This window comes from Zalophus californianus, chromosome 4 (genome assembly GCF_009762305.2).
Source record: "Zalophus californianus isolate mZalCal1 chromosome 4, mZalCal1.pri.v2, whole genome shotgun sequence".
Taxonomy (NCBI): domain Eukaryota; kingdom Metazoa; phylum Chordata; class Mammalia; order Carnivora; family Otariidae; genus Zalophus; species Zalophus californianus.
In genome coordinates, this window is record NC_045598.1 from 147,106,297 (window position 1) to 147,250,475 (window position 144,179).

Consider the following 144,179-nt stretch of genomic DNA (forward strand, 5'->3'; position numbering starts at 1 on the left):
TTAGCTACTCAAGATGTGGTCTAGAATATGGGAAAGATCATATATACAGTTTGCCTTATTTCTAATCTCAAGAACCAATTCCAGAAGGGCAGTTTATACCTTGAACTCTTAAATCTTTTGCCCTAGGTTTTACAAACCTAATTATGTTAGGTCTCCTAAAGTATAATGCTTCCTCATCTTGAGACTTCCTGGGGGATGGGTAATCCATGGAGATAAGTCAGAAAACATGCTGATCATCCTGCATAATTGTTTAAGCAACCCATTAAAACAGTGGTTTCAAATAATAAGAATGTTCATTGGATTGGAGACTTTGGGAATATATATTTAATTAGGTGGAGATCTTCTTTTAAGTACAGGTTAGTATAGTGTCCATTAAAAATAATTTCTTCTCTAAAGAATTTCTTCTCTAAAAGAATTGATAGGCATAAGTACTATGTGCTACTAAGCATATTCATCACTTTTTCCTTTGCACTAATTTTAAATTTCTAAGTACAATAAAAGCTTGTTTTTTGATAGATTGCATTGAGACTCAGTCAATTTGTTAAAGGCAATTTATGGACAAAAAAATATGAGAAAATGTTTCTGCTAGCTCTCTTAAAGGATTGCCTTAGATTAAAAGTTCTTAGAGCAATAATGGTAAGTTTACACTGTATGGGTGGTCACTCCTGCCAATGCCCATGGCAGACATCACTAATAGATCTATGCAAACTTTCTTGCTGAGCATGATGCACTGCTTTAGAATTTTTCTCAACTTCAAATTTCAGTAATTCACCTGAAGAACAAATTCATCTCTATTGACATAGGATATGGATGGCCCTTTTGTTAATTATACTCAGAATGTAGAGGATAAATACCAGACGATAAAGTCAAGAGTTTAGGAATTTTGGGACCACTTTGAGGACATAACAATGTTTCGGGTTTGAGCAGAGAGAGTGCAGATCTTCAGACTAGACAGACAGGAGTACAGGACCATGTTTTGAGGATAAATAAAGCTTTAGTCCAAGTCAGAATTTCAGATTCAAGCAAGGCAGATGGAAATAGATTTGGGTTGTTATTCAACTTGAAGGCTAAGTAGACTGGTTTGAAAAAAATTGTAAACTGGATAAGAGTATCCATTCCAGAAGAAGAAAACATTCCATTTTAATTGAATAATGATGGGAAGTAAGACATATATGGTGTTCTTCTTCTATGCTTTTAATGCATTAAGGCATATTAAAAGCTCAATTCAAAACTGTTGAAATGCACACATTGTTCAAATCATCTTAGCAACCAATGAAAGAAATTTATAGGAGTTAACAATGAACATTTATCAGTGCCTCTCCCATGTGCCAGGCATTGTCCTTGGTACTCTACTTATCTAAATCCTCCACTCGAAGACTTTGAAAAGTTAGCATAGAATTTCAGCTTTGCTTGCCAATGTGCTGGTTGGTTGTCTGGCTCCATAATATAACACTTCAAATATTTCTTTTTTGTTGTTCTCCTTTTGATATGAATAAAAAGTATTGTTCTCTAGGGTTTGGTTTATCTGCTCTAGTATATATTGTTTTTACTGTCAATAATATAGTGGATATGGTGCAAAATATCATTGCAATCTATGTGCAATGTAAACCGTGCAATTTCTAGTGTAAATTTAAAGTAATGCCAATAATTAATTGGGAGAATGAGAACTCTGGTACTATTCCCTATATGCTACTTCTTGAAGCAAGAGAAGTGCTTTATGGAAGGTCTAAAAAGTCTGTTAAAATTTGAATTTTCAATAAACTAAAATGGTTTGGGTATTTGTTTACATCTTCCAATAAATGATAAATTTATAATTATTAACTCTTTCTTTTTCTATTTGGCTCCACTGCCAGAGTTATATATATGTAGTCACTGAATTTGACTTCCTATGGACAAATAAACTTGAGCACTGAGAATTTCTGAATATTATTATTTTTAAAATTTTTTATTTTTAATTGAAGTATAGTGACATATAATATTAAATTAGTTTCAGGTGTACAACATAGTAATTTAACAATTATATACGTTATGAAATGTTCACCACAATAAGTGTATTATAATATTATTGACTATATTCCCTATGCTGTCTGAATATTATTATGTGCTTTTTGGTAACGAGACATTAGTGGTAGCCCACATTAGAATTATGTTGTCAGATATGGAATGTAAACCAGCAAGTAAAAAGTATCTCAAAAGAAAAATATGTTCTGTGGCTTCAAGGTCCCAAGAAATTCTAAGCATGGTGCTTTTAACTTTTTATTGGAGAGTCAATTGATCCAGAAAACTAGACATCATTAACTGTTGTAGAAATCAGCATGGGATAGGTCGAAGAATGTCCCAGTGAGAGCACTCAAAAGATGAATTTATTATAAATCAGGGCTGATGTAAGATGTTAACCCAAAAAAAGTGCCTTGGAGCATGGGAAAAATATCCACCAATGAAAATGACATCATTAGTAATGATTCTTTGCCAGTTAGACCCTAATAATTCTACTTCTAAGGAAATAGTCCAAGATTTGGTTTAAGATTTATGTCTAAAGCTGTGTACCCCAGTGTTATCTGTAATTTAAAAAAAGCCCCCAAACTAGAACCAAAGTATCTACTCCTAGGGGAGTGGGTATGTAAACCAAACCATCTTTATGAAGGCATATTGTGCAGTCATTTAAAAAATGGTGCTCCCCTTAAGAGAAAACTCTTAAGTTTTCTATGAAATGATAAAGGCTGATGATATACTACTCAGTGAAATGAAAAATTATATGTATAGTAATGTCTCAACTATTTAAAGGAAAACTTTTCATGGAAAAAAAAACTAGGACAAATGTACCAAAGTTTCAATCATCAGTATGATTCTGGAGCATATTTTTTTTTTCTATTTTTTAACACCTTTCTATACTTTACAAAATTTTCTATTTTATAATAGTAATTTGATTATCTAATAACTAGAAAATGAAGAAAAATATTTCAAAAAATAAATGATTTCTGAATTCTTGTTAAAGTATAAGTGTTCTGCATTTTGCTCTATTTATCTTTCACACAACATGTACAAAGCCATGAGTTTAGCCATGGAAAGTAAAAGCAATAGAATGAGTAGGAACTTGAGTTTTAATTTTTGATATTTTAATACATATATATTTATGAGAGTAGTTTGGTTATTTTTCAGTTTTGTAAGTTTACTAATATTACATGTATACAATAATTGTCTTTTGATAAAAATACCTCTTGGGGGTGCCTGGCTGGCCCACTCAGAAGAGCAAATGGCTTTTGCTCTCAGGATCATGAGTTCAAGCCCCATGCTGCGTGCGTATAGAGATTACTAAAAACAAAAGAAATAAACTTAAAAGAAAAACACTTCTTGTTGCAAGTGAGAACCTAAAGTAGTTATCAGTCCTGCATCTTAGAATAGCCCCCTGTTTCATGCATCAAAAGACCATCTCATAAATGCTATAAAAATTATTTCCACATCGCTTGGATCTTCTAAATTAGGGATCATCTCTAGGTACTATTTCAACTTTAAGACTTAAAACTGAATAAGGCTAACAGTACAAGATTCATTCTAGTATTGAATTATCACTAAAAGTAATTTAATAAATTAAACACTGATAATATTGGAGAATAATATTGATAATGTTGGGGAAATTTTTTTTTGGCTGATCCTTATGCAGCAATACAGGCTATATGGACTATTTTAGCTATTTTTCTTCTGAATATCACAACAGTTCCAAAGAGTCCATTTTTTTCTCTGATATTATGATCCCTTCTAGATGAGGATTCTGTGCCCAGAGGGAGAGTCTAATGGAAGTACTAGATTGAAAGGTTACATAGTTACATGACTGCTGAAGACATATTATATTTGATTTCAGGAATAAGTCTGATATAAACTCTTAAGATACCTTTTTAGACAAAATGAGAACAATTATATTTGACTGACTGTTCTCAAATAATTCCTACTAAAGAATAAATTTTAATCTGAAGGACATTCTAGTAGATGTGTCTGTTTTTTCTTATTTATTGATTTGAATAAGGACATATAACATGCATCATTTTTTCCCAATTCTATGGACTGAATTGTATCCTTAAATTTATGTTAGAGCCCTAACCTCCAATATGATGATATTTGGAGATGGGCCTTCAGGAAATAATTAAGCTTAGATTAGGTCATGAGGATTGGGCCTTTCTGATGGGATTAGTGCCCTTATAAGAAGAGATATCAGAGCTTGTTTCTTCTTTCTCTCCCTGCTATGTGACACAGTGAGGACACAATGAGAAGGTGGATGTCTACAAGGAAGGAAGAGAGGTCCTCACCAGGAACCCAACTGACCATACCTTAATCTTGGACTTCCCAGCTTCCAGAACTGTGAGAAATAAATTCATGAGGTTTAAACTACTGAATCTGTGATATTTTGTATGGCAATCTGAGCTAACTAATACAGGTAAAACAATGTTTGAAGGAATAACTAATAAGTTGAAGTGAAGTATATAATTATCAGTATTAGTACTGTCTGTCTCAGATTTAGAAAGTCTTTGGCCCAATGAATTAATAGATTCAATATGTCAGATAAGGCTTAATATAAAACTTAGTGCTTGGAATTTTTCGAAAAGCTCCTACATAAAAAGGATGGAGAACAAATCATTTAACAGAGTGGTTTGGAAAAAATTAGAATTTAATTGTATGGTATTGTTTACACTTCTCAAGTCAGAACATAGCTAATCACTACTAAATTTTAGTACCACATTCTAAAAAGAAAATTGGCAAGGTATAGCAAATCATAAGGAAGTGATCATAATGGTAAACTGTTTGAAAGCCATATTATATGATGAATAATTTTAATTTCCAACCAGAATGGAGTGACAGGGACTAAGCTTATACTTCTGCCTGAAACAAATAAAAACCTGACAAGTATGTGAAACAATACTATCAAGAATTTGGACAACAGGCAACGAAGGACCATAATCTTAGAAAGATTGGAAACAAACTAAATGAGGCACTGATTGTCCCAGCTTATTACTAGGAAAATTTCCAAGCCAGGGTATAGCAGAGCATGGGGTAGATTAGAGCTCAGAAGACTGGTGGGCTCCCTAACTTGAAGAAAAGGATCCTGGAGTCTGGGAGGCCAAAGCAGATAGATTTCACACAGAGTATGAGAGAAAATAGGGACAGAGAGACAGTCTTAGAAATCTGCACATGCAAAGTGTTCAGCTAAATAAAGATCAACATAAGAGTGTGAGGAATCTACAGACACTAGGGAAATGGCTAGAAGGAGCTATCCTAGGGACACAGTGTCAGGAATTGTTCATGTTTCCATCAGCCTGAGTGAAAATCTCATGATCCACAGAGCATCAGGTAGCAACTTTGATTTTACCTTAATAGTGGGAATAAATGTTCCTCTGGTCCCACCTGCCAGTGTAATGCTTTCAGGTCTTGCTTTTAATCTGAGTTGAAAAACACACTAGATGGAATTAACAATAGATTAGAAACTACTGATTAAAAGATTAGTGAACTTGAAGACAACAATAGAAACTACCTAAAATGAAACATAAAAAAAGCCTGAAATAAATATACATAAAAGCATCTGCAAACTGTGGGACAATATCAAGTAGCCCAATATATATTTATTTGGAGTCTCCAAAGGATGTAGGGCAGAAAAAAATATTTGAATAAGTAATTGCCAGATGTTTTCCAAATATGGTTCAAACTGTAAACTCACAGATCTAAGAAGCTTGACAAACACCAAGTACATACATCAAAAAAGGAACAAAATATGCTGGAAGGAAGAAATACCAAGATACAGCATGATGAAATTACTTAAAACCAGTGATAAAGACAAAATCTTGAAAGATCTAGAGAAGAAAGATACAACATGTACAGAAGAACAAAGAAGATGACAAAAAATTTCTTGTTGGAAAAAGCTAGACAGTGGAACAATGTCTTTAAAGTACTAAAACAAACAAAAAGAACACAACAGGGCAACAACAACAAAGAAAATTGCTGCCAACCTAGAATTCTACACCTAAATGGAAATATCTTTCAAAAACAAAGACAAAACAGGGGTACCTGGGTGGCTCAGTTGGTCTAACTTAGGCTCAGGTCATGATCTCAGAGTCCTGAGATAGAGCCCTGAGTCAGGCTTCCTGCTCAGCAACGAGTCTGCTTGGCCCTCTGCCCCTCCCCCACGTCGTGTGCATGCACTCTCTCTCTCCCTCCCTCAAATAAATAAATAAAATCTTTTAAAAAGTCAAAATAAAACCTTTTTCAGATATATAAAAACCTGAAAGAATTTATTTAGCAATCTGCACAAGACAAATGCTAAAGGAAGTACTTCAGGCAGGAGAATAATACCAGATGAAAATCTGGAACTATCCAAGGAAAAATGAAGACCAATGGAATGATAACTTCATGGGTAAATATAATAGAATTTTTAAATTATCTTTAAGACAGAAAGTAATAATGTAGATATAAATCTATAACAATAATAGCATAAAGGAAAGTGGAAGTGTATAGTTGTAAGGTCCTTCTACTAAATGTGAAGTGATATGCTATCACTTGAAGATAGACTTTGATAAGTTAAAAATGTGCAATATAAGCCCTAAAGTGATCAACAAATTAAGAGTTATGCGAATAAAACAACAAATGAAATAAAATAGAATCATAGAAAATAATCCAGAAGATGGTAATAAGAGAGGGAAAATAAAGAGCTGATGGAATAAGTATAAAATAAATAGCAAAATGGTAGATTTAAACCCAACCATATCAATAATCACATAAATTTAAATGGTCTAAATAATTCAAAGAATTGCAATCTATGCCAATAACTGAAGGTACTTAGGACATGTAGCTGGAAAATGAGGATACATAAGAGAAGCACACTCACAACCTTCCAATTTACACATATTTCCTTTAACATGTGTAATGTTAATGTTAATGTTCTTAGAAATAGGAAAGCTAAAGCAGCGGTTTTAGGGGCTTAATGTTCTTAGAAATAGGACACAAAAGCAGCGGTTATAGATTCATAATCATGGAACCCTTAGAAGGGTGGATTTCTAGTACTGTACTGGGTAATTCCCTCTTTTGGTGTTTTCAAATCTTAAATCATGATATGTCCCCAGCCATAGTATATTTCACTTATTGTGTATCAATTGTTGGTCAGAAATGAAAAAAGGCTTTAACTAATTCTCAATGAACTACTATTTTTACTGTTTCTTTGTTTCCTTTTTCCTTCCTTCCTCCTTTCTTAACTTCCCTCCATCCTTCCATTCTTTCTTTTTCAGCTCAGAATGCTATAACAGAAATACATGGACTGTGTGGCTTAAATAACAAACATTTATTTCTCACAGTTCTGGAGTCTGGGAAGTCTAAGAACAAGGCACCCAAAGATTAGATGTCTGGTGAGGGCTCTCTTCCTGGCTTTTAGACAGCCACCTTCTCATTGTATCCTACATAGCTGAGAGAAAGAATTCTCGTCTCGTTTCCTCCCTGTAAGGACCGTAATTCTATCATGGAGTCTCTACCCTCGTGACATCATATAAACCTAATCATTTCCCGAAGTTCTCACCTCCTGATACTCTTCAGGTTCCAACATAAGAATATTGGAGGGACAAAACCATGTAGTCCATGATACCTTCCTCCCTCTTTTTCTCTCTCTGTCTCTCTTCTTCACCATGTAGTTGAAAATGCCTTGGATAATTGTGGAATGCACATTTGATTTTTTTCTTCTGGGTATCTTTTTATTTCACCAGAGCTATCTCTTTTTGGTTCCCATTATAAGTCAAAACAAGTCACAGAACACAAAATAATGGCAGAAAGAGAAAAACATGGTAAAGAAACAGACTGGGAAGTGCTATTTAATCCAAAGAAGGCAAAGTAAGGCATGTTAGCAATCAACACTGAGAGCACAGGATTTTGCTCACACTACTATAGTGGTTTGTCTGTCATGAATAAAATATTAACTGTACTGTTCAGGACTGTAATTGACTTATATGTGTGCATCCACATTTAAACATTCCAATCTAACAGTATTTCTGATATGAAGAGCACCAAACAAAACAAAACAACCAAAAAAAAAAAAAAAAAAAGAAAGAAAGAAAGAAAAAACCAAAAAACCCCAGAGCTTATTTGGGATAGAACTAAATGAATTAGTTCTAAAGCTGATGGGTTGTTTAGTATCACAAGGATTAGGATAAATACTAAAGAATGAACATTTTCAGTAGCAGATCTTGGCACAATAATTGGGAAAAATGTTTAACAATTAGAATGTCTAAAAATTGGAAAGCCTGTTAATTTTAGTCATTAGAGGAATTAAAACAGCAGTTGGATTCAGGGCTGTACCAGCTTATATAAATTTTGGGTGAATGAGGAAAAGGTACCCTTCCTGGTAGATGACTTAATGGGAGTTGCTTCCTTTGTGTGGATGTATCCCCAGGCCAGTTACATGGTTTAGTGAGCAGAACATGGCCTTAGTTTCACAGCCTCTACTTTCCTTCTCAGATGGGAACCTTGTGTAGTGTCCTCTTGTTAGAAATACTGTAGATCAACTTCTTGAAGTAGGCATGAGTTTGGAGTGATGCTCTCTGAAATTTATGAGTCTGTATTTCCAAGAATAATGTGTCCCAGTCTTCAAATAGATCACATTCAAAGAAGCATAATGCCACAATCAAAAGTAACCCAAGATTTTCAATCTTTACTAGTGTCTCTCAAAAACCATTGAATGTGGTGCAATTTATAACCTGTACAACATTTTTTTAAAAGACTCATTCCTCATTTGAGCCTGACTCAATTTCCTTGTACTTCACATTTTTTTCAGAGGCTCTCATAGTCTAACCCTCCAAAATTCTCTCTGAAACCCCAGTGCATGAGGTTTTCTATCTTTGTTTTGTCTCCTCCCTTTCTCCTCCATTTACTATCTAGTTTTTCCTTCTTCCATTCTCTAGACTCTTTAATACAAGGAAAAGGAATTGTATTGAAAAAGATAGAACTTTCCTTAGATTGTAAGAGAATAGGGAGAAGTTGAGCAAGTAAAAATGAAATCTATTTTTCCCACTATCTCTTAACTTTCTTTTTTCTCTATACCTATTTTCCTAATTTAACATCACAGCCTGGAAACCAGGTTGAGAGAGACTAAATAATTCTGGCATACTTTCAGGAGTAGGGACATTCATATGTTAATACTTTTTTGAGTGGGTCCTAAGTATGCCGAGCTTTCTATTAGATCCTAAGGAAAAGAAACAAAACAAGTTATGTGAATAATCCCTACTCACAAGGAATTTACAATCTCATGAGCCAAACTGAATAAAATCAAATGAAATAGATTTCAAAGAAGAAATCCAATAGACAGTGAAAATGACTACAGCTGTATACCCATGGGTTGCTTCAAGGCTCCTTGGGTGTTGGTATGAACAGAACTTTGGGGAAGCCAGGGAAGACTTCATGGAAGAGGTAGTATTGAGTAAACTGCTTGGATGAGGAAAAAGACCATGGAACAAGGGAAATCATTAGAGAGATGTACTAAAGAGTCAAGTAATGTGCAGCAAAACATGAGTACACTTATCTGCTGGAACAGAGGGTCTAAGTAAGGTGGGAAGCCTTTTTTCTCAGTGGGAATGCAATTCTCCCTTCTCTGGGCAACCATAACATTTCTTGTGTGAACTTTTATTAATTTATCCCATTCTGCTTTGAGTTAGTTATACATTTTCTATTTCCTTCATTAAATGTTAACTCCCAGAAAGTGAAGACAATCTGCCCATCCCCACCACCGCACTCTACTTTTATAGCACGTCACACAGAATCTATCAAATAGTTGTTGTTCAATAAATACTTAATTAAATGGAGTTGATGAGAAGCTGGTCAGAGGTGGGTAGGGGAGTGGAGTAGGGTCACATGCTTGTGCTAATGAGTTTAACTTTGATATTGGACATCACTGGAAGTTCAAACATGTCAGGGATGTAATCAAAATACTATTTTAGGAAGAAGAATTTTTCTGTCTTTCTGCATAGGAGGTGGAACATATGGTCATCTTTTTATTGTGTAAGTGTTGCCTGGACATTTGGGAAGAGATGTCTCATATAGATGATACATAGGACTGAACTTTAAGCTAATTTTAGTCATTGAAACTTTTGAATAAATATATTTAGTCTTCTTGAATTTTACAGGCTGGATCAAAGTACTCTGAGAATCTTGTGGGTGTGAATAAATTTCTTCATAGGGTTTTTTGGTATTGTTGATTATAAATAGGAGTGATACCATGCTTTGGAGTGAGATGTTGGCATGTTTTAAATAATGTGCAAGCATATCAAATTGGAAAAAAGTCTGGATATTGGAATTCTAGATTTATGCTTAAAGAAAGATTTTATGGAAAGATTTATTGTATTTTTAAAGAGTTTTTTGACTGAAATACAACAGAACTATTTTATCAAACTAATTTATCCTCCTTCCTGGTCTTAGGATGTTTTAGAACATTTGCTGGTACTAATGTATTTAGGTACTTATATACAGATTCATCTTCAATTCTAAAAGTCCATTCATGTGAATTCTTTGTTATAAACATTTTTTTAAAGATTTATTTATTTATTTATTTGAGCGAGAGAGAGAGAGAGCATGAGAGGGGGGAGGGTCAGAGGGAGAAGCAGACTCCCTGCTGAGCAGGGAGCCCCATGCGGACTCGATCCTGGGACTCCAGGATCATGACCTGAGCCGAAGGCAGTCGCTTAACCAACTGAGCCACCCAGGTGCCCTAAACATTTTTTTTTTTAATGATTGAAATTACACAAATCACAGCTGTTGCTTGGTGACTTCAGTCAAGCTTTTTTTTTAAGTTTGTCAGTATAGATTTGAATTTATGATCTGGATATATTTTGAAAAAATATCTTTAGTGTTGATTTTGATTAAGAAGTAATACATACATACATATATATCTTTGTTTTATGTACTGAATGTAGTATATAAAACAAAGTTAAGATTGCTGTTTGTGAAGGAAAAGCAATGTATCAGCACTATTAAGAGTGGGTTTACTGGACGCCTGGGTGGCTCAGTTGGTTGGGCGTCTGCCTTGGACTCAGGTCATGATGCCAGGGTCCTGGGATTGAGTCCTGCATTGGGCTCCCTGCTCAGTGGGGAGCCTGCTTCTCCCTCTGCCCCCGCCCCCACTCCTGTGAGTGCTCTCTCTCTCTCTTAAAAATAAATAAATAAAGTCTAAAAAAAAAGTGGATTTACTTATCTGGTGGTTTTACCTTCATATCAAAGGATAAGGTTAAAATACTATGACTCAGTCTCTAATGGGACTCAAAATCTAAGGTAAGGAAGAGCTTGTAAATTTAACACGATGTAAACAATTGGAAAATGCAAAGCAAATTCTATCCTATACATATGAACGAAGTGTACCTGCATCCCTACATATGTGGGATTTGTTGTATTTATAAAGAAAGTTATTTTTGTACAGATAGAAAGCCGTGTCATCTTTGGAAAGCTGAGAGAATAGTTCTCCACCTTAATTTAAAAACAATGGAAAAAGGTACAGCAGAGGACCTTGGATGTAGCCAAGGGCTCCAAGTACTCTGTTATTCTGAAGGCTTTCAGAAACCAGATTTCTGCTCTCTGGATAAGTAGATATTAAAGGGGCTGCAGCAAACTTGTACATGATATTCTTTTTCTTGGCTTCACAATTTTAGTTAATATATTGGCTTTTTGGTTGAATTCCAATGGCACAGCTTATAAATGCAGGGTTTTTCTTCTGGGGTAGGAGAAACAATCATAAAATAAAAATCTTTGACAGCCTGTCTGTTCTATTATAAAATGTAACACCCTGTCTAAAAAAGAGAAACCCCCCAAAGGTCATGTGAAAAGAGGGCAGCACCACAAAAAAATTTGGGGACACTTCAAACAATAGTTTGACCCATACATTATTCCTTGAGAAATTCCAGTTACAATAGCATGAGTGTGAGAACTAGATGATTTGGAGAAATAGAGAAAACTGAATGAACAATTTCCGAGACAGGGAAGAACTGTTGCCACAAATATTTGTTCATAGTGATCTTATTTTCTCAGCCCATGAGATGAAATTTCAGTTTATGAGAACTGGCTATTCCGTTTTCTGACTGGGCAGCGGCTGTCTGAATGTTTCCGTATGAATGAAAATCTCATCTCCCAGGGAATAAAAAAAGATAAGGATATTTAGCAATACCCTCTTCTTTTTCTGAATTTTATAGAACTGGCAGTTGTCTGATATAATGAAAATATATACTTCCTCAAAAAGTAAGGCTAGATTGTCTGAATATATTTTGCACGATAGACCCCTCTGGCAGTTTTATGTTTTTGCACAGCTTGTAGGGGAGAGACTGGACTAGTTTCCTGGTTGCATTAGCATAACCCAGCCCACTTCCAACACACGCCCAGAACTACCTCATTAGCCATTGGGATTGGAGCCAAAAACAAAGACTACAGTGAATATAAGGGGAATTACTGGCGAAAGAGCTCTAGACCAGCTTAACACTGAACCCATTACTTTTCCAAGATCAGAAAAATAATACACTAACAGGAACCATTTCCCCGTCTTGTTCAGATAAGGATTCAAGGTTTTAACCTATACCTTTTATCTAGAATAATTAGCTTCACCATAATAAGGCATACAGCCTGGCTGTAGATATTTAAGTGCTTCTGTTAATCTTTCTCTCCCTCTCTCTCTCTTTTATTGACTTATTTTCCAGATAGCTTTGACACTGAAAACCACAGACGAATTGGAGCCTGGCATTGAAAGGAGGTGTTCTACAACAATTTTTTTTTGCTTGTCTAAAGAAGTTTACTTCTACAAGAGGGAATTTGAAAAATGACAGGGGCAAAGAGGAAAAAGAAAGGCATGCTGTGGAGCAAGATGCATACCCCCCATTGTGAAGACTTTAAACAGTGGTGTAGAAGGCGTCTACCTATTCTGGAATGGGCACCACATTACAATCTGAAAGAAAACTTGCTTCCAGACACCATGTCTGGGATAATGTTGGCAGTTCAACAGGTGACACAAGGTAATGTACTGCATTTGATTTTCCTGTTTTATGCAGAATAGATGTCACTTCGCTTTCTTGAAAGAGTATTATGACCCAAGATCTATAATTTAGCTTGTGAAATGGATAGTCGATTAACTCTGGGGGAAATAAGCACATTGAATATCTGTATAAAAAGGCTTTCTTAGTTGTCTTTTTTTAATGTATTTTTGAAAGCTATTAAGCACTGAACCATTTTTTGAATGGCATTATTATGTATTTGCAATGTTAAAATTCATACGATGTAAGAGTAAAAGATGGGAGTAATTGTGGGAGAATGAGTTTTTATAGCTTGACCTTGCTGATATAGTTTCTTACTTTCACGGAATCAAGCTATAAAATATCTCCTGGCTTGTACATATCGTTTGTAAACCTAATTAGCAGCACACAATTACCTGTTGTAGCCTTGAGAGTTGCTATAAGCAAGGAACAGAGCTTTCTGTACATAAAGGAGGCTCTTTGCCAAGATCATTATTTGCAAAGAGAATCCTGTATGTCCTCAGAGCTTATGTTTTACTGTGCATGCTGATTTAATTCTGTATCATATTACATACTGTATTTATTTCTCAATAAGAAATTTAAACTGGTGAGAAGTCGAGTTTAACTTTCCCAAAGCAGATTCTAAGTGATATTCTGGATTTAGATAGGTGTTTCTATTGGTGAGAGCTGTAAGTTAAGTAGTACGTACATGTGTGTGAGCGTGTGTGTGTGCACATGTGTTTTCCTTAAAGGTATATTTGTTGTATTATTATTAGTGGGGTTTTTTTTTGTTAATTCAAGTAATAATTTCCTACCTGTAGCAAAGAAAGGAACCAATTTCTCAACCTTGAGAATTTGGAACACTTTCCTTGGCATAGACTCTGTAGATTTATATTTCCTTGTAGTTTCACTACATCCCTGGCTTGAACTATTATTCATACTGTTAAATTATAAGCACTCTTTTAATTGAATTATTCTGTAGCTGGAACAAACTGGTTTGTGTATTTGTGTTTTTAGTATGATTAGGAACATCTGCACTGGTGGCTTTACTTTAAGATCCATAATACTATCATACTTTATGGGATTCTATTTCCCTGAATAGTCTTATATTACATTTTTAATGACCATTTTGCCAGTAATGAAGCATGGTAATCTTTAATAAAAATACAAAGCAAATAACAGGTTAGGACATTTTCAGCCTTGTTTTTATTCAATTTTAAATTCAAAATGAGACACTACTATGTACTTTGAACCTTAGGTGACTGAGTTCCAAGGGCTTTTTCACCAGATAGTTTCAGTATAGCTTATAAATTTATTTTGCTTTAATTTAATGTAGAGTGAAAAAGAAATGTATTTTTAAAACAATTTGTAGTTTCATCTCTGTAAAATACCAAGTTAATAGGGAAATTTGGGGATGTGATCAAGATGCCTGTGATACACTGTTAGCAATAATATTTATGTAGTTAATTGTACGGCTTTCATTTGGATGTAGATTTTGAGAGATTTTGCTTTATGAGTCATATATTTCATTGGTTACAAAGAAACACATTGGCCAGTCCCTGATGGAGGAGAAGCACAAAGCTTACTCAACCCTGTGTCTTGCAGTTATGGAACTGGCTGCTGGTTCTCTTGGAAAGCTACCAGGGACTGGACAAGGCTACACCACTAGAAAGAACTTCAGGGTTTTCATTGATGTATGAAAAGACTAAGCCTCCTAAAAGTATCTATTCTTTTAAAGACAATTCTCTCAAACTTTCTCAGGCTTACTCACTATGGGGAGATAAAAAGTGAAATATAAATAAATTACCATTGTTGTAAGGGGCCCTGTGCTAAACCCCCCTATTCATTATCTTCCCTTTTCCTAACAAAATCCCAAGAGACAGCAGTCTCTTCTCTGTTTTCCAAATGAGAAAATGGAGGCTTAGAAAAGCAAGTAACTTTCTCTGGACCTCATACCTGATAAGTGGTAGAGTTAGGACTTGATTCCAAAGCCAACACTTTTAACATTTTATACTTATGCACTACACTGCCAAGATAACTAGATTTTTTCATTATACCAATGTTATTAGTAATAGAAGATATTTCTTGGGACAGGTATGAATATCCTTCCCTTCAAATTACTTTTGCATTTAGGCTTCATCCCTGGAGTTTTTAGACTCAAAAGTGAGTGATGAGGGAAATAACTACCGTAAAATATAGAGTAAGAACTGCATTTAGATATCATTAGCTTCTATTTATGTGAATATAGGCAATTATTATCAGTCCTATTTCTTTAGGAAAATCAGAAGAAAGGGGTAATTTTTGCTCTTGCATCATAACACAATAGAAACAAACACCTTTGAAGCAGCTTTTTAGTTACTCAGCATAGTTGAATTATATGCAGTTGTTGAATTCAACATTTTTTACCTATAAATATGGAAAGTTATATGGTTCAATCCAGTAGTTTTTCATTCTTCTCTCCCTAGAAATGCAATTAGAATTAAGAAGAATAATGTAAACTAACTTTTGAATGTATTCTATATGTCAGATATTTTAAATTATGTATTTTAAATCACTTTATTAAAGATGTCCCAGTTGTTACATATAGATGATGTCAGTTATCATCATATTTAACTCATGTACAGCATTTTCTGTATTGATTATACTCTTTCTAAAACTTTCTTGTCTTGGTTTTGAGACATTGCTCTTTCATTTTTCTCCTCCTGCCTCTCTGGCCTTCTCTTCTTGTGAGTCTCTGCAGCTTTTGACTCCTATGCTATCCACCCATTAAGCATCTGTGTCCTGAAGGCTCAGACCCTGGCCTTCTTCTTCAAGAATGCTGGAGACTATTTAATCAATGTAAGGGGTTTTTAACTATCATCATCCTTCGAATGAAACTTTCTTCTAACCTGAGATCCACATATTCAGTTGTGCAAACCTGGAATCTTCTTTTTTTTTAAATTATGTTCAGTTAGCCAACATATAGTACATAATTAGTCTTTGATGTAGTGTTCAAGGATTCATTAGTTGCATATAACACCCAGTACTCATCACAACACGTGCCCTTCTAAAAGCACTTCAAATGCAACATTTAGTCTTCGAAAACAACCTGAATAGCACCACCATCCTAACCAGAATTATAATAATTAATAATAATAAAAGTAATTTTCAGGCATGAATGTAAACACTCTTGTAAGAATATTTGACATTTTATACAAAGCTGAGGTCCAGAGAGAATAAATCACTTGCTTAAAGTAACACAGCAAAAGAGTTAGGATTCTCATTCAAGTAGTCGGGCTCCAGGGACTGTGCTCTCATCTTAGACAAGACTGCATCTCACAGGGTATCCCAAGAGTCATTTCCAACTCTTTCCTGTCTTTTGCCACTTAGCCCCCTAGCACACAATCAGCCCCTAGGTTCTGTTATTTCCAGTCCCTGATTATCTTTCCATCCAGGTAGTCTTCCTCATGCATCCTGCTGCAGCCCTAGTTCAACTGTCTGAACTATTGCAGTCATCATTCTGTGGGCCTTCCTTCTCTCCTGTCTCCTCCTGTAGGCTGTATTCTATACTGCAGTCAGAATGATTGTAAAAATCTGAATATATCACTTTCCTGTTCAAAAATCTTCAATCCTCTCTTTCGTTTAGGATGAAAGTCCAATTCTTCAGAATAATTTGTTAGATCATTAATAATCTGGGCCCCTTGATACTAAGGTCTACTCAAAGAGATCTCTTCTCTGAAAATCTCTCTCAATCTCCTGGGAAGATGTATTTTTTTTTCCCTCCTACTCCCTCTGTAAGACAGATTGTATTATAGTATTTCAATACAGCTCTTTCCACACTGGTCTGTAGGCTCTGGAAACAAAGATAATGTTCTAATCTTCATATTATTACCAATTTGTATATTCCCTGTTGCATAGAAGTAGGTTTTTAATAAATATCTGTTAGAAATATAAAAAACAATTTAGCTCCTGCAGCCTCTGATTGTTCCATAGTAGCATGTTGACATTCGAGGAAGGAAATTAAATTTAAGTTCTTAGATTTTCAGAATAAATGCAACAGAGATACTAATAGTAAAAAATACATTATAAATATGAGTAATTAATTTCTTCTAATTCCTCTTACTTTCCTGAAGTTACAGACTTGCAGCCCTCCAGACAAATCTGGTAAAAGACAGATTTCCTTTGTCCCCAAACAGTGATAATTAATTTTTTCTCCAGCCAACATCAACAAATATGAAGAGTTCATATATAAATCCAGATGCCTGGCTTCTCTTGAAAAAGGAGAATACATGGCTATACGGGCAGCCCACATTCCCATTTGGCAAAAATCTGCTGGACTTCAGAGAGGCTCCCGCCTTTAAATAGGACATACACTTTGCATTTTGCCACACTCTTCCTCACTCAACCTGTGCATTGCCACCCTTCCTGCTAGTGTTCCTGTTAATTGCCCAGGCCTATGAATGTCTGAATTTGTTTCCCCTGCCAAGGCACTTTCTAATATGTTTTATCAAAAGGCCTCAAACTCACCCCTAAATAAAACCTTTACAGAGAGATTACATAAAATCAGTTTCTTAGCTTAGATCCATAGAACCTTTAGGTCTACATACCTGGATTAATGTATTACAATAGACTTCATTTCTATATAATCCTTTGTATTTTCTGTTAATTATTTTTTTTAAAAGTCCATAGGCATTGCCAGACTGCTAAAGGGGGAGATTGCACCTCCCCAAAGCAAATAACATTGTCTTCGTGTCCTTGTTTCAAAGGAAGAGAAAGCTTAGACCCTCTTTCAGCATGTTCAAGTATTTCTTAGAAACAATTTGTATTTAAAAAAATATTTAATAATAAATCTAGAAGCTCTTATTACTACCATCAGTTATACAAGCCATTAGAGTCTGTATCTACCGCAATATCCTTTAACTGACATTTTGTAGGACCTCACTACAGAATGTATTTTGAAGATGAGCAATATTGTAGAGACAGTCATTGACTTAAAACATGTCACAAATATGGTGGGCAAGCTAAGTAGTACAAGACTCTGGCCTCTAGGGTACATGGCCCACATTCTAGCCTGAGCAAACACTTGGGGGAAGTAGTTTCTTTGTTTCCAACCTGAAAACTCAAGCACTGAGACAGGGTGGAGCCCTAAAATGCATGACTTGCCATGTAAGAAGCTAATCCACTGAGAAGAAATATGAGAATGTTTTGCCTTGCATTCCAAGGGATCACCTAGAAATTGTGTTCCCAAACCATGAAAATTTCATGCTGCCATAGGGTTGCCTGATGTTCAAACCACAGTGTTTTGGGCCGCAGACAAAAGATGGATATTCCTTATAATTATGCAGAATGTGTGGCATTACTGGCATTGAAACATATGTGTGGAAGCTGAGCTTCGTTGCACTCCTGAGGGCAGCTTAGGGACATGTGGAACAATAAGTGGAAATTCCTGAAGCATACTGCCTTGGGAAGATGAAAGGCTTGTCTGGGAATTTTTCCCTGCATGGTCTGAGCCTTGAGGATTCAGAATCCTAGCATTAACTATGTATCTCTTAACCTAACCCCCTTAGACTATTTCTTCCTGCTAGTAACTTTTCTCTTCTCCAGAAACAAGGGCAGCAAAATATTGCCAAGTAAGTCCAAAGAATGCTTGCCCTTATCCTTATACAAATATGCCCACAAGCTAGGAACTCTTTGCCGGCCTTTCTCTTCCATTTCCCTTTATCCTGTGACCCATCCTCACATTATAACTCCAGGCTTCATTCTATACATCTGGTTTTCTTTTTCTTAAATGTAAAAAGATGATGATGTTTATATTAAAGGGCCATTTATGTACTTCTGCACTTAGAGTAATGCTCTTTACAATATTTAGCGTTGTTCCCATGGAAGAATCATGACCTTCCTTTTCAGGGTTTCGGACCTTAGCAAGGTTTACAACAAAATAGGTTGGCAGTGAGTGTGAGGATAAAGTGTGTGGCCTGTATAGACTTCTATTTTTGCCAGCTAGGATCCATCCTTACTTCTCTTAGTGACTATATCCATTTTTAGTATATGTGGTTTAGTATATGTGTATATGAGGTTGTAATTTTTGACTCTAGTGATGGAGTCAAGGCCAGTTAATGGGCTGATTCCCCCTCAACCAGATTCTCAACCTTACAGACCTATTGGAACCACCTTAGGGCTTAAAAGAATACTGATACCTGAGTCCCATTATCAAGCAATTATCAGGGTTCCCAGACATTCAGGCATTATGTTTTTTCTTCTTTAAGTTGTCCCAGATTCTATTGTGCAACAGTATTGAGAACTGGATGCAGACACAGTGATTAGTCCAGGGTAAGGCTTGTGGCTCAAGTCTTGGTGGTTGGTACAGTCCCATACATCAGGCCTGTGACTGGTTCAGGGATGAGCTCTGCCACCTAGGCACACTGGCATGGATTTACTATGCAACAAGTCAGTCATTTTTTATTCAAAATGATAATGGTGGTACAAATGACCTGAATGGTTCAGTCAGTCTGGATCCCAGGGTATGTATGGACCTTTGAAGAAGAGACACCTTTGTGGGGCGCCTGGGTGGCTCAGTCGTTGGGTGTCTGCCTTTGGCTCAGATCATGATCCCAGGGTCCTGGGATTGAGCCCCGCATCGGGCTCCCTGCTTGGTGGAAAGCCTGCTTCTCCTTCTCCCACTCCCCCTGCTTGTGTTCCTGCTCTCACTCTCTCTCTCTCTCTCTCTCTCTCTGTCAAATAAATAAATAAAATCTTAAAAAAAAAAAAAAGAAGAAGAGACACCTTTGTTTATACGGGGACTGCTGGCAGGGAGGATGATGTGCCTCTGTAGCTTCCCAGGGCCTCCACAGCCTGAAAATGAAGCCAACCCAGCAAAGAGCGTAGCAGAGAGAAACAGTCCTCATGGCAGCTAGCACATCCTCAACTTTTTACTTGCATGTGAGAACACATTTTTTAAATTGCTTAATTAGGTTTAAGTTCTAATCACCTTAACTACACATTTGAGTGTTGTTAAATTTAAATGTATCACACATTTTTTTTCTAATTCTACAGAACCCAGCAAGATAAATATCACTGTACTTTATATTTTTACAAGAAGAGGAGTTTGAGGCTCAGAACACTAGATGATGTGCAGCTTAAGAGGGGTTCAAATCTGCATGTGCCAAGCTCCATCCCTCAGCCCTCACTGCCTTCTGTTCCCCAGTTTTGTTCAACTATAGCAGCCATAACCTGAATAGGACTGGGGCTGACTGTGGGCGACAGAATGCCCTAGCTTCCCTTCACATCAGTCCCCCAGGTGCCCCTTCCCATGATAACACGTCACCTTGCTCGATGAAATCAAACCCAGAGATTCTGGTTGAGAGCAGAAGAGGGCTCTGCTACTGGGAAGAATTACCCATACTGGGGCTCCTGCTATTTTCCTTGAGAGCTTCTCACTGCCCCCTGTTAGACGTGCTTCAAACGAGAGAGGGAGGGCAGATGTCCTTGAACACTGGTCCTGAGCATCAGTGAACACTAGCTTTTACCATGTGGTAGAGCACACGGATCAGATGTTTGGATGAGACTTTACTAAAGGCTAGGGTGCAATAAAAGTGAAAAACGGAGTGCATGGGTCTGTAACCAGGCTTACTCATCTTCACGCGGTTTATTCCCCTTCATCTCAGCTCTGCTCTTCTGTATCACAGTAGATGCCATCTCTAACCCTAACTCCCCTGCCCAGGGCACATTTATCCTTTGCCATTCTGAGTCCAAGAGAAGGCCTCCCTGGAGCTCTTCTAACTTTTCTGCCACTGGAGATGTCTGCCCACCAGGCAAGACTCTATGGCCTCCGTAGCCATGAGCTCAACAGCATAGGTTTGTCTCAGCTTCACCATTTCTATAGATAAAAAACATAATAGGCTGTTTCTCTAGCCTTTGTTCTCGATCGTCTTTTTCCCTATACATTTTGTTTCTCATGAACTAATCCATTTCCATGGCTTCAATTGCCACTTTTCTGCTGGTGAGTTGTAAAAATATATTTCTAGCTCAATTTTCTCTTTTTTGTTCTAGATATAAATATCCAGCTGCTTATGGAACATCATCTTAATGTCTCCCAGGGACATGTTTACAGCTGGACACATCACTTTGCCTCTCAGAATCAGTCATTATCCGCTATTCTGTATTATACTGAGAGTCACCCCCATCTACCCAATTGTCTATACCAGAAGTCTGGGAATGATCCTTCCTGCCCTTCCCGCTTAACAACTGTCTTCAATTGAGGAGGTTCTCTAAATTCTTTCCTCTTAACATCTCTCAAATATACCTGATGGCCATTGGCATTAATGGTATTAATAGATATTAATTAGATATTAGACCTTGGTATTAATAGATACTGTACTATTGTACTTAATAGGTATTGTTTTACTTGCTGCGTGCTTAAAATGTGCCATAAATTATACTTCAGAATAATCTAAGAGTTTGATACTATGATTATCTGCATTTTTAAAATTTTTATTGTTATGTTAATCACCATACATTACATCATTAGTTTTTGATGTAGTGATCCATGATTCATTGTTTGTGCATAACACTCAGTGCTCCACGCAGAATGTGCCCTCTTTAATACCCATCACCAGGCTAACCCATCCCCCCACCCCCCTCCCCTCTAGAACCCTCAGTTTGTTTTTCAGAGTCCATCGTCTCTCATGGTTCGTCTCTCCCTCTGATTTACCCCCCTTCATTCTTCCCCTCCTGCTATCTTCTTCTTTTTTTTTCTTAACATATATTGCGTTATTTGTTTCAGAGGCAGATCTGTGATTCAACAGTCTTGCCCAAGAAGGAAAGTGGATTAGTTTGCTTGTAGTGCAAAGTAATACAGTTTCCATAAAGCAGAGGGAGTGGTTTTTGTTTTGTTTTGTTTTAAAAAAACCTCTTTTTTGTTTTATTTTATTTTTCAGCCCTAGGCAGTTGTAGGTGGTTGCTTTAGATGAAAGTTATCTTCTTAGATATTTATATTTTAAGTACATAATAAGATTTCCATTTCCAAGGGACAGAAAAAGGATGTAAGTTTTCTCTCAGAAGGAGTTTAAAGGCATATTTGCTCAAATCTAGGGCATTTACTATTTAAGTTTTAAACATTAATTAATTAATTAATTTTTTATAGAGGGAGTCTTTTTTTTCTTCTTTAAATTTTTTGTTGTTATGTTAATCACCATACATTACATCATTAGTTTTTGATGTAGTGTTCCATGATTCCTTGTTTGCGTATAACACCCAGTGCTCCATTCAGTACGTGCCCTCTTTAATACCCATCACCAGGCTAACCCATCCCCCCACACCCCTCCCCTCTAGAACCCTCAGTTTGTTTCTCAGAGTCCATCGTCTCTCATGGTTCGTCTCCCCCTCTGATTTACTTCCCTTCATTCTTCCCCTCCTGCTATCTTCTTTTTTTTTTTTCTTAACATATATTGCATTATTATAGAGGGAATCTTTTGATGTTTTTCTTTCTGGCTCCTGAGCCTATGCTCTTATCTTAATTAAAAGCCACCATCATTCCTTCCATGCTGGTTAGAATGTCTTCTTGTTTATAGTTTTGTCTATTGTTTATTTCAAACTACAACAAAAAATTTTTGAGTTGGATAGTGGGGATCTTTGTCTTAAATTTCTTTAGCTACACCTCTGCCAATGGCTTTTGGACCTTTTTTGGTGTTTCACTCCCTAGAATACCCTTGCTTCACAGTATCTCATTGGCCTCTCTCTCTCACTGCCCGCACCGTCTTTCTTCTCATCCTTTCCCTCATGGCTCTCTGGAACTGAAACCACAAGTGTGTGTTTACTGACTTGTATCATGTTGGGAGCCAATATTGAAATATCAGAAGAGTTCTTTTTAAAACTGAGAGGCTTTTCCTCTTCATTTAAATCTAATCATCTAAAAACAAGTGACTCATATTCCTAAATGGGCACCATAGGCTGAAGTTTATTGGTGCTTGTACCCTTTCTATGGGTGTGGACTTTCCAATTTATCATATTCCCCAATACTTGCTATTCTTTTACATCAGTACTACTTCATGCCTCTTATTCATCCTCTTCAGACCTGGGGCAGGATGTTCTCAGGCTCAACTCAGGGACACCTTGATTGTCCAAATTCATGACAGTATTCAAAAGAACAGTACATTTACTATAAAAGCAAACATTATTTAGAAGGGAATTATGGCTATAAGTAGCTAGCTTTTCTCTCATTAGACAGCATTGGACTTCTGAAGATGTTTTTCAAAGCCCTTCAATATTTGGATCTCACTTTTCCAACCACATTTCTTCTTATTCATCCTATGTTCTGGTTACACTGAACTGCTTCGTGTTCTAAAGGATCGTACTCATTTCGCCCCAGGACATTTACACATACTGCTTCTTAAATGGGTAGTTTTTACCCCCTGATTCACTCTATATAGATTATATCTTCACCTGATTATATCTTAGCATCTATCAGGGCTGGGTTTAGCTCAGTGGTTCTTAACCTTGGCTGCATATTAGAATCTCTTCTGGCACTTAAAACCTGTGCTCAAACCCTAGACCAATTAAAATAGAATTTTGGGGAATTTACGGCAAATCATTTAATTTCCTGGGCCTTAGTTAGCTTCCTCAACTAATAATAAAGTGAAGTAAAGTGAGTTGCTAGGGTTGAGAATTACAGGCTTTCACAAAGTGCTTGATACCTCAATTTTGTTCTCCCATAGTACTCTCGCTTGTCCACTTAACTAACTATTGCTTTTGTTTTTGATTTATATTTGATTCCCCCCCCCTAAGTTATAAGTTCCTTGAGGGCAGGGACTATTTATAGTCTAGGATGATCAACTATCCTCTCAGCAATGAAGTTCTCAAGTCCTGGGAAGCTCTTTCAGCTCCTATCAAAGTATATGAGGTTGTAATTTTGACTCTAGTGATGGAGTCAAGGCCAGTTAATGGGCTGATTCCCCCTCAACCAGATTCTCAACCTTACAGACCTATTGGAACCACCTTAGGGCTTAAAAGAATACTGATACCTGAGTCCCATTATCAAGCAATTATCAGGGTTCCCAGACATTCAGGCATTATGTTTTTTCTTCTTTAAGTTGTCCCAGATTCTATTGTGCAACAGTATTGAGAACTGGATGCAGACACAGTACCTAGTAGGTACTCAAATGTTTGTTGACAGTGAAAAATCATAACTGAGATGACAGGACAGAATTTTCCTATGTCCACTTTCCTTTTAGTGGCTACTCTCCCCATGGAAACTTTCAGTCTCTTACTGTTTCTGCTTTATCAGCTTCTAGGTCTGTTGATCCTGAAGCTTCCTGGTCATGGTAATTTTTTCATTTTCACTCTTGTGAGCTCTCACCTATATAACAAGCTATGTATGGTATGAAAGAATGATGTGATTTGCCTTAACCCCCTCTAGCGATTAGAACCAATGATCTTTGATTAACAGTCTTTGTCTGTGAACCTAGAGAATATGGGTCTATAGGAATTTTGTTTGCATGTAGTTGTGGTTCTTGAATATATGTAAATTTACTCTGGGAGACCCACTTGTAATAATCGCTTAGCCCTGAGCCCACTGATGCTATGAATCAGACAGCTGATTATACTGTGGTTTGCTAATAACAATTCTAAGACCACCACAAACCAGTTACCAGAGGGAAATAAACTTTCATCATTACCCACACAGTTTGGGTTTGATTTCTTATGTGTAGTTCTTGGAAGTACCTAGTCCCACCTAATTATTTTGTTTTCAAGAATACTAATCTGTCTTCCTAGGGTACTTTATTCATTTCTATTAAAAAACATACTTGAAAGAATACACAGTATTTTGCTATGTTCTTGGAAAGAGACAGAGACATATAAGACAATAATCCAGCCCACAAGGACCTTATTATTTTTCCTTCCTCAGAAATTTGTACAAAGTATATGAGAATATGATCTTGTTATTCAGCCTTGAAGATCTCAATCTGGTGTGGGTACGTAAGGGTGGGAACATTTTCTTAATGAAAGTTTGTAGAGTATTGGTTTCAGCCACTTTCTGCTGTGAGTAGGTTGTTTAACCTAGGCAGCTGCCAAAGAATGTGTTTTTATTTAGGAACATGAAAAGTTGTACGAGCCCATCTATATAACATAACATGAAATGAATTGTTGGTGGTAAAAACTGGACCAATATAGAGATCCAAGTGGCAGTTTTAAATAGCTGCAAGACTTGATTAGTATAGACGTATGGTAGTATATGAAATGGCATTTTAAGAACTCAAGTCCTCCTCATCATTCTTTCTCTGAAGAGGATCTCAAGAGAGGTAACGTTTAGGGAAGGGCAGCCAGTGTCCCACTTTATCTGCTGTGTTACTCTTTAAAGCATAGCTCTAGCTAAACTGGATTGTATCAAAAACAACTTAGGTCTGAGATCAAAGAAGTATTCTTTCTTGTAAAGCTAAGGTTTGGACGTGCTTGTGAAAAGAGAGTGAGAGAAAGATATATCAGACCTTACCTTGAGGCAGGCCCTGGTCTTTTTATCATATTAGGAGCATGGATGAAGAAACAGTAGAAGAGAGAAAAACGTACATGTGTGGATATACCTTTGCCCATCATGAAATGTGTCTTTGGATTAAGAGATATGAGGAATTCTTAATCTCAGGAAACAAACTGAGGGTTGCCGGAGTGGTGGGGGGTGGGTGGGTTGGGGTGGCTGGGTGATAGACATTGGAGAGGGTATGGGCTATGGTGAGCACTGTGCATTGTGTAAGACTGTTGAATCACAGACCTGTACCTCTGAAACAAATAATACATTATATGTTTAAAAAAAGAAAAAAAAGAAGATAGTAGGAAAGGAAAAATGAAGGGGGGGACCCGGAGCGGGGGATGAACCATGAGAGACTATGGACTCTGAGAAACAAACTGAGGGTTCTAGAGGGGAGGGGGGTGGGGGGATGGGTTAGCCTGGTGATGGGTATTAAAGAAGGCACATACTGAATGGAGCACTGGGTGTTATAGGCAAACAATGAATCATGGAACACTACAACAAAAACTAATGATGTAATGTATGGTGATTAACATAACAAAATAAAATTTTAAAAAAAGGGAACCCTCATAAATATAAAAAAGAAGAGAACATATCACAATGAATGTTGGGTAGTGTATAGGATTTTTGAATCACTATATAGTATATCTGAAACTAACACTGTATGTTAAACATACTGGAATTAAAATTAAAAAAATGTGTCTTCCTTGGAGTGTTCAACTTTGACCTCTCCAATTAGCAGCCCTCCTCTTGGGTGGGGGAGGTGGTGGGTGGTGGGGAGAAGGGGTCTGAGAACTTCTTCTCCACTGCTTGAGCTGAGGTTGTAACTAACTGGAGAGAGCGGGATAGAATCAAGCCATTTGAGAAGGTAGGATTGAGGTCAAGTTCAAGAAGGTGAGCTAAGACATGCAAATTCATCCTGGTGGGTGTAAAGTTTAGCACCTGGATGTCCACCAGTGAGAGCAGGACACAAAAGGTAAAACTGGGGATAAAGTGTCAGAAGCTAAGGTGAAATACAGGAGCAATTTAGGATTAGGACCTGGGTCCAAGATTCTGGGTAAAAAGGGACTGAGTTACAGTCTAGGAGGCCAGCAGCATGGACAGATCTCAGTGTCTTTTCTGATTTTCTACCCAGTATATGAGCAGGCTTCAAATTTCAGTGGGTGGACTTGAGCACCTAGGAGGCAGTGAGAAAATACACCTGGCTGGCAAAGAGAAGGAAGAAGCAATAGCCAGCAGTTAATGTAGAGTGGGACGAAAGTTCTTGCCCTCTGCCGCTCCCTGATCTAGTGTCTTGTCTAGATGGGTGTGATGGAAACGTGGTCCTCAGAAAAAACACTGAAAGATGCCATGGGGCAATTCCTGTTCAGATTTACTCAGGTAGAGAGTTCAAGGGGAAAGAATATCAGGACCATGAGAAGTCTTAAAGCTACCAGTCATACTCTGCCTAATGTTGTTAGCACCTCCTAGAAAACTGGCCTTCAGCACCCTTGGGTTGGTACTGGCTTCCTCAGTGAACCACTATTAACCTCATTTCCTGAACTATTTATAGTTTTTTGACTACCTGACCTTGCTTATGTCTCCATCTGCCTGATAACCAGTACCTTTCTTTGTCTTTGACCCTTTGTTTGTCTCCTCATATCCTGGGTAAATCGGTGTCTGGTAAATCTGGGTAAATGTATCGTTTCATTTCTAGGACCTTTTCTGTCTTTATCGGAGCCCCATGAAAACTATTATGTGCTTGGCACATAATAGTTTACTTATAAGTGGAAATAATTTTTATTATCTTCCTTAACAGTAGATCTCACAACCTAATTGGAGACCTAGACATAAAAGCCGATAATTATAATAATTTTGGTAGTAGTATAAATGAAGAATATACAAGGTATGGTAATTACATTGATGGCATGATCAAGTCTTGCTGAAGCGGGGTTGAGGTTTGTAGTTAGGGAAACTTTCAAGAGGATATTATACTTTGACTGGGTCTTAAAGGCTAAATAATAGTTTCCCAGGTAGTCCATAGATGAACGGCACTATGGACAGGAGAAAAAAAACATATGCAAGGGTAAGAAGAATAAAAAAACACAGTTCGTTTAAATACTCATCAGTAATCTCATTTGGTGGGACTTGAACTGGAGAGGGTAGCAGGGCCCACATTCCTAAAAGGCTTGAATATCATGGACAAAGTATTTGGGCTTATTTTCTAAGTTGCTGGAGAGCATTGGTGGCTCTTGAGGGATGCCAGGGTGTGACAAAGGTTTGTGTTACTGAATAAAAACTGGCAGCAGTTTCTATTACATTCTTGGCAGAGGCAAGAGGCTAGTTAGGAAAGACTAGTTAGGAGAAATTCTATTCTGGAAAGATTATAGTCATGGGGGTGGATAGGATTAGTTTGTAGAACAAAAAGAGAAATCAGAATGGAAGCAACTTTGGGGAACACTGACATTTCAGTGGCTGAGGAGCTAGCAAAGGGGAATGAGACATGGTCCTTGAGCATCATGGTGCTCTGGGAGCCAGTGGGTCAGAGTTCTGGGTACCATACATAGTAAAATGTATGGATGAAGCATAGAGTTCCCAGGACATAAAGAATAACCCAAAAATGTGAACTTTGATGAGAGCCCTGGAAAATATTTTTAATGATAAACTCAGATGTACCAGAACAAAGTGCTTCATAACTCTTCAGGAACGAGGACAACTTGTGGAAAAAAATTCTTTCTATCCTCAACCCCAGCTTCAGTTCTTACCTTTCAATAAAACTTTCTGTGACTATGGCTCCCATATTTCTCTATCTTCTTTGAACTCTGACCATACTGATCATTCTATAAGCTGCACATATAATTGTTTGTTTCAGGCAAGAACCTTATAGTTCATATCTCATATTCCTTTTTATCTCTAATGAAATTTAAGGTGGATTTGGGTACACAGTAAAAGGTTTAAGTACTTAAAGAATAACTATCAGAAAGACCACAATTTTGAGTTCCAACTACATCACTTGGTCAAGTTCTTTAGCTGCTCTAAGATTAAGTCTTCCTATGTGTACAAGGGGAATAACAACACCCAGTACATAGAGTTACTTTGGGGATTAAATGAGAGAAAACGAAGTGCTCAGGACAGAATCTAGTACGAAAGAAGTGTTTAATGCTGTTATTTCAATGCTGTAATTGCTGTCTTCTATTTCTCATGAGAACATAAACTTCAGAAAGGCAGGGATTTTTATCTGGGCTGTTAATCGATGTACCTCAAATGCTTGGCACGTAGTACATGTTTCACTTGAGGCAGATGTCTTCCTGTGCCTAGGTCTTAGCTCGGCTACTTGAAGGTAAAAGGAAGGTAAGATGGAAAATATCAGTTTTGCCTGAAGTCTTCCAAAACAGTTAAGTTAGAGAAGTTCTAGGCATCCTACAAAATATTAAGGGTGCCCTCCCAAATTCGCCAGGATGGATACTTCAAATCTTACTTCCAGCTATTACTGATATCCATTGCTAGACAGGTATCATTGAACATCTGCATCTCTATGCATGAATGTGCATGTATTCTGTCTCTCTCCCACTTTTCTTTCCTCCCCTGCCTACCCAGTTAAAAAACAGAAACAGAGGGGCACCTGGGTGGCTCAGTCGTTAAGCGTCTGCCTTCGGCTCAGGTCATGATCCCAGGGTCCTGGGATCGAGCCCCTCATCGAGCCCCTCATCGGGCTCCCTGCTTATCAGGCTCCCTGCTCATCGGGCTCCCTGCTCGGCGGGAAGCCTGCTCCTCCCTCTGCCTGCCGCTCCCCTGCTTGTGTTCCCTCTCTCGCTGTGTCTGTCAAATAAATAAATAAAATCTTAAAAAAAAAAAACAGAAACAGAAATGAAAACAAATCTGAAAGGGAATGGGAAGAGGTGCCAAATAACTGAATTAGCATTTTAAGCTCATTGTATCATTCTGTTTGGGTCTCAAGGCCTGTGAGCCAGCACTTATATCCATGACTGGGTCAAAGAACATTTTAATGACTATTTGTATCCCGTGGATTCATGATCATTCTCATTTAGCTTGTTGTGTGTAAACTGGGGGTATTGCTGGACAGCACTGGGCAGACAGGAGGCTCATTATTGCTTTGGTATGATTTGTGTGGCCAAGCGGCCGAGTCTCTGAGGCTGCATTGTGTGAGGAGGGAGTGCCAAAACAGACTGTGGCTGAACTCACTGGTCTGCACAGACAAGGGCTCCTCAGTTTTGCCGGGAGTCAGAGATTAACTAAATGTGCCTTTCCTCTGCTCAAACAGTTCCTTATTTTCATGTGGGCCTTACTTTTTGCTCCTAACACACTTAGCTACTTGAAACTTGTGAGCTAATGAATCCCTTCCGGAAGTAGCTGGGTTATCTTTAAGGAGTAAATTAACCCTTTCCGAGCATGGGGGGCTGCACATAATCCATTTTTTGAAATGATTTAAACCATCACAGCCTGAAAAGTGATATAATCTCACATGCCTGGTCTGATGTTTACTTATATACTTACGTCACTAAAGCTAAAGGATTGCTTCTTCCCCCCCCCCGAAAATTAGTGTTTTGAATATAGTTAGGTAACAACTCTAGTATTAAAAATATTAAAGGATGGGTGACCCAGAGAAAGTCCTTCACACTGACCTAGTTCAAGACCAGGAAACCAGGGACCACTGTTGCAGTCTCTTTCTCTTCTTAATCCGTGGGTCTAATTAAGAGTCCCAAGTAAATACTGTAAGAAGACACAAAGAAATGGCATATGTTGTGTATATTTGAGTTTATACTTGCACATTTGCCTCTGGTTCCTGTGATTCTTGATCACCACACAAAATCAGACGCTTCCTTTATCATTTCTCCTTCTCTTTCTCTTCCCCTGATACACAGTGTGTGTCCTCCCTGGCTTGTTATTTCTAGGGATAGCTTCGCAGCCAGCCTGTACCAGTGCACCCTTAGGAACCCCTCTCCCTTAGGGAATAAAAATCCACACTTCCAAAACGTTCACAAGATATTCTCTCAGACTGTTAGTCTTTCTTAAAAGCTTGCTGTCTCATTCAAGGGCATCATCCCCACGGACACTCCTCTCAAGTGGAGGCTCATCATCCTCCCCTCGCCCTTGGTAATTCACGTATAAAACACATCATGCTTGTATTTCCATGCTTAATATCCATCCTCTTCAATACTGCATCTCCATTTGCTTGTGCCCCTTGCAAGGTCAGTTGTCTTCACGTGGTCATGTATTTTCATAAAATTTCCAAAGTGAGATATTTTAACAGAAGTTGATTAAGAACACTGTCTCTTCCCAACTCAGCTTCCCTTGGGTCGTGCCTCTTCTGTCTGGTGGCATTGGCATGGCTGCAGGTATTTTTGGGATCTGGCTGAGAGGAAGTTGCCACAAACGGCTGATACTGACAGAGATCAAATAACACTAATCGGACAGTAATATAACAAGGGCATTATCAAGAAACTGGATAATTAATGTCAGCAGTTCTCAAATAATATTTAAGTTTCTGCACAAGAAAACTTGGAATGCCCTGAAATCTTACAGTTATCAAGAATCTCAAAAGAGGCTTATGCAGTTTGACAGTTTGGATTACATGTGATATTAGTAACTAGTTATACAGCTAAAATAAAAATTTCTGATCTACCAGTAACAACAACAACAACAAAACCCCTTAAATACACAATGATTACTTTAGTCTGATTCCCCAGAAACGGGAGTCTGAGTCAGAGAGCTTCTGTGCAACTTTGTAATTAGGGAATGCAAGCCCAGAGGGCAGGGGGAGGGACTGTGACGGCGAGACAACAGGAAGATGCTTGTAATGGGGCTGGCTCTCTCCAAGGGTGTCACATAGCTCCGGCATGGGGCCATGCCCCCAAGAAGGTATCGATCCACTGCACCTCCAGACCATCTTTCAGTTGGGAGAAATGTGGGAACGTGTATTCACTAGTTTATTCTGTCACTGGTCAAAGGCACCCCCCTTGGGTGCTCCTCTGAGCTGACATGTGGGAATCTGGGCATTAACAGAATCACAGAGCAGGTGTCAACAGAGAAATGCCAGGGTGAGAAAAAGAGAAGCTGTCAAATTGCACTGCATGAGGTCAGACAGCTCCTGCAGAGCTATGAGAGACAGGTGAGGCCAAGAACCCCTGAAATGGTATATTAGAAATGTCTGATGTGCAAGAGGAAAGCCAAATTTATCTTTCCATTCTCTCTATAGCAAATATTACAAAAATCATTATCAGATGAAGAAGTGTTCAAAGACTATCCAGCCTAAAATTATAAGGGGGATAAAGACGTATAGAGTTGTATCAGGCAGTTAATTAATAAAAATAGTATATTATTTTTTATGGATATTTCGTAATGGAGTTTGTCAGCTTTTTAGAATTTATAATTTAGAGTTATTTCTCAGTGTAAATATTCACTTTTGTAACTAATTTTATGTTGTAACTTTATCTTTTTTCTAGGAAGCCTTTCAAAATATATAAGATTTAGGGCTCATAAAACCTGACCGCCCAGGGGCACCTGGATGGCTCAGTTGGGCGTCCACCTTTTGATTGCGGCTCTCGGGTCAAGGTCTCAGGGTTGTGAGATCAAGCCCTGCGTTGGGCTCTGTACTGGGCATGGAGTCTGCTTGGGATTCTCTTTCTCCCTCTCCCTCTGCCCCTCCCCTCTTTCCTTCTCCCTCCCTCTCTAAAAACAACAACAATAACAAAAAACCTGACTGCCCAAGGGCTCATGTGTCCTATCTTAAAATAATAAGAAAATAAACAAACTCCTCTTTCCTTGATCCCGTGTCACCATTTGGCTCCAAGCCTTTTTCTCTTCTCTTCACTAATAAGGTTTTTCAGGGGTTGGTTCATGTTTCCTGCCTCTTCTCCCTCTGCTCAGGTCCATTCCTTAACCTGCCCTGCCCCACCCCCCCCTTCCTTCCTATGTCCTCTATTCCCCAGGCGTGCTTGGTCTAAGGTCATCAGTGGCTCCTCTTCTGTTATCCAATTCAAAGGACATTTCTGTTCTTTGTCATACATACTGTTTCTGTAGAATAGTCACAGACTTTGGCCTTGGCTTCTTTATCCCCTTTTCTCCTAATTCTCTTCCTATGCATCTGGCAATTCCTTCACCCCATAAATTTTGGTGTTGACCAGGCCTTCAGCCTTCTTATGATAACCTGCCCAGTCTCTTTGGACCTAACCCAGGATGTTAGCTGGTTCCTGGTTACAACCACTCACATCCAGTCAGCCACCTTTGGTCCTGTGACATGTTCTAGGAAGAAAGTGCTCTGTGCTAAAGCCACAGGCCAAGGAAATGATTTGTTTATTGACTGCGTGTAATGCCTCTTTATATGGGATGGAACTGCGTTTCCTTTCTCTCCTGCCACTACCTGGATATCAGCAGGAGCTCCCTGTTTTCTGTCTGCCAATCTTGTGTGTCTTCTACATAACCGCCAGAGTGATCCCTTAAAAAGCAAATCTTGTCACCTTGCTTCCATTAGAAAGAAATCTAATGACTTCTCTAAGATTCAGGATAATGTTAAGGTTGCTTTCAAAAGTCTCTACCAAAAATGTATAAATTGTATAGGTTTATAAACTTAATGTAAAAGGTGAAAAAAGTTACAAAGATGTGTAAAAAGATGTATAATCTCTTCCTTGGATTTTTACATAAAGTATTACATAAAAAATATATATGCCTATAACTTGTTTGTCATGTCTAACAATATATAATGGACATGTCTCCAGGTTAATGGATACAGATCTAATTCATTCTTTTTAATAGCTGCATAATATTCCATAGTTCTTTTATGCCAAAATTGATCTAGTGGTCTCCATATTGATGACTATTCAGGCCATTTCCATCTTTAATTACTATGTAAGGTATTTTAATACATAGAATTAGATATTCATTATTAAGTAATTATGTATTCATGTAACAGTTCCAATAAAAGTGTAATGGAATTTCATAAAACATACATGCATCTCATATCCTTCTCTAAACCAGATGCTTTGGTGAAGGGAATGCAAATCTCCGATTGGCCAGGCTGAGCCATGGGTCCCCACCTAGAGCTTGGGGCAAGGGTCAACTGCCCTTTCTCAAAACAAACAAACAAACAAACAAACACACACGAAAAAACTGCCCTTTCTCAGCCCATGCTCTTTGGGTGGCAGGAGGGACTTCCTGAAGGAAATTGGTGTCTTGCTACCAAAAGAAGGGACACTGGAGGTGGGTGGCTAAAAATAGCAAATGTTTTACCACAGACGCTAATGACCTATCCCACCGGGGGCAGGTGGTGACATTATTCCCGTGTTGTAGACAGGGATTCCATCCTGTGGGAGTTGGGGCGGAGGAGCAGAAATACTGAGGCTTTGAAGTGTTCCATATCATCTCCTTGGCAGTGAAATCTGACTTGAGAAGAATTCAGTTGACTTAAAGCTGTGGTGGTGGTTTTGGTCAGCTTGGGTGTGCTTGTCCATGTTGTTTGCTCTACAAATGGAGGTTATATGCCTTATCTAAAATTGAGAAATGAGTATTCTCAGTGATATGTAGGAGTCAGTGGTAACTAATTAACTTGGATGTGTAAGGACCCAGAGGTTTTCCAACTAGAATCCATGGATGGAGTGAGGGCATGTCTAGGCTTTGCTTCTCTTGAGCACCTAAATAACACCTAAATGTTCGGTGTTAGATGCAAAATTCTGCCGGTAACCTGCCCAGAAACATTCCACACTGTGAGTCCTGACTTTGTGTATGTGTGTATGGCCACGTATTTTAAGTTAGTTTTCATTATTGGATTTATAAATATACCAATTCTGCTTTTACTCTTGGGACAAATGACTGTTCATTTGAAGAGGAAATAAAATGTGTAGCTGATAGGCCAGTTGTAGTGATTCAATATTTCTTATCTTCCCACTGTGCCAATGTCTTGATTTTAGATATTTCTATCACCTTCTCTGAATCAGAAAATATGAGATTATTTAAAAAACAGAGAAAGAGAGGGGCACCTGGGTGCTTCAGTTGGTTAAGTGTCTGCCTTTGGCTCAGGTCATGATCTCAGGGTCCTGGAATGGAGTCCCACATCAGGCTCCCTGCTCAGTGGGGAGTCTGCTTCTCCCTCTCCCTCTGCCCCTCCACCTGGCTCGTGCTCTCTCTGTATCTCTCCAAAATAAATAAATAAAATCTTTTTTTTTAAAAAATGCTATAAAAATGGAGAAAGAGAAAAGGAGAAGTTGGGGAGGAGAGAGGAGGGAGAAAGAGACAGCGAGGGAGGGAGGTGGGGAGAGCAGAACCGCCTAACACCTTATTTCATTTAGGTAGCATTTTCTCCTTTTTAACTGTTAACCTGGAAAAGTACCTCGGGATCACCTTGCCTTCCATTTCCTTTGTCCATACAAGCTGCTCTTTCATTTTCATTAAAAAGGCGAGTCATGAGAACCTTAAGTCGGTGATTAAGGAATGCAGCACAGGATTGGATCTTTCATCTCCTTTCTTTGAGTCTTATTGTTAGTGCTTTCTCCGAACACTTTCTATTACTCTCTTGGGATTATTGGTGCTTAGTCCTTACTCTTTGGAATGAGAACTTTAAGTGCTTCTATCTTTAGCAATTCTGGGCTCAGAATAAGTTCTGAAATGCACACAAAAATACTTCTGATCCTCAATATTCATGACATCACTCTGCCACCTCCACTGCCCGGCCCTAGGCATTTATCAGAAATAATTAAGCTTTTGTTATTGGCTTTTACTCCCTATGAAGTATTTTTACTGAGGGGGTGTCATTTGGATAATGCTCTAATTCATTAAGTGGTATGACTTATTAGGATAAGAATCTCGGCTTTGGGGGCGTCTGGGTGGCCCAGTTGGTTAAGCGACTGCCTTCGGCTCAGGTCATGATCCCGGAGTCCCGGGATGGAGTCCCACATCAGGCTCCCTGCTCGGCGGGGAGTCTGCTTCTCCCTCTGACCCTCCCCGCTCTCATGCTCTCTCTCTCTCATTCTCTCTCTCAAATAAATAAATAAAATCTTAAAAAAAAAAAAATCTCAGCTTTGGTTTTAAAATAAAACCAGGGGGCAAAGGGGCAGGTGACAAACACCACCTGCCCCCTGGTTGAATAGATTATTAGCTTCTATCTCAAATCCTAGAGTTCCTCCTTCATCATATCCAAATGCAACAGTTCATCTGTGGGCCCAGCATTCAGAACTGAAAGGTAATGTTTGTTTTCTGCTTGACAACTTAAAACAAATTGAATACAGTGCTTTAACATGATTTTGAGAAATGAATATTTTCGAGATTGACCGAACTAAAAGCTGCCCATTTTTGCAGAAGATGAGGGAAAGCTACCCTGTGCTTTTCTGAAGGGCAGTTCCTCAATCAGAGGTCACAAATAAGGTGGGGTTGATCATCCAGCATGGGACACCTTTTTCTAATTTGCATAGAGTGCTGAGTGATCAAGCACCAGCTTCGGTTAGCTGCCGGCTGGACGCAGAGGCCAGGGTCTTTGCGTGAGCCGGTCAGCCTGGGTTCAGCCTTCTTGATATTTTTGTAAATATTTTCTTTCTTGTGTATTAAAAATTGGAGAGATTAATGAGACAATTCAGTTGTATTACTTCGTATGGAAACTCAATTCACAAAGTCTTAAAAGACTGATCATGGTTCTAAGGGGAGTAAAACCAGTGCTTCTGAGTCCTAGCTGCCTGACCTTAGAATAAATAGCTGCAGAACTTAGAATAAACCTTAGAATAGGCCAACAGAACATGGAGTCTCCAACAGAGTGGCTCTCCACGTGTAACTCCAGCACCAGATCCCCAACTTCTAACACATTACTTAATGTCTAGACATGATCTTTTGCAATTCCAGTTTCCTTTGATTTTTCTGAACAATTGCTATCATGTAAATCCAGATAAAACGGCTGACACGGAAATAAAAATCTGTATTTTAAAGTATTGAATATCGTCTTCTCTGTGATAAACAGTTCTCTTTCTCACTGGTAGTGACTGTGTGGCTTTCTAGCCGTTTCAACCAAGAGATTATAGTAGGAGCAGAGGCAGAGACTCAGAGCGATCTACTCGCCTGGGTGCTCCTTCTCCCTTAGGGGTCAGGCACTGTGTTTAGGGAAGTCATTCGCCCTGCAACCGGCCTGGGGTTTAGGGGCAAGGGGAATGGTGGGAAATGTTTGACTTCGTGCTCAGGGCCCCTCCATGGTCTGGGGGTGTTCACAAGCCCTGAAGCTACTGATGGTATTGATGCTGGAATAAAGAGTCTGTTCTGTTTCTGTTCTCTAATAGCCATTACCTCACCTACAAAACATGTTTTCTTAAAAACTGCATCTTTCAAAGCCTTCAGAAAGTGACCATTCTTTTGTGGTTATATCAGACTTGCATTACCAATTTATGGTTTTTGATCTTTAAAAATTATCTAGAGACCTTAAGGTTTGGGCTTCCTCCAATCTCTCTCTGTCTCTCTCTCTCTTTTTCTCTCTCTCTCTCCCTTTCCCCTTTGCTCTCTGTTTCCTTCCTGTCCCCTTTTGGCACCCTTTGGCCTGATACTTGTTTTGTGTTTATTTCTCGATCCTTCTTTTTGTTGTCTTCTCTTCTAATCTAAGTTAGATTAGGTAATACAAATATTTATTAGCATTTGCAGTATTCCTCCCCAAATAATAGAGTTAGAGAGTTGTAATCCTGCTCTTAATTTATCAAATACCGTGTTTCATAAATATGGAGAAGAGTGTAGATAATTCTGGTCATTTGTAAGTGATTTGAACTAGTCAATATTTTCATCATTTTTGGAGTACTTACCATATTTTAGCTGGATGAGTATGTGTGTATGAAAATATGTATGTGGCTTATTTTGTAACCCAGAATAATAAAAGAATCCGAATAAGAAAACTTCATCCAGCCCTCTGTGCTTTTTGGAGGTGTGTGTGGGAGGATGGCTTGGGTTTTATGGTTCTTATTTGTGGAAAGAGTATTTGACATTTTAAAGCACCGTTTATCTGCGTTCATCCATTCCTCTTTTATGTTGGCCATTGTTCATTGTCATCTTAGCAAAGAAGCAGATTCTGGCTGAGAGTGAAAGGCACTGTTGCTCAAAGGGAAAGCTCAGTATCAGTGTCGGATGAGATGAAGGAAGTGTCTACAGGATTTCTGATCTTTGAGGTTGTTTTTGTAGAATCTACTGAAGTATTATTTTACATTTTTAGGTTTAGAGATCTCTTAAAGATTTGGGTTAAACATGTTACATGATTATTCCTATTTTAATTTGATAAAAGTATGAGATCTGAAGAAATTCTGTTTTTGAATGGATTTTGCTATACATAGATTTTGCAGGGGATTAAAGAGAGACAGGGAGAAAGAGAGAAAGGGAGGGAAACTGGAGGGAGGGAGAGAGGGGAAGAGGGAAGGAGTGAGAGGGAGAGAGGGAGGGAGAGAAAGAAAGGAGTTAATAAAGCAAACAGATAAATAGGTATCTATTCACTAGGCAAGAGGTGAGGGTCTGGGCGCCTGGGTGGCTCAGTCGTTAAGGGTCTGCCTTCGGCTCAGGCCCTGGTCTCAGGGTCCTGGAATTGAGTCCCACATCGAGCTCCCTGCTCTGCGGGAGGCCTGCTTCTCCCTCTCCCACTCCCCCTGCTTGTGTTCCTGCTTTCGCTGTCTCTGTCAAATAAATAAATAAAATCTTTAAAAAAAAAAAAAGAGGTGAGGGTCTTACTGCTTCTAGCTCCGTCTATACATTGTCTGCTGCAGATAGAATAAAAATGTAGCCAGATAGGGCAACTCCTATCCTGTTGATATTTATCACATTTATCAAAATTTAGTGTGCATATAATTCATCCAAGATGCTTTTGTTAAAGATCCTGCATGCAATTTTCCTTTGCCCCCATCATTGATTTAGTAGATCTAGGTGATCCTCTGAAATGTGGACCACATTTTTTTCTTGCCTGGAAACACTCAGTATTCTGTCTCTTGATAGGTAGTTTTTTCAGGTAACTCATCCTGAAAATGAAAGGGAAAAGTTATTTTCTAGCTTTCTGTGTGACTGATATAATGTACAATTTTTACAAAGTCGCATAATCTATAAATGCTAGGAGGGGCTTGTTGGTGGGGCAGGGGGACACGTGACATCGTCCTTCCTAACAACCAGAATGCTGCCTGTCATCCTGCATGTATGAAATTCTAGAGCAGCCTCTGCCACTGAACCTTCTAGAATCACTTTTTATTCATTTTCACTGGACATTTAGGAATACGTTGTAAGTAAATAGCAATCCAGATGGGTTTTTTAAATTTATTTTTTATTTTTTATTGTTATGTTAATCACCATACATTACATCATTAGTTTTTGATGTAGTGTTCCATGATTCATTGTTTGTGTATAACATCCAGTGCTCCACGCAGAACAGATGGGTTTTTAAAAATAAAGAAGGGATGGTCATTGGTAGACATTTTATGTATTTTAATTAAAGCTAAAGTGTCTTGTGTTCGGAAAAAAATATTTGATGTATAACTACTGTTTATTTCTTTAAAAAGAAATTAAACTTAAGAGTTTATTTGAGAAAGAGAGAGAGAGCACGAGAGGGGGGAGGGGTAGAGGGAGAGGGAGAAGCAAACTCACTGCTCAGCAGGGAGCCTGATGCGGGGCTTGATGTGAGGTTCGATCCCAGGACCCCAGAGTCATGACCTGAGCCAAAGGCAGACACTTAACTGACTGAGCCACCCAGGCGCCCCTAAACTTAATTTTAAAACAGTAAAAGTTAAACAGTAAAAAAGTATTGATCTTGGAACCATATTGTCAGGCTCCATAGTGTGGATAATGAATTAACCTCATATTCAGGTAGTCTAGATTCTAATGCTGCCTCCTTCCTCAAGTCTCTTTGTACCTTCTAAAGTGCATTATGTTCAATCAAATGCCTATCAATAAGTTGTGTAGACTTGAATGAACATATCAGAACCTAGCTGAACTAGCCATTTAATGCCAAGGACCAGCCACAAGCAAGATCACTTTAATGAGCTCGTACTCACATGCATTTTGGTCACATTTAGACCACTAGTGATCATGTAGACATATCTAAGAAAATCTTCTGTGTGTATGTAACATACAAACTATATAGACAGTAGTATCGATGAGGAATAAAAATGAACAGTTATGAGTTACTCTTTACCTACTCTTTGAATAAACAAAGTTGATTTTTTTTTTCACTCTAAGAAACTATATCTGAAACAGGCTGGGGTCCAAGATGGGAAGTGCCTGGGTTCACACGTCGCCCCGCTGTTGTGATACGGTCTGAGCTTGGCCAGTCAGCTGCTGGCCAGGCGGCCTGGAGTGCGTGTCCTTCTTACCCCTTCTTCCTGACCTTTTCATCTTGTCAGCAGTGATGCTGTGAGTGCTGCCTATCCCACAGATGATGCTGCACCGATAAAATGATACACAAAAAATGTAGAAATGCTTCTCGAAGCATGTGTGGAGATATTTTGCTTATGATGTGATCGCTTTTACCAGGAAGACTCTCTGAACTCACGTTTTCTTGTAGACATCTCTGTAATCAAGAGGAAAGGTAGTGGTCCCAAAGTCATGGTTTTTAGAATTGAAATTTAAATATGAACTATATGAGGGAATTTCCTGTTACTTAGGGATAGTAATGCTAGAATCTCACTGAGCAATAATTAATTAGAATAATTAAGTCATAGTTCCTTTTGTCATTAAAAAAATCAATATCCATTCTACTTTGTAGTGGACTGTGTCTTGGAGTTATAAGATGGTCCTAATTACCTGGGTCTGCTTGACAGGGTTGGCCTTCGCGATTCTCTCATCTGTGCACCCAGTGTTTGGTTTATATGGGTCTCTGTTTCCAGCCATCATTTATGCCATATTTGGAATGGGACGTCATGTTGCCACAGGTAATAATTTCTGTCTATGTTTATGCTTCTCATGTTACTAATGAAAGGGACTCAGAAGTGCTCATTAGGGGGGCACCTGAGTGGCACATTTGGTTAAGCTTCTGACTCTTGGTTTCAGCTCAGGTTGTGATCTCAAGATCATGAGATGAAGCCCCACATCGGGCTCCACACTGAGCGTGGAGACTGCTTAAGACACTCTCTCCCTCTCCCTCAGTCCCTCCCCTCCATGCTCTTGTGCACGTGCTCTCACTCTTCCTAAAATAAATAAATAAATCTTAAAAAAAAAAAGGAAGTGCTCATTAGTTACTGATTACATTTCTAAAGCAATTCTAACTTTACTTCTGAAAACCTCAGCAAATATTAGAGCAGGACATTTAACTCTCTGTGCCTCAGTTATTCAATATGTACTGTGGCTTATTGCTATATTATTATGTAATCAAGGTTGTTTTAGAGATTCTTTGCATTTTTAAGTTGTAAAAAGGTCATAAGCGAAGGGCGTATATTCTGAATTTACAATGAAATGAGAGAAGGTAAGCTCTTTGAGGGAAAGAAAAAACTACTGAATTTAGTTACTCAAACATTGAAAAACATTTTTTTATGTAATTGATACTTGGACTAAATGATCTTTCAGGTTTCTTCCAAGCTGGAATCCATCATGCCCTTTAATCAGTATACTCTTACCTTGCCTACCTATGCATTACTAAAGAAAATCTGAACTTTCACAGGTAGTCTGATAATAGAGCAAGCTGGTTAAAAACCTGGGTTGTAGAGTTAAATGGTTCTGGGTGTATGTCTTATTTGTTGTTTGCTATCTGCATGACCTTGGACAACATTTTAAAGGTCTATTTGCTGCTTTCTGTAGAGTGAAATAAAAAAAATTCATATGATTGTAATGAAAATTAGATGAGATAGTTGATGTATAGTGTCTAATTTAGTACTTGCTGTATAAGATTTAGTAAGTTATTATTATTATAAAAATGATACCCTAATCTTAAATATTAGGTAATAATGATAAAAAATACTTTTAACTAGAAATATCCATATAGGCATTTCTATTTATTTTGTGTGCTTAAGATCTCACCTCTAAGTATGTGTCTTATTTCTTCAGTGGTCAGTTTATGTTATTGATTGCATTGGTTTCCTATTTCTGATGTAACAAGTTACCAGGAGCTTAGTGGCTTGAAACAAGATAAATTTATTATCTATAGTTTTAGAAGTCAGAAGTCTGAAATGAGCGTACAGAGCTAATATTGAAGTGGAAGAGTTCACAGTTAACCACTGAGCCTACTGAGGTTATCATAATTATCATCTCCTTTATATTTTCCCCAAACCCTGAAAGGTAGGTATTAATTATGCCCAGCTTACAGATGAAGTAATGCAGACTCAGGGTAATGTGCTTTAAGTCACATTATTGATAAATAGAGGACTTGCATTCGAGTCTAAGATGTAATCTGAATCCCTGCCCTGAAGATATTCTCTGTGCAGGTCTGCAGAGAGGTGGGAAAATGTACGTATGGCCTGGGAAGAGCAAGTAGCTGGGTGTGGCTGTGTGTTGAAAGAATATGTGTATATGTAGGAAAGTTTCTGCTTCTTGCCTGGAGTGGAGTGAAGGGTGGATGAGTCAGGGGGCTGATAAGAATGTTTCCAGTAGGGCGCCTGGGTGGCTCAGTTGGTTAAGCGACTGCCTTCGGCTCAGGTCATGATCCTGGAGTCCCGGGATCGAGTCCCACGTTGGGCTCCCTGCTCAGCAGGGAGTCTGCTTCTCCCTTTGACCCTCTTCCCTCTCGTGCTCTCTATCTCTCATTCTCTCTCTCTCAAATAAATAAATAAAATCTTTAAAAAAAAAAAAAAAAAAAAGAATGTTTCCAGTAGATCTATTTGGTTTTACACCATGGATTCAACTTTAATGGTGGAATCCAACCATTATCATTGAGTCCGTTACTAACAGAAGATTCCCCCCACCCCCACCCCCTTTTAGGCACCTTCGCTTTGACATCCTTAATATCAGCCAACGCAGTGGAACGGCTGGTCCCTCTGAGCAGCCAGAACCTCACCACACAGAGTAACACAAGCACACTGGGTTTATCGGACTTCGAGCTGCAAAGGATTGGTGTAGCTGCAGCTGTTTCCTTCTTGGGAGGTGTGATTCAGGTAAGTGGTACTGAGACTTGGGAATGAAGAAAGGAAGGCCATGGAAGGAAGGAAGGAAGGAAGGGAGGCAGGCAGGCAGGCAGTTGGTGCTTTGTTTTTATTTGTGTTCATGTCTTTGTATAGATGGATGAAGGGCTGTTGTGTTTTATCTTTATGGAAACACTGTCTACTACACAGAGTAGTTACTCTGTAAGTGCTAGTTGAATAAATGAATCAGAATCAAGAAATTAAAGTTACAGAGAAGCGGTTTTTTACTTTTCAAGAATAAACTTTCTAAAAAACGTTTTACAAAATGGAAAGGGCTTCCTTATAGGCAATGAGGCAGTCCTTGTGTTCATACAGTGACGGGATCATCACTGTAGGATAAGGTAGGAGAAGCTCCTACAACGGGAAGAGACGTGACTAGATTTCTCGGGTCCTTCCCAATTTTCAGAGTTTATGATGCTAACTCCCCAGAGCAGTAACAAGTGGTATTTCATTTGTGCCGAAGACTGACCAGCGTGAAGGCTTTTGACTCAGACCTGCACCAGACTTTGCCCCTTTCAGCATCAGGCAGCTGTTTTGTTACCTGGTCTGCTCTAGTCTTTCTACTTCTTCAAAATAGCGGGCTATGTAATTTGCTGTTTCTAATCAGTTGTCAGAATTCGATAATTCAGAAGTGTATAGAAAATAAATGTAGGACAGTACTGACTCTTAGACACGGAATTTGTCTGATAGCCATTTTGGTTTATTCTTCTGTGTTATAATGAGTTATATGTACACAAACTTCCTGGGTGACTATTTTCTGGGTTGATAGAGGCTCTGTTTTACAGTGTAACATTATTTATAAGGTCAAATATGGTGTAAAGGCCAACAAGGGAGAAAAATAGTTGATGATTGTCTGGAATTGGAGGGTTAGAAGAAAAGATGTGATCTAGAGGGAAGGAAACAGAAGTTCCTAGAATTACATTGCCTTCTAACGATGTAAAAAGGGTGGGAGAATTTAGGATGTAAGACCAATCCTAACTCAACTCTTCCCAGTTCTTTAGAGAATAGATTATGTGAGGGGCAGCTTTGCCTAGGAAGGTACCAGACTAGAAGGCCAATACTTATTGTGTGCAGCGATGACTGTGCTTCCATGAGATACAGACTGGTTGCCCGAATACCCTGTAACCTTTGTTTTATTTTTTCAAACGCGACGATGTCCATGTATTCTGAGACTTGCACAGGCAAGCTTAGTGGGCTCTTCTGCCTCCATTGGCCACTGTGAGACCCTCTAATGGACCTCTCATCTGTGTCCATCTCAGAAATAATCAACCATGTGAATTGGTGATTCAAAAATGGGTATGTTGCCATAGATTTGGTATAGGTTTTCCTCAATTTCTGCTCATTTAAAATAAAATAATAATCTCTGTGTTAACACAGCAAAAATATCAGTACTCCTCCTGGTGCCATCATCTACCATTCATATCTCTCTTTGAATTTATGATTTTTACTAGGTTTGGACTTTCTGTTATTCTTTTAAGCATGGAACAAGTAGTTTTAAGTATATATTAGTATTTTCTAAAAATCCAAGAAAGTATATAACTCACAGTAAGACCCAGCAACCTTCTGCTTTGTCTCATTTTAACCATTTTCCATAGTTTAAAACAATCATCAGGTATTTTGTTATTATCTAGCATATTTGGATTGAGAATTTAAATGATAATAAAATATAAAAGGAAGAGCCAGGATTCTAATAACATAAAAAATAAATGTCTCATTTCTCGGAATGAAACTCCCTAGAATCATGAGAGTAAAACAGGATATTATTAAAGAATAAAAATAATTTGGTTTTCATCGACTTTTATTACATGTAAAATCTGATCCAGAGAGTCGCATGTTTTGTCTTATAACTTCATCAAACATCTGCTTTCCTTTGTCTTTTGCTCTGATCCTAGATATGTGACCTACGTTTTAGCCAGTTTTTGAACAGATGGCTGGAATTTATTTGACCTCCAAACTCATCTGTCCCTTGTCAACCAGAACCCTAGGGTCTGTGGGATTTGTTAGATCCAGCTTTTTGGTCATTTTTCCTTTCCTCCTTCAGATTTGAAACCTCCTGAATATGAGGGCAGTCCCAGGATTTCCAGCTTCTACAAACACAGACAGTGTTTTTACTTATTGTTTTATTTATTTTTAATTGTTTTATTTTGTTTTATTTATTTTTAATTCCAACTGATGGAACTATTTAGGTTAATAAAATTATATTAAGGTGTTTGAAATAGTCACATCCAATCTGGTTGACAAATTGTGTATCAGTTGGAAATGCTCTCAGCTATAAGTAACTGAGAACCCTACTATGGGAGGCTTACTTATACAGACATATATTGCATTTTGTGTTACAAGAGGTCATGGCAGACAACAGGTTCTTCAACGTCTGGCAACCCATTCAATTGATGAACTGATCTGCCTTTTTTATTAGATAATAAGGTCCTTTTGACTCCTCTTTTGCCTTCTCTTCTGGTAGTTCATCAATAATCTTTCCTCCTAAATTGTTGCTTTTATTTATCTAACTTCCTTTCCCATGCAACTGTTTCTCTACTTCTTATATTCGACTATATCTACGACTTACATTCCTTAACATTGTTTAATGATTCTAGTATGTCTTTCTCTTTTTTAGAAGAAACTATGGCATAAAATGATAAAGGAATTAGAATTAAGATGTATACTTATAGTGAACTCTTTTCATACCATAAAATTTCTGATTTTATTTTGAGATTGCTTCTTTTTTTGCCTTTCTTTCAGCTTTCTATACATCCATAATATTTTGGTTTGTTTTCTACATAAGACATTATTTGGAACAAAAGGTTTTTGAGGTTACAGTATCTTAATCTGTTTTCCAATTTTCATAGCACTTAGCCTAGCACTCAACACATAGTAGATTCATAGAAAACTTGGTGAATTAAATGAACTATTCAGAATCTGAAAATCAAGAAATAGCAGACATCATGCCAGGTAATAATTTTGTGATTTTAAAAGAATTGAGTCTGACATTTGTTGACTTAATTATTATAACAGGAGGAGACTCCGAAAAAAGGTACATCAGAGAACTGTCATTCTCTCCAGCCCACTCCCAGTCTCCCTCTCCTTTCTGCTTTATTCTCACCCACCTCCTATGGGTAACCTGTCTCGTTCATTTCTGGTTTATACTTTCACAAAATGAGTGTTTTCTTATTTACCCTTCTTTCTTACATGGAAGTTAGCATTCTTTTGTGTTTGACTTTCTTCACTTAACAGTAGTATATCCTGGAAATCACTCCATGTCCGCTCCTAGAAATGCTGTCCATGCTTTTTTATTGCTGCATTGTGCTCAGTTGTATGGATATGCCATTGTTTATTCAACACATCTCCTATATTTGGGCATTGAAGTTGATTCCAGCATTTTGCATTTGTAAACAATGCTACTATGTATGTGCATATGTATTTTCATATTATTGGTGGTGTCCGTTCAGGGTGAATTCCCAGAATGGGATTACTGGATCAAAAGGTCAATGAATATGTAGTTTTGTTTGATATTTTCAAATTACCTACCAAAAGGGTTGTAGCAGTTTGCATTCCTACGGAAATACATGAGAGCACCCTCAGCCTCACCAACAGAATGTGTTGTCAGACTTTTAAGTTTTAATCAACCAGATAGGTAAGAAATCATATTCAAGGGTAATTTGCATTTCTTAAATTATGAGTGATGGCAAATTATAACATCTTCGCATATGTTTAAAACCATTTTGTATCCATTTTGTAGATTGTATTTTGTGTTCATACATTTTTCTAATTTTTCTATTAGGGTTTTGGTTCTTTTTTCCCCCAAATTTTAAGAGTTCTTCATATATTATGGATATTAGCCCTTTATCTGTGATATATGCTGCAAGTATTTTAGTCTAATTAGACATGCAATTTATTTTACCATGCAACTGAAAAAATTTATGTAGTCAGATTTATTAATCATTTTTTTAATTGCCCCTGGACTTTGTCAATATTAGAAAGCCTTCCCTTACACTAAGTGTATAGAAGAATTCACCATATTTTAAAAAATTTATTAAATTATTTTCTATATGAATTTTTTTTTAATATTGACTTTCCTGATCAGTGTGGAGTTAATTCTTGTGTGTGGTGGGAGATAAGAATCTAATTGTATTCTTTTTCTAAATGGTTGCCCAGTTGGGCCAGTGACATTTATTTATTTTTTTATTTTAATTTTTTTTAAAGATTTTATTTATTTGAGAGAGAGAGAGAGAGCATGAGAGGGGAGAGGGTCAGAGGGAGAATCAGACTCCCTGCTGAGCAGGGAGCCCGATGTGGGACTCGATCCTGAGACTCCAGGATCATGACCTGAGCCGAAGGCAGTCGCTTAACCAACTGAGCCACCCACGCACCCGGGCCAGTGACATTTATTAAAAAGCTCACCCTTGCTTCTGTGATTTATGATGCCACCTATACCATTTCCACATTTACTTAGATCTATTCTATTCTATTCTATTATACTGTTCTGTAAATGTATTCTTGTGGCAGTAGCACCCTGTTTTAATTATGGAGGCTTCTAGTGTGGTTTTATCTGGTAGGACTGGTACACCTTTGTAGGTTTTACATCTTAGTGTGTTTTTGGCTATTCATGCATGTTTGTTCTTTCTTCTGAACTTTAGCATCGACTTGTCTCGCTCCATTTAAAAAAACTTGTTGAGGGGCACCTGGGTGGCTCAGTTGTTAAGCGTCTGCCTTCGGCTCAGGTCATGATCCCAGGGTCCTGGGATGGAGCCCCCGCATCGGGCTCCATGCTCTGCAGGAAGCCTGCTTCTCCCTCTCCCACTCCCCCTGCTTGTGTTCCCTCTCTCACTGTGTCTCTCTCTGTCAAATAAATAAATAAAATATTTAAAAAAAACACTTGTTGATATTTTCATTGGGATTGTGTTTAATTGACATCTTTATGACATGGAGTTATCTTATGCAAGAACAGGTGCCTTTAGTTTTGTTAGACTTTCAAGTCTTTCAGGAGTGTCTCCTCATACATATTTTGCACATTTATTCCTAAGTATGTCATCATCTTTGTTGCTATTATACATGGAGCTTTCTTTACCATTATGTCCTTCAGCTTGTTATTGTTTCTGTCTATAAAAGCTATAGATTATTTCCCCACTCATTTCTTTATTTAACAAATGTATCTGTTAAGATGCTGTCAGCTGCAGAAAATATAATTTATACACAAAAGTGACTTAAAAGAGAGTTTAGTGTTTCATATGACAAGAATTCTGGTAGTAGCAGAGTTCCTGGTTGGTTAATTCAGTAACTATAATTTCATCAATAGCCTATATTTTTTATAGCTTCCTGCTATGCCATCCTTGGCCGGTTACTTTTCTTCCTGGGTGATCCCTCAGTCCATGACTGCATGGTTTCAAAATGCTGCCATCATGTTAGGCACCATGTCCTCACACAATCACATCAAGACTCAGAAAAATGTAAGTCTCTTCTTGTGCATTTCTTTGTCAGGAATAAAAACGGACCCTAGAAAGTCCCTGGTGGATTTCTCCGGCTTGGAAATATCACATGCCCATTCTTAAATGAACTGCTAGTGGGGTGGGGGATAATATCACCATAACTGTCTTAGACTAATTAAAATTTACCTCTGGGATATAGAAAGGAACTCCTTCTTTGAATACCTCACAAAAAGAAAAGTGAACAAATTGGGATTCTGCTAGTGATAAGAATTTGATAGTTGTTAGAAACATTAAACATCAGTGCCAGACACGAAACGACTTTTTGGAACTCTACTCTAGCCAGCTATCTGCTAGACATAGGGAAAACTGGAATTAGAGAACAGGCTCAGGTCACTTTTCTTTTCTTTTCTTTTCTTTTTTTTAAGATTTTATTTATTTGACAGAGAGAGACACAGCGAGAGGGAACGCAGGCTTCCTGTGGAGCAGGGAGCCCGATGTGGGGCTCGATCCCAGGACCCTGGGATCATGACCTGAGCCGAAGGCAGATGCTTAACGATTGAGCCACCCAGGCGCCCTCAGGTCACTTTTCATAGAAGATATAGTCTAGTAGGGAGAGGGGTAACTGAACAAGTCATTATCAAGAAAAAATAGTATTATTTTTGGATGAAGAAAGTGAATAAGCAAGCTCCAGTATTGTATACATGTACATATGGGGTGCTTGGGTCTGTTCATTATATATCCTGATAACTTATTGAATTTTTTTGTTTTTTTTTACTATTTAAATGAGTTTTATTATTCATTGATTTTTTAAAGTATTTTCTAGAGGTACTTTTACTTTTTTACAAATTAATATAACTCGTGATTTCTCTTGTTCAGTTGCATTAGATGGTACCTCTGCTATAATGGTAAATGATAGTGGAAACAGTAGGGTTTTTGTTTTTTTTTTGCCTTTTCTTGAACTTGCTTAAAATGCCATTAGCATCTCCATTAAGGTGCTAGTCTTGAGAATAGAGTATATAAATTTACCATGTTAAAAAATTATTTATTGTTTTACATTTTTGTGTATTTAATAGAAATTAGAAAAAGTGTTGAATATTGATGCAGGCTTTTTCAGCATCTATAGAGATAATCCTGTGATTTTTTTTTCCTCTGAAATCTATTATATGTTATGTTAATGGATTTCCTAACATTGAATCAACCGTAAATCACTCAAATGACTCCTACTTGATCATGGTGTGTTTTATTCTTAATGTGGTTTTGGATTCTGTTTATTAATTTTTTTTTAAGATTTTATTTATTTTTTTGAGAGAGAGCACAAGTCAGGGGAAGGGCATGGGGAGAAGGAGAAGCAGACTCTCCATTGAGTGTGGAGCCAGATGCAGGCTGGATGGACTCAGTCCCATGACCCTGAAGATCATGACCTGAGCCACAGGCAGATGCTTAACCGACTGAGCAACCCAGGCACCCCTGGTGGTAATTTCTTGATAACGGTCTCTATTTCTTCTATAAAGTTGTCATGTGCAGCACTCTGTCTCCAGTATGGTCAAATTTGGTAATCTGTATTTCCCTAGAATATTGTCCTTTCTATCTAGCTTTTCAAATTTACTTGTATGTAGGCCTTTGATTTCTTATGATTTTTAAACAGTTTCTTGTTTTAATGTTTTCTGCTTTGACATTTTTTAGTTTTATATTTGCACTTTGCTCTTTTTTTCTTGATCAAGTTAGCTAGTGGTTTGTCTATGTTAATTCTTTATTTAAGAAAAAAGTAGGATTTTGAAACAGTATGTCTACTTTTTTCTATTGCTACCTCTGCTTTTAATTTTATTTCCTTTCTTTTGTTATTTTATTAGTTTATTTATTCTTTTTCTTGTTTTTGAGTTGGGAATTCAATCATTTATTATAATTTTAAAATTTTTATTGATAAATACATTTTGTGCATTTAGTGAATTTTCCCATGCTCTTTGCTTGAAATGTTTTCTATACATTCTGATAGTGTTTAACTGTCAATATTTTTTAGAAATTCAGTACTTTCAGTTTATATTTCCCCTTTCACCCAACAATTATTTAGGAAAAGGTTTTAAATTTCCAAACAAATGGGCCTTTTTGTTTTTTAATTTTGCCAATAATTTTGGTGTTATTGCATTGTGGTCAGAGAGAACTGTTTGTAATAGTTCACATTTTCTAATTTACTGATGTTTTCCTTGTAACCTAATATATGATCAATTTTTGTGAATGTTTCATGAGCACTTGGGGAGAAGAAGGCATAGTCTTTTAGTGTATAGCTGTAAGTTCTACCTTATTGATTAAGTTATTAAGTTTTCAGTATTCTCATTCATTTTTTTGTCTACTTGGTCTTTCTTGCACTGAGAATGATACATTCCTTACTGTAGGCTGCTTTCACCAGAATAAACAGACTTGCCCTGTAGTGGTTTGATTATCTTTTAGGTAAGCTGTTTATGTATACATCTTAAACATAAATGCTTTCAAATATCTCTCATTCATTGTTATTCAGGCAAAGAAGTAATTCCTGTTTCTCTTCTCTCTCACCATTTTTTTATATTGCTAGTATAAAGTGCACTTATACAACCACAATAATGTAATGTGATAGGTTTCTATGTTGTAGATTAGATTATGGACCCTTTAAAAACAGCTTTATTGAGGTATAATTGCCACACATAAATTCCACGTATTTAGAGTGTGCAACTTGATGTTTTGACATATGCATGAAACCAACACCACAATCAAGATAGTGAAAATATCTGTGACTCCCCTAAATTTTTCCTTGACACTTGACCTTCTTAGTGCTTTAGGACCCCCACCTCCCATCAAACATGAATCACTGTGATTTGTTTGCATTTTCTAGAGCTTCATAAAAATGTATTCACTGTATTATTTTTTTGTCTGGTTTCTTTCCCTCTCTGTAATTTCATTGTTGTTGATTTTCTAGTTTTTTTGTAATGGTTTTGTAGCATAGCAAGGATCTCTGTGATTAGAACTCATGCAGTATTTGATCGTAACTGAACTTTCGGGTCTGGAAATTTTTTGTTTCCACTTGTACCATCTATTTCTAAGGTACATTAAGTGTCTCATCTTGGAAAGAAAGTCTTTCTCAAGTACGCGCGGCCCCAGTGCCAGGGCATCAGCCTCGCCACCGCCCACCTGCTCTGCTGCCTCCAGCTCAGGCATCTAACTGATGCAATTTTGTGCTATTAGTGTTACTTTTCAAAAAAAATGAAAAAGAAACATTTTCTAGCCAAAAAACAGTAGCAGCCAAGAGAGGAATTGCTTGCTCACTCACAGCAATGAGGTGTTAATTTCAAGGCAAGGTGGAACCTTTTAAAATGCCAATATCACTAAGCATTTCTGTTGGGGAAACAAACACTCAATAAAAGTTAAGGCACTTTTAAAAACCATTGTTTTCTTCTCCCTGTAGCTTTTATTATTCTCATGTTGGGCATCTTGCCCATTACTTTTTCCAAGAACTGAAAGGGGTCTGGGATTGTCCCCTGCCCATTTACTTCTGGAAGTCTTACCAAGCTCTACTTTTCTGAAGCGACTATGGGACAAGATTTCTGCCCTGGAGGACATGGGTATATACAGCTCCTTTGTTTGACAGTTGCACAAGCATGGGGTGACACAAGTGGGGGTGTTTAGTGGTGCAGAGCCTTATATTATTGTACTGGTGCATTCTGGAAACACACAGGCTTACGTCTTCAAGAATGATAGAAACCAACTGCAGACCCAAATAGGAGATTTTCATTTACTTTTGGTTTTGTACTAAACATTTTTTTGGGTGTATTAAATAATGGGATCATGAATATAGGAAAGATTTAAGATATAAACTAGTTTAACCTGACTATTCAACACATCATACATACTGCTCCCAGAAAAATCATTGAGTTCATTCTTCTGAAGTGCAGGGGGAAGATAATCTAAAATTTCTTTTGATGATGTTTCACTATTTCACAACCATTATAGTCAGGAAGTCATTACTTCGTTTAATCTAAATCTTTCCAGCTGTATTTGTATCTGGCGAAGCTAAGGAGTAATACACTTAAAAGTAGAATTATAACATCCTTAAAATTATAAAAATGAAAATTTTTCACGTTGAAAATAGTAATAATAATAATAATAATAATATTTATTATCCTACTATATGCCAAGCTCTGTTCTCATCTTAGTGCATGTATTCATACATTCAATCCCCATCATTTTATAAAATAAGTCATTTTATTCTTCCCATTATACAGATGAAGATGCTGAAAGGTGAAGTGACTTATATTTAGAATCTCACAATTAGGAACTAGCCAAGTAGGAGTTGGACTCCAGTATAACAGCCTCTTAACTGCTATGCTAGCTACCTGGCTTTCTAAACTCATACTGAGACAGGAAGCAAGGAAACTCCATCCAGTAACTTCCAAGGCCAGGCATTGTGTGTGTTCTTTCCACATTTCACCTCCTTAATGGTAGCAGCAGCCTATGCACTAGGCGTGACTTGAATGGTGGGGCAATGGCTTTGGCTGGACGACTGTGTGCCTGCCAATTCTCCATGCACTCAAGGTCCTTTTCCATGTCACTTGCATATCCTTCAAGGCTCAGCTTAAATAGAATCATCTCAGAGAAGCCTTCCCTGATATCTCTGGACGTGGTTATAAGTGATTACCCCCACTGCCTTTGGTAAGACATTGCTCATGACTTACATGATAGGACTTTTCTATCTACCAGGAAATATGTTCCGCATATTTACACCTGCCTTTCTAGACTCTGAGTCTTTGGAGCAGAGACTGTTTATCTCCATAATTCCAGTAGCTAGTATTTAATAGATGCAAATTGAATAACTTGAATAAGAAAAAGGTCAATTAAATGTTAATGATATCACTTATGTTAAGTAGCCAAAATTAAATTGAGATTTTTTTTTTTTTTACTTTTATCAATTTACCATTTTCTCCCTCTATCCCTGACCGGAAGATAGGGAATGTGTTTATATCTGTTTAAACTGTAAACAGTTCTTAATGAAAAAGGAGTAAGAAAATGTAGTATAGTTTTCTAATTTGATTATGGATTTTGTCAGATCCGTCCCACTGAAATGTGAAGACCTAGTTAGTGAAATCTCCCACCTCTTCCCACAGCTTCCCCCAACCACCACCCGGTGAAAAACAGAATACAACCACTTCCCATACCCCTTAATACTATCATGCTCCAATCATCCCATCCTACAATGTCATTGTTTTCTATAACTGGGGCAGAAAGGAAGACAGACGGGTCAAATCACTGTCCACCCTTAGCACTTCTGATTCTCATCACCTCTTGTGTTAGAGGCTTTGTTTTCCAGAAAAGTCTGAGAACTGAAAAGATTATGGCGCCTCTTTCAACCACGTAATTCCAAATAAAAATAATTCTTAACCCCAGTGAATTTCTGATATATTCTACAATAAAAAATCAAATGAAAAATAAACTGTGTTTCGTAAGCCTATGATCAATTTCCCTCTGGATTATCCAACACATGGCTCATTTCTGTTCTCCATTCCAGCTGTGTCCAGTTTAGGTGTTTTCTGTCCTTTTTCCTTTAGTTTCTCCTCTTATACTGACCTATTAAATGGCCATTTGTTCCACATTTTATCATCAGATTAATCCTACCAAAGCCCAGATCTTATTTTTGAGCCAGTGTGCAACACACTTCTTGGCAAAATTAGGTGTTTAATAAATGTATGGAAGAGTGATGTCACTCACTCCTGCAAAACTCTCTTTTCACTACTTTTAAGGTGCTCCATATTCTGACTTCAAAATGTCTTGCTTTATTTTCTATTACTCCCTTCAGGCTAGTTGTGCTCCTTCTGAACTAGCAGCTCTGTGTCTTCTGAACATATCCCATGCTGTTCCGCTTTATACTCATATTCTTCCCTCTTTCTGGAATGCTTTCTAATAACTTCTCCCACTTGGATTCCTTCTTATGTGTCAAGGCACAAGTTTACCCCCTATCCAGCATAATTCATTTCTCCCTGAAATCTATGGTGTGTTTTCTATTCCTCTCTTTTATATGTGTGCACACTTGTCTTGGTGTGGTTATTTACACACATGTCATACTTTTGAAGCCCAGCTGTCTGAGCTCCTCTAAAAGTCTCTCTCTTCTCCTCCATGCCCACGTGTGCAGAACTCAGGAACGCGTCATGCGCAGTACACACGTTGGGGAGAAATGTCGATTTACCTGAAGATTCTGTAGAAGACGTGGAGGAGGTTTTCTTTTCTTTCCCTTTTTAAAAACTTTTTGTTTTAGAATAATTTTAGATTTCAGTAAAGTTACAAAGAGAGCAGAGCTACCACCTACTCCATCCACCTACAGTTTCCTCTATTATTAACATCTTACATTAGTGTGGTACATTAGTCACAATTAATGAACCAGATTGATACATTGCTATTAACTGAAGTCCATTTGTAGTATTCAGCTTTCCTTAATTTTTACCTAATGTCATTTTTCTGTTCTAGGATCTTATCCAGTACACCACATTACATTTAATTGTCCTGTCTCCCATTAGGCTTCTCTCTCTCTCTCTTTTTTTAAAAGAGTAAAAGTAGATTTAATGAGGGAAGACAGAGAATTTGGTTTTGCACACTTTAAGTTTTAGACATCTTAGTTACATTTTGAATACACAATAAAAGGTCTTAAAACTGAACTAGATATACAACATTTTAAGCTTCTATAGCTTAAAAGATTTTTCTTAGAGAAGTCATGAATTTTTTTCCCTTTTATAGACTTTTGCAACCTGTTTTGAACAGGACAAGTTGAAACAGGTTTGCCCTGTAGAATATTAAAAGAGCATGGACTTCAGGGTAAGATCTGATAGAGAGGAAATGTTGAATTCTGACTCAGATTCCTCAAGAGTGGAACTGATGGTTGTTATTCCTAGGGATGTGCAAGGATGAAATCCCTTGCAGTAGGATACCTACAGTATGCGGTTTGCACAGTTATTCAATAAATGTTGATTTCTTTCCTTCATAATCTTAAATCACCACACAAATACTTAATATGTTTTAAGAACCACTTAAACTTCCTGCAGGCTGATCTGCAGTCAGTATACAATCTTTCAGCCAAAATTCCATTTCTTGCAACCCTGGAACAAAGATTGTTTATAATAATGTGTTGACCAAAGACAAGGTATTGATGGAATCAAAGGTCCCATTAGGATTCTCTTAACTATGTAAATGTCTAAGACTTTTCTTGTTTTTGATTACCTTGACAGTTTAAGAAATTCTGGTCAGTATTCTGTAGGTCCCTCAATTGGGATTTGTCTGATATTTTTCTCATGATTAGACCGGGGTTATGGAATTTTAGGAGGAAGACCAGGGAGATAGAGTGACATTCTGATTACATCATATCAGCAGTCTAGACTATCAATATAACTTATCATTCTTGATGTTAACTTTAATCACTTGGCTGAACTAGTGTTTGTCAGGTTGCTCCAATGTAAAGTTTCTCTATTCCCCTCCCTTTCCATACTGTATTCTTTGGAAAGAAGTCAATATGCAGAGCGCACACTTAAGAGGTGGGAGTTACCTTAAGTGAGGAGTTGAGATAAGGAGTGGGGAGTGTCTATGTAAATTATTGGAATAATAATTTACACAGGAGATTTCTCAGATCCCCCATTTAAAAATGTAATCAATTATTTATATCAATATGGACTCAAGGATATTTATTTTATCCTTTGGATTATAGTCCAATACTACTTTATGTATGTTGTTCCTCAAATTGTGCTAGCTTTGGGTGTTAGGAGATCTTTCAGTTGGCTCCTATGTCCCTCCTTGACATAACTCCTCCATTTATTTATTTGTTTGTTTGTTTATTTTTAGACCATTTCCTTTCTTTCTGACACTACAAGATAATCCAGGCTCATAATGTATATTTCCTTCCCCAGTCCTAGAATCAACCATTTCTCTGAGGAGCCCTGGTTCTTCTTATTGGGGAATAGCATCCGAGATCAAGATCTGGATGCTGGGTATGCTCATTGCAACTGGAGTGTTGTTGCTTCTAGCCCTCTCAGCTGAGAGAGGAATATGTCTATTAACCCATGTATGCGGACATATCTATATATATTTCTATATGTATCTATCTGTATCTATTTTTATTTTTTTTCCCTAAGATACTCTCCCTGTTGTAAAGGCCATAACCTTAATGTCATCTGCAAAATCCCTTCATAAATTAGTGTGATTTTTTATTTATTTATTTGACAGAGGGTGAGACAGCAACAAGCAGGGGGAGCGGCAGAGGGAGAGGGAGAAGTACGGTCCCCTCTGAGCAGGGAGCTGGATGCGGGACTTGATCCCAGGACCCTGAAATCATGACCTGAGCCGAGGGCAGATGCTTAACCAATTGAACCACCCAGGCGCCCCCATAAATTAGTGTTCTTTTGAATAACTGGGAATAAGAATTTGGGGAAGAATTCTGCCTACCACGCTGAGTTTATATTTCAGAACTGAAGTGTGCATTTTCCAGGTTTGTTAGTTTTTAAAAGTAATACAATGGGTAAATGTACTGCAAAGCCTGCTAAATGTAAAACACAGAGGCAGACTACCTGTATCTATTTTTAAAACCTGAGTTCCCAGATATCCCCAACTCTAATCCCTTACCACATCGATCATCCTGGCCTTCTCCCCTTGCTGGTCTGTAACTTCTCCAATGGTGAGAAACCTGGCTCCCACCATTCACCATCCATCTACTTAATTTTTTAATTCCAGTATATATGTAGAGTAGTTTCAGAATGGTTAACTCTTATCCCCGTGGGAAACAACTTTATAGCTGGACTACAGTGTTTCTTTTTCGTCACTGGTTTTATTTATTTATTAAAGATTTTATTTCTTTATTTGACAGAGAGAGAGACAGCGAGAACAAGAACACAAGCAGGGAGAGTGGGAGAGAGAGAAGCAGGCTCCCTGCCGAGCAGGGAGACTGACTCGGGGCTCGATCCCAGGACCCTGGTATCAGGACCTGAGCCGAAGGCAGACGCTTAACGACTGAGCCACCCAGGCGCCCCTCGTCATTGGTTTTACAGACTTTACTCATTTCCAGAGTTATTCACATGAGCAGTTTTTTTTTCCCCACCCCTTTCAATGAAGTTATCCATTTAGCTAGTGTGAAAAGTCTGTATATTATATGATGCCATTTGAGTGACACTCTGGAAAAGGCAAAATTGATAGAGATAGAAAATACAGCAGTGTTTGCAGATTCTTTGTCATATTCTGCATTCCATTCTGGGATCTCCGGACCTCCAAAGGGTTTTTTAAAAATATTTTCATACATTAAGGTGCACTCTTGTGCTGTAAAGATCTATGGGTTTTGACAAATGCTTGTGTTATATATCCGTCATTACAGTATCATACAGAATGGTTTCACCATCTTAACCAGTTCCTTGTAGCTTACCTACTACACATTCTCCCACCCCCAAGGCCCTGGCAACTGCAGATCTCCTTACTGTCTCCATAGTTTTGCTTTTTCTAGAATATCACATATATGGAATCATGCAGTATATAGTTTTTTCAGATTGTCTTCATTCACTTAAAACACTCACTTAAGATTTATCCATGTCTTTGCATGGCTTGACAACTCCTTCTCTTTTAGCACGAACAATATGGAGGAGGGTTTTATATTCTCAAATCCACAGCGTATAACTTCATAGGTATCCATTTGACATTTTTGATTCTCAAGTTTTCTGGCCACACAGGCTTTTTTGCCATATCCCTATGCAGCACTCAGTCATTTTCCTGTCGTCATGAGCAATTTAGCTCTCTTCCCCAGACCTGCCTACGCTGCTTAATAAAGAACACAGCTCTTAGCATTTTAGCTTCCACCCAAAGAGCTTCTCAGGTTTTACCTTCCTAGTTACACCTACATTACAGTTCTTTATGTTTTTGGTTAATAGTGCCCGCTCCCAGCATCTTCATTTCACCTCTCTTTGTATGGTTTTTTAAAGTATGAACTGTATCTTTATCACTGTATTCGGCAACAATGCTGTGGCTAGTCCCTAGTAGGTATTCAGTAAATATTTATTGAGCAGACAAATAAATGACTTGGTATATGTAAAAGCCCGATTACAAAGGAACTGACAAAACCTGAAATGCATGCTGTATTCCATCCACATGGGTAGAATAGTTGTTTACTATGTACTCTTTTCTTTTTTCACTGTTTGAAGGCCACTTGCAAAAAATGGCCTGAAATCTGAGATGCATTCAATTTATATAGAACACATGGTGTTTATAGAAACATTACCCAATAGTATCACGCTAGTGAACCTTGATAATGTGTGTCAGAGGTTTTCAGCCTTAGCCCAGATTATCAGCTTTACTACAAACAGCTGAAATATATTGATTGTATAAAATTTATTTTCTCATAAAACATTGCATGGGCAAATTTTGGGAGTTGGCTAGGCAGCTTAGAACTATTGTCATCTATATTATTAGTAAAAGGAGGTAAGGTGGCTGTTTAGTATGTCATTAGCTTAAAAAAATGCTTAACATTGGTATAAAATTTAAATACTGGGCCTCCAAGCAAAATAGTCTAGAAGGATCCTCATTTCACATATTTAAGTTCTAAGATGATCTTGGAAGCCACATCCATCTGTGGGTGCTTCTACAAAACCTGTGTTGCATGGGTATTTGCTGTCTTCAAGCTGTGTACCTCAGCCTCTATATGCTAGAGCCCTAATTTTGATGTGAATAAACTGTTCAAATTTGGGTAGTGGGAAAAGAGGAGTTCTTAAATTTCTCCTCTTCTCTTTCTGATCCTTCTTTTTCCTTTTTCCTCCTCCTCTTCCTGTTTGTCCTTAAAATATCTGTCATTGTCTTGGATAATGGAGAATGTCATCATCCAGAAAAGAGTAATTTTTCTTCAGTTAAATCTCGCATGTTTGCAATCATCCTTCACATACCCAATGGTTTGTATCAGAAATGAGCTCTTAAGGGGCTTGTTGACCTTTTGGAGTCAAGAATTCTTCATTTTAGGGATTTATCTCTTGCTGGGAAGATTTTTTTTAAGCATAAAAATGTGTACAAGTAGACTATTACAAAAACACTTTGAGTCTTTGGCTAAGTTTGAAAGGAGGGTACTCCATCTTTTCTGGTTTCTGTTGTAAGGCAGGTGTATGTATTTTCAATATGTGGAAAGGCTGAACTCTTTCTATCGTGTACTTTCCTGGGCCCTTCCATTTGTAACATTCAGGTTGTGGAAATGACTAAGAAGCTGCTATTAACAGCCAGTGTTACCTGGAAATGGTTGGTGAATGACTTCAGGTAAAGTGACTTTGTTTCTTAGCCATGAAAAATCATTAACTCCTCTAAAAAGGTGCTAGAATTTAGGAAACAATAATAAACAGAAGGTAAAGTGGTGATGGTTTATACAAGGGCTCCCAAAAGAGTTTGCTTCTCAAAATAAATGAAGATTTCTTGGCATCCAGATAAGAACTTTCCAACATTCCACGTATGCATAAAATTCCATATATGCAAACAGGTTTCACAATTTCCAAGATTTGGATTGCTTGTAAACTGCATTTAGTTGAATTGAAAATCTATCTCTCTGGTGTTCATCTTACCCCAATAATATGCTAATTTTATCCTTAGGGCCTGTAAGAGTTAATGTCATAAGTTGGAATTTACTTACTAGTAGATAGATGCTTGGGGGAAATTGGTTCAATGTTTTTAACTGATTGTGTTTTCAGGATGAAAATCAACAGACTATGAATCAAGAGTTGCCAAGATCAGTGTGTTCCATTTGTGCCTATACCATTGATTGCATATTTCCCTCAGGACAATTCTACTTTGACAAACACACAGTTTCTGAAAAGGAAATGTTAGTAGCAGAAGCTGCTGCTCTGGCCTCCTATGTTGGCAGAAATAGACTGCCTGATTTCTGTGTTGGCGATCCATATTATTTTTTAATTCCATATTGAATAAAAGGGGGCTGCTAAACTGCAAGCAATTTGAATACATTTCTTTCCGCACTGATAAATTCTCTCAAGTTTTCCAGAGATGGAAAAGGTGGTGTGGTCCCTTGTACATTTTCAAAACTGTGGCTGGTTTTTCATACTGGGGAAACATGCATGGCACCTCATGATGCTCCTGGTGCATCACATATATTGCACATTTTGCAAGTTTTGAAGCCCTTTCTTATATTATTTCATATTCATTTTATAATGATTCTACAAGACAGCATAGACTTCACTGTAATGATTTATAGATGATAAGGAGGCTCAGAAAATTTCAGTAGATCTTCTATAGTCACACAGCTAGGATGTCAGGCTAGGACCCAGATTAGGACTTAGGTTTTCAGATTTGAGTGCAGGAAACTCTACTCTGGTGCAAGTTCAGAGCATGATCGCTTTTGGTCAAAGGGCCTTGCAATATAATAGCAGTGATATATTTTTCAATTCATGCTCTAGGGTTATCAGATAGCACTTTATACTTCCCTTTCTCATCACTGTGAACTCTTCATAGAATGAGATCTCATTGCTATTCTTTCCTCTGATTTTTAATAATTAATCATATTTTCCAGCAGGAATTTTAAGACCTGACCTAAATATTATAATTAACACATTGAGAGGCCCTATCAACATGACCCACTTTGTGTCCCTTTTCCAGTGTGGGGATACTCATGAATGTAATTTAATGTTACTTTCAAAACGCTGAATTTTATGTTTTGCAGTTTCTCTGACTGAGTTCACACAGTTGTATTCAGGGAAAGGGTGGGCCATCTTCTGAAAGCTCTCTCTCTGGCAAAGGAAGGATACTAACCACTGCTATGTTAATAGTGAGAGAGGAGAGTTTTGATTCTTCTGGTCATCTTTTGCCCAGCAGAACTCAATGCATAGCTTCTACTCAGACTTGATCATTTTGTCTGGTCATGACATGGTTTTGCCATGGAGCACGATGCTATGAGTAGCAAGGGACTCTTAAAGGAAAATGAGTTTTTGACTGATTCCTGGGTTTCTGAATTCATATCCCTTTAATGTATCTCTGTCTTTTGCTCTTCTCCACATACAAATAAGTCCTCATATGGTCTTATTAGTATTGGCCATTTAGAACTACTTGACAGTTTCTAATCACAAAAGGGTTTCCATTTCTCAGAACCCGGGAGAAACTCAAGAAGTGGCTTTTGAGGTTTTAAGCCTACTGGGTGTAGACTAGTGAATCACATCCTTCTGAGATTTTTAAAATTAAAATATGATCAGGCAACTTTACTTTTCTCCATAGAACCCCATATATGAACTGATTTGAGACTATTTCCCCTTTTTGTGACTTACGTGATTAGGAAAAGAGAAAAAAAAGAAGTCAATTTTCAGGGGATGGGAAATGTGCTCCTTTTCACTGGAGCACTTACACTGTACCCAAGAACATTTGGAAAGTCTTGGAACCTAGTTATGTTTTCACAAAAACTCAAGATATTAAATATATAAGACTTAAGAGTCTCATCTTGCGTCAGTTCTTTAGGTCTGTATGGAATGGAAATGAAAATGTGTCAGACGTTAATTCCTCTAGGAACCCTGGGAAATGTCATTCTCCTTTGTCCTCTTAGGTGGCCATGTTTGCACTGCAGCTGGGCAGGGCCACATTCCTGCTTACGGAGCCCGTGATCAGTGCAATGACAACCGGGGCGGCCACCCACGTCGTGACTTCACAAGTCAAGTATCTCCTGGGAATGAAAATGCCATATATATCTGGACCGCTTGGATTCTTTTACGTGAGCTTTCCATATGTCTTTGTTCGTGTAATTTGGGAGTGTGTTTTGCAAAGTAGAATTCGGTGAAGTCTAATACTGAGATTTTTCGGTATGAAGGGAACGTGGGTTTCAATACGACATTTTGGGATACTTTGAATGTAATTTAGGATACGAAGCTAGCTTAATGAGTTCTAGCTACTAATTTTGGAAGCAATTCTTGATAAAAATTGAGTATGATATAACTTGGGGTCATGATTAGAAAAAAATAACGAAGTTTTTTGAGAGCCAGGTATGTTGCCAACTTCTAATGGAAGCCATCTACTGGGATTGGGGCTCAATTTAACTACAGTACACTCTTCACATTCAGCATTGTGAACTCCAGTTTGGCTCAAATCACAAGGCCTGGGCAAAACTGGAGCCCCAGTAGCCGACAATCAGTTATTAAAAGTCACTTGAAACTGAGGGAGGAACCTATGGCCAGTTTCAAAATATTACCCTAATAATACTCCATTGTTTTTGTCTTTTTTTGAAGTTGACCTAAAATCTTTGACTGCTCAGGAAATCACATCCTGTGGAGCTTTATAAGAAAATGAATGTCTTGTTAATAAGCTGGAGGGCAACCAAACTTCATTTTACTTAATTTTAACTAGTAGAGAAGGAAAAGAAATATTTTTGTTCTACTCTTCTAGGTTCTGAGCTGTGGACCCTCTAACAAAAAACAGATTAACAAGAGAAAACCAACGAGTTTATTAACATGTATATCGTATATACAAGGGAGAATCTCATAGATGAGTAACTCGAAAGAGGTGTCTGGAATTTGGGCGTAAATACCATCTTCACCTATACAAAGGAGGAAAGGGTGTGGGGAGCCAGGTTATGGGAAGGTGACTGGGAAAAGTGCTGTAAACAAGGGTAAGGTTGGCTACGCAGATTTGAGTTGCTCCTTCTTCATTGATCAGAGTCTTTTTGATTTAGAGTCATCCTTTCCTTCTTGGTACAGAGAGGGAGACACAAGTGGAGACTTCCTTTATGAATGTAAATTTCTCTTACAAAAGGGTCACTTATATGCTGTTTTCAGAGCTTCCTTGTGTCTGTTGTTTCTCAAAAGAATAAACTGAGGATAATCCTTATGTCAAAGAGGCATATTTTGGGGTGGCACATTCTGAGCTCCCTCAATATAATGCTGCATACAAATAACATTAATGTTTTATAATGAGAGTAATCCTACCCTCAATTTTCTTGATTTTAAAGGCTGAATATTAGCTTAGCATATAAGTACAATAATTTCTTTATCTAATGCCTGATGTTGAGGTGGTTTGTGGTGTTTCGCTATTATACACAGCTTCATGAGGATCTTTCTTCTTTGTATGTTATTATCTGCATCACTAATTATTTCATTAGGATAAATTCCTAGTAATGGAATTACAGGATCAAAAGGGCATAAGATTTTTGCCAAATTTCAATCTGAAAAGTTGTGCTAATTAATATTGCATGCTTACCATATCATCAACTCTAATTATTTTTTAAAATTTGTCATTTTGGTATGTGAAAAGTAGTATTATCTATCTGCTTAAATGTGTGTTTTTCTGAGTAACTGGTAAAGCAGTCAACAAAGATAGCAATTGGCAACATGGAGCTGGAAGCTGTTTCTGAATTTTTGTTATTTAGGTAATATCCTGCTCAATGATTCATTCATTATAAGAGAGCTTAAAACTAGAACAAGAACCCTGGGACTGAGCCTGGAGGCAGCAACATAATTCCAAGCCCCAGATCAAACAAAAGCAGACCAAAGTAGCTGTAAGCTGTCAGGTGACTGGTCCCATTAAGACTTTTGGTGTCACCAGGTCTACACCAGAGAACCAAATCAGTACTGGATTCTGTCTTGACCTCCTTGGATGGTGTGCTCATCTGTGCATGTGAAGTGTAAGGAAGTGTGAGCAGGTTACAAATTAGCCTCTTCAGTCATATTCACACACAAATAATCATCCCTCCTTTTTTTTTTTTTTAAAGATTTTATTTATTTATTTGACAGCGACAGAGACAGCGAGAGCAGGAACACAAGCAGGGGGAGTGGGAGAGGGAGAAGCAGGCTTCTGGCCAAGCAGGGAGCCCAATGTGGGACTCGATCCCAGTACTCTGGGATCATGACCTGAGCTGAAGGCAGCCGCTTAACAACTGAGCCACCTGGGCGCCCCCATCCCTCCTTTTTCTAGTTCTGTTAAAAGAAACAGGGTAGCCTGATAGGGGAATGACATTTAGCCTTTCAGCTTGTTTCTCTCGTGGCAAGGTGCATAAAATGCTACGTTAAAGTGCTTGGTGTTTGATTTTTTTTTTCCATTTTGTTTTCTTGTGAGGAAAACTGCAAGCTAATTAATCTTTACCTTGTCTGTCAAATACTGTGTGGCTTTTGGGGGCCAAGGGTTAAGTTCTCACAATGAAACAGAATCAGATTTTAAAATATTTATAGATGGCTGGCTTTAAATTCACAGTACTCAGTTGGTGGAAATTGCTATGCTTTGTGCTGATGGAAAATGAAGAAAGTTGCTCTTGCTTTTCAATGTCACAGAGACCTGCACTATTCAGGTGGCTTAGTTGGAATGGTGCTTTGATTCTTTGCCAGGGTTTCAAAATGAATGTGGATATTTTAATGTAAAAAATGGTGGTGATCTGAGCTTTAGATTAAGAAATAAATTTTGCATCATGCATAGCTTGCACTGGGACATTTGCAAAGTGAGCTTTGGTATAGTTAGGCTGAAGAACCTGATGATGATAATGCAAATGTGAAGTTGCCCCTGGATCATTTGGGTGGGGTGTGTGGGAGCAGAGCTGAGCTCAGCACTGAGGTATAGAAGAGAGGACAAAATTGAGGCCTTGGGCATCAGGCCAAGTGAAGCCAGAGGAGAGTGAATTAACACATTTGGGGATTTTTCACTTTTTCACTATGCTTCCTACCTCTGAGGTATCACAACTGTTCTATCCTTTTTGAAAGCTACTCAGGCTGATGGAAGATAAAGAATATGTAGCTGATTATCTTTGGAACATAAATTAATATCTAGAGTTGCGACTCTTGCACAGTGAGCCAGTGATCACTCCTAATTTTCTCAGCTGGAACACTTATTTTTCTTAAAATAATTCAAGTCTGGCCAATCAAAATGTCTATTGATTAATTTTGATAGTAGTGGTCCTTACTATCAACTGGGAGAGAAAACACAGCCTTCTGCCTTTATCCTGTTCTGAGGTCACTGGAGGTTGGGGTCTCTCCTTTCTGCCACTGGGATGGTTTCTTCAGTGTCTTCTACCTGGGGGATGCCTGATTCTGTGCTACTGAGAGAATCTAATTCTCTAGTTTGAATATCTAAAATCTCCATCCCTTTAGTTGTTCTGGGATGGTGGGTGTTCTTGCCTCAGCAGAACATTTTTGGAGAACAGTTTGAATCAAATACAGGTGATAGCAGGTTCTGCCCTGTCAGATTATAGAACAGACCTCTGATAGGTCTTAAGAAGTAGATGTGCCCTAATGCTTCTCCCCTTTCTACATCTGGCATGTGGCTCACATGCCACCAGTGCCACCTAAGATCAGAGAGTTGGGCCACTTCTTCTCTTCTAGCTGAAAACTGTTAAGGAGCTTCACCAGATGAGGGGTCTCCCATAAATGTTAAAGCCTACTAAAGCTTTCAGCCACTGGTCTCTTGAGCCCCTCTCACAGAATTTCTATGGTCTTCATATGCAGATAGATCCCTGGAAACACCCTTATGATGCTCCTCAATTCTCAAGAAAAGTGGATAGAATTAGGCCAAATTCATCTTTTTATTTAACCTTCCTAAATCCCTTCATGCATCATGTTTTACTTTCCCCTTTGTTCTACAAGTTTTATCTCTAAATTCATATACCTCTAATGAATTTTAAATTATGGCCATTTCTTAAAGGCCTTTGAAGTATTGCACATTCTTTTTTAGTTACTTATTGGGTAAAAATCAGTTTTTTTTCTCTGAGTTGACTTTTAGCTCTGGTGATTTTATTTAGGGCCCATACAATCAGGTAGACACTAATTGATCTTTTCTTTTCCTTAGAAAGAGGCGAGTTAGAGGAGAAATAACTTGAGAATCTTAGAAGCCCAGATTCAGATCATAACTCTGGCCTTGACCAAATCACCAAGTATCTTTGACTTCTGGTTGCCTGTTTCTTTTTTTTTTTTTAAAGATTTTATTTATTTATTCATGAGAGACAGAGCGAGAGAGAAAGAGAGAGAGAGAGAGAGGCAGAGGGAGAAGCAGGCTCCCAAGGAGCAGGGAGCCCGATGCGGGACTCGATACCAGGACCCTGGGATCATGACCTGAGCTGAAGGCAGACGCTTAACCATCTGAGCCACCCAGGCGCCCTCTGGTTGCCTGTTTCATAAATTGTTGATAATTATACCTATTGAGAGTCATTCCCTAAGTGAAATGCCTGGAACATAATAAGTGTTCATTAAATAGAAGCCCTTATCTTTGTACTAGTAATGCATATTTGGATATAACAAATTTAAGATTTTTTAAAGTGCTTTTTATGTAAGAGATACTTTTATATATTAACAATAAAATAGTAATAGATGCTTTTCCTGTAATCTATAGAGTACTCAATCAGATAACCAAAGCTAAACAGTAAAACAAAGTTATACTTCTTTTTGCAACTTAGAAAGATGACTTCAACATTTATAAAACTTAAAAAAAATTATATCTGCTGCTTATAATAAGGGTTAGTCATCAGAATTCAAGAAATGCTGTGTTTTCAGTTTATTTTTATTTAAAAATATTTCCATCTATTCAGCTCACTACCCCAATACTTTAAAACTCGCTTAACAAATTATAAACAGTGCTGGAATACATTTCACACTAAGCGGAAACAATAACATTCTGTCTTGGGACTCTGGCTCACCAGTTACACCGTTTTATTCCTCTCATTCTTAGATTCAAGTATTTGGCTGGTAGTTGGTTCCCCACACAGATAAGAGGGAAAAGTTTAACTCTTCTCTAGAATATTTTTTTTAAATTGAGAAATGATGATGTATCTTTTATTAGAAAGGATGTTTCCCCAAAAGGCACAATAAAAATTACAAAAATTCCTAGTTCCTATTAGCACATGTGGGTTTCTTTGAGATGGTGCCAGTTCCTCAGCCTGTAGCAACATATGATAAATTTGGCAGAGTTAGTTTCACTGGCATGGCTTTATATGAGTACTGTTCTAAATAATTATGTACAATTTTGTACATTAAACCCAAGAGCACAAGGCAAGCTGGACAATACATTCAATTACCCTTCTTGGAAGTTTTTATTTCCTTCCTTAAATCTGAGGAGTTTCAGGACTGAAAAAGAGTTTTATTCCCACCCCATCCCTGAAGTATACGAAAGCACTTTTCTAGTTTGGACATCCATGAAGGCTGCAAAGCAGAGACCAAGAATGTTAATAAAATGGGATAGAAACGTCAGAAGGAAATCAGAGCCAATGAAACATTTTTTTAAATAGAGAATGAGATCACAATTAAGTATGTACAAATGAGGTTTATATGTGGAGAACAAATCTGCTTTGAAGATCTAGGCCCTCTGGGAATTCTGAATCAAGAACACGCTTTGGTGGTTTATGAAAGCCTATGTTTTCTCTGCAGTTATTGTGACATGTCTATTGTGAATTGCAGGGATGTTCAATATACCCTGAGAAATGGACAGAATAAATGACGGGGAGAGGAAAGGAATGTTCATCTCAGCTTGATTCAATCAGTGATGCTGGGGATAGAGAATGTGGCAGGTTTAATTTGGATACGGAACAATTATATGGGAATTTGTAACAAAGGTTACTTTAAAATTTTAAATCAGAGAGCAGATATTTTTGCAACTCAAACATCTTGAGTTGAGCTCTCCCTGTCCCCCACAATTCACTGAAAAATGCAGCACTACAAAATCCACGTTCAAGTAATTCATATTAAACTTCGTCTTCTAAACAAGGGATGGCCAGATGCCACCGAGGCTGTGGTGCACTTGGTTGTATGTGTTGTGAGTTTTGTGTGCTGTGTTGTTTCTAGTGTCTAACACACCATACTTCCCCTAGTTCACATTTTGGTTGCAGACTTAATTTATCCCTTAAAGCAATAGTGAATGGATTTGTTCCCAGTGTGGGAAGCACTTGTTGATCAGAAGTTAGCATATTATTAAGTAAAAAAAAAAAAAATAATAGAATGTGTTTTTTTCTACCTTTGGAGGTTTTGTTTGTATTCATGAAAACACAGCCCAGGGTTAAGCTTTCAGCTTCATATATTTCTCTTGCTTTTCTGTTTGCGCTACTTTAGGAAGTAGAGGGATTTGAGGAGTTTGATTTAACAATACCGATCCTAAAATGTTTAATGATACAATGCTTTGTAGGCAAAGTTTATAGGAGACATCAAATTCTTAAGAACAGAGAGAACTAGTACCAACATCAATTTTGGAGGGATTGGATATGGCTTTAGGGATCTCCAAGCAGAATCTATATCTGCTTAGAGATGGGATTCAAATATAATGAAGTTGAAAGTGAGTTGAGGCAGGGAGAGGGCATGTCTGGGCAACTGTAGCTCATGTTTAAAGGCCCCAAGGATGTAAAAGCTGCCAGGGCTGAGAGTAGACTTGTCTCCCCATCTGCCAGGTGGGAGGGTTGGACTAAGTGTGAGGTTTCAAAACCAGAAATCTTCAACAGACTAATCTGGGGAGATTTTAGGAACTACACATGGATGGGAAGAGATTAGTATGCATGCATCCTTGATTTAAGAAACACTAGAATAGATTTCCTCAGCAAATATTAACTGACTGCCTCTTAGGCATTGAGGATATCCTTGAGAAATAATATCCCTGTTCCCATGGATTTTTCTTGAAATACTGAGGAAGGCATGAAATAGGGCGGGAGGAGACAGATTGTTGAACAAGATCATCCCAGATAATGTTAATGAAGGAAGCCAGGTCGTGTAATTGAAGGTGGGTAATGGGATAGAGCAAAGGAGAAATGATAATACTCATCTTGTATTAACTGGTAAATTAAATGAGTCACTGCACATAAGATAGCCTAATGCCTATAAATGTTAGTCCCCCTGCTCTTCTAGAGAGTGATGATATTGAAATAGGCTCTCCTGTTCTTTCTACCTCAAGCTGCCCTCCCCACATCTGTATGTGGTAGTGAAAATATGAAAATTCCCCTCTGTTCAGGGTGGAAAGAAGGGGATAAGGTGAATGCACTGTATGGATGCAAGGAGACTTTCATCAAATATGAATATGTTAAGAAAAAACAGTCACAGTCCCTGTACTCACAGCTTTTAGAATCAAGTTAGAAGGCTTTATTGCCTTGCATGATTCTGCTACTGATGTTGAAGATGCAAGGCCAGGTGCAAGAAGAGTTGGTTTGCCTGAGAAGCAGCTAGGTGCCACCAAATCCCACCACTAACAGAATCAAAGACAAATCAAAGACTGCATGCTCCAAGGTGGTTTCCCCTTCACAGGGGTGGTGTCTCCTCTCCGCCCCCCCGCCCCCAATATTCCGAGGCAAACAGGAAGCACCAGGGAAGTTTGGAACAGTTGCTTACTGGACTAAAAGAAGAGAATAGTGAGGGAGGCATTGGTAAAATGGTGAATAGGTTGGTCTAGGGTTCGGGGAACCTGCATCACAGTCCTGACTCTGTCACTTGCAAGCCAAGTCACCTAAGATAAGTCACTAGTCTTGGGAGCCTAGATTTCTACATCAATAGAATGAGTGTGTACAACTGCTTGATTTCTGAGGCCTTTTGGGCTCTGACAACTGACTTCTAAATATTGCCTTTGTTAGGCACTTTTGTCAAGATCCTTGCCACAGCTGTCCACCAGGCCTATTTATCTGGGATAGATGCTTACATCAGCTTGCTTCTTTCTTAATGGTGCTAATCATTTAGTGATGGTTACTAAAAGCTTTCTGTTTAGTTTTACTTTGTGTTTTTTTTTTAAAGATTGTATTTATTTATTTGACAGAAAGAGAGACAGCTAGAGAAGGAACCCAAGCAGGGGGAGTGGGAGAGGGAGAAGCAGGCTCCCTGCTGAGCAGGGAGCCCGATGTGGGGCTTGATCCCAGGACCCTGGGATCATGACCTGAGCCGAAGGCAGATGCTTAACGACTGAACCACCCAGGCGCCCCGAGTTTCACTTTGTGTTTTAAAAAGACTTCTCTCTTAGTTAACTTGAAGGCGGGGGGCGGGGGGGGGGCATTTCGTAGGTATATATGAAATCCCAAAGGCAAAGGTCTGAGTCCCCTCCACCCTCTGTGTCCGTTTGGTAGGGCTGCTGTAACAAACGGCCACAGGCGAGATGGATCCAACAGCAGAAATGGATCTTCTCACAGTTCTGGAGGCTGGACATCATCCAGGTGCCAGCGCGGTGGTTTCCTCTGGGGCTTCTCTCCTTGGCTTGCAGATGGCCACCCTCCGGCCTCTTCACATGGCTTCCCTCTGGGCATACACATCCCCAGTGTCTCTCTGTATGTCCTCATCTCCTCTTTTTATAAGGGCAGAGTGGATTGGATTGGATTAGAGCCCACTCTAATGGCCTCATTTAATTTAGTTACCTCTTTGAAGGCCCTCTGTCCAAATATAGTCACTTTAGGAGGTACTGGGCGTTAGGGTCTCAGCATATGAATTTTAGGGGAACACAATTGAGTCCGTAACACCCTCTTTGAGTTGTCTCAACAATGAGAAGTATTTGACTTGGTAACTGTGTTAGTGTCCTGTGGGTACTGTTACAAATTACCAGAAACTTGGTGACTTAACACAGAGAACTTTATTCTCACGTTTCTGGAGTCCCGAAGTCCAAAAATCAAGGTATTAGGAGGGTTACGATCTCTCTGGAGGTTCTAGGGGAATCCTTCCTTGTCTTTCAGCTTCTGGTGGCTCCAGGCATTCCTTGGCTCGTGGCTACATCAACCGAACTCTGCCTCTGTTACCCCAAAGCCCCTTCCGCTCTGTGTCATGTCTCCTCTTCTACCCTATTGTAAGTGCTCTTGTTGGATGAGAAACATATGTCTGTACAGAGATGATGCCACAAGTGTTTTCAGACCATAGTCTGAACACACGGTAGCAGGCATTTATGAATGTTACCGTTTTTTTTCTAGAGATATTCCTGGTTTTGTGGTTGAGGACAGACTCAAAATCATATATTGGGAATCAAGACTCATGGATTACAGATTAGTACTTTATACCTGCCATAAAGTAGCATGCTAACAGCTTTATTAAGGTTTGCTGATTGTACCATCACTCTGTTGTTTCTCTAGCAAAGCATAAAGTGATTTATGACAATTCCTAATACAAAAATAGCACAGGAATGATAAAATAATACTAAAGGGTTTATATGTTCTTTTTGGCGTAAAATATATGTTAAATTATTTCATGGGGCCCCTTATAGATAGTTCAGAAATATACTCATCATTGTTACTGAAGAATTGTCAATGATAGCATTGTATAGTTAAAATATTAAAACTTTTTTTTCTGTCATGGAGATTTCATGATAGCAAAACCTAAAGCATGCAGAATGCTGGTGAAAAGGATATTTGGCTGATAGAAATTTCTGGTTGACTGGGCAGAAAATCCATTAGTTTTTAATACTTATTAATATTTCTAAACATTTAAGATCTTTCTCTCTGCCTTATGAAGTTTAACAAAATGGACATAATTTAGCTTTTCCAGTTACACAATGAGAGACTACTGAATGGGTATGACCCCAGAAACTATTGAAAGGGTACGACCTCCTTTGCTTATTTATTTTTTTCCTTAATTAAATACTGAATATGAGTTTTTTTAGCTTTGGATTTTGCTTCATCCTCATAAAAGTGGAGTTATTAAAAATCTGATTATTTGGATCAGATAGAAGATATAAAAAATCGATCATTTGAAATTTACTGCAATAGTAGCTTTAATATTTAGCTCAAGACCTTGCATATAATAAAACCTCAATAAACATGTTGAGTGAATTAATAGATGATAACTACAAATCCCCTTAATGTGATATAGCTCGAATATTGATAATGAGAAAAGAAGAGTCTGGGTCCTCCCTCTCTTCGTCATTCTGCTTATTCAAATTAAAGTCTCCTATTTACAGATTTATTATTATTTTTACTACATTAGGCCAAAGTATTTATTCATTCAGCAATATTTATTGAGTGTCCATCTGCCAGACACTATTCTAGAAGTTGAGAATCCATCAGTTAAAGAAAAAAACAAACAAGAATGGCCAACTCAGATGAGAACACATTATATAAATAAATAAAATTGGGGCACCTGGGTGGTTCAATCAGTTAAGTGGCTGCGTTGGGCTCAGGTCATGATCTCAGGGTCCTGAGATCCAGCCCCACATCAGGCTCCCTGCTCAGTGGGAAGTCTGCTTCTCTCTCTCCCTCTACTTCTCCCCCTTTTTGTGTTCTCTCATACTCTCGTTCTCTCTCTCTCAAATAAATAAATAAATTAAATAAATAAAATCTTTAAAAAAATTTGTGTGGGGGTGTGCAAATGTCTATTAAGTGCTTCAGAAAAGTTTCCTCTGTAAAGACAACAGCAAGAAACAACATATGTATTATGAATAGGCTACTTTTATTCTTTGAAATCTCTCAAAATGGATTTGTTTAAACATTATCAATATTTTCATTTAATGTCATTATAGTAAATGGTCAGTTTAAAGAACTAGTAATATAGTTTCAAAATGAACTAAACTCCTATTTTATTAGACTGACTAATCAGTTCTGATGAAACAGCTTATTTATTTATCCATACACATATAAACTGCCTCTGCTCTTCTGAGGTCTGAGAAGTGAAAGATGCTCTTCAGTAGGAATTTTTATCCACTGAAGTTTAGTGCGTTATAGCATTCTCAGATAACTGGATTTATATGAAAAATGAGAAATTTTATTTATTTATTTATTTTTAGATTTTATTTATTTGAGAGAGAGAGAGAGAAAGCACGAGCAAGGGGGGAGGGGAGAAGCAGGCTCCTCACTGAGCAGGGAGCCCGACACGGAGCTCAATCCCGGGACCCCAGGATCATGACCTGAGCCGAAGGCGGTCGCTTAACCGACTGAGCCACCCAGGCGCCCCAAGAAATGGTAAATTTTAATGTGTGTTTACGACATCTAGACCTGTATTGAACGAGGCTATGTAAATATGTGTTTGTACGTGTGCATATGTATGTTTGTATCCCTATTCCTGTTCCTCTCTGTTTCCATATGCCACTTAGGGCCTACAAGCTGACTTTAGCGGTGACTTCTCTACGTGGGACCACATGACAGTCATTAGGATGACACTCCTCATCAGCGTGCTTTTCTATTGTGTTCTTCATGCGGGTTGTGACAAGCCTTTGCCCACACCCACACTCTTCTGGAGCATCTTGTGAGACATGCTTTGCTCTACAAGTTGTTGTTTAACCCAGACAGACGATAAAAACCCTGAGGGGCTTTTCTCATTCCTTTCATTCTGGGGTGGTCATTTTTATTACTGCAAACACATGTTCGCAAAATGCACATGACAGCAAATTTGGTATGGCTTGGCAGTTGAGCATAGTCCCCCCCTTTCTATATAGGCAGTCTCATGGCATACTTTTAATACCATGGATAAAACAGAAGGAATAATCCTCTAAATGCTTTAAAACATTTGGATGCTTGTTTTTTCTTGACAAATCATCTGAATGATATTCTCATTTTTGTCCTTAAATCATCAGAAAGCTATGTATTTGGACAAAATTATCTTGACATTCCTCTAACCCTACCCCCTATAGAATATATTTCACTGAGTAGCATTTTGGATTTTAGTCCCTGGCTTTGAGTAAGGGGTGACTATGAGAAATAGAACTTGCTCCTTCACTTGCTGTAGGAATCCTGTGAACAATTATCATCCACAACATAGAGAGACAGAAAGGAAAAAATATTGTCTGCGCCTCAGATAACTATGATATTGTAGGACCTAATTTTCTTTCCAGGTAGTGTAGGATAAAATAGAATACTGTGAAAAAGATAACAGGTAAAGCTGTTCTGATCCCTAATTATTCCTTACTGTATCTGATACACAAGTAGTGGGGTTTTTTGGTTTGTTTGTTTTTTTGTTTTGCTTTGGTTTTTGTTGTTGTTTTGTTTTCAAACTGTGTGGACAAAAGGGATTCTGGATTACCTACATTATACTCTGGTCCCTTTCACCCAGTGAGGCTCCATTTTAACTGAGTTTATTTAACATATTACAGTGTTAATGATAATGTTTAACATCTAGAATTCAGTTCAGATAGCATGATGTACCTCCTTACACCATCTCTGGACCAGATCTCTGGACCAGACAGGTTAAGTTCTTTGATTAGGAAACCTGCTGAGCAGAATTTTAGGAGATGCTAAAAAACATAGTCTATGTGAGCTCTTTTGATCCATTGTGTATGTAATATTTTGATCCATTATTTTTAGCTGTGGTCAACTTAGATTTGAGATAGTAAAAAGAGAGGCCAAAGAATGCCAACCAGTTGGGCTGCTGTGAGAATAGCCTGTGAACTAGAGTAAAAGCTAGTTTTTATCACCTGAAATGACTTGAAGAATCCATTGTGGACAAATAGAAATGAGCTTATAAAAACCAGAGTCAGCATGATCCAACAGAAGGAGGAGTTAAGGGACATGTTGAAGATAAGCATTTAAGGCCTATTTAAAACCTTTGAAATTATACAAGTGATATATCTTCGCAAGAGAGAATTTGGAAGATACAGATAAATGCAAATATCTCCTTATTCAGAGCTCTTAACTTTCCAGATGCATCCATAGATATTTAAAGTGCCTGTGCATTGATCCTGGAGCTTGAGGAAGAGCCTATAGTGTCCTCACTGCTCTTACTGATGAATCTGCATGTAGGTAATGAGTTTCAGCATCCCTGCCCATCGAAAGACCCGGAAGAATCATCCTCTCTAGCAGTGTCCTTATGTACAAAGGAGCGAACACTGAGTTTAGTGGAAGTGTCAAGGACAAAACAATTTTGTACATGCAAGTGAATTATAGCTTGCTCTGCATCAGCACTGACCACCCTTTACGCCCCACAATTTCACACCCCACCCCTTAACATATTTTTGTGAAATATCACTGAGTTCATTTGGAGCCAGATTTCAGTGTTGGTCTGTTGTGAATAACTCTGAGTTTTGTTTGTGTGTTTCCTCATCACTGTAGATCTACGCCTATGTCTTTGAAAACATCAAATCTGTCCGACTGGAAGCACTGCTGTTATCCTTGCTGAGCATCGTGGTGCTAGTTCTGGTTAAAGAGCTGAATGAACAGTTTAAAAGGAAAATTAAAGTTGTTCTTCCTGTCGATTTAGTTTTGGTAAGTATGAAATCAACATTTAGCATTCTTCCTCACAGTGTTTGCCACTTGTTGGGGTAACCTGCAGAGGCTCACTATATTGTCTGCAGTAACCCACAGCTATTCCTGTCTCTCATTAAAGGAGGGCTAATTTTGCATGGCTATACATTAATGTAAGAATAGGAAACATTTTGAGTCAATAATTTTAAAAAGGAGGCACACGTGTTTTCAATTTACACAGCATTTCTCATATGCTTGTAATTTTTTTACATAAATAATAGAACATATAGCTTAAGATTTTAAATAAGGAGACATTTCTGAGGGTGAGACTCAAAAGATTTCTGGAGTGATTCTTTCCAAAGTAATAAAAAGGGATATCACATTCTATTGATTTGGCATCTGTAATGATATACATAGAAGTATTATCAGTTGACAAATGTCCATTAATGATTGGTAGAGTTATTAACACATTTTTTTTTACTGACCTAATTTTGCTTTGTTGAAAGGATACTCATGATTTTCACTGGCCAGGGCTGGTTCTCTAAGATATTTTTTGTTGCTATACCTGGCAAAACAATGAATTATACTTTGTGTTAGGGTTTATGGTTTAAGGCTTATGGATTATGCATTAAAAAACACATTTTGAAATTTTAAGAGCCTCTAATGGGAACTCTTAATTAAAGCATTAAGTTGAAAATGTAATGTTAACACAATCACAGTCTACTAACTTAATCATTAATTGGCTTTAGTTTTTTAATGGTCTTTGGGTTACACATGTACAGAACAAGTGGTATCTAAATAATTTCACCTCTTGAACTATTCATTCATATTGCTGAAATGGTGTAGGTTTACATAAATAGATAAGCCTAACACGTTGGAAACTATCTCTGAGGACTGTGACTTCTGCAGAACTCAGATGGATGGCCTCTCTCCATAGCTAGACCTTGTATGATTCTATACTCCTGATAATTTATGGAGATCCATGTAACATATGTGATCTATATAATGTGTGTGTGTTTGTGTGTATTTCAAATAAGCAGTAAAAGTGGAGGGTACTGTGATTATTAGTAGTTCTCACAGCAACAACTGTGAAACATACCATTTTATTCCAAAATCCTATCGGTATTAAGAAATCTTATTATATCTTGGGAAGCTTTATTATATTAAGTTGCATGAAACCAAAAACTGAAGATAACCTTAGATAACAAGGCCCTTGAGCTAGTAATAAAAAAATTACTTATTCAGTGTAAAAGTAGTAAGAATTATCCTTTATCCTTATAAAAAAAAGGAGAGGTAATTCTTATAGAAGTTTGTCCCTAATATTTGCAAGATCCAAGGTAAAAGTACTAATGCAGGCCTCAATACTTAAAAGTTATAGATCAAAGTGTTAAATAAAACATGTTCTGCGGTGCCTAGGTAGGTCAGTTGGTTAAGCATCTGACTCCTGATTTCAGCTCAGGTCATGATCCCAGGGTTGCGAGATCGAGCCCCATGTAGGACTCCATGTTGGACGTAGAGCATACCTAAGATTCTCTCTCTCCCTCTTCCCCTGCTCCTCCTTCCCCACTCCGCTTGCGTGAGGTCTCTCTCCAAAGAAACCCAAAAAACAAACAAACAAAAAACAGGTTCTGTTTTCCTATTTTGACTAAAACACCTTAGTGATTACCTTGAAAGGTCAGAATAGAGAATTCTCCATCGTTTGAGTTCTGCCAGAATGAGGCAGCATGGGGAGAGCCCGCTCCTTGGCCTGACCCTTCTCTTCCTGAGAAAGAGCTCCAGCTCTTTCTCACCTACAAGGGGATTCATATGTATATGTGTGGCTATTCCTGCCCCAGTATCCAAGCTCCAAACACATCCCCACTCTTTCATCACCAGAGCTGTCCCCTGGCCTCTTCATGGGCCACACTGGGAAGATGAACCTGGGTGAACAGGCTTGGGGCCATTGGAGCAGGAAACTGTAGATTCCTGAGTATCCAAAGTGTGGTCCAGAAAGATGAGTACCGGTGAGTCGTGCACATACAAAGCTCTCATTTTATGGGGAGGGCTACAGTTAGAGGAGGGCCAGATTAGAACTGCCTAAAGCACTGGGCCCTCCTGGACTGGGATCCCCTGTTGCCCAAGTCTAAGGTCAGTGCTGGCCTTATACACATACGTAATATTAAAATAATATTGAAGAGGGACCAATGATTCAGCTGATAAAGGAAGTTTACTTTTGGCAAAGAGATATAGTGAGGAAATAAGATACTGTCTGAAAGCCAATTCAGTGGCTTAAATTAATTTTAATATTGACTATAGGTATTGAACATTGCGTATTCTTCCATTTTCAATAAGGAAGCAACATTTTGTGGCTATGGCACATTTTCTTTTACAGCTCACAGTATTTTCTGACCTGATATAAATATTTAATGGAAATTATTAACAATTAAAATTTATTAATCATCTTAGGAATTTTTGAATATGTTAATGCTTTTAATTCTAATAACCTGAATTTTTAACCACTTATTCTTCATCAGAAAACACTACTATATCACAATATTTATTAAGTTTAACAATATAACCTCTACAGTTTTGTTGCCTTTTTAAAAAATCCTCAAGGCTGTTTTGCTTTTTAAGTCTATTTGATGTTTTAAAGCCCTCTGTAAATTCAGTTAAATATCATTACAGAGAACGGAAATACACAGATAGGAAAAATCCCTACAAAATAATATTATTGGGCATTAATTGCTAAATATGTCTTAATTTGCTAGTGTGATTTTGTTATACCTTTTTTTTCTGACATGTGTATGGTAAATTTGTACTTTAAATAGATAATTGGTATGTCTCTTTTTAACAAAAAAAGTATAGTATATAAGTAGTTACAAGCTAATACCAAACTGATACCATAACCATGTGAAATTTCCAGTACCTACTAAAATTATCAGAAGAATGAAAAGAGAATGTGAAAATGGATGGAAAACATGGGGGTGGCATGACTAGAATAACAGAGACTGAACCAGGTTCTGAACATACATTTTAAAGGTGATGATGTATACAGCAGAGAACACCTGAACTTGCCTATCATAGGTCATACAGAGCGTAGGGAACCTGAGACTCCATGGAGGTAATTTTAAAAACGGTGAGTCCAGCATATTATTAACTAGTGTATTTTACTTCAAGAAATAGTAAAAGCTCAAAATTCAAAATTACAAGGAGACTGTAAATCATCATTGGTTACTAACCTATATAGGTATATTAATGCAATATCTCAAACTCTTGAAAAGTTGGCGTCATAGAGGGAAACCGTGCTGTGTTATAAAGCATTCCTTCCTGTTCCAGGAGACTGGGATTTAGGTTGGTTCTAGTGTCTGTACACACATACACTCCCATATTCTATTCTGCGCCCCTTCAAAATCAGTCACAATTGGATTGACAGGTTGGGAAGGATATTAGAAAAACCATATTATTGGGAGGCCATTTGATTTTTGAGACGACAAAGCAAGTGTGCTCAAATTTCAGAGGCATTTTTTTGATTCTCAAAATTTTCTTAATTTTTAAAAGTCTGTGCAACTGCTACATTACTCTTGACAATCATGGGACACATAAACAATGTTTACTTTTAGAAATAGTTTCACGGTGTTTGAGAGGCCAGTAATAATTTTCTTTTTCTTTTTTCAAATGGAACCACACAGATTATTGCTGCATCATTTGCTTGTTATTGTACCAATATGGAAATCACATATGGATTAGAAGTAGTTGGTCATATTCCAGAAGGGTAATGTAGTCTTTTTCTTTCTTTCTTTTTTGTTTGTTTGTTTGTTTGTTTTTGATGGAGGAAAGGTCTTGGAGTAAGTGGCTATGGATTTCATTTCTTTCAAAGGCCCTCTATAGGACAAATTCTAATTAATTTCTATTTGAAAATGATAGAAACAAACAATACACATATGGAGAAAGAGTAACTTCTAAAATGTTTACCTATTACTAGGGAAGCTGACAACTATTTTATACAGCATTGCTTCAGGTAAAAGATTTGGAAATTATTTACAAAGACACTATTTAGGAAAAAAAAGGACGGCATTGAATTTCCAAATTATAGTCATGCTCTGGGATTTATTGTTCCCTATTCCATTCATGTATTCTTATGACTATTTTTATTTCACTTAAAACGTACTAAAAGCACACAAGCATCATCTGAAATAGCAACTCCATAGGCCTGGGTGGTGTATAATGGTGAGAGAGTGTAGAAGTAGAGCAGAGGGTATGATTTTCTCAAAGCCTTCCTCTGGACCCTAAGAGGAAGGTTAACAAGAAATGTTCACCCTAAAAGGGCAAAACATTGAGGCAAATATAGCCTGAAGGAACACAAAGACATCTTAGGGAAGAGAGGGGTGTCCATAGGGTTATTCCCTCCTGATGGGCTGTATACATATATATATATATATATATATATACGGGTATTTATAAATGTGGGGCAAAGTTACAGTTGTTTCCTCTATATTTTTATCTTCCAGTCCCAAATTTTGGTTTCTAATTACATTAAAATGGAGTAACAGTAGAGGTTAAAAAGATAATTAAATAAATTAGATAATTAAACAAAATCTGTCTTTAACCTTTAACCTTTATGTAGATGCAGGCTAATGGTTATATTTAAATCAACTTGGGTTTTCTTCAGGGTTCTCTACTTTTCCACCTTCAGAAGTCAATTTATTGACTAGGTCAGCTTATTGTTATTAATAATTAGGCAAGCTCAATTTTTATGAAACAAAAGTTCTTAAACTTTGAAATGGCAGCATTCTTGTATATCATATTAAGATATCTTAGGGCCTCTAATGTTATGAATCAACTTCTCTTGGGTGTAAACTTTAGTAAGTGGATAAAATAAATCATGCCTCTCCCCTACCTGCCTTAATTCTCCTTTATTTTGAGTGAGCTTTCCAGACCCATTCTCTGAAGGAATTATAGAAAGAGTGGCATTGAAAAGAGACAGTGAACCCCAGCTCTACCATTCACTTTGTGATTTAGATGCCTTACCTAAACTTTCTTAAAATGTTTTCTCCACCGTAGAGTGCACGAGTGGTACTCAGTGTGGGGTTGTGTGGACGATTAAATGAAACAGCTAACTTGAGAGGGCTGAACATTCCACTTGCTTGTTGATATTGAGTCAACATGATTTATCTTCCCTTTTTCTTCTACTTTTTCCCCAGAGGGATTTTTCGTTTGTTTGTTTTTGGAGGAGAAGTCCTCCAAAGCATCATCAGGGATAAATAAACAAGGTCCCTTGGCTCAAGTGGTTTTCAAAAGACAAGGAGACAATGGCTGGGTATTAGTTGAAAGAAATATTTTAAACACTTCTTTAAAACTGGGGAACTGTATTTTGCAACAGAGGGTAGATGGAGGCTTTACACACATTTTTCTTAACATATGTGATGCATAGTTAAGTGTACTGTGAAAGGATTGAGTTAAAAACATAATTAAGATTATGAACTCAATGGCACATTTAGGGATTAGCTCAAGAACTGTAGCTCACAGTAAACCATTGTTTGCATACAACACTGTAGTACTCAGCTCAGGAAGTACAGTTTTTAACGCCTGCCAATTACATATTTGGAAAGGTTTGAATGAAAGAACACTCGAGATTTGCTTTTGTTCTGATACAGGAAATTTTTGTCGAGTCAGAGTTCTGTAGCGTAACCTGGGCGTAAATGCCGATGGACGCATGGAGCCCGTCTCCGTGGTGATCCTTGTGATTTTGCTTTTCTGCTAAGTAATATTGAAAACAAAGCACTTCTAACTGCAAGGCTGCCTGGTTTTCACATGAGTGTTTCACTTTTTCTGTGTAAACTTCATAGTCATTAGCACAGTTGAACTCAGTGCAAGTTGTTACAGAAATTACATGAAAATTGATGACTTCAGTATGGTCTTTCTTTCCACAGAATCCCTCCACCTAGAGCTCCCCCGATGAATGTCCTCTCTGCAATAATCACTGAAGCTTTTGGAGTGGCACTCGTCGGCTATGTGGCCTCCCTGGCTCTGGCTCAAGGATCTGCCAAAAAATACAAATATTCAGTTGATGACAACCAGGTGGAGTACACCCCAGCCCCCCTCCACGGTTTTTGTGTCATGGTACTCCATATTACCAGACCCTGAGAATGTTGAACTTATGAGAAATATGACTTTTCTAAGTGTATAGCAAGAATGGGTAGACCAAAACAAAAATCTCTAAATCATTCATAGAAAGCTGAAAATCTGGCCTTCATGGGTTGGTTTATAATATACTTTTTTTTTTTTTTTTCCACAGGGAGAGGGACATCTTGATGTCCTTTCTGATTTTAGGATAGAATCTACATATATTTATCATAGCATGCCGACTTTTAAAAATCATGGATTTCAAAGTAAAAATAACACGAATATTACTTATTGGTGTTAGTAAAAAGCTAAAGGTGCAAGAGTTTATTCTAAGACTACCGAAGAATGAAAATTTTACTGATTATATTTCTGAACTGACTTCTGCTAGTTTCTTATTTCAATCTTTGTGGCCCTACATGCCTGCACAGGTCTGCAGAGGTAGATGTGGAATAGTGGTTATGAATGGCCCATTACCTGTGTCTAAATCTCACTCGGACACTATGTGCCCTTAATTGGTTCTGTGCCCTGTTTTGTCATCTGTGAAAAAAAACCAGATTTATTCATTTAACAGATGTGTATTGAGCTCTACCATGTACCAGACACTGGTCTAGGAATAAGGGATGCAGTGGTATATGACACAGACCATGTCGTTCCTCATCTCAAACCCTTCCGGTGGCTTCCCATCATGTGCAGATAAAATGCCTCTTTTCCAAAGCTTACAGGGCCCTACACGACCTGCCACCATCCCTGTCCTCTGTGATCTCATATCCCTTTACACTCTGTCTTTGCCACACTTACTGCCTTGCTTTACCCTGGCCTCACTAATCATGTTTCTGGCTCAGGACATTTGTACTTGATGCTCCCTTTGCCAAGAACTCTGTTTTCTCAGATATCTTCATGCCTCTTTTATTCAAATGTTCCCTTCTCAGGAAGGCCTTCCTTGGTAAACTAAAATCCTAAACCCAGATTTTTCCACTCCCTTCTCTGCTTTGCTTTTTGTATTATTCTTGTTTACTGTCAGCATTTGCTCACTAGAGTGCTAGCTCTCTGAGGGTAGGAATTTTTGCCTGTTTTGTTTATTGGCAACAGTAGATGCAGGAAAACATCAGGAGCCTTTTGCAATAATCCAGGTGACATTTGATGACTTGGACCGGGATATAACACTGCAGGAGATGAGAAGTATACGGATTCTGGATTGGATGTGGATACCATCTGGGAAAAGGGGAAGGAGTAAAAAATATCTCTAACGCTTTTGGTCTAAGCAACTGGAACTTGAGGTGGGGAAGAATGTGGGAGGACCTGGTTAGGGATGTTAGAGAGCAATAACCCAGTTTGGTTAAGTTTGGGTTACCTGTCAGCCATCCACATGGAGATGCTAAGTAGCAGGTTGGCCATATGAGTCTGAAGTACAGAAGAATGGCCCAGGCTAGAGATGTAAATTTGAGAGTTGTCAACGTGCATTTGGGTAGCTAAGATCAGAGAGAGAAGTGGTCCAATATTTGTGATTGGTTAGATGAGAAGGAACCATAAAGAAAATGGAGAAATGGCAGCCAGGGAGGTAGGAGGAAGACAGGAGGGTGTGAGGTCCTAGAAGGACCTAGAAGGAACCTTTAAGGAGGAGGAAGTGAGCAACTATCTCAGAGGCGACTTTTAGGCCAGGTAGGTAAGAAGTAACCACTGGATTTAGCATTGTGGAGGTCACTGGAGGAGTGGTGGGAGTACTTCCAAGGAAGGTGATTATGAGCATTAAATGCTTAGAACAGTTTCTGGCTTGTTGTAAGCACTCAATAAACGTTAGCTATTTTTTTTTTTTTTTTAAATAATGGTTAAGTCACAACAAATGGGGAGAACAGAACTTGAACGCAAAAAAGCCTCATCCTTTGATAGGATGTCCCTGTGGTCTCCAAAAGTTGATTGTGATTAAGTGATATATTCTCTTATTATCAATCTTGTAGGAATTTTTGGCCCATGGCCTCAGCAATGTGATCCCTTCATTTTTCTTCTGCATACCAAGTGCTGCCGCCATGGGAAGGACTGCTGGTCTGTACAGCACAGGGGCGAAGACACAGGTAACTTCATTGTTAGAATGGACCAAAAAACTGCTGGTTGCTCTCCTTCTTGGGAAGGGGGAAAATTGAGCTCCTCTCTAAAGTCCTGAAAATATTTTCACTCCTTAAATTTTTTTTTTAACTAGTTTCAAGAAAGTCTATTTCTCTCTCTTTCTTACGAATGATCCTTCCAGAAGCCCAGTTGACGCAGCGAGCAGACAGAAGTCCTGCTAGTGCCTGGGTTATTGTTGGCAATCTTTGAGTAAAGCTCCCTCTAGTGGTGCTGCTGATTTTGTGTTTTGCTAATCTAAACAATTTGAATATTTTCCATTCTTGTTCATTTCCTTTAAATAAAATTAAATATTATATGTAAAAATCTGTCCTTGACGCTGACATTTCTGTCTATAGAGATGTACAGGTATATACAGGAGTGATAAGTCGTCTGTGCACATTTTAGGTTAAGGAAACAATTAAATATTTTTAGGAACTTAAATCAATTCAACATTTGTTGAGAGCCTGGTATATACCGGGTATTATGCTGGGTACCGGTAGGCAGACAGTGGTGATAATGAAGACGTTGTTTTGATGATGATGATGGTGGGAGCGTTGGTGAGGCATATATGGAGTATGTCATACTTTTTATATAAATGGACTCTTTTAACCTGTAGGCAACTCTATGGAGGAGGTATAATTATTATCCTCAGCTTCCACATGAAAGAGTTGAGGAAAAGAGGGTTAAAATAACTTACCCAGGTCACAGAGCTCATGAGCGGCAGAGCTGGGATTTGAACCCAAATAGATCAACCTCAACCTCAAACACTTTTAAGTACTGTTTCAGACACAAAAATTTATGCAGATGTTATTATAAGAAATTAATATTAACAGCTAATCATTAATAAAACAGTTCACATTTATTAGCATTGGAATTGAATGAGAATTTATAAAACATTTTATGTGATGATTCAAACATTTATTAGGGGTCTACTTTATATTAAGTCATTTGGGGGGGTTGTAGAAGAATAAATTTGAAAAAGATATGGTTCTTGACCTTGGGGGCAAGTGGCAAGAGAAAGATGGGTAAATGGAAATTAAAATATAGCATAGAAGTAACTGATAAAATTACTGATGAATGTACCGTGAAGCAGAAAGGAAGCAGCAACAAATTCTGAATGTATAATAATTTCAGAGATAATTGCCACAACTCATGAGCTGAGCTGTGACGTCCTCATTCAACCTTGTTTTACATGACAGTTTGATTAGCTTTTATGCAGCTAGTGACTTCAAGCATGGGTTTATCATGTGAACCGGCATGAACACTCGCAAACTGGACTCTCAAGTGTTTGGGGGCTAAATTTGAATGTTTAACACGTAGTGTACTCAGTATCATCCCTGACTCTGAAGACACTTCTATCTATAAAATTCTAGGATTCTATAGTAGTTTCCACCTGGTTTCTCCCAAGGGGGGAGTATATTCGATTTCCTCTCTTCGTGTTCAGCCTAGATAAATAAAGAAATTGGCTAAGGGCATACCAGAGCCTGGGCTTGTAGTCTGGCTCCATCACTAGCAGTTGAGTGACTTAACACAGGTAACTTGACCTCTCTAGCCTAACTGGACTTGGCTGGTAAAGTATTTGTTATAGGGATTATATGAGTTAATACATGGCTTAGTTTGCCCAAAGCCTGAGCACTAAATAAATAATCCTTCGATGTTAACAATGATCATTGATGGCATTATTATTATTGTTAAATATTTTTATTACGATAAAATCTTTCCAGAACCTTTTGTTTGACATTTAATATTAAAACATCCCGGTTTGATTGTGATGCAGTAAGACAGTTTCTATTCCCAGTTGCCCCTCCAACTTGCTGGGGATGATGAACAGGTTAACATCTTCATCCATCACATGGACGAGAGAAGGTTGGAATGTGAGATGTCTTCCACCTAAGTGTGTATCAGACCTGGAGTTTCCTTAGGCATTTACTACTTTTCCAATTACTATTTTCGTAGTAACAAAACTGTCTCATTAATCTTTGTAATTTTAAAGATTGAATGTCTAAGGGGAAAATACATTGAGAAAACATTATTTTTAAATCTTGGATTTTTTTTTTTACCATTCTAGTTGGACATACATGTGTTCGACTAATAGGGTGGGGATGGAGGGGCCGCTTTCTCTGTTGTGCGGGCCACATGTTTGAATGATAAGAGCAACAGAACTCTTCTAATGACCTTTGAGAGTTATCTTCTGCATGGTGTTTTATCCTAGACTTCAGAAGAAATGACAGAAATCTAACAAAACACAAGTTCAGAGAAACAAAGCTCAGCAGGAGAGTATTTTCATGCTGTTGGGATGTTGGGATGGTCACTAATCAGTTCAACAGTTCCCATTATATTGCTTGTTGGGATGGTCACTAATCAGTTCAACAATTCCCATTATATTGAACAGAGAAGGAATCTGATTTAATGGGTATACCCAGATTGAGGATGCTTTCCCATGGAAGTTGTTTTAGACCTACGATATGTGGGTATAACTGATAACTGACATGACTTGAAGAAGGCACGTGGGGAAGCCAAGTCTCAAAAGTTTTTTTTTTTTTTTAAGATTTTATTTATTTATTTGACAGAGAGACACAGCGAGAACAGGAACACGAGCAGTGGGAGTGGGAGACGGAGAAGCAGGCTTCCCGCCGAGCAGGGAGCCCAATGCGGGGCTCGATCCCAGGACACTGGGATCATGACCTGCGCCGAAGGCAGACGCCTAACGACTGAGCTCCCCAGGCGCCCCAAAAGTTTTGTTTTAAATAGGCTATTTGTGAAACCCGTTTTCTGTGTGACAAGACTTCACACAACAACCCCTTAAATGGCTCTGTCTCTTTTAGGAACGAGTTATCCCCGGTAAATTAATCTAGAAGACCTCAGAGCTCTTAACTTTCAGGCTAATGACAAGTAATTAAAGGAGCAGTGGGAACCACCTTCCATTGTTAATTATTTCAGCAACGGAATCTTTCCTATTTGGAAATATTATTGGTATTTCTGTAGAAAGTTACCATTTTCAAATGTAAATATGAACTTACTATTTCCTCCTAAAGCCCTTAAAAGGCTTTGCATATGTCTTAGAATTCACGCCTTTACGTTACCTACAAGGTGCTGAGTGTTTCCTTCGACAGCCTAATCTTAGACTCTCCTCTTCCTCTGTCCCAGCCCTCGGGCCCATGATGCTTCTTCCCTCCTGTGGGCAATTGTCATGGCTTCTGTCGTGGCTGCCTCCGCTTACCCTTTAAGATAACTCCTCCCATCCTTCGGATCCCACTGCCCCTTCTGGCACAACTGTTCTTCTCTTCAGGGTCCTTAGCTCTGCTGCACATTTAACGTTCATCAGTGTGATTTATATGATTGAAGCCTGCCTTCTACCCTTGACTGAGGCTCTTAGAAAACAGGGCCCCAGTCTGCTTTGGTTCACGGCATCCTCAGTGTCTAGCCCAGGACTCAGCACATGGTAGGTGTTCAGTTAACTATGTGTGATAAGAATGAATGAAATGAAAGTATCTGATAATGATAAAACTAGTGGGTTTTGCTGACATTAAAAGGGACAGGTGAAGCCATGCAGCTTTTATTGGGACTTAATACAGTACGTTTGAAGTCAGGAAAATCCCACTTGAAACCAGGCTTAGGATCACAGACCTTAGGAAAGTACTGTTCAGTAGAAATGTGTAGGAGCCACATAGGTAATTTAAATGTTTTAGTTGTCATATTTTAAAAAGCAGAAGCTGCCAAAATTATTTTAATAATACATTTGATTTACCCAATATAGTCAAAATATTATTTCAACAAAGAATCTATCTAAGAATTGTCAATGATATATTTTATTTTCTTTTTGTACTAAGACTTCAAAATCTGGTGTGTATTTTACATTTCCAGCCTATCTTAAGATGGACCATCCACATCTCCAATGCCCAAGAGCTACATGTGGCTATATTAGTCCATTTAGGAACATTTTACATACAAGAGCATTGGTGGTAAAGCTTTCAGTGAAAATTGAAAATTAAATTGAAATGTTTGAATTGAAATAAGAAAAGATACTAATCATTTAATCCCAAGTGCCGTGGTCAGAGACCAAGATATTTCTTTCCTTCTTTTTTTTTTTTGAAGATTTTATTTATTTATTTGAGAGAGAGCCCACGAGCAAGAGAGAGTGGGGTGGGGGAGGTGCAGAGGGAGAGGGAGCAAGAACCTCAAGCAGACTCCTCATTGAGCATGGAGCCCACGCATGGGGCTCGATCCCAGGATCCTGAGACCATGACCTGAGCGGAAATCAAGAGTCAGAAGCTTAACCGACTGAGACACCCAGGTGCCCAAGAGGCCAATACATGTCTTTCTTTTTTTTTTTTAAGATTTTATTCATTTATTTAATAGAGAGAGAGAGACAGCGAGAAAGGGAACACAGGCAGGGGGAGTGGGAGAGGGAGAAGCAGGCTTCCCGCCAAGCAGGGAGCCTGATGTGGGGCTCGATCCCAGGACCCCAGAACCATGACCTGAGCTGAAGGCAGCTGCTTAACCAACTGAGCCACCCAGGCGCCTCGAGGCCAATACATTTCTGTCCTCCACACGTAGAAACCCTTTTTACAGTGATTCCCTTAAGATGTGACATGCTGAGCATGGGTATCTAGGAATAAGAAGGTCTTGGTGCTGCCTAGACATAGAGCATGAAGAAGTAAGTGTTGCAGGTCTTCCTTCCGTCCTTCCCTCTGAGGCATGGTAATATGGGAGGGAGCGCAGTGTGCCCGGGGGTTCTATCCCCTACGCGCTTCCCTTTGCTTCCAACAGAGCAGATATCCTGGTGCTGTGCAGGCAGTTTGGGAGGCATAACCTCTCATGAAGGATGAGAGGCTGCATCGGCTGCCCGCGAAGCTTGGTCACAGCCGGAAGTTTTTCTGCAACCCTGAGAGCTGCCTCTAGGCTCTGATTTGCCAAGTTGTATTCTTTGAGTCTTTCAAATTTGGCTTATTGCTTCCAACTTCTTTAAAGCTTCTTAACTCTAGCCGTAGTTACTCAGTATCCTCTCTCTCTCCTGCTGCCCTTTCCACTTTTGCCATTCCAGCACTTTCCACAAAGCTGTGCACAAAGTTGACCGACTTTGCATTCTTTAGCACCCATTTAGGAGGGAAATGGCTGGCACCTCACCCTTCCTCCAGGCGTCTCTCTCTATATAGGTATGGGTAACATGAATGCGGAATCATCTTTGTAAGCAACGTACAACATATACCAGACATATAGTAATGTAAAAGAAGAAACCGCCGATTCCATTATCCTTTATGCAGAATTAACTCAATATGAGTAGTTAGATTTTAGAGCAAAAAAACTCTAGCCATTTAGTTCATATGACATGGAAAGAGGTGACGAAGAGTAAAATACCTAGACAGTGTTTGCCCTGTGCATAACTAAGGGTGCGAACGCTTTTCATTACTGGTTAACAGTGTAAGCCAAACTGAAACTCATTAAGAAGAGGGCACTTAGGTGGCATTTGTTTTCTGAAGTTTGAAAGAGAGTAACAAGGGGGGGCGCCTTGGGGGCACAGTTGGTTGAGCACCCAACTCTTGGTTTTGGCTTGGGTCCAGATCTTGGGGTTATGACATTGCGCCCTGCATCGGGCTCTGCGCTTAGTGTAGATGGTCTGCTTGAGATTCTCTTTTTCTCTCTTTTCCTGTGTGCCCCTCCCCCAGCGTACTCTTTCTCTCTCTCTCTCAAATGAATAAATAAATCTTAAAAAAAAAAAAAAAAGAACAAGGTTCTCTCTTGTTTTGGTTGCAACTTGCCTTTAAAATATTTCTCTTGGTAGATCAGAGATATATAAAAAGCAGCATTTCATATGCAGAGTAACAGATATTCAGAAACTGGGTAATACTTGAAAATATAGCTCAACTGTGTTATTCCAGAAACCTGAAGTTAGAGAAGTCTGGGATGGCACTGCAAATATCTGATCGCTGTTCAACCATGTTGCACAGTTACCGAGTTGGCCATCTATGAATGATGGCTTTGGATCTCAAAGATTTTTTACAAATCTGCATTTCAGCATCTGGGGGTCTTGATTGAGGACACAATGAATGTCAGTATTTTGAGAGCATCGAGGGCAGAAACTATTATATTACTGATTTTTATGCCTGAGGAATAGATACACTGGGCAGAACTGATACTTCTTGTCCAATTAGATACAATTATCTTTTGAACTAGAGCATCAACAGGGATGAGGCAAGTGCTTTGAAGTAGTTAAGCCATTTGCTTATATGGTCTATTTCATTATGTGACTTACCATTGAAGGTACACTAATAATCTTTTTCACCCATAGTTTGTCACCTTTGGAAGTAACATCCATTTAGTTCTTGACTTATTTTGACAAGGACTGAAATTGTAGTTCAGTGAGTGCACAATTGTTGATGTACCTACAAAGCATCATGTAAACAAAAGGTCAGTTAAATGTTAGAGAAAAGTCCAAAGGTAGTTGTAGTTTAATGTTTTAAAATAAAATTATTCAGTTAGGTTGTGATTTCTATAACAGTTTCCGTGTATTATAAGATATTTAGGAACCTTAAAATACGTTTGGCTTTATGGGTCCCATTTTGGCTCATAATCCATATGCCTTCTAATTCCCAAACTCTATGACCTTGGACAAGTCACTTGGCCTCCTTGTGCCTCAAACCCTTCCAAAGGAGTTTAGACTGTAGCTGTCCAAAGTTCCTATCTGCGAAGTTTTTTTTAAGTACATTTAATAGTGAAAGTGACATTTCACTTGTAAGTGAATTGAGTGAAGAGTCCCACAAAAGGGGTGCATGCCATTCATTATCCTTTGTCATGAAATAAATAAACCTTTGCATTCGGTATTCCTTTCTTTCCATAAACATACTTCACTTACTGAGCTATCTGAATGAATCCTATGATCTGCTGCTCTTTGACACTGGGCTTTCTCCAGCCTAGTGGAATGTCAGACATAATTTGTTGTTTAAAAATTCTTACGTAAAGTCGCCAGTTATTCCTAAATGATCACCGTAACAGTTTGGTATACTATGACTTGTTTTATAAGTGATTTTAGTTTCCTAATGACTTGTTTCCCATAAAAGGATTTTTTCCTCTTTATATGCTGGGGAATGCTAGAGATGAGTTCCACTAAATATGAGAGGAACCTGTGTCTACTTTCACTCAGGTTAATGGTTTTGAGTTTCATCCATGCTGTTGCATATATCAATAGTCTGTTCTTTTTATTTGTTGCTGAGTAATATTCTGTTGTATGGATGTACCACAATTTGCTTATCTATTCACCAAGTGGGTGGATATTTCAGTTATAGTTTTTAGTGTTTATGAATAAAGCTGCTGTAAATATTTACATATAGGTATTTGCATGGGCATATGTTTTCATTTCTGTTAGGTAGTTCTGGGACAAATGTAAGTGTATGCATAACTTCATAAGAAACTGTCAAACTCCTTTCAAAGTGGTTGTACTCTACTGCATCCCCACCAGCAATGTCTGGCAACTCCACTTGCTTTGAGTCCATGCCAACCTTTGATATTGATAATTGTTTACATATTTATTTTTAATTTTAGCCATCCTACTAGATCCTGATTCACTTGCTATCTCCATAATGATATCTGAGCATCTCTGTGGTCCTGTGAAGCCCTCTTTTCTCTCCTTAGGCTGACAGTTTAGCTAAATGTTTTTACTAAGTCATGCACATTTGCTTATGTGGAATCAGGTTCTCCAACAAGTGGAGCATAGCTAGGAGTCAGGTGTTCTGAACTGCCTTTTGTCAGCAGGTTGAGTTGGTTGGGACAGGATACTAATGACTCTTCAGGATTAATAAAGTTAAGTTTACTTCACTGCAGAGACTGCTCCTATAATCCCATATAACTGCTTCATACTAGAACCCTTCCTAACAAAGAACTCCAAAGAGAGTAAGTGCTTCAGTGGAAATTTTTCATCAGCCGGAGAAAAACCCTAAGCTGCATATTCAGTTATTATTCAAACAACTCGCTAGGAAATGAGGAGAGTCAAGCTGAACAACAACAGGCTAACAGACTTTTAATTGAAATGTCACTTTCACTATTAAACAAAAAAAGCCATTTCTGTGATGTGTGATAAAAGTTGATGGTGTCCTATTTCTTTGTGTGGAATTGCTTTTCTCCCATCACTGACTTAATTTGATTGTGCCAATTTGTCAGCTGTCATGTTTGGGTTCCCTCAGCTGCAAAATATAGATAATGGTAGTCTATGCAATTTAACAATCATGCACCAACATTTGGTCTCTTATAATCAAGATGAACTAAGAATTTTATTTCCCCCTATAACTTTGGAATAATAATGTTCAAGGCTTGCTTTCTCATCTGTCTTGTATTTTACAGGTGGCTTGTTTAATATCTTGCATTCTTATCCTGATAGTCATCTATTCAGTAGGACCTTTGCTTTCCTGGCTGCCCATGGTACAGTAGTACTTTTTCATTATCTACTTTTTAACTTTACTTTAAATGAAATCGCTGTATATTAAAATGTCTTAGAAGAGTAACCTCAATGGCCCTACATCTGAAACCATGTGACAGAGGTAATGATTGAATGGAGGGGGTGGTGATCAGAGACCACATTTGTAGGGAAGGAATGGGAAGGGACCTTGACTGTCTTTTGTGTTTCTTATACCCATGTGTAAAAATGGCATTGTGGAATTAGATTTATTCTGTGCTCGTTAGGAGGGTGGAACTGGGCAATCTCTGGTATAAGACACAGACTTTGGAAGAATTTTATCAGAACTTGGACTGTTAGAAAAATGTGGGTAGGGCAAGGGAGCAGGGAACAAAATGATATTGATATCTTTATACAAAGTGACACAGAACAGCAGTGTCCTTTTCATAAGCCTGGGGCACCAAAGTGACCCAAGTAAGATCCTGGTCTTCAGAGAGCCAGAGACCATCTCAATCCTGTCTTGTTCTAAATCTTCATTCATATAGTGAGAATCAGTCATTTCCACAGCAGGTTCTTCCAATAATCAAGTTCACTTTTCAGGAGAGTTATACATATCTTCAGGTGAAACCAGATAATTGGTGTTGAAGGCAATTATAAAGAAATACATAATATAAATATTTAATTTTTTGTAACAAACTTCAGATGGCAGTGGATAATTATTTTAAAGTTAAGAGGACATTTAGCTTTATAACATGAACCCTTATAATTCATTACTTTTCTTTTTTTCTTCCTTGTATTTTACAATGGCATAAATTTTAGGTTGTGATTTTCTAGAATTGATATTATATTCCTAAAGTACAATAATAGGTTAGTTCTAAACAAAATGAATATTGCTTTAGTCTTCTAAATAGTGATTGCTTTTCTCTAGTAAGTACTTTAAAAACAAAGACATAAAAATACCTTGGTCATTTTAAATTCAGATTAAAATCTTTATCTTACCTCTTCACCAACTTATTTCCTGTTTGTAGTGTGTTCTTGCAAGTATTATTGTCGTGGGACTGAAGGGAATGCTAATACAGTTTCGGGACTTAAAAAAATATTGGAATGTGGATAAAATCGATTGGGTAAGTAGAAATTTGACCTAAAATTTCTTTCTTTGGCTTTAACATGTATTGCAAAATCAACTTTAATATTTTTATTTGCAGAAAATAGTTTTGCCACTTGAGACTAGCTACCATTTATTTTTTTCAAACTCTTAATAAAGACATTAAAATATAAAATGTCTTTATAAGAAACAGAAATGGAATTTTGTCAAATTTTGACTGATGTGTTGTTTGAGAACTTTTAATGAAATGCTAGCTAACTTGAATGGATTGGGGATTCTCAGTTTCCATTATGAATTGATCCTGGAAATGAAGCTCATCAAGGAAGTACACACTAATAGAACAAGTATGAAAAACCATCATTAATTGCTAAGAAATGTGTTGCATTAATATAGGTTGAACATATTAACAGTGACCATATTCCTTATAAATATAAAGTCTCATGAATTTAGTTTTGAAGGGGTTACATTGAGAGGAGCATTATGTTAATAGAATGTTGCCAGCAAGAGATTAAATTTTACTGAACAATGATCAAGTGTGGCTTCTACTAACAGAAATGTTTAACATACTTATTCTAGAGAAATGTATCTATGCGGGAACATCCAAAATACTTTCCCTTTCCAGTATGGGTAAAGTATTTCATAAGTACCCTCTGTTTAGCTCTATTATGACATTCACCTTATTGAAATGCAATTATCTATATATTTCCCCTCCTTCAGATTCTTTGCTCAGGATTATTTGTGTTGGTGCCTATTTTCATAATACTTCTCCCAAGGCTCAGTATTACCCTACCAAAGTACAGGACTGGGTGCCATGGGGAATGCAAAGATAAATAAAGAACTATTTGTCCCCTCCAGACACTTATATTTGTGCAGGAAGCAGACATAGACACATCAACTTATTATGCAAGGCATGATACAATATGACCTGGAAGCAAAAGTACAAGCTTAGGGGAAAAAAATGGAGGCTGGAGCATTTAATTTGGACTGGGTCCATATGAAAGAGTCTGACAGCAGAGCTGAAATTTGAACTGAGACTTGAAGGAACAGTATTTGATAGGCAGGCCAAAGGGTTAAAATTAGTCAGACTCCTGGAGGATCATGACTTTTTTAAGGTACTATGTGTGAGGTAGCACATGGAAATAGAGAAATTAGAGGATGCAGACTTATTGAACAAGCTATTTGATAACCCTACGATAAAGGTATTTCTAAGGAACTCATTAATTACATAAGAGGGAGCACCTTACCATATTGGAAGGGGAGTGATGTCAGGGAAAGCTTCTTCCAGGAAATGATGGGTAGAACATCTAATGTGAGGGTGGGAGTAGTAACAAATGGAGTTGCAAAAGTTAAGAATGAGTTGGACTTGGGAAGGTTGCTCATGTCCTATAAAGAAGACTAGACTTCATTCTGAAGGCAGTGAGACATCACCAAAAGGAGAAATAGGAATAAGATTTATGTATCAGAAGGGTCACTTGAGTAATTTGGGGAAGATGGATGAAACTCCTTTAGTGGTCAGACAAATAAGTGAGGAAGGCCTGGAACACAACAGAGACCAAGAAGTTCAAGAGGAAGAAATAGAGTTGAGAAATATTTGAGAGATTACATTAATTTGTCCTCACCACCAATTCATCATATAAAGTGCATCAGTCTAGAACTACTTCTAAGTTTCTGGTTAGGAACGTCATTGCAGGAAGATGATGTCATTCAGTTATAGAACACAGAAGATTGTTTAAATGCATTTAGTGGTTACCTTTAGGGTTTTTTTTTTTTTCCTTTTAAATACAGGTTCTCATTCCCAAGTTACTTATTTCAATTCATCTCTTTGTTTTCTGTATGTCATCATCAAGTTGTTTTTCAAGAAATGCTTATGTGTTTTATATTCCCTGAGGTGCTGATGGTAAAAATCTACACGTCGGTTTGTTTTTTTTCCATACTAGAAGGAAGTTTTTGGCTGAGTCTAAAACGTTTTCCCACAGGACTTTTGGGACTTGGCACTATCTTCAGGTATTGAGGGATAAGACAGAGAAATCACAGCTCAACATGATTTTTTTTTGTTATTTTATGTGAATTAGTTTTTCTGCATGAATGTTCAGTGAAGTTCTTTCTTGCCCATGATGTTTGGTAATAACAGGAGAATATTTCCTGTGGTTGAACACCCAGCATCAAGTTTCTATGAGAGAGATGCATCCTTTTGATCTCAGAATTAAGGATTACATACAAAATTTTTCTTCTAATACATCTCTGAGTATTTTTTCAAATCTATATGTTCTTTTAATGAATTATGTATTTCTTGACTTTATTTTGTCTTTCTTTGTATCTATACATTTTCTATGATTATTTTTGGAAGCATGTGTGTGGTTTTTCTGGACTATTTACTGTATCTCTGTTATGGATTTCTAGTTGTTATTCTCTCTCTCTCTCTTTCTCACTCTCTTTTTTTTTTTTAGCTTTAAATATGGCTTTTATCTCTATAATGTTTTTATTTCCATCCACATTCTTTTCTATATTCTTCCAGCTTGTTTTTTTAAATCTCTTTCAGTTTTCCTATTTTAAAATATAGTTTTCCTTCTTTGAATCTTCACATCTATTTTTGAGGGTTTGTGTGTATTTGGGGGGTTATATTGCCTATTATATGTCTAAACCTATCCCCTGTCTCTGTTTTGTTGTTTTGTTTCCTTCCCCATTTCTATGAATAAGTCCCTTACTGATTCTTTTATGATTATAATGCATTTTTAGTAGACCTAGTTATTTGCTGAAAAATAATGTGGGGAGGGCAAGAGGTAGGAACTGAGATGGAGTAGCCCACAGCTCTGATTTAGGTATATCATCAGAAGATTTGTCTTGTTGAAACAAAACCTCACAATCACAGGCTCTCTTGTGACCTGACACTTGCTGTCTTCTCTCCGTTCTTCATTTGCTTCATCTCTGTCAGTCTCCTTTTTAGGAAGCTAGGTTGTAAGTGAGACAACTGGCATTACATTTTACTGCTCTTCTTTCTATGGTATAAAATAGGTATCATATGGGTACATTTCCTTCTTCTCTGGTGGCCCACCATTCCCCCAAGAACTTAGAACTCTTTTTTTTTTAAGATTTTATTTATTTATTTGACAGAGAGAGACACAGCAAGAGAGGGAACAAAAGCAGGGAGAGTGGGAGAGGGAGAAGCAGGCTTCCCGCTGAGCAGGGAGCCTGCTGTGGGGCTCGATCCTAGAGCCCTGAGATCATGACCTGAGCCAAAGGCAGACGCTTAACGACTGAGCCACCCAGGTGCCCCAGAGCTTAGAACTCTTATCAGAAAATTATTATATAGATTGTTAAAAACTGTGACATTCATGAAGAAATCTGTAATTGATTGAAATTTGAGGGTAAATGTATTGACTTCCAGTGTCCTCCTTGATATCTTACAAATGTCACAGTATTTGGCAAATCTACACCATATTTTGTAGTTAGGAATTGCGACCATGTTCTTGTTTCATTGAATCTGGGTTTTCCTCCCTATATATTCATTTTTTATATTGTTTTGGATGGATTTCAATAGAAGGTAGTAGAGTAAAAGTGCCTTTAATATCCTATCTAAATCTATACTTAAAAAGGTAATCCTATAGCAATATAGCAAGTAGCTTACAGTGCTGATAACAAAAGCAGGTAATTAAATAGGAGGCTGTCAGAATAGTCTAGGCAAGCCATAGTAAAGTGTGAACTAGGGCATTCTCAATGAATTGAGAAGGGGGTATGGTTTGAGATGTTTTTTAAATTAATAGTTGATAGGAAATGATTGGACAAGTAGATGAAAAAAGAGAAATAGTAAATATAATTCCACGGTTTCTGATTGTAGTGTCTTGAAGAATATTAGTGTTAAAACTGAAAGAGAACATTGAAGGAAGGGGAGATTTTGGGGTGAAGTTAATGAGTTTGCATTTGAGTTTGAAGATATTGGTAGACAGTTTGAAAAATGGTTTAATAGCTCAGACTTGGTAGTATCCTATATAGAGATGATAGTTGAAAATTTGGAGTAAATAGTATGGTGTGGGCAAAAAGTATGGTTGAGAAAGATGACATGGATCTAACAGATGAATGATGGTTGAATGAGGCGTTGGGTTTAGCTTGACAAAGCCTCCTAAGGTTGAAGTGGACAGGTCTTTCTTAGTTGCTAAGGAATTCAACAGTGAGAAGCCATGGATGATTGGGATACAATCTGGGCATAGCATTTATAGTGAGAATATTGCACAGACTTTTTTGGATATAGGTTATATTACCCAGTAGACAGAATATGTCCAGATTACTCAATAGATAGAATATACCTAAAATATCGTGGAAGTGAAGTTACCAAAGATGTGTATATATGTAAAATAATTTGAAGGTTGAAAGTTTAAAAAAATCATATAAGCGGTCATCACATGAAAAGTTAGAAATTTTTATTTCTTTAAATTGTTTATAGTTTAATAATGATTTCACTTTGAGCTGTAGATCAAAACCCTGTCTGAGGTAATGAGGAAATAGGAATCCAAAATGGAGACCATGGGCTCAGAGCTGAGTTTGAGTAACTGAACAGTGGGAAGAGAGTTCACATCTTTAGAAATATAATAATGTATATCAATCACCAGAACAGATCAGGAAGAGGTGAAGTGATTGATTAGCTGCTCAAATGTGTAGGGGTTTATGTGTTTATGTATTTCCTACTTGAGGTCAGCTTTGGGGTTAGCTTGTGTTTAGGGGCTGTGAGTGCTAATAGAGGAGGGATCAAGTGGGGACACATAATGAAAAAAATAGGAGCCTGGGAGTTAACAAATTCCTTATAACTGTGACAACCAACATTTGGATCTTTAATAGAAATTGTTACAGAATAGTGTTGGGACTTACTCTAACCAATGGAACTGTTTACTGGCTATGTTGTTAATTTACATTTGATATTTTTTTCAAAGCTATAAATGTAGCCCCAGGAAATAACTAAGCACTGTGAACCCAACTTACAATAGATGATGTTGTGGGAGAGTAAATATGCTTTAAAAATAGAACCAGATGGTACCAAAATTTTTGGTTGCTCTGATGAATCATGGCCTCTGGGCTCTGTGGTTTTTTTAAATGGCAGGAACCAGGATCCTCAATTCCCTATGCTATATTGAATCATGGAGGTTGGCCATGAGGAATTGGACTTATAAAGCTTTTGGTGAAGTCTTATTCTGCCACACCCGGGCGGGTTCAGTCAGCATTAAGGGATGAGTAAGAAACAAAGCAATCATGGCAAGTTGAAGTAATGATCAAAAACTTGCAGCCTTATTTTGTATGTGATGGAGCATAATGTCATACATTAGGGAGGAAAAATTACACCATATACATATAAAAGACTCAAATAATTGTCTTTTTGCCTGAATAGAGGAAAAACATCTGAGTGTCTAACCTATGAGATGACAGGCTGAGGATGATGTCATAGTAAGTCCTAACTTAGCATTACGTTTCTTGGTGATAGATCTGAACATGAGAACACTTAAAATATATTTTCTCTTTTTACTCCAGAATGTTTGTTTCTTCTATATCAAAAGGAATTTTATAGATAAAAATCCCTCCATTTACTTCCAAGGGCTTAGCTTTTCAAAATAGCCCATCATGAAGAACCACTGAAGCTCCATTTAGATAAATAATACAAAGGAGAAGCATTTTGAGTAAAAAATGCGATTTAGAAACATTTGCTTCAAACTTCTCACCCCACCCCACAAAAATCTGTGCTATCTTCAGATTATAAGGAAGTTTCTAACTTTTTCATTTGCATCTGAAATTGAATTAGTTTGTTGAAGATGTTTTAAAAGTTCTAATATAGCCATCTGGACAGAAAGAAATCAACTGAGAATTGTATGCATAGGTAAAGTGATGCAAATAATTTGGAGAAAAGAGAGAGCTTGAACATTTTGTTGGTCTGCTATTTGATAAATGCAGGATACTGTGTTTAGAAAATATCACCTTCTGTATTTCACAAATTATTTTGTTTTTAAAGATTTTTTTTTGCCAACAATAAACTTAGAAATGTCAACTATAATACAATATTTTGTGATAGATTGTCATTTCAGGTGGGTGGACAAAATTGTAATAATGTTGGAATCCCAGCTAAAGGAGAAAAATAATTTTCTTGCCATCTTTTGAAATATTCCCAAGACCTAAGTTGGCCCAGATTGTTCAGCTTTCACAATTTCATAAGAAGTCGCCCCTTGCAAATAAAATTATAACAATCTCTATAGTGGCTGATCTAAAAGTGGCATTGGTAGTGTTAGATTCAGTCATTTTAACCATTAACTATTTATAGATCTGAAAGGAAATGTTGTTGGAGATTGAACTAAGGGCTGGCAATTTCTAGAAATGAAAGAAGGTGCCTTTTCCCCACCTTTGCTGCTGGGAGTCCAATGGGACCAGGATTTGTTTCTCTGTTCCCGGGCTTCTGTTCACCACTTTAAAAATAATCTATTCTTGCTGAGAGATTTGGTCACAGGAATGTGAATATGGTTGTGAGGAATTTGGCGATCATGAGAAAGATGAGAATTACCAAAGGGCTCGCATCTTCTATTTCCTCTTTCTCTTTCAGGGCATCTGGGTCAGTACATATATATTTACGATATGCTTTGCTGCCAACGTGGGGTTGCTGTTCGGTGTGGTCTGTACCTTAGCTATCGTAATCGGTCGCTTCCCGAGGTAAGATCTTACTTAAATGCTGTCTATTTTGACACAACAGCAAAGTAAATGGAATCACCAGTTACTTTTATTTCTGTGGAATATTTAGTGCAACACTCATGTTTTAGTTGGTATCAGAGAATTAGAGATGAAAAGAAAACGTTTATCTACATACGATATATAACTATATACATATATATAAAACAATATAATAATATTGGTCTTAATGAAGAAAAATATCTTGTCCACACTATAAAGTAGAATATATAAAATCTATCAAAGTAAATAAATTAACCCATAGCCATACACTGTGTCACGGAGTTGTTTTTTTTTTTAAATCAGTGAAGGGGATATATTATCCAATGGCTACATAGAATCTAATCATTTAGAAATTTAAATAACTTCAGTAAATTTAATTTTTTAGAAGATAGATTTATATATATGTATATATATAAAAATTTCTTCTAGATAATTTATTGAAGAACTCTAGATAATTAATTGAAGATTTCTACTGAACATCTGTAAACCATTCCCCTATTTTGACCAGTTATTTTTCTACTTTCTGAGTGTTCATCATCTGATAATGCTTCTACTCATTTCTCATTCTTCCCTTGAAATTCTTTGTGAAATAATATACTTCAAAAAATTTTAAGTTTTACTTCTATAGAGTCTATATAGAGATTTCTGTAGAAATCTATCTGTGTAGATTCATCAGTATCTGGTCCTATCTTGCCATTGATACCCTCTTTACTTCTTTTTCCCCTAAAACAAGATTTTCCCAAACACTATACACTCTCATAACTCTTTTGGTCAATCTACCTCTTGTGGCTTGGACATATGGGGCTCTGGGAACCCAGATTAGGTAAATTGTATTTATTAATCTCTACTTAGATGTCTCCAGTGTTACTTTCTATTCCCAAGGATCCCAGAGAAATACAGATTTACCAATGTTTTGTGAACAAATGGGATGTAGGATTTTAACCATTACAGATAAGTTCTAATTGTTAAGATAAAATGACATCCTTATTACATTTTCATTGTTAATGTAGTGATTAGGAAATGCCATTTTATTTTTTATCTGACTGAATTCTAGGGCAAAGACTCTGAGTATAAAAAACATGAAAGAAATGGAATTGAAAGTGAAGACAGAAACGGATGGCGTAAGTTTAGTTTTCTTTTCCTTTGTGTAATTATTAACAATTTTTGTAGTTCAGATAGTTTTAAGGTATCATAAGTAAAGTATGATTTTAAATTCATTATAATTTTATTTTTAATGGACATGAACTTTCAGTGGTATATGTTTTTTTTATAATTTTTTTATTTCAGTGGTATATGTGACCACCATACATGTGGCAGTTGACATGCAACACATCAACAGAACAACAACAAAAATCTTGTATTAGCATTCAGCTAAGATGATAGCACAGTTCATAGAACTACAGCTCACAGTGGAATCATGGTTCAGATTAGTTCAGGCATTTGGAAACCTCTTTTCCATTCGCTAAGTTGCATAAAATAGTCAAACTAGACCAATAGTCTATTCTGAATTAAATGATGGAAGAAGATAGGAAATAGAGAAGGGAATAAAGCAAGGTTGGATCATGGTATTGCTTTTATTTATTTAACACAATTAGATTGTATTATTAGCAGAAGTTAATTAAGTCCAATAGTTATGGAATGCCAATAGGATTGGTTTCTTGTGCAGTGGACATCTTTTTTAAGGAAACAGCTTATGGAAATTGTCTTGCCCTGTTCATGCTTGGGCAGGCCAATTGTGTTTGAGTTCTAGTTTCTTATTCTGAAGGATGACCAAAACAAGTTTAAAGTGAGGCGAAAAAATGTTGACTTAAATATTTTGCCAATTTAAAAAAATTGCCCTCACTTTGAACCTGCTTTGTAAATGTTTGGCTAACTGTTTTTTTTTTCCTCTATCATATTTACTTGTTTCAGTACCTCATGATTGCCTTCAGAACAAAGAGAACTGGCCTCCCACCAGAAGGACCAATTGTCAGGGTATTTCTGAGTAGATTGGAAGTAGGAAGTAGCACCAGGAGTCCTTCTGTGACACGCAGGGAAATGGTGCACATGTTTACACATGCACATGCACGCGCACGTGTGCGTGTGTGTGTGTGTTTAAATTGAAGAATAATTAGCATACACCATTGTATTAGCTTCAAGTATACAACATAGTGATCAGTATTTATATACATTATGGCTTGTGTTTTTAATAAGTGAGAAAAAGTTTGCTTCATAGAGAGCTACTAGAGTCAGAGCCCTAAGAGTGTCCCAGGCTCAAGATTTCCACTAGTGATGCCTTTCTTTTCTTTCTTTAAATTTTCCTTGAGAATTTAGTGCTCACACAAAGTCCCAGCCTGGCTCTTGGGCCCCTAGAAGCCTCTGTGTATCCAACCTACACATACAGCTATGCACATTACCCTTGGCATTTGTGGCTTGGAAACAGAATTCCAGTTTGACCATTTTTCAGCTTAAAGATTATTCAGAAGAATAAATTCTATCATCCATTCCTTCTTTTCAGGCTAAATATATGGGCAAGTGAATGAGGGGATTTGTAGGGAGATAAAAATGCCAAAATTCACCCATGTTTTTAAACACTAGTTCCAGTGTAGTTACATAACTGAATAACTATGTCACATGGAAATGTTAATTTTCTTAGAACTTTACACTTCACTAATTATTTAATGTTTTGTATTAAAAATAAGAGGGAAAGAAAGCTCAGAGCAAGATTTGAATGTGAGTTGTTAGGTGGAGTTTTTAGCCAACTTCAAGTAAGGCAGTGGTCCACCACTCCCCTCCTCCGTTCATGCTCTCCCACCTTCTTCACATGAAACACACATCCTCGACCTGGGAGACCTGTTTTGGGGTGAATTCAACCCCATTGAGAATTTCTTTTCTGACACAATTTGAATCTTTGTTCCTAGACAAATACTTGTTTTTTAAAAAAGTTAAAACAACATATTGGCCCAATCATGTGGTATGATTGGTGGGTTGATCTTAGATGTGGGGCTTTTTTTCCCTAAAGATATTATTTATTCATTTGACACAGAAAGAGAGAGAGAGAGAGAGAGAGAGAGAGAGCGAACAAGCAGGGGAAGCACCAGAGGTAGGGCGAGAAGCAGGCTCTCCGCTGAGCAGGGAACCCAGTGTGGGTCTCGATCCTCATGACCTGAGCTGAAGGCAGATGCTTAACGACTGAGCTACTCAGGTGCTCCTGATGTGGAGGCTTTGTGATAACTAAATATAACAGACCCAAGAATTGTTTTATTTTTGGTTTGTAAGAGATTTACACTTTTTAAAAAAGTTTTTAATTCCAGTGAGTTAACTACAGTGTTATATTAGTTTCAGGTGTACAATATAGTGATTCATCAATTCCATACATCACCTGGTGCTCATCACAAGTGCTCTCCTTAGTCCCTATCACCTATTTAATCCACCCCCCACCCTCCTCCCTTCTGATAACCATCAGTTTCTTCTCTATAATTAAGAGTCTGTTTCTTGATTTGTCTTTCTCTGTAAGAGGTTTACTCTTGATTAAAAGTTAATTTGATAACGTAAGGTTTTTGTTTTCTGGAATTGTTTATTTGTAGCAAATCTCACTTTCTAGAGAAAGTTGTGTAGCCATAGAAATGTTTTGAGATTATGTAGTTTAAAAAAAAAATGTACCTACGTTGGGGCACCCGGGTGGCTCAGTCGTTAAGTGTCTGCCTTTGGCTCAGGTCATGATCCCAGGGTCCTGGCATCGAGTGCTGCATCGGGCTCCCTCCTCAGCGGGGAGCCTACTTCTCCCTCTCCCACTCCCCCTGCTTGTGTTCCCTCTCTCACTGTGTCTCTCTCTGTCAAATAAATAAATGAAATCTTAAAAAAAAGGAAGTGGAAGTCATATAGCCTGTTGATAACCACGCTTTAAAAAAATATGTACCTACTTTAAAAGATGAGGAAGCTGAGAGTAATACCTAATATTTTCTTTCTTTTATCTTCCTTTCTCTGCCTGTATGCTTCACTATTCCCTGGATTTCCTCTTCTATGCAAGTACTAAAGCCTGAAGGAGTATTGCTTTATTTAGTTGGTAAGGAGTTATTTCCTAGAACTTACTATCTTCTCCATTTCTAGGTCAGCCCCTGCCCCAAAGGTCATGGAGAGCATGATTTCAGTTGCATACCACCAATTGGTGCCAGGAAGACCTGGGCAATGGCCAAAGCAGGCTCCTTTTGTTTGGAAGCTTTTTCTTCTCCCTTCCTGCATCTCTTACCTACATCCTGGCAATCCGGTGTAACCTAGGCCTGCCCAGAGTGAAACCACATTCCCCATGCTACCTCTTGGTTTCTTTCTCCTAATTAGGACTATCAGTCACTTGTAAGGTTATAATTCCAGCCAAAAGAAAGCTATGTCATTATGAGGTAAATGACTGAGAGTTGACCCTTTAGGACATTTTCATTAAAAAATGCTGATGGTCAAGTGAATGAATTTTTGATTTCTAGATTGTATGGAAGACATACTTTTGGGAGGAGAGGGCTTCCTGGTACTCTCTGGATATCCTAAGATGCTGCCATCCCCAAATCAGTAGGAGTAAGGGCCATTTTCTGAAAAGATGCAGGCTCGTCTCCTAGTTATTAATGTTTTTTAGTAATGAGGAAGTACATATTTTCCTAAGAAGCATGATAGTATGTTAGGTTCTCCAAATAAGTTTTAATAACGACAACCTTGGCTAAAACATTGTTTCCATCATTGAGTGACATTTGTATTTGTAAGATTTAGACTCTTTGGATAGAGTTATCCTCCTTTATTTCATTCAGAACTCTGAATTTATTCCTATTCTCCTCCAAAAGGAAACCCTGCAGCAGGTGAAAATTATCTCAATAAATAACCCACTTGTTTTCCTGAATGCAAAGAAGTTTCATACTGATCTAATGAACATAATCCAAAAAGAAAATGTGAGCAACCAGCTACTGGATGATATCAGCAAGGTAGGATCAGCTAGTTCATGATTACAATAATGTACTACAAATAACCTTATATCGTGATACTAAGATACGAATCATGAAATATAATACATTATTAGAGTGCTTGGAAACCTCTCCTTCAGCAAAGCCTTCTATTGTATTATACTTTTCATTTGGTTCTTGTAGTTATTTTTTAGGTAATCACTCCCATTCATTCGTTCATTCACTCAGCATATATCTAGTGGACATGTGTACTAGATACTATAACCCTGAGAAGAATAAATAAGACAAATCATTTAGCTTAAAGGACCTTTTTACGAAGAGAAAAGAGTCCGATCCCAATCTAAAAGAGATAGAATACGATAAATGACTTCAGAGAAGCATAAACTCTTGCCATCATTATAACATTATTATAAAAAACTAGCCTTCTTTATCTCCACAGGTTATCTTCATTAACAGAGATATCAACTGTGCATCATGTTGATTGTATGTAAATAAGCTATCTGTGATTATTTGAATCCTTAAGCCCTTAAGCATGAACTTTGGAGCTAAGCTGCCTGGGTTTGCCATTGATGAGCTGTGGGAACTTAACTGAGTTATTAAACCTTTTGTGATTCAGTTTCCTGGTCTATAATCAGGATGATTAAATGAGTTAATATATGCAAGGATACTTGCAAGAACACTGTCTGGCCTACTCAATACTATAAAATCTTGACTAATAGTTTGAGCACAAGTAGTAACGTCTCCATGAAGCTTTCCATGACTACTTCAGATTACAATTCAGAGCGTGTATTATCCCCACTCAGGTACATAGGAAGTATTGACTCTCCCATTTCTAGCATCTCAGGAGCTGTCCAGTAACACATTCCTGTTCCTTGCAGCTTTATGCTTCTACCTCTGGGCCTCATACTAATCCACACCATAGAGGCCATAAACACAGGATCAGATATATTATTTGCTGGGCTCAGTGCAAAATGAAAAGGTGAGGTCCCTTGTTTAACAATTATTGAGAATTTCAAGATGGCATTAGCAGAGCATTAAACCACGTAGGGGATCCTTCTAAGCATGGGACTCTGTATGACCACACAGGTTGCAAGCCTACAAAACTGACCCAGCCTGTATATCTCCAGCCCTGTGTTTTCCTCTCACTGTACTTTTTAGAATGTCACTTTCAGCAGATTATTAGGAACCCCACCTGTAATTTTGGGTTGAGAAGAACTTGCACTCATGCCAAAGATGGACATCATTCCTAGTTGTTCAAGTTGAATACAAGGCCTCTTTCTTTTACAAAGCCATGCTTACTTTATAGCAGTGTTTAGCTCTGTTATGAGATAGGCAGGTTCTTGTGGCTGATGTAAGCTCACAACCACCACACACAGTGATATTGTGGGAAAATTTGTCCACAATTCCAAATAATCTAATTAACTCATAAGAAACTTGCAGTCTTATTTTACCAAAATGTAAATTTGCTTCTTGAAATGATATGCTTCTTTGTAGGTTTTATCATGTCTAGTAGAGTATCTGACATGAATATTCTTATAACCAGTTGTTTATTGATAGTTGATATTATTTTCCTTAGAATATTTTCCTGTAAGACTAAGGTTGTTCCAACGTGTTTTCAGAAATTGAAAATTGGCGTATCTTATAGCATATCAAGTCAGAAATAAACTTCATTAATGCAGCCTTCTGGGAGGAGGTTCCATATATATGATTTCACCTACTTGGGACTTAAGAAATTTGAGTCTAATAGTCAAGTAGAGTTCATTGAATCTAGGTTATTGGTACATAATGACATCCAAAGGGATTCTTTAACTCAGAACTCTATGGTGGCGAGAAGGGATTTCTTGAGAGTATGTTTCACTATAATGAGAATAATGCAAATATTGTATGTATTTACAGACTGTGAGTTTTAAAGGATACACTAAGGATTCACACGGTAATTTGGAAGCTCTGCTGTCTGAGGAATCAGAGATAAACCTTTATTCAGAATGGTTAAATGGATGGTCTTGAGTAGCATGGATGCTCTTTGGGACATCTCATCTTATTCTTATCATACACTGTGTCTGGGATATCTACTTCTGTTTTAAGACCCGTGCTTGTTCCAATTTCAGTTTTAGAATAAGGAGTCTGCATCAGTTAATTTCTGCCACAGCTTTACCTACTTTCACTGAACTCTGCACAGTGGTCCACAGTTCTGTCTTAAACTGGGGTGCTCTACTGGGGCCTTGGTCTTCTCTCCCAGCTGCATTTTCAGCAGATGGCCATGATGGACGGGCATTTAAAACAACCTAGGGCAAGAAGAATCACACTGTATTCAAAACACAAACTGATAAAGGACTTCCTGTTTTGTTATACTGTGACAGTATATTTCCTACATGTCATCATTAAATATCTTCCTGAATGTAGAAACTTAGGAGGATCTCAGGGTGCTAGTGTTTATTGAATTCATGTTCATTATTATATAGGTTATATATAGATACTCATATCATAATCACCATTTTGTGAATTCACTTTGCAAAGGAAGTTTCAATCTGCTGTTTATCCAAAATTTTCTTTTGCTCAGACCAGGTATTTTTTTAAATAGACTTTAGTTTTTGGAACAGTTTTAGACATACAAAAAAAAAAAAATGAAAAGTGTTAGTACAGAGAGTTCCTATACACCCTTGCACCATACAGTTTTTGCTGTTATTAACATCTTGGTTAGTGTGACATATTTGTTACAATCAGTGCTACATTATCATTAACTAAAGTTCATGCTTTATTCAGATTTCTTTAGTTTTACTGAGTGCCCTTTTTCTGTTCCAGGAGTCCATCCAGGATGTCACATTATATTTAGTTGTCCTGTCTCCTTAGAGTCTGCTTCACTGTGATGGTGTCCCAGACTTTTCTTTTTCATTGACCTTGACAGTTTTGAGTAGTATTGGTCAGGTATTTTGTGGAATATCCTTCTATTGGAATTTATCATGGTAAGATAAGGGTGTAGCAGTCCACAGGTAAAGAGTGTGGAGTTGTGCTTCACCTACTTGAGGGTGGAGTATCTACATAAATTATTGCACAGATTTCAGACAAGATTAAAGATAAGAGGAGGGAAAAGAAACTCACATTCACTGAATGTCTCTCAAGGAGGAGTCCCTTTAATTAGGCTAACTTAATCATCACCAGCCCCACGATGTAAGTGGTATTACCTGAATGCTACAAAAAAGGAAGATTGAGACTTAGAAATGTGAAATTACCTGGTGGAAATATAGCTGATAACTGTCAGAGCCGGAATTAAAGTATATAAGCTGCACCATTGGGTATCTGGAAGAGAAAATAGATGTTCTCTAGTCAGCCTTTAAGATGAAACTGCTGTGATGTCTTGGAGAAGTGGTATAATGTAGTGCTTGGGAGCATGAGGTTCTGAATGGAAAAGCATGAGCTTTGGTTTTAGCCGAGGTTCTTACTAGCTTTGTGACTTTGGTGAAGTTATTTAACCTTTCCAATCTTTAGCTCCCTCTTATGGAAAATGAGATTAGTAAATTCATAGGATTTTTCTGAATTAAATAATTAACGTAGAGTCCTTGGTATATAGCAAGTAGTCAAAAATATCAATTACTATGATCATCATTAACATTTGAGAAGTAGATAGCATGTGATCTCGTTAGAGGCATCAATTATTGTCAATTTCAAAGAACTTTAATTGTAGGATGCAGAGTTATTTTCATTTTCTAGCATTTCCATAAATCGGGACTGTTTCCCAGGCATTTTCATGGAGCTGCAGGTGAACAGTTCACTTTCATATAATATGAAATGTATGGTCAATGACTCTCTCTCAGAGAATGTTGTGTTAATGAGGTTAATTTCTGATTGGATACACTACATGAAAACGGATGCAAATGTTTAATTCCTGATCAAAAGTCAAAACAAACTTAGCCTTGCAGAAAATGTTCTGAACAAGATAGTCTGACTTGGGAATGTATGTTATTTACTGAGCTACTTAGAACCAATGGTCATTTTATTATTTCAATGTGTTGTATTTATCATTCTGAGAAAAAAAGACTAGTGAAAAATAATATTTCGAGCCTAATTTTCTTATTATTTATGGAGAAAAGAAAGATGTGCTGTTTCCAAGAACAGAAGTGAAATTTTTGTTATTCTTCTTTATATTCATTTTCATTTCAGTGTGAACAAAACACGTTGCTGAATTCTCTATCCAATGGCAACTGCAATGGTGAGTTAGCTTAAAAAAAATCTAAGTGTCCTGACTGAATATGGACCAGAGAATAAGTCTTCTTTCCTCTTCCTGCCATTCTGCCCTTCCCCCTGCTGTCCTCCTTCCCCTTTCCCTGTTCTGCCCTCCCCCGCCCCCAGTTCTACTTCTCTCTCCCTCATTCCTCCTGGTCCTCCCCTTTCCTCTTTTCCTTCTTCCCTTCTTCCTCCTCCTTCTATCTCACCTCCTGCTCCTTTTTAGAAGCGAGTTTAAGTAAAAGGTATAGACTTGCACAGGATGAAGTGTAAACTTTATTACAGGGTATTAAAAATACTTGCAATTAAAAAAATACTTGCAACACTGAAGTAAATGGTATTTATAAATGAATGGAAGGAAACTACAATGTCCGTTGGTTAGAATACTCAATATTGAAAAGGTGTCAGTTTTATTTATGTTGAATTGATTTATAAATATAAATTTAATCCCTATTAAAATTCCAATAGGACATTTGAATGGCAATTGACAAGCTTATTCTAAATTTGGTATAGCAATTCAAAAGGCCAGGAATAGGACAAGACACTCAAAATATGTGAACAAGGGGGAGAGAGTATTTTCTTAACTGTCAAGATATATTATAATGCTCTCATAATCAATGCAGTATGGTATTGGTTCCAAGATAAATGAACATATCAACAGGACAAAGTAGGGGGCCCAGAAGGGGAGAAAAATTTCACACATATTGGTGTTTGATTTGTGACAAAACTGACACTGCTGAGGAGAGAGGAAAGGACAGGCTTCCTGAGGATGTGACAATCATGTGTCTACAGTGAAGGAAATTATTCATTGTAATTCACACACCGTACCACCAAATCAGTACCAGCTGAATCAAAATCCTAAGCGTGGTAAACAAAATAAAAATTTAGAAGAGGATATAGGAGAAAATGCACAAGAGATGCAAAGCATTAAGCATAAAGAAAATTATCATTAGACTTTACTAGATCGTTTTTAAGAGTTTTTGTTTAATGAAAGCCACCATAGTAAAGCATGAGAAGATAAGCCACAGTGGAGGAAGATAGAACATATAACGTGGAGAAAGGACTGTACTCCTTTACAAATCCATGAATAAAAAAAGGCAGATGACCCAATAGAAATGGGTAAAAGACATGAGCAGGCATTTTCAAATTTGCCAGTAAACGTGTGAGAATATGCTTGACTATTACAGTAGTTACTGGAGCAATGCAAATTAAATATAAATATATAGAGAGTGGACTTAATTTACATTGCTCCAGTAATATGTATGTACATATGTAATTGGTAAAGATTTAGAAGTCTGACAATGCCAAAGGTTAGTGAGAATGTAGGACAAGAAGTCTCCTACGATGCTGGTGGGGGTGTAAAATGTTATAACTACCTTGGAAAATGGTTTGGCAAAATTGTATAAAGTTAAAGATATACATCCCTATTAGCAACAATTCTACATCTACTTATGCAATCTGCAGAAATGAGAGTCTGTGTACAACAAATTACACAAAGAAGACTATTCACAACAGTTAGTTAGGAATAGAGGCACAACTCGGGTCCCTGTTGTGGCAGGGCAGGCATACAGGAAGGGATGCTCAAAGCTGGGAGAGGAGGGCCTGGTCTGGAAGCAGTCTGCAGGGAGACAAGCACCTTACTCCCTCTGCTGTGGTCACAAGGTTATGAAAATGGAGGGAGAGGATGAACTTGAAAGAGATTTCAGCATGTCAGGAACACAGTCGGCACTGTTTGAGTGTTGGAGGAGGGGAGAGGGAAAAACAATGATTCTGAAGCTCTGAACCTCTCACACTGGGATGATGAGACCTGGGGGGAGTGGAAAGGGAAGATAAGTTGACTTCGGAGGGTGGTGTACATAAGATGCTGAGAGGTCATCCAAGAGACGTCCAGCGGGTTTGGGGAGAACACGGAATAGATCTGGAAGTAACTAAATCAAAGGGAGACATAGCTGAGCAAGGGATTGGGAAACAGATAAGAGAATGAAAAAATCCACCCCCCCCAATAATTTTCACAGAAGGGGAAGATTTGTAGTTGAGCATGATTGAATAATCAAAATCTATGAAACAAACTATATAAATGATAAGATGGCAGTCATCATATTTATCTGAATGAAAACAAAAATTGCTCAAATATGAAATCTTCCATTATCATTCCATTTGGGGAGGTCGTGTCCCCAAAACATTGTAGTCCCGTTATGCCATTCCCAAGAGGCCCTCCTGCACACATGTCTCTTAGGGTTCTGGTTTGCCAGCTGAACTCCACTCCTTCTCACCTGCTAAACTTCTACTCATCCTCCAGACGTCCGCTCATGTATTCTGTTTTTCTCTTCATTCCTGCATTTATTGTTTCATGACCTGTTCCCTCAGCAAATGTTTCTTGTATTTACTGAACATCTACTTAGTCCTGGGCACCATGACAGGTACTGCATGTTCAAAGCTGAAGAAAGCAGGCATGATCTCTGCTATCACGGATCCTAAAACTTGTCTAAAACAAGTTCCCTGCCCTCACCACCAATCCTCACTCCTCACACCAGCAACCCAGGTATATTGGTTTCCCATTGCTACTGTAACAAATTACCACAGACTTAGTGGCTTAAAGCAACACACATATATTATCTTACAGTTTCAGAGGACAGAGGCTGAAATGAATCCTACAGGAGAAAATCAAAGTTTTGGCAGGGTTATATTCTTCCTGGAGGCTCTAGACGAAAATCCATTTATCTCCTTGCTCTTCCCAACTTTTAGAAGCCATCTGCATTCTGTGACTCTCGGCCTCTTCCTCCTTCTTCAAACCAGCAGCATGGTGGCATCATCAGATTTCTCTTTGACTTCTTCTACCACCACATCTTCTCTGATTCCCACCCTCCCACCTTCCTCTCATAAGGACCCTTGTGATTACATCAGAACCCCCACCCCCGCCAGATAATCTAGGATAACATCCCTATCTTAAGTTCTTAACTTAATCAAGTCCACAGAATTCTTTTTTGACATTTACAGACCTACTTACAGGTCTGGGGATTAAGATGTCCATTATGGACAAAGATGTCCATCTTTGGTGGCCATTATTCTGTCCCCCACACCAGGTCACTCCTATATCTCCTTAGCACTTTGTGCATAATTTTTCCAGCCTTCAGAATATTTCAAACTACTAGTTCAATCAGCTGGTTTCCTGGCTTGGTTGAGAGTCTATGGAGGGCAGAGAACTTCATCTCTCTTGTTTACCATTCTACTGGCCTTACTTAACACAGCACCCAGAGCCCCGAATATGTCTATACTGACTGACTGCTTGAATGAATGAACACATGAGATGCTTGGTAATATGTGCACATGTTTTCCAAAGAGAATGTTATGGTTTGTTCTAAATATTTCATAGCTCCTTGTTTTCTTGAGAAATTAGAGGTGCAAATCTGCTTCTCAATAGTTAATTGGTATCAACAGAAAATCCCTTCTCAAAAAATTATGAGTGACTCACAGACTGTCAAGAACCTTTTGAAGTATATGAAAAGCACTCTTAAATTATGCAACTATGAATACTTTTTAATTAAAGGAGTTAATGAATATTCTACAGGAAAGAACTGGCTTCCACAGTCTGGAGTTAATTGCCCACCCACACCTGATGGTTAATTTCTTTCTGAAATGTTGTTTTTTGTAGATAAAGCCCATCGTTTACCACATCCCACATGGGTATAGATTAGTTGTCTCCTTTGCACATGCTCCAAGCTTACCTCATTTTGCTTAAGGCAGGATATCAGCTGTGAATTCACTTTACTCTTTTCTACGATGATGTGATTTTTATTGCACTGGTTGATTTACTTAGAAGCTTAGAACACAAGGTTATAGCCATAAAATCAGTACAATGGCAGAACTGAGAGGGTACTGTGTAAAAGAAAACTTCACTTATTTGTGGAAACATTTCAGAAGTGTCCATTCTATTTAAATTTTCATTTGAGTGAATTGGTAACTTTACCACTAAAGATGTCTTTTTTTATTTGGAAAAGGCATCATGAATTGCTTCTCTTAAAATAGCTTACTTAAATTATTATCTACAACTACATGGCACAATTCATTTGTTTTATTTTATTTTGTTTCATTTTGAATGACCTGAAAATATGCTCTATTTTGATTAAATGAACAGGAAAGAGGAAACTGGATGTAAAAATGAAAGACAAAGCAAGCACCGTAGACAATAGAAGGGAAATTTTTGTACTGCGGTTGATAAAACCCAAACATTTTTATAGTTAACAGCCTATCACCACTTAAATTATGAAATAACTGTAAGAAAATATAGAGAATGACAAGTGCAATTTACAAGTGAAATAAGTGTGATAAGTTAGGGAAGAAGAAAAACTTGTTTCTTAAAGAATTTTTTGTACCTTTTATCACCATTTTCTGGTCATTTAGATCCAGTGACCAATCCCTCTAAATAATATCTAAATAGATTGTTTTTTCACGGTAGCATTGAGTTCAGATTGACAGATACGTTTCTTGTGAACTACTAGTGGCTTCCTGAAGCAGTGAGTTGATAAAAATTCTAAGATCTTTGACCTCAATGGAAAAAGTACCATGATTGATTAGCCATGTCTGTCTGGCTGAGGAATGGGAATGATAGAACTCATGCCATATAGTAATAGTTATAGATAATAATTTATGTGGCTTCTTTCAGGAAAAGCAATGCATTGACATTTTTTCAACATTTCTAAATAAAACAATTGCTAATATTTTTTTCAAATTATAGTTACTTTTTTTCCAAGCCTCTTTTGTAGATAGTACCAATGACAATTATGTTTTCTAGTAAATAAAGAATGAGTCTTAAAGATCTCAGAAAAATTCATATTTAAAAAATTTTTTATTTAACATAATAAAATAAAATTTAAAAAAAGAGGTTAGTGAAAATGCTGAGTTTCAGTTTGTCTCTCTGTGAAATGAGAGGTAATTAACGCATCCCATCTTCCTCTCTGAGTTACATAATAATTACCTGAAATCACGTTCAAATAATTAAAAGTTAAAGAGTTCAGAAGTAATCCGTAATTAAGTGAAAAATAGAAAAACTGGAAAGTGCTTGGAATCAGTCTTGTTAAACCACTGTTACCTTTCCACATTCAACAGTCAGCAGCAGAAACCTCTAAGAATTCTCCTTAACTCGAGTCTCTGTTTCTCCTACAGAGGAAGTGTCACAGCCATGCCCAAATGAGAAGAGCTTTTTAATCCTGGATTGCAGTGGAGTGACTTTTTTTGACTATTCTGGAGTCTCCATGCTTGTTGAGGTATTTACACAGCTTGTGTTTGGACTGATTCTTTCCCTTTTCTGTAGTAACAGGGGTTTTCACCAGCTACTCTCTCAGCCCTGGGGTCTTGACTCCACTTGTTTCAACATTCATTTTACCCATTCTCCCCTAAGGACATAGAACTTGACACCTCGCACTGCCATAGAGTTGTCTTCAGGAGATCCCATCAAGCTTCTGGTGCGCGTATGTGTGGGGTCCAAGGGTGGGGGTAGTCACATGGGGTCATCAGAGAGAACAGAACACAGGCTTGGGATGTAGTGGGCATGTAGTGCCTGCTGGGCAGTCAGCTTATAGGCTTCTAGAAAGAAAAGTCCCCTCCGTGAAAAAGTGGCCCTGGTGATGGCAGGATGTTTTCTCTCACCCTCATGGATGGATGTAGTTTCACCAGATACCATATCTGATCTCTCAAACAGTCCCCAGTGCAGGGGCTTTTCTCCATTCTATTGGATGATGGTGCTTACTTCTCTACCCCATGATCTTCATGGTGTCTCCTTGGTCCTGGTGTGCAAAATATAAAACTTCTTATTTCCTTCAAATGAACATGGCTCACAGGACATTTCTACAGAAAGAAGAATGCCTAATTTTTCCAATTCAAGGAAAACTCAGACACTTCTGGAATTTTTTTCCTCCACTTATTTTTTAAAAGATTTTATTTATTTATTTGTCAGAAAGAGAGAGAGGGCACACACAAGCAGGGGGAGTGACGGGCAGAGGGAGAAGCAGGCTCCCTGTAGGGAGCCTGATGCAGGACTCGATCCCAGGACCTTGGGATCATGACCTGAGCCGAAGGCAGACGTTTAACCTACTGAGCCACCCAGGCATCCCTATTTTTTTTTTTTTTTTTTTTTTTAGTAAATACTATGTCAACAGGGAACTTACCTCCTTTTTCCATTTGTTCTCTCCCTCAGTGTCTTAAATTTGTTGGGGAAGGGTCTTGAGGATGGAGCAACATCTGTTCCTCAACTGTCCTCAGTCCTCCATCAGCTTCTGCTGCATGGAACTCAGCTTACCTGTTTCTGGGTATCTGCTCCTGAGGGGTTCTCTACACTTGCTTCATAGTCTCTCCCATGGGTAGCTTTGTATTCTGCCAAAAACTTAATCAAAATCCTGTGAAAATTTCTGGAGCTCTTTCTCTGCTTATCTCCCTCATTTCCATTTCTCTCTCCCACAGATTTCGCCCACCTAATCCTTCCTGAACTCTACTTCCGTCTGCTCAGCTCAGTGAAACTCTTGCATTTTACTCAGGCATCCATCACTCTCTGGCCCAGAAGCAGCTTTGTGCAGAAAGCTGAGCTCTTAGAGAGCTTGTCTCATCTGTCTTCTTTCTCTCAGGGAACTCAGTCCTGTGCTCCCTGTTCCCACTGTCTAAAAACAGTTCGTATATTTTTGTTCGGTTGTCTACTTATTTATGGAGGATGGGATAGTCTTGTGTTAGTTACTCATCAGGGCAAGATGCAGAAATTGGAACTGGGGTTTTAAAGATTTAAGATCAGTAGTTTCTAGACGGTTTTACATTATGGGTATTGGTTGTTTTCTGTGGTGTTGTGTAGTTGTGCCTCTATTCATTTATAAATATAAATTTGAAATGTCCAAACTTCCAAATTCAAGATAGTCAGAGGTCAAAAAATCAAAAACAAAAACAAGAAACATAGTGCAAAAGTCAATTTCAGTATCCTTTCCTATGAAGATAAGGGTGAGAATTTGGGGAGGAGAAGCTGCTTGGTGTGAGACAGTCAGGGTGTGGTTCCAGTATCGTCCCACTAGCTATGAGGTGTGGGGGGAAATCATTAACCTTCCTGGATCGCAGTTTATTCACCCGTAAAAATGAGGGGATGATTTTGTTTCAGTATGAGCAGATATTTAGAAAGCAAATCATGCAAAAACGGTTGAGTGTTAAATATCCTAGACTTAAATCCAGTGGCTATTTTTGGTATGTCACCTTTCTTTTCCCCCCATATAATATGCTTTCATTTTCTTGTTGTTCACTATAAAAACTTTGCAGTTTGGCATAGTTCAACCTGAATATGTCATGTTTTCTTGCATCCAAATCTGGACTGTAGACAGATAGTTTTTGACTGGAGGGCTCCCTGTGTTCAGCCTTTCTCTTTCCTCTGCGTCACCAGGGTCTAGAAGAGTGCTCTTCAGTGGATGTGCAGAAGGCTCACCTGGGGTGCTCATCAACAGCACAGTCTTCTGGGTCCTAGTTTTGGTCCAGGAATCTTTATTTAAACAACCACAGGTGATTCTGAGGCAAGTGGTCCAAGATCATATTCTGAGAAACACTAGATTAGGATTGTCCCTTTACTGGGAAAGACCAGGATGTACAGTTTTTGTTTAATTATATTTTAAATTTATTTTGAATATGCTCAAATGTTCATTAGTGCCTCTCTCTAGATATTGCAAATCAGGATTAGAGTTAGTAAATAGGAGGAAATGGTTACCTATTCCCACTAAGTTTAGGATCTAAAGTTGAAAATTCAGAGGAATCCAAATAATTCGGGTACTGGGCATGCTGAGAAAGAGGTTTTTTGTTTTTTGTTTTTGTTTTTTTCCATTCATCTTCACAGTTTTAAAATACTACACAATGGAATTATGAGATAAATCAACCGATGCATTTCATTTTTAGATTAGTGAAAAATAACATTTACTCTTGGCCTGGTGTTTCTTATCTGTATATAGGACACCAGCAGTTTTGTGTCAATTTGCCTTTTTAATTTCCTTATTACTATTTGGTTTATTTCATCATGGTTACAGTAAATTATGGTGTATATTAAGAACATTGACTTTAAAGATAGATAAATCCTGGCTCTGAATATTAGCCATATAAAGAGTTCCATGACCTGGGCTTAAGTATTTACTTTTCTGTAAGCTGAAAGTAGACATACCCACTTCATCAAGTTGTGAAGCTTTGCAATGATGTATTGCAAAGAAAGAACACAACAAAATCTCTAGAAGTCAATAAGTACTCAATAATTCTAGCTTTTAATAAAAATTTTTCATTTTGCAAAAGTCATTTCTTAAAATGCAAATAGTATCATTGTGACTAATATTATTTTTTAGTTTCAGCCGCTAGAAGAGGGTCTAGAGTAAAGAACCACAGAGTCTCTTGAGCCATGCATGTCTTCTGCTTCCTAACATTCCTGGATTATTTCCTTAGTCACTGTAGTGCTAGGAACTTCCCATGTGAGTTATAGGTTGAAGGAAATGGAATGACTTCTATTTATTCTTCCACTTAGGGACACTGGGAAGGTCAGTGAACTGGAGATTATGTTTATCAACGTCAATAAACCACCTGTAGCAATGTGTTTGTGCTTCCTGAGCTTGAGAAAAAATCAAACACTCACAAGTTACCTTGAATTAATCCTTTTAACTTTATAAAAACAGGAGTCATTTATTTTGGCCAAGTTTCAGTCCATGTATTGTTCATTTGTTTGCTTATTTATTCCTGCTCAGAGTGACACATCTCCTATTACTCTGCAATTCTTCTAACATATAACGCTTACTTCAGGAACAATAGAAGGGAAAAATTTTGAAAGTATCATGCATACTCTTAGAATGCGTTGGAAATGCTCTCTATATTTTATATGTAAGATACTTCTCTATTACATAACCAAATCCATCCTGTTGCTAAAACTTCTCAATTTATTTTCGCTAAGTTTCGTGGATTGACTTTGGTCTGGGTGAATTCAAAATCTGGGCCTTCAATAAGTTGTTCCTCCATGGTGTTTTCTAGGACATGAATGAGGCAAGACTCTAAAATATGCCAAGCCTGTTAGTTAAGGACCCCTCATCTTGATGGACTTTTAAAATGGAAGTTGGGCAATCAAACTTGGCTTCAATTATTTTAGTTCTCAGCTTACCATCCAGGGATGGGACTTGAGAGTCCCTGAACAATCACAACTTGTTGTAAAATATTAAACTAAGCAGTAGGTCAACAGTTTTCATCACTTTTATCAATGGGGCCTTGACTTCCAGTCAAAGAAGGTTGAGAACAACTTTCTATCATTCTTACAGGGAAGGAAATGCGGTGTTTTAATTTTTATTAAATGAAGTTTCATTTATTAAATGAGCATGGAAGTAGCCAAATCTAGTTGCAAGAAAGGTAAATACCCTGCGGCATTAATCTTAATTGGTGAAGGCAGTCTTTTAGAAGTTTGCCGGGGTGTGCCTGACTGTGTAGCAATACCTCCCTCTGCTGGTCTGATATCATAAACATTGGCTTTTTGTTGTGTTTTGTTTTTAAATAGTAATTCTCCTTTTTTCTTAAGCCCGTCTTTTTCTTTCCTGCCTGCTCTCCTGAATTAATTATGGGTATACTATTTTCATCCCTCCAGGTTTACAATGACTGTAAGAGCAGGAGTGTGGATGTATCATTAGCACATTGCACAGGTAAGGGAGGGTTCTCGGCTAACATTGAACATGATCCTTCTGCTGCTCCAGCTAGCCTTATGTTACTTGTGTTTTCTTGTAGCTTCCTTGATAAAAGCAATGAAGTACTGTGGAAACCCAGACTCAGAGAAACCAGTTTCTTTTGACTCAGTATCTGCTGCACTAAGTAACATCTATTCAAGTAAGGTGAGCCATGCAAGTTGGCATGCGGGAGTTATACGAAAAATTAGAATGTAGAATCAAGAGCTTTGCTTTTTTTTTTTTTTTTCTTGTATTAGCCTATTACTCCTCTCAGAGTCCTCTGCTACAATAAAGGAATTTTTCCATTCCTTACTTGGATTAGTTATGAACATTGTTTAATAATTGGGTCTTCTACCAATATCATGGCTTAGAGGATTTGGGGATCACCTATTAAGTACAAACTGCTTGCTTGTAAAATAAATGCTTCTTCCAGGATCTACTATCCTGGGAATTTGAATCCACCTCTGTCAAATGCTAAAACTTTATATTAGCCTTACATAGCTTTTTTTTCTGCTCTGATACCCTTGCCTCTAAGTTCATATTGCCATCTTTGGAAATATTATTTGCAGAGCCCAGCACTCCCATGATATGAAGCATCACAGTTATCCTCCAAATACTGGGCTTTATAGTTAGTCTTTGAGCTGTTCCTAGAGCTTTGATTTCCTGCAATTTTTCTTTGACTTTGAATCATTTTGCTTTTCCTCATCCCTAGAACAGCATTTGGTTCTTTCCAGAGTCATCCCTATCACATTCAATCAGAACAGTATGTATTTACAAAATAATAATAATAACAACACAATTATTACTATTACTATTATTATGATATATCTAACATTTATTGGATGTTCCTTATATTGCAGAAATATTCTAAGAGCTTTACCTATATTAATTCATTAGACTTGCCACAACCTTATGAGGTAGATACTATTATTTAACCTCTTTTTAGAAATGAGGAAACTGAGGCCCAGGGAAGTTATACCATTTGTAAGTGGGAGAGCTGGTCTCAGAGTCAGCAGTCTGTCTGACCTTGGACTTGGAGCTTTCAACCACCATACTCTCATGCCTCACAGAATGTCTGTCTGCTTAACTTGGCTGGACAGCTTGCATCAGTTGCTACTGTTCTTTGATTATGGTACCAATTTAAGAGTGGAACATGTGCTTATTTCTTCCTCTTCTATTTTAGAATTTGAGCAAACTCAGTGATCACAGTGAAGTCTGAGACCCTTTTGCTGCAGTTCAACTCTTGCCTTTAGCAACTGCTCTGAAGAGGCCATACATACTCTGGCTTTTTGCACAGCCTTTTTTGTTGATGAGATCCTACAGATGACCTGGACTATAAGGATGATGTGACTTAATAATCACGTAGCCACTGGTCAAGATTCACCAGCCATTCTTCCTAATCTTTGTTAGTAAGCAGATTTACTTAGTAGGTTATTGTAGACTTATTTTATAAAAATTGGTATGCATTTAGATTTAGTTGTACTGAAAGGTAAACATGAATTTATTTCTTTTGCCATGGTATTTGGTGTTGTTTTGTTTCCGTTTTTTTTTTGTAAGTAAACTTGCAAAACTGAGAAACACTTTGTTGTAAGAGATCTAAAACATTTGCAAGCCATTTGTAAAAATCCAGGATCATCTGCAAATAATACATAAAAACAACTTAGCAAATGTGCCATATTCCCTTCCAAAAAACCCAAAAAACTCATTAAACATCAATAAGATTAATACAATAGGTTAGGAAATTCACAGAAATTAAGACCAATGAAAACAAATGACAAACTAGAAACCACTGTTCTTTATGTCCTTCCATGCAAGGAAGTCTTCAAGACTATTTTCAAGATAACCAGTGTCCCAGTGAAACCAAGTTCTTGACATTAGTCTGTTTTACTCTGAATACTAGAAATGCTTAGCCCCAAATTCTACATTCCAACCCCATAAAGTCTCTGTTTTTACCTTAGGTTTGGTTGAATCCAGAGCATATGGAATTTGCACATTTTATATTTTGTCACAAACATGATTTTTAGATGAGAAAATAAATACCACCAGTAGAATAGCTTTGTGCTATTCTAATATACAATTAACTATTCTAATACACAATTAAAGTCCCAAGTAGTTTGGGACTTTCCTATTTCAGAGAGACAGTCAACATAATATAATACATTTATCTCTCTATCCATTTAGATAGATAAGTCTCCATAGTATGTTTTTCTTTATCTTTTGCTAGAGTAGAACTTAGATATGTGATTATCTGTAAAACTACCAAATCAATAGGATAATTGACAAGCACCATAGCCCAGGGTGACCTGTATAAATTATTGTTTTCATGCTTATACATATATTTTCAATCATGTACAATTACAGAGTTTCATATTTTTATCAGGCAATTTGATACACTTATGAAGAAATCCCATTTTCTAAGATAGGTCTGCTTCAGTTTGAAGGTATTGGAACTGTTCTTGAAATTACCAGTATAACAAAAAGCCAAGTACTTTAAACTGAATTTGAAAAATAGCTTGAAAACAAAACTTAAAGACTGATCATTTGGGTATTTTTGTGGGCATCTGTATGAGAATTTGCCTGCCAAGTGATATAACGGTCCCTAGCAAATGTATGGTGAACGTTCCTATGGTCCTTAGTTTTCACATTAAATGATAGGTAGGACAATGTAATAAAATGATGGGGAATAATAAATGTTTTGAATCTCATAACTTACCCCCTCCATTTCAATTTTGGTTGACACGAGTGAAAAAGAAAAGTCTTTGTCCTAAAGGAAGCCTCAATCCTTTCATCTCTGATTTGGATTGAAATAAGTGAGGACAACTTTCATTCTCATCAAATATTGTTCCAAGAAAAAGTGGAGGTAATAGTTGGAGGTAAAATTTCCTTAGAGAAAAGAATTTCACTCTGTTTTATCCATTTAAATTATCCCAGTGGTGGATGGTGGCAACATTTACCATCTGGAATCCATTGATATTAGCACAAAAAGATAAGTCAAAGAAAGTTAAGAAAAGAAAATGTATTTTGCTGTGTATAAATTGATATTCTGCTGTCCAACTTTGGCCTATAGCTAAATTCATGCACTGCAGGCATTTTATAATTTGTTAGAGATTATGGGCCATGGATGACCTTAAAATCATTACAGTTAATCAATGGATGCTTTGTTCTATTTTATTGTTAAAGGTGACACAGTATTGTCTGAGCAGGTGTATTTGAACTCATTTCAGTGTTTAAAGTAGAAGTTTAATGGATAAAACTTTAAAGCCAGAAACTTGAGTGTCAAATGTTAATGTTATTTTCAAAGTAAGGGAACACCAAACCCTGTGCCAGGTAAAGCTCTTTGTTCTGTCTTCTTCTGCATACCAAAGTCACAATGACTTCTTAACCTGGAAGAATTCCTTGGAATTGAGTTCTGAGAGTCCAAGATTGAATATGAGTTTTGTACACACAAGAATCTAAAATACACATATTTATTTCAAAGCAAGCATTAACAAAGGAACTATAATATGGTCTTGATGCTAGAATATTTCTAGTCATGCTAAATTATTTTTATGAGATCACCTTATTTTTATATATGATAAACTACTTCCATATTACTTCTTATGGTAAAATAAAATTAGAAAAAATTAAAACTGACCTATAAGAGTGTTAAGGACCTAATAGAATGACATATATAAATTAAGCATAAAATATGAAACCAGGAAAAGACCATTAACATTAAATTTATGCAAATTAAATGCCCTTAAATTTTACCATTTATCTTTCATTTTAAAGGTTATTTGCCCCCGATTATATGATTCAAGTGTTATAAGGTCTAGCTTGAACTACTTTGCGGTAATTTATTTGACAGCTTTCTATTCTATAAATGCGTAATGTAATGAGGAAAGAGATCTTTCTTTTTTAATGAAAACATTAATGTGTTAATACCCTGTATGGATAATGTTTGGCATTTAGTGGTTACCAAAATATATTAGTATGTTGTTGAACATACATATGCCTTAAAAATACACGTTCTGTATTCTGTGGGATGATCTAATTCGATATAGCATATGCTTTTTGGCAGTGAGTTTGTTGCCAGATTTCAAATAGGGAGTTAAGTGATGCCTTCACAATCCAAAGATTTTTAGTTAAAAATCATGTAGTCTAATATGCCACATTTATTTTTTTATATTTTTCAATGCATTCAATTATCTCTTTTATAATTCTTTGTACTAACTCAGCACGTAACAAGGAATTTACATGGAAATAAATTGAAATATGATAACTATTATGCTTGAACAGATTTGTGTCCATTATTTCAAAGTATTTACTCTTCTGCAAAGCAAATAATACATATTGCTTTCTTAGACTGACCAGGGTGTGTTGAAAATTCTTGGAAGTATCCATCATGCTTGGTAATTTGTTCTTACAAAATATCAAGCTAGAATGGTAAGATATTATCCCTTCATTTATGGACCACTAATAAGGGCACTTTCTGCTGCGAGACGACATCTACACAAGCCTTTCACCAGGTTTACATCTGTTACGGTCTAATTGTCATTAATGGGTCTATGCTCATTTTCTATTTGTTTGTGTTCTTCATTTATGTTGTTTGTCTTTCCGAGTGTCTAGGCCAGAGTCTGCATTCTTCAGCATTTTAAAGGTTGCCGTTCCAAATATCAGAAGCTAAGGCATGCTTCTAGGTTTTGGAGCTACAGCAGTGAATAAAACAACAACAACAACAAAATCCCTGTCCTCATGGAGCTTATATTCTAACAAGGGAAAACAGGACATCAATGAATAAATGTAAAATACACTTATTGTAAGTTAGATGATAATATGTGCTAATAAGAAGAATAAAGCAAGGAAAGAGGATAGGAAGTATGGCGGAAAGTGGGTGCCCTAGACAAGGTGGCAGGAACAGTGACTAGTCGGAGTGTCTTAGTCTGTTCAGGCTACTGTAACAGAACGTCACAGACTGCAGGACTTCCACAACAGACATTTTTCTCTTCGAGTTCTGTAGGCTGAGAAGATAAGGATGAAGGTGCCAGTTTTTTTTTGTGAGAGCTCGTTTACTGGCTTGCAAATGACCACCTTCTTGCTGTGTCCTCACCTGGTGGAGAGAGAGAGAGAGAGAGAGAGAGAGAGCTCTCTATCTCTCTTTATAAGGACACTAATCCCATCAGCTTAGGACTTCATTTCATGACCTCATTTAACCATTATTACCTCCTTATAGGCCTTGTCTCCAAACACCCATATCTCACACTGAGGGGGTAGAGCTTCAACATAGGAACTTTGGAGGGGGCGAGACACAATTCAGTCCATAGCAAGAAGTTATAAGTTTTTTATATATTTAAAATTTTTTCTTTTTTTATGTCCAAAAAACACGCTTACTAGAATTTTATGTTTAATAAAATGCAGTGTTTTTGCATCAAAACGTGATAATCATGAACTATGTGGTTAAAGCATTACTAGAGACAACAGGTTAGCATAGACATTGCTAACCATACCTGCTACTTAGAGAAGGTTCTGAGTGAAGTGGTCGGAAATGGGTTGATAATATACCAATGGCTATTCAGAAGATGAGCCATATGTTTTGGTGATGGTTCCTAATGATTAGCCATCTAATTAAAGAAGATAGAATTGAATTAGTTAATTTCCTTTTAAGCTATCATATTGTTTTAAAGAAAACACCAACAGAGACATGCTTAATTCTACCAGTTGTCACAGAGACTGGCACAGAACAGAGTCTGGATGCTAACTGCAGTGAGAGGTTTCACTCTTTTTTTTTTTATTTCTTTGCTTTGAGTTTTTTGTTGTTTTGTTTATTTTTTTTAAGAAGGAAAGGATGCTAGGTTACTACAAACTAGCTAAGTGCTCTGAAATGATCTCCTTCAGAGTAGGCGTTATATACAAATCCTTACTTGTTTTCTCTTGATTTAGCAACAGGGAGGTCATTTTGTTCAAATGTGTCTCCTTGTTGTCCTAAATTATAAAGGACCACTCTCTCTATTAAGTATAGCAAGCTTTGCAGTATTTTTTCGTATTTTGAGCCTCTGGTTCTTATGACCACATTTAGAAATTGGCTAATTAATAAGCCCAGTAAGGATGTGGTATATATACACAATGGAATATTATGCAGCCATCAAAAGGAATGAGATCTTGCCATTTGCAATGACGTGGCTGGAACTGGAGGGTGTTATGCTGAGTGAAATAAGTCAATCAGAGAAAGACATGTATCATATGACCTCACTGATATGAGGAATTCTTAACCTCAGGAGACAAACTGAGGGTTGCTAGAGTGGTGGGGGTGGGAGGGATGGGGTGGCTGGGTGATAGACATTGGGGAGGGTATGTGCTATGGTGAGCACTGTGAATTGTGTAAGACTGTTGAATCACAGATCTGTACTTCTGAAACAAATAATGCAACATATGTTATGAAAAAAGAAAAAGAAGAAGATAGCAGGAGGGGAAGAATGAAGGGGAGTAAGTCGGAGGGGGAGACAAACCATGAGAGACGATGGACTCTGAAAAACAAACTGGGGGTTCTAGAGGGGAGGAGGGTGGGGGGATGGGTTAGCCTGGTGATGGGTATTAAAGAGGGCACGTTCTGCGTGGAGCACTGGGTGTTGTGCACAAACAATGAATCATGGAACCCTACATCAAAAACTAATGATGTAATGTATGGTGATTAACATAACAATAAAAAAATTTAAAAAAAGAATATATACTTACTAATTGCTACAGTAAAAAAAAATGCTTCAATAGTAAAATAAATGAAAATAAAACTAGAGTTCTATCTTTATTTCCTTTGCTTCTAGAGTTATTTTTTTTCCTTCTTAGTTTAGAAGTAAGTTCTGCCTTTGTGAGGCTAGAAAAGAGAGGAAAGAGAGAGAGCCTCTTTTATAATGTGTTTCCCAGGTCAACCTCCATAGTTAAGCCCCCTGTTTCTTTACTTCCTTATACTTTGGTTATATATCCTAACAGGGTTCCCAAGCTTCCCTATTGTCTTAAATTTGTAGTAAGGGAATTACCGTTGAAGTAAAGGTGGCTTTACTTAGGTTAACAAAGCCTGAGAGAGTGCAGGGAAGGGAGGGCAGGGAACACAGTGACCCGGCACGGGACGGGTTTGGAGGAGAAAGAAAGATGGAGGATAAAGGCAGGTTTGCCGAGGGTATTGTGTATATGAGGAGGAGGTTGGCTGACATGAGTGACTCTATGGTGGTATGATTTCAGCGGTATCTAGATGTATTCTGAGTCCAGTTATTTGCTTTACCAATCTTATAAGGGGTCTGAAGTTCTCATCATGAGTCATTTATTTAAGCTGGAGTAAATATACGAAAGGAAAAACACATGTAAGTCATTGCCATGCATCGTGTGAGCTTTAGGAAGGACTAGTTCATCTAATTGGCTTATAAGACTTTGTCATAATTTTGATGAGGAAGGCTGGTTTGAAATTGTTTGGAGCTCAAGGTGCTGCTGAGGGCAGGGTTAGGAGTGGTGGTGTGGTGTTAGGATGCAGGCTGGTGTGGCAAGGGGGGCCAGACGGTGATGTTGGGGAGGCAGGCTAAGCCTTATGCCCCTGGCATTCTTGGATGATCAGGGCCTTCCTTGTCCCTCACCCCAAAGACACAGACACAGTGGAAGCAGGGTTCATGAAGCCAAACAATTCCTCCACATAGCAGCTTTTCCTGGGGCTTGGACCTATGCCTTTTGCTTTGGCTCTGGAATTAAAATTTGAGAATAGCAGTGTGACTGCCAAAAACAGGATTGACATACCATTCTTGTTTCGTGTAAACCTTTTCTTTTTTTCAGTTGCCTCTCCTCATGCTGCCAATGAAAATATTGAAGTAGTAAGGGTCTCGCTCAACAGAGTAGAGGTTTTATCAATTAAAACCAGTCAAATGATGGTGCCAGATTTCTCCTAAATCTTAGTCGAAATGTGATCCTGATGATATCTGCACCAGAATCACCATGGGTATTTGCTAAATATGCAGATTCAAGCACACTACCCAAGATCTAGTGAATCAATTTCTTTGAGTTGGGCTTGGGAGTAAGGATTTTTCTCAATCATCTGCTTTAGTTTTGCACGCTATAGCTTGGAATCCTAGTCACAAAGGCCATCTTTGGTCTGGTATTTGAACGAAACCCTGTTCTCTGTTAGGCTGTATTTGGGATTGTGCACTGGTCACCATGTATTCTAGATATATGGCAGATCTGTGGTGCTGTTCTTGAGGAAGCAGAACTGGGTGTATAGTTGTGACACGTGGCAGAGGACCACATCAAATTCACTGTAGCTTTGGGTCGTTATGAATTTGTGAGAGTCAGAAAGTATCTGAAACATACTATACCTATTCATATATTCCTGGGTGAGCTTCCTAAGACTGGAAGTTTGTATTTAACACCTTTCATCATGGAAAATGTTAGTCTCCTCATTTCACAAATTTATACTGTTTCTGACAGGTACTGATGCAGTCACGTAAGAAAATGGTCCCCTCCTCCAGGTTGCTGCTCACACATTAGCCATTAGAAACATACTGTAAAAGAGAGTGAGAGAGATTTCCCTTCTAGCCTCAGGCTCCATGGATAATTATTTTCTTTCAACACCTTCATTGAAATTCCCTGTGTAATGCTACCAGAGTGAATTATAGTTAAACCTTTTATTCTGCACATATGGAACTGGGATAAAGAGATGGTGCCAGCAATATTACTCAGCTACTTTCAGTTTGGGGATTGAGGCTGATGTAAACCATTATAACTAGAGAGAAAATAATATTCAATTATGAATCACTGCCAGATGTGTGAATGTATGTCTTCGGGTTTCATGTTTCTGGAATCCGCTTACTGTAGGATATTCTTTATCTACTTTTTAAGTGATTCTCTTTCTATGGGTAATAGATTTAATTGCCCTACATATGCCAAAGATCAAAAATTAATAAGATATGTATTTGGACTCCACCTCACAATAAAAAAATAAAAGGAAATTGTTCTAAAGTAAATGTTATATAACATATGTTCTGCAAACCCACGTCCTGGGGGAGCTGTGAGGAGGGACCCAACTGCACAACTTCCAGTGCCTTTCTTGCCCCAGGCCGACCGTCCTGCTTGATGCCAGTGTGAGGGAGAGAGAGGGTAAAATAAAACAGGACATAATAATTGTTAGAGAAATGGTTTGCGGTCTGAGTAGAACTGGAAGGGTATCTAATCTGTGTGGTCTGACATCCTAGATCCCAACCCTGGGGTATACACAGACCACCAGATTGTTTGGAATCCAAATGAGGTAGCTGGAAGATGGTCACATTTCTTTCTTTTTTCTTTTCTTCTGTTTTTATCTTTTTTTAAATTTAAATTCAAGTTAATATATAGTGTACTATTAGTTTCAGGGGTAGAATTTAGTGACTCATCGGTTGCACATAACACCCAGTGCTCATCCCAACAAGTGCCCTCCTTAATGCCCATCAACCCATTTACCCCATCCCCTCACCCACCTCCCCTCCAGCAACCTTAGTTTGTTCCCTAGAGTTAAAGGATCCCATTTCTGCAGATTGGTGTCTGAAAACTCCCAGTCTCTAGCCTGAGGCGGGGCTTACAGCTGTTTGTCAGTGCTTTCACTTCTCTGTGCTCAGTGATTCTGCCATCCCTATTTTCCAGTATTTCCAACCCTCACTACATCCTTAACCCCCTTCTAAATCCCATTCCTTAGGGTCTTCCAGAGGTAACCCTGCCTCCACTTTTAGGAGGCATGGTTCTGCATTTTCTCCCTCAATTTCCTACTGATCCTGGCCACCCACAGATATATACATGCAAGCCCTTATACACTTGTATTGTTTGAGCATCACTGGATGAGTTTTCTTTCTTCTAATCAAGATGATATCTGCCACATGGAGTTTTCCTCCTCCCCATCTTTCTTTCTTAGTTTATTTTGTTTTTTGTTAAATCAAAACTTTCACCTTGCTTTTCCATCTTGTTCCACCAATTAATCCCTCGTTCCAGTGTCTTCAACCTATTTTATTTGATTGACTGTAACCTTGGTCTATAAAGAAATCTTTGTTGTCTTAGTCCCTTCCCTCAAAAAAAAAAAAAAAAAGTCCCCATCTGGCTATGCTTCCTTTTCTGCCTTTTCTCTCTCCACTCATCTTCAGTCTCTGCTGAATAATTTTCACTGCAATTTGTGGAAATGAGTCAACATTTGCTGCCTCGACTTGCTCATCTCTGGCCTTTGCAATCTGATCTTTTTCCCCATCTCACTTTTAAAAGATTCTGGAGAAAATTATCATTCACTTCCGAATTCCCAAACTTAGTGACTACTTTTCAGTCCTCTTGCTGATTTTCTTTGCTCCTCATACTCAACCACGATCACCTTCTTAAAATCCTAATTATAGTCCTACATTCTACAAGCACCTGTTTTGTCATCCTTCTCTAGAGATGAGATGGCTACCCTATCCAAATTTTGGTTTAAGACTGATGATGCCACACAGGCACCAAGAGGGTTTGAAAAGGTTTATTACCTACATAATCAGCTTCCTGGAGAAAGCAGGGCAGGCCTCCCAAGCTGGTCAAAAATGATTTAGGAGATCAAGGGGAGGAGACTAGTCTGAGATTTTGATGGTGGTTAGGGGGTGTGGTTGAGGAAAAGGTTGGACTTCCCACAACAAAGGAGGAAGCACCAGGCTTTCTTATCAGCTTGCCCAGATGCGGGGCAGAAGGGAAAGAGTGAGGTATAAGGCTTAAAACCTGTCAGCAGTAGTCAGACAGCAAAAATGGATTTAGATTCTTTATAACAATTCACCCAATTTACATTAGATGCCCTCCTGTTCTTCCCTCTAATGTCACACTGACAACATTTTATCGAATTCTTTACTTATATGCTTTTAGAGTCACCGGCTATGTAAGAATTATTGTGTTCCTGGCCCATTAAATGTTATGGTTAATATGTATTTGTTGAAGGGCTGAATAAAATGATCAATCTGTCAAAACTAAAACTATATGAAGATATTAAAACCCTAGGAATCAACTAAAGAAAAGAGGTTGGCATCTATCTTTAGAAGGCTCAAGGTCAGTGTGTGTAGGACAGGCTGAACAAGGTCAGTGGCTTGAGGTAAATCTGGAGATGGAAATAGAACTTTCCTCATGAGAAAGTTGCTGTCTCTGTTGAGCGATTTAAGCTTGCCAATTTTTGATCACAATTACATTGCAGCTTCTTAGCCTTAGCTCCTAGGTAAGCGCCCCCCTCACGACCCCAATCCATGAAGGATATGTTCTAACACCCCCAGTGGATACCTAGAACCACAGATAGCACCACATCCTATATACCTTGCTTTTTTTTCTGTACATAAATACCTATAATAAAATTTAATTTAAAAAGTAGGCACAGTAAGAGATTAACAACAACAATAATATAATAGAACAATTATAACAATATACTATATAAAAGTTATATGAATGTGGTCCCTCTCTCAAAATATCTTATTGTACTGTACTCACACCCTTCTTGAGATGACATGAAATGGTAAAATGCCTCCATGATAAGATAAAGAGAAGTGAACGACCCAGGTATTGTGGCATAGTGTTAGGCTACTATTGACTTTCTGAAGGAGGAGCCTCTGCTTCTGGACAGGGTTTGACTTTGACCACTGGTAACTGAAACCAGGGAAAGCAAAACCACAGATAAAGGAGGACTACTGTCATATAAAAAGAGAAAATCAAGATATTAACTCACCATTACAATTTACTATATTTCATTACCTACTAAAACCCTGACCTGAGTCAATGGAACTTAAAGGGTAGTAGATTTGGGATCGATAGAAAGATGAATTTTTTAGCAGTCAATTGTATTATATTAATTATCCATTTCTTCTTAACAAATTACTCCGAAACATAGTGAGTTGTCACTTCTCATGATTGTGCGAGTGGCTGGACTCTGCTCATCTCCCCTGGGCTCACCCAGGTTGCTGCACTCAGCTGGTGAGGGAGCTGGGGGCTGGGCTCACCTGGGACGCCTGATGAGTGGGCTCCCTCACCCACACGGTCTGCACTTGGGCTTCCTCATCAGCCTGCTGGTCTCAGGATTCTACGAGAAGGAATGCAGATGCTACAAACCCTCCTGAGGCTTCGGCTCAAGAACTCAAAAAATGTCACTTCCACCACAAATCTAGCCCAGTTTCAAACAAAAGGAGAAATAGACTCCATGTCTGGGTGGGAGAAGGAGCAAAACCACTTTGCAGAGAGGGATGTGTATAATGTTGTAGCCATGAAACAGTATGGCTACTTTTAGTTTTCTAAAACTAAACTATTTTCAGAGTCCACTTCTGATGACACAAATTATTCACATCCCTTCAACATGAAAAATATGCTCACTCGCATCCAGGGTCTCCAAAGGCTCACACTAATTATTACACTAGGATCTTGAAGTCCAGGATCTCATGACCAGTGTCTAGTTCAGTATGAGGGGAAGCTCCTTAGAGGCAGCTTCTTTGGATGCTGAGAGATGCGAACTAGAAACACAAGTGATCTCCCAGCTACACACTCAATATAAAATGGCAACACAGGGCCAGAGCACACCCAACACCCAGGTCTTGGTTTCAAATACCACCATCCAGGAGAGGGAACCAGCTCTCCTTGGAGAAATGGCTGATTCTTCATTAGAGAATCTGGTTAGGGCTGGAGGAGTCTAACCATAAAAAAACAAAGCAAACAAACAAACAACAACAAAAAAACCCAAAACATCATAAAAGCCCAAGTTGAGGGTCAAAGACCTCTAATTTGTCTTCAAAATACCTTCAAAACACACCTCAAAACTGTCAAGGTTATCCAATGCAAAGAAAGATTAAAATAATGTCACAGTGGAGGAAGCTAAGGGGACGTGCCATTGAAATGTATTGTGGGACCCTGCAGAGTATCTTGAAACAGAGCCTTAGGAGAGTAGGAAAATTAGGGCATGAGGGAAAAAGTAGTGGAACTTGCATAAATTGTAGACTTTAATTAATGGTAACGTACCAACAGCGGTTCCTTAGTTGAGACAAATGCTTCATGGTTTTGTGAAATGTTAACAGTTTAAGAAAATGGATGAGGAGTATGTGGGAACCCTGTATCATCTTTGCAGTTTCCCAGGAAATACAAAAACTCCTCTAAAATTTAAAAAAAAAATAGATAAAAAGTAAAGAATGGGAGGGGTGCATGGATGGCTCAGGGGGTTAAGCGTCTGCCTTCAGCTCAGGTCATGATCCCAGAGTCTTGAAATCAAGTCCCGTTTCAGGCTCCTTTCTCAGTAGTCTGCTTCTCCCTCTCCCTCTGGCCCTCAAACCAGCCCCCCACCCCCTACGCCCCCACCAAACCCTGCGCATGCTTTCTTTTGCTTGCTGTCTCTGTCTCTCTCAAATAAATAAATAAAATCCTAAAACAAACAAATAAGAATGAAGAATGGGAAGCATGTAGTAGTCAGGATTTTGCAGTAATTCTGAAAAGCTGTTGGGTACACATCACCAGTTTTCCCTCCTGTGTGGGCACACTTGTTCCTTGATCAGGGTCCAGACCTGCAGCCTGCAAGCGACTCATAAATCAATCCACTGTTCTCAGATCTTGGCTCCATGCTCTGGCCTTTTGGTTCTGCTCTCCAAGATGCCTTCTCTTTTTGATCAGAAGTCGCTGGTGTTCACAGCTAGGTAGACGTCTCAGCCTGCTTCTTTTTCATAGAAGATCTAGAGGCCTTTTTTTCTTATTATTTAAATTTTCTTCACCATTTTTGTTCCTTTTGGCCCAAGGAGGCAGGGTTTGTGTCAGTACAATTTTCTTAAAATTTTCATCAATCTTACTAGGGTTAATGCCATGCCCCAAAGGTGACATCCATGATTCTTTTGGGGACAGAACTCTATCAACTTTGGGAATATAAAAGTGCTGTGGGACAACACATTTTCAAATTTTAGAAAACTTTTTGACTGATTAGAAGTCTACTAGGCACCAACTGAAGTCTTTCTGATATCTTAGCAAAGGGTTTTGTAACTATAGGCTTAAATAGGTCTTTATGCAAAGATCATTTCTTACAAAGAATCTTCTATGGAATGGAAATGTGAATCAGTGTTCTATTTCAACCCAGCAATTCCTAGCTCTTCCACATCTACTCTAAATTCTGCTTTCCAACTGAGAAGTTTTCTTTTAGTTCATCTCTCTCTTCCTTCACCATATCTGATGCAGCTAAAACAAAAAACAAAAGCAAAAAACCAAATGGCACTTTCAACAATGTCTGACACTCCCCTTAGACCACACATTCATTTTCTATATTCCAAGCTCCTGTACGCAACATTGTCTCAGTTGAGCTGCCTCCTTCTAACTGAGTTGCCTTTTGACCAGTCTCTGACCAAGCTTCCTCACGGCTCCTCCAGCCACCGCTAATAAGCCATCTTCCAGCCCCCTTGTTCCCCTCCTTCCTCTCCACCTGCTAACTCCCACTCCCCAGTCTGTGACCTAAACAGTTAGTTGCCCCTGCCCCATCTCATGAATTACTTAGCAAAATTCTTTGGCCAGCATATCTACATTGTATCTCACTTCCTTTGTCAACAGAGAATGAAAAGTCACATCAAAGAAAAACTAATAATAATAATAATAATAGTCCTAACTTAAGCCACTGTTAAAGGACAATAAAACTTGTCCAGAGATGATTTTCTTCTTCACCTCCATCTCCAAGAGGAGGCAAAATAGACACTGAAAATGCCTAAACTGATTGAAGATACAAAGAGTTGGATATATTCCTAGGCCATGAGGCAAACCTAAGTGATTCATTTTATAGGACAATGTCTAAAATGTTTAAAAGTGAAATATAAATGATCACTTACTGATGACTTGCTGTGGCAGCATTGTTTTAAATACTTCACAAGTATTGTATAATTTAATGTGTAAAGAAACTCTACGAGGTAAAAAGTCTTATTTGGAGTTTATCTTTTTAAACCCTGGTTAAGATGTCCAAAAATCTGAATATTCATCTTTAAACATTTCAAGAAGATCCACATTTTCTTCTCTGTATTTATGTCTATGTGTGTCTATTTACTCGGAGGGCAAAATTAGCTGGACTTGTACATGATTTTGCTTTAGTTTGTGCTTTTTCCCTTTCTGTGTAATTGGTCTATACCTGAGGCCAATTTCTAAAAGCTAAGGATTTACAGAGCTTGAAACCATTAGTTTTCAAAGCATAATGTACAAATTCAGAGATAAAAATCTTGGACTTTTAGAGGCGATAAGAGTGTATTTAAGAATCTTTCCTTCTGCTCATTTTTCCCATGGTGGTGAAATAAAGATGGATTGGGGAAAAAAGGAGATAGTTTAATATTGTGGTATATCAACTTTTCTGTGGAAACTTTGTATGTGGTATTTCCTAGCATAGAAATATGCTTGGGTCCAGTGACATGGATAATGATATGTTACCAAACAAATATTTTAGAAGCCAATGTACAAGTAGTTTATGGGTTTCTTTAAATTTCCCCAATATCCCAAAGGTCAATGACTAGAAGGAAAATGTACCATAAGGACATGACCCAAAGTCCAAAGAAATGATGTAATGGGAAACAAAAGCTAGTAATCACAACTTACTGAGTTTTACTTTTCGTAGAGGAAACTGTCTTAGTCACTTGAGGTACCATAACAAAATACCATTGTTTGGGTGGCTTAAACAACAGGGATTTATTTCTCAGAGTTCTGGAGACTGGAAGTCCAAGATCAGGGTGCTGGCAGGGTCAGTTTCTTGTGAGAGCTCTCTTCTTGGGTGACTGGTAACTGCTTTCTTATGCCCCCTCATGCCCTTGCCTTAGTGCATGAAGGTGGCGAGAGAGAGAGGAGAGAGATGTAGGAAGCAAGCTCTCTGCTGTCTCTTCTTGTAAGGGTACTAATCCTATCTTGAGGCCCCACCCTATGACCTCATCTAAACCTAATTACCTCCTAAAGGCTCTGCCTCCAGATATCACCACATTGGAGGTTAAGGCCTTCAGCATACGACTTTGGAGGAGAAACAATTTAGCCCATAGCAGAAACTTTCTTTCTCCTTTTCTTTTCTTTTCTTTTCTTTTCTTTTCTTTTCTTTTCTTTTCTTTTCTTTTCTTTTCTTTTCTTTTCTTTTCTTTTCTTTTCTTTCTTTTTTCTTTTCCTTCTTTCCTTCCTTTCCTTCCTTCCTTCCTTCCTTCCTTCCTTCCTTCCTTCCTTCCTTCCTTCCTTCCTTCCTTCCTTCCTTCCTCCATATATCATAATAGCTGAAAGTTAGTTAGAAGCCCCAGCAAAATAGAATGATGATTCCTTTTAGGTTCCAACCAAGGTCCCACCTCACAAAGTCCCCCTTTACCACTCATGTGGCTTTAACCCATCCCAAGGTGTTAGAACAAAGTGAAGTTTTTATTCCCTAGGCTTGTGTACAGCTAGAGTTATAGAGTTCCTTGCTTGATCTGTTTGACAACCAGTTGCTGAAGAGCTACTGAGCTGAATGTAGCTGATGGGTGCTTAATTTTAGTATATGTGCTGACGAAGTGAGCACGCGATGGGTGCTTAAGAGCAGTGGCAGGAAAGCAACATGAAAAGATTGTGTATTAGCCAAGATTGTGATGGTGAAAGAGACTTAAAAACAAAACAGAAACAAAAAACAACCCACAAAACAATTCTGAAGGTCTATATCAAACTGATTACTACAAGTCTGTGGGACCTGTCCAATGGGCGTACAATGGTTAAAGTCATGGTCTAAAGTCCTACAGAACTGGTTTTGGGTCTCACGTAGGCATTTACTCTCTGTGAGGCCTAAGGTGCATTTTCCTCAGTAAGCTAACGGGAGGATCACTCATTGAGTAAAAGAATTAATTCAAGGCATTTGGCACATTTTTTTTCATCTAATGAATGTTTATTGTGTACCTGCCATATGCCAAATTCTTGTTTATGTGCTAGGTATAGATCAGTGAATAAAAAGGAGCTGGAACTTGACTTTGTGGTGCTTTATCCTAGAATGGAAACGACAAAAATAAAGCAAGTCAACATGCAAATAAATACTTGCAAATTGAGAAAATGCCCTGAAGAGCTAAGTAAGGCATGCCAAGGTAGAGAATAAGACACCAGGAAGGAAGAGGGCAGAGGAGGGATTAGGTGAGACACTTGGGAACCTACTCCTGCTAAGGCATTCCAGGAAGGCTTCTTGGAGGAAACAATTTTTAAGTGGGACATTATGGAGGAGAGGATGACACCCAAACATAAAGCGAGTTTAGGGCGAGGGAAGCTGACTGAGAGGATGTCAGAAGAGGAAAACAGGCACAAAATCTCAGCAGGAGGAAAGAACTCAAGTGTCAAAAGGCTGAGAGAACACGAGTGTAGCCCAGGGGTGATGGCGGGGGCACCCAGAACAAAGCCTGGCAGGAAGGAAACATCTACAAAGGCTTTTAGTTTTTATTCTTGACGTTTTTATGAGGAAAAAATAAGAATATTTTTAAAACATCGAGTATGCTGCTTGAGACATAATAGGTGCTCAACCAATAGAGTATATTGTTTGTTTGGGTTATTATTTTTAGCAGTACATGTAGCTTTGTTATTTTCTGAAAAACAGATAACACTTCAAGTGTCTCCTCTTGATCATGCTCTTATGTATCTTTGTTTCTATCACAATCTCTGACTTTTCCTGGGGCTTTTTATCCATACCTTCAGAGCACCACGATTAAGCTGTTGTACCCTCTAGATAGTCCACATATAGTGGGTAGCCCCTTTGGAAGATTTGTTTCTCCAATATATTTGTGTCATTTACTGAAAAGTTTTTTGTTTTGTTTATTTACTAAAACATTTTATTAAAGAGAAGTGACCAAAGAAAACAATTCAAAACTCAGGTTAGTTTGATCAAGTACCTCACTGTTGGTATTGAGAGCAGTAACCATTCCCGTGACAAACTGGGAAGAAAAAAATGGGAGCCCTGCACTGAGTGCGGCTCAAGAACCCTCCTCCTCTCAAAACATGTGTTTGTCCCTCTCCAGCCACAGAGAGGTCTGTTACTCTCTCCAAATTATCACGAATGATTGATTTGAGATTCTGGATTCCTCAGAGCTTCTTCCAAATGAACAAAAGACAGTCCTGCTTGGGGTCTTGGTGGCATTTAGTCAGCCCTTTAATGTGATTCTAATGGTTTGTGTGTGTGTGAGAATTCACAGTAAATTCATTATGAAAACCCATTTACCACAGGGCTGACACCAGCAAAAGCCCGAGGCAGCTCAGGGAATTGTGGGACACGACATCTGTTTCAGTGAACATAATTCAGGCATTCCACATCCGTGCTCACTCATTGGTGGTTAATAGCTTCTTGCACAGCTCTTTTTCTCCTCAGGACATACACATTCAGACACAGAAAACCATAAAGGCCAAATGTCTTCTTTAATCCTCCGAGGCTTAGCTAGCTAAAGGAAACTGTCAAGAGCCATAGCAACCAGCTATGTGAAAAGAATAATAATAATTATTATTATTACTACTACTAATAATATGAAAATAGCTAATATGCTGATCTAATACATTTAAGATTCTACCTTTATTTTGCTGTTTTTGTGTCACATTTTTATGCATATTTAAAATAGAATGTATAATTTGATCATACCTACTTTGTTATGATTTACTGTTAATAACTTTGCTGAAGTGTAAATGGCCTCACGCGCTAATTGGGTGTGCTTCCTGTGACATATGCAAACTGACTTCGAAACTAACATATGCTGTTATTACTCATAATAGATCAGCTTTGTCTGAAATATTTGTGCCCAAAATTACCATTTGGCATGTCTTCAAATTCAAATCCACCTTCTGCCCTGAGATGAAATTCAAGGATTTGTTTTCTGTTTTTTATATTTTGGAGAGGCTGCTTTCACTGTTACAATAAGGAGTGTTCAGTGTTTACATTAGAATGACTATTTATGGGGGTTTAATATGTTGCTTGTTGCAAATTGCATCCGACGGAAACTTGGCAAAGTGGCACAGAGATGTGGGACCACATTCAACTATATTTAACATCATATCAGGCGGTTGATCTTTTGAAAATCTATGGTGTTAAATGATATTTAGCATAATCTTACATAGTCTTTCCATCTTGTGCTTTGTAGAAGTTAAAAATGGCGCTGAGTCTTACAGTAACTTTACAGGGAAAAAAAATGTGTTTTCTGGTTGTCAACAGTTTACTAAGGTATGGAACGGGAACAAAACCTAAAATCAACCTACTTGTTTCGGGGCTGTTAATGTTTTGTAGATTGTTACTGGATTTTTGTATTTCTGTATCATCTGGTATGATGCCCTTTTGTGGCTGAGTAGAGGATGGAGGCAGAAACCGATCTGGAAAAAACATGTGTCAATGCTACAGAGTAACACAATAGCCAAAATAAAATGGCTAGTTTGTATTACAAATAGCATTTTATAGAATTCCAAACCAGTTCGAAATATTGCACTACATTGTAAAGGCTAATTAGCTAGATAATTCTGGATAGGTGGGAATGGAAAGAGGTTCTTTATTATTTCACAAACTTTAATTTGTACAAAGGTGAAATGGTTTAGATTTTCAAGACAGTTAAGATCATTGAATCAGAATCAGATTATGTAAACAATAGCATCTCCAGTTTGTGTTTAACTTCAAAGGAAGATTGTGGTTTCTTTAAAATAACATTGTTAGGGGAAGCAATTCATCATGAGCCGTGATCATCCCTGTGTCTTCTTGTATACAAACTGCAAGGTATATCGGTCCCCTGATACTGAGCAGTCCACATAGTTAACCACATGGACCGCAAAGCAGGTGCAGACGACAACAGCCTGGCCTCCATGTAACTGCTCACACTCTTTTTTTTATTGTTATGTTAATCACCATATATTACATAATTTGTTTTGGTGTACTGTTCCATGATTCATTGTTTGTTCATAACACCCAGTGCTCCATGCAGAATGTGCCCTCCTCAATACCCATCACCAGGCTAACCCATCCCCCCACCCTCCTCCCCTCCAGAAACCTCAGTTTGTTTTTCAAAGTCCATCATCTCTCCTGGTTCGTCTCCCCCTCTGACTTACTCCCCTTCATTCTTCCTCTCCTGCTATCTTCTTCTTTTTCTTTTTTCTTAAAATATGTTGCGTTATTTGTTTCAGAAGTACAGATCTGTGATTCAACAGTCTTACACAATTCACAGCGCTCACCGTAGCACATATCTTCCCCAATGTCCATCACCCAGCCACCCCATCCCTCCCACCCCCGACCACTCCAGCAACCCTCAGTTTGTTCCTGAGATTAAGAATTCCTCATATCAGTGAGGTCATATGATACATGTCTTTCTCTGATTGACTTATTTCACTCAGCATAACACCCTCCAGTTCCATCCACGTCGTTGCAAATGGCAAGATCTCATTCCTTTTGATGGCTGCATAATATTCCATTGTGTATATATACCACAGCTTCTTTATCCATTCATCTGTCGATGGACATCTTGGCTCTTTCCACAGTTTGGCTATTGTGGACATTGCTGCTATAAACATTGGGGTGCACATACCCCTTCGGGTCCCTACATTTGTATCTTTGGGGTAAATACCCAGTAGTGCAATTGCTGGATTGAATGGTAGCTCTAATTTCAACTGTTTGAGGAACCTCCATACTGTTTTCCAGAGGGGTTGCACCAGCTTGCATTCCCACCAACAGTGTAGGAGGGTTCCCCTTTCTCCACATCCCCGCCAACATCTGTCGTTCCCTTACTTGTTAATTTTAGCCATTCTGACGGGTGTGAGGTGGTATCTCATTGAGGTTTTGATTTGGATTTCCCTGATGCCGAGCGATGTTGAGCACTTTTTCATGTGCCTGTTGGCCATTTGGATGTCTTCTTTGGAAAAATGTCTGTTCATGTCTTCTGCCCATTTCTTGATTGGATTATTTGTTCTTTGGGTGTTGAGTTTGATAAGTTCTTTATAGATTTTGGATACTAGCCCTTTATCTGATATGTCATTTGCAAATATTTTCTCCCATTCTGTCGGTTGTCTTTTGGTTTTGTGGACTGTTTCTTTTGCTGTGCAAAAGCTTTTTATCTTGATGAAATCCCAATAGTTCATTTTTGCCCTGGCTTCCTGTGCCTTTGGTGATGTTTCTAGGAAGAAGTTGCTGCGGCTGAGGTCGAAGAGGTTGCTACCTGTGTTCTCCTTTAGGATTTGGATGGACTCCTGTCTCACGTTTAGGTCTTTCAACCATTTGGAGTCTATTTTTGTGTGTGGTGTAAGGAAATGGTCCAGTTTCATTCTTCTGCATGACTGCTCACACTCTTATGGAGGGAACAGGTTTGTTTGCTGCTTGCTCAGGAATTGCTGGTCCCTTGGCTCTGGGCTCCTCAGCTTCAGTACAACCTACTACGTGTGTGGTATCCATCTGGCCCCATGGTGTCACCCATGGGACTTGGGGATCCAGGATGTGGCACCACTATGCTGTTGTTTCTGCCGTGTGCTGTGCTGTAATACACTGTCTCGTCTACATTTGGCATCTAAGGAATGGTCTCAGATTTATTCCCCCCCTTCTTCCATAAGGTTGGGATTCTTCCCTGACAAATATGTTTTGAAAGATCCTCCAAAAAATTGTTTTGGTTCTTTTTTTTTATGTTATGTTAATCACCATGCAGTACATCATTAGTTTTTGATGTAGTGTTTTGATTCTAATCATTTAAAAATTGTATATTGGCAAACAAAGTATAATAAACAATGGAATGTATTTTAAATAGTACAGACACTGCCCTTGTTATGAGAAATTATTATCAACTTGTTAGAGTAGCGTTAAGAATAACTCCCCTTTACTGGCATCTATTATGTACATTTGTCTCATTATCTCAACAGCCTTATAAGATCTGTATTATTATGCTGTTTTTGCACACCAGGGAAATTAGGCATGGCTCATGCAGTAACCTGCCTATATTAGATGGCTTTTGAACCCAGGTCTGTTTGGCTCTAAATCCAGCATCTAAATTCAGCTACCTTAAGACCAATGACTGCTGTAGGTGTTTTAGGATTAGTTTTATTTCCTGATATAAATTTTATGTACTAAAACATTTGTTCTTCGAAGTATAGTCTTCTACCTCCAGGTGTGGCTCTTCTACACTTTTCACACCATTGCACTGTTGTTCTGAAATCATAAGTCATACACTTGGAATAAAATCAGGATTTTAAGTCATGATTTGAGCTGTGCTTGAGTGTCATGGGACTTGGGCTGTTCCTTTTTTAAATTTAATTTTATTTCTATTATGTTATGTTAGTCACCATACAGTACACCAGTAGTTTTTGATGTATGGTTCCATGATTCATTGTTTGCGCATAACACCCAGTGCTCCATGCAGTACGTGCCCTCTTTAATACCCATCTGTTTCTAATAAATAAGATAAGATGTTTCAAATAAACTTGATTGTTCATACTAGTAAATAACTAGATAGCCCAAAAAGGTTGAAATTATTTTAAATAAACTGAATCATGGTATATTTAATTTGCTTCATTTTTTCATACAATAGTATCTAGTTTTGCCAGACTCCTTGACGCTATAGATAAATGAGTAGCAGCTAGGCCAAGCAAAAGACCAGATGGCCTGAGGTGGATGGGAAGGAGTAGTCCTGTTGGGCATATTTGATATCTTATGTTTAGGGTTTTGTGCTTTTTTTCTTTTTCTTTTTTTTCCCCATTTCTAATGCCCCTGGCTGGAACTGCTACAATAACATAATTACAATAAATAGAAAAAAACCGGTTGATTCCACTAAGTCAATCTGATTACATTTTAAAACTTAATATCAAATTTTCTAACTGCATGCAAATAATTAATACATGATTGAACATCTATTGGGGCTCTGTAGTATTTAGGCCAAAACTTTATGAAATAAAAACAGACTCTAAAATGTACTGCGGGGCATAGCAGCAGCGGTGGACTCCTGCGAACAAATAAGGATACTTCCAAAAGGTGGCTTTGTAGAATCACTGTCTTAAAATTGGAAAGTTTTGAGCACTTGCAATTCTCAAGCTAGTGCCTGAAAAAAAGAGACGTGGGAGTTCCAGTTATGTAAGATGGATTCTGACTCCACGTACAAAAATAGCCCAGGCCTGCCTGGTTGCTTGAATCTACTGCCCTCAGGCATTGCAAACAGGGAGAAGGCAGGTCTAGGCTCCAAGGGATCTGGAGACTACACTATTGGAACTGTTCTTTTTAATTCAGAAAAAGATTACAAAATTAGGTGAGAAAATAGATATTTAGAATGAGGAAAAAAATTAAATCACATTTTTAAAATATGACAAATACCACAAATACCCTCAAACCCAGAAAAATAATATTATTTTTAATTAATTCACTTCTGGATTTACTTCCATATTATTTTTTAAGACACTTTTTTTTTGCTGTGTACCCTTTGATCACCCTTTCATACGACAGCAATCATGTAACATTTTTTAAAGAGAAAAGAAAATTCATTATTTCCCTCATGATGGTTGAGTTAAAATTTGTATTTTTTGTGTTGATAATATTTAAAGTACTTCAGAGTCCCAATTTGATATTAGAAATGTCCTGTGGTCATTTAGTATAGTTGTCAAAGTTGTGAAAATGTCTATCAAAATTTCTTTCATGTTTCAGCTGTACTATTTCGGGGCATTTCAAGTTTTCTTGTGCAATGACTACTTTTAAGCGGTCTTCGAATTGACAATTGGCTTTAACTATTATGTGATTGGTGTTCTTGTAGGGTAATATTCTGAGTGTTTTATTATCTTTTTTTTTTACAAATTGGCATATTTGTTTATTTCTCAATTTATGAAAATGAACTTAATTTGTTGATGTAGCAAACAAATTTCAACTCGATTGCTATACAAAGGTACAGAAGATAATCTGCTTTGCTGTGAACTTTAAGGTTCAGTTGCACACAGGTGACATGCTATATGTGACAAAATTACTAACCGAATTGTAGGTATTAAATACTGAAAAAAGATGACAGTTTATTATAACTGATCTTATTTAACAATCTAGGAAGTTGGCAGCCATCAGCAGCTCCCATACAATTGCAGGTGCAGTTGGGAATTCAGGCATCTCCATGGAGCTGTTGGTGTAGAGAACCTCGTGGGTCAAATGCATGCATACTTTTGGTAGCACGTGTGATGGGATGTCTCTAAAACTGACTTCATTAATTTCATTCTTAGCAAACTGACCTGGGCCACGCAACGTGGTTTTTATTGTTCCAGATGCTAGTGCATGTTGTCTTTTTATAATAAATTCATGACCATCCAAAGGTATCAATTTGACATACATGGCGTCATTGCCTTCATAGCCACTATGGGTTTTCTCTTTTCTACCCATTACATTCTTACCAAATTCCACTTCACTTCCACAGGAACTTCAGTAGTTTCTGGGTGAGGTGGGGACACAGAGTCTGTTGCCTGCTTCCATCTACAGAAAGTCTGAGTACTTTATTATCTTTGTCACTCTGTTCATATTGGTTATATCAGCAGGTAACTTACGCTTTTAAAAAATGTCTTCTTATGATTTACTTCTTTTCATTAATTGGAATCTCAAACCAAGTGCCTACTTATTATTTCTATTTGGAAATTATCTCTTCATATAAAAAATTATTGCTTTTGATATGATATGAATTTTTGTTGTGCCGCAACTCAGTTTTCATTGTAGGATCTTGTTCTTGATTTCCTTGCACATAGTTTTGATTCTCTGTCCTACACCACTGATTTTTACCTGAGTTTTTAAACTTACTTTGTATGCAAATTTTAAAACACAAAATAAATAAAGCCAAATTATCTGAAATTTCCATTTGTTTTATTGAAACTTCCCAAAACATCCTTCCAAATTTCATTTAATATGGAATATTCCCAACTTAATTTCTCTGTAGCCAGGTCCCAAAAGATAGTCACAGTCATGTGGAAGTGAACTGCTCCAGGTGAAGTGTGAGGAAGGAGTAGTAGGCACAGGAAGAGAAACCAGTCTTCATCAGCTGAGGTTAATACGTCTTACTTTCATAAATGTTGAATCCAAAACTTCCATCATGTTAACACATTGCCGAAGTCTTTCTCTCGGGGACTTTGGAAGGACTCTTGCAGGTGCAGGGCTCCGAGGGTTAAGCTTCAATAGCTTCTTGGTAAATGGTCCTCTGCTGCCCACCTGAATATGGATCTAGCCATGAGCAATCCAAAGAGCATATGGGCTCTGAAGTTGTAGATGGCTTCCATGATAATATATTCCAGAACCTCAGCCTTGCATGGGACAGAGAAAGGAGCAAGGGAAGGTAAGTTAGGCAATTTCACTAAGGACTTGTTCAGATTTGAAGACTGGCAAGAATGACAACTTGGGCTCAGCTGAAGACTGTTGTCCCTTCTCTTAACTACTGAAGAAATAAACTAATAGTGCAAAGAACAAACATGTGAGTAAAGAGACATTTCTTCTTAAGGCTCTCCAAGTTCCTTGCCACAGCAACCTGAAGATTACTACTCAAAATTGGGTAACTGTCAGGGCCAGAGGCCTAGAAGCCTCTAATCTTCCCTCAATTACCCCCAGGAGGAGTAACTTCTGCCCTCAAATGCCCACTGCCGCATTGGGCTTACTGCAGGCCTGGCCCTGTTGTACGACTGAGAAGAGAAAATGGGCCAGAGTTAAGGTTTCTAACACAGGCCAGGGTGGCCAACAGGCCTGGCTTTTCTGAGACTGGGGTGTTTCCCAAGATGTAGGTCTCAGTTAAAAGTCAGGAGAGTCCCGGGAGAATAAGGATGATTTGCCACCCTAAACCCTACATGGAGTCCTGTATCACAGTAATCCCTCAGGACCAGAACATGGACTGTGGAGGAAGCTAAACTGAGTTTGAATCCAGTTTCTAGTCATAGGTCTTGGGCAAATGGCTTAACATTTCTGGGCCTTATTTGAAAACCAGAGATAACAATGACTATAATCTAGAAGTTTTGTGAGAAATAAATTACTTACTAACTGTAAAGATCCTAGTATAGAGTCTGATACTTTCAAAACCAGCCACTCTCATCAATATCACTCACATT

General features: G+C 37.9%; 2 protein-coding genes across 2 annotated transcripts; one reads left to right on the forward strand and one right to left on the reverse strand.

Moving 5' to 3' along the window:
- The first annotated feature begins 12,538 nt into the window (after positions 1–12,538).
- Positions 12,539–119,418, forward strand: SLC26A7 (solute carrier family 26 member 7). The gene is made up of 19 exons (XM_027625318.2): positions 12,539–12,560; positions 12,697–13,004; positions 40,239–40,349; positions 42,328–42,500; positions 61,506–61,670; positions 74,841–74,993; positions 78,641–78,723; positions 80,882–81,029; positions 83,030–83,143; positions 91,509–91,586; positions 92,589–92,684; positions 99,237–99,343; positions 100,416–100,482; positions 104,167–104,304; positions 108,442–108,490; positions 113,668–113,768; positions 118,124–118,178; positions 118,261–118,364; positions 119,383–119,418. Exons 2-19 carry the CDS (start codon positions 12,812–12,814, stop codon positions 119,416–119,418), a joined length of 1,971 nt encoding a protein of 656 aa, XP_027481119.2. The 5' UTR covers positions 12,539–12,560; positions 12,697–12,811.
- Positions 119,419–142,143: 22,725 nt separating this feature from the next.
- Positions 142,144–142,482, reverse strand: LOC113911427 (elongin-C-like). The gene has a single exon (XM_035727305.1). It carries the CDS (start codon positions 142,480–142,482, stop codon positions 142,144–142,146), a length of 339 nt encoding a protein of 112 aa, XP_035583198.1.
- Positions 142,483–144,179: the final 1,697 nt, after the last annotated feature.

What these genes read in the sequence shown, in the direction of transcription:
- LOC113911427 (XM_035727305.1), bottom strand. Translation starts at nt 142,482, where the DNA reads ATGGGTAGAAAAGAGAAAACCCATAGTGGCTATGAAGGCAATGACGCC.
- SLC26A7 (XM_027625318.2), top strand. Translation starts at nt 12,812, where the DNA reads ATGACAGGGGCAAAGAGGAAAAAGAAAGGCATGCTGTGGAGCAAGATG. An exon ending in GGGACGTCATGTTGCCACAG is followed by an intron (nt 40,350 to 42,327) that starts GTAATAATTTCT and finishes ACCCCCTTTTAG; the next exon opens with GCACCTTCGCTTTGACATCC. An exon ending in TGAAGACAGAAACGGATGGC is followed by an intron (nt 100,483 to 104,166) that starts GTAAGTTTAGTT and finishes CTCCTCCAAAAG; the next exon opens with GAAACCCTGCAGCAGGTGAA.